The sequence below is a fragment of the Argopecten irradians genome, chromosome 13, assembly GCF_041381155.1.
Source record: "Argopecten irradians isolate NY chromosome 13, Ai_NY, whole genome shotgun sequence".
Lineage (NCBI taxonomy): Eukaryota > Metazoa > Mollusca > Bivalvia > Pectinida > Pectinidae > Argopecten > Argopecten irradians.
This window is the reverse complement of record NC_091146.1, coordinates 23,520,867-23,665,045: the sequence shown is the minus strand read 5'-3', so window position 1 is coordinate 23,665,045 and position 144,179 is coordinate 23,520,867. Positions and strand designations below refer to the sequence as shown.

The 144,179-nt window shown below is 36.6% G+C and overlaps 5 protein-coding genes across 6 annotated transcripts; 1 reads left to right on the top strand and 4 right to left on the bottom strand.

Moving 5' to 3' along the window:
• Nucleotides 1-55,703: 55,703 nt before the first annotated feature.
• LOC138306009 (uncharacterized) lies at nt 55,704-68,174 on the bottom strand. 2 transcript variants are annotated; one of them, XM_069246331.1, is made up of 3 exons: nt 67,988-68,174; nt 63,937-64,104; nt 55,704-57,452 (listed from the first exon to the last, which is right to left on the bottom strand). In XM_069246331.1, exons 1-3 carry the CDS (start codon nt 67,989-67,991, stop codon nt 56,455-56,457), a joined length of 1,170 nt encoding a protein of 389 aa, XP_069102432.1. In that variant the 5' UTR covers nt 67,992-68,174; the 3' UTR covers nt 55,704-56,454. The 2 variants fall into 2 exon arrangements, with proteins under 2 accessions (XP_069102432.1, XP_069102433.1); XM_069246332.1 differs by lacking the exon at nt 67,988-68,174 and adding an exon at nt 65,240-65,372.
• Nucleotides 68,175-70,539: 2,365 nt separating this feature from the next.
• On the top strand, nt 70,540-72,232 carry LOC138305718 (zinc finger protein 235-like). Its single transcript, XM_069245999.1, has 3 exons — nt 70,540-70,566; nt 70,799-70,807; nt 70,955-72,232. The coding sequence occupies exons 1-3, from the start codon at nt 70,540-70,542 to the stop codon at nt 72,023-72,025; spliced, it is 1,107 nt and encodes a 368-aa protein (XP_069102100.1). The 3' UTR covers nt 72,026-72,232.
• A 14,002-nt stretch (nt 72,233-86,234) lies between these two features.
• LOC138306190 (zinc finger protein 227-like) lies at nt 86,235-89,602 on the bottom strand. Its single transcript, XM_069246586.1, has one exon. It carries the CDS (start codon nt 88,690-88,692, stop codon nt 86,923-86,925), a length of 1,770 nt encoding a protein of 589 aa, XP_069102687.1. The 5' UTR covers nt 88,693-89,602; the 3' UTR covers nt 86,235-86,922.
• Nucleotides 89,603-94,633: 5,031 nt separating this feature from the next.
• Nucleotides 94,634-96,971, bottom strand: LOC138305717 (zinc finger protein 431-like). The gene has a single exon (XM_069245998.1). The coding sequence runs from the start codon at nt 96,404-96,406 to the stop codon at nt 94,634-94,636; it is 1,773 nt and encodes a 590-aa protein (XP_069102099.1). The 5' UTR covers nt 96,407-96,971.
• Nucleotides 96,972-99,524: 2,553 nt separating this feature from the next.
• On the bottom strand, nt 99,525-134,796 carry LOC138305716 (zinc finger protein 208-like). Its single transcript, XM_069245996.1, has 8 exons — nt 134,636-134,796; nt 124,760-127,110; nt 123,047-123,289; nt 122,115-122,254; nt 111,226-112,447; nt 107,868-107,970; nt 101,492-101,557; nt 99,525-101,226 (listed from the first exon to the last, which is right to left on the bottom strand). The coding sequence occupies exons 2-8, from the start codon at nt 126,542-126,544 to the stop codon at nt 99,977-99,979; spliced, it is 4,809 nt and encodes a 1,602-aa protein (XP_069102097.1). The 5' UTR covers nt 126,545-127,110; nt 134,636-134,796; the 3' UTR covers nt 99,525-99,976.
• Nucleotides 134,797-144,179: the final 9,383 nt, after the last annotated feature.

Sequence of the window (144,179 nt, the reverse complement as noted above, 5' to 3'; positions counted from 1 at the left end):
TTAGTTTATAACATACAAATGAGTCAGTTTGTGGGTTCTTTTTATCATATTTTTAAACAAAACTTTGAGTATTTAGGATTCTCGAAGCCGTGCGCAATATGTATCCTGGTCGGCATTTACAGTACTACGATCATTAATTTATATCAATTTAAATGAAGTCTACCTAATATGTATTCAAATCGTCTAAAAGTAATATCACTTCAATTTGAGACTTAACACAGCAGTATATGGCATAAAAGCAGCTGAAAATGAAATAATAAAAATGAAATCTGCAGCATGAAAACTGAACGACTTCACCATGTATTTTTCGAGATCGGCAGTCATACATGTACATGTACGTGTACGTGTAACACAGTAGTTTAATTACTATTCGTAATTTTTGTTACGATACAAGAGCATTCCATTAAAACAACATGTACATATTAAATAACGAAATACAGAAAATTGTTGGTAATTATTGATATGATTTATTTCCCGAACAATGCTGTGGCCTGCGGTGATCTACCTGCGACGAAGCCATTCACGAGCGGCCGTGGTCTGGTCAGGTGGTTCACGTTTTGTTTATATCATATCGTAATGTGAACAGCTTTTTCACGTATAACAGAAACATGATACATTGAAATAAATCATCTAATCATAACAACTTTTTTCACAACCTGAATTTCTACGTATGAACAAAATCGGGTACGTGTGCACGTGATGGCCCGGCAGCGCTTCGATAAGTGGCTTCGACACTAAATCTACACAAGTATAGATAGCAATAAACAAATGAAAATATAAAAATGTTAACATCCGTAACCTGTGAAACGATAAAAAACATTTCATAATCAGAATTTGCAAGTATGAAAGTGTAAACTTTTGTCAATGTATCGATTATGAAGCAGGGATGTACGTATCTGTTATTGTTTTTATTAGTCGCCATAGTGTGTTTGTACCTTTGAGGACCCGGATGTAAACTTTCTGTGACGTCACGCCATCTTTTCTGAAATCTCCTATAGTGCTTTTTTACTCAGGTTACCTTAAAGGCCAATGGGCCTCTTCTATTAAGTTATCTTTGTAGTTGCCGAGTAAGTATCACAAAATTTTATTATTAGTCAGGGTAAAGGGAGATAACCTTAGGAAATAAGCTTCAGCAAAATTATTTATTTTAGTAAGAGTTATCTTTCTTGTTAAGTAAATATTTTAAAGTCGATTCCGTCTTTAACCCCGGATAGGCTTAACAACACCAACACAGATGACACACATACATCAAACATTGATGACTTCGGTGACGTAAGACGGGCCGGTTCGCTCCAAACCGTACATGGGCGCCATTGTAAAATTGGGGGTTTCAGCGGGTTCCGCTTGGAGGGCCGGCTTCAACATACGACCCGGAAGATATTGATTTCTTTAGCATCTTTTATTGTAGGATTTCTGGTTCTAATCAGTTCCTATAAAATGTACAAATAACACGAATTAACACACAATCGAACGCGGTCTAAGTGATTACACTCACACTTACAAAACTCTCATTTAGATTCGGAGAATTCATATTATTATCGAACAATTTCACACATCTCCACACCAAATACAAATATCAAATTACGAGTAAAATTAAATGGATGTTTGATATTATTATCAAACAACAACTTATACACTACATACCACGACCAAATAATACAAAATTATCATACTCGATCGGCAATGATCGACCGAGGAAAATATATAAAAAGTTACTGATATATGAAAAATAGATAATTTACTGATTTAGAAAGATTGAATTAGATATTCCAATAATTTATATTAGCCTAAACGTATTTGTGAAGTAAAACCATTATTCACTTACCCCGTGTATGGCACAGGGGACGTTCATAAAAAATCTGTTATAGCAACGTCGACAAAGATAATCGTCCTGTCTATCAAGAATCCCAAATAGAAGTGAAGAAAAGAAATGAAGAGGCGGGAAAGGAAAGAAAGAGTTAACGCGCATGTCGAGGTCAAGTGGTCAATGTCCGTAACATGTACATATATACTATATGCATACCATGTCCAGTATGCCTAACCGATGCCTACTATCCACTATTCTACATACAAACTTACACGCGACGAAACCGAAAGTAAACGCGGACTTACGGAAAGAAATACAAAACACTGACAAATTCAATTAATATAATAAATTAATAACATATTAAATAATAAATAAACATTCTCATTTACCAGGGTGCCACATGATTAAAATAGATTGTCTTATAACCAATCCGTCCTCTTATCAAACATACTGATAATAAGGATCTCTATTTAAATCAGATTGGTATAATTCTAGAAATTTGTTATTTAGAGACCAAATTGTGGAATTTATCAACTATCGAGCACATTTCAAATACAATTGATACTATATATGTGAGCTATATACGAAACAATCTTATTAAAATACAGATCCTTATAACAACTCCGTACAATAGAGGATCTGACAACATGCTTTAAGGGGTCACATCGCATACATGGGAGGCCGTCCTTACATGACCCTGGCTGTTAATATGACGTTTAATTAATCGAACAATTCCAAGTGTGCATTCCTCTTCATTCCTCTTCCTCATATTCTCTAAATATGCGTTAAGATAAATATTCCGAAGCAACATCAAACTAGAAAAATATTTTTTGTCGGACAAGTGCATCAAACAATTAATGTATTTTTTATTTATATAAAATAAATCAAAATAATATAAAACATAATAATATTTCAAATGTATACTATTTCTTACACTGTAATTCAATGAAAAATGTAAAAAAAAGTTTAATTTGTAAATAATACGTTTAAATACTCGCATTCATAACAGTATGCTTTAGAAAATTCAGTATATTGTAGAAATATGAAAATAAACATATCCTAAATACAGAATGTACCCATTGGAAATTTCGAAATGATTTTTTAACAATTGTATCCAAATGTGATACAAAATTTATCTTTTCAGCTTAAAGAAAGATACCTTTAGTCCTGTCTGAGTAATTACGGAAACAAACATTTATTATCAAAATCCAATAGAAATGTCCACGAGAAATTCATGAATGTAAGACAAGCACCGGGTGGAACGTTCATGAATTACATCTCGGGTAATTCGAAATCACACAGGTACTAATTAAAGATCCGCTCCATTGTTAACACTACTAAGCTTCAGTGATATAGCACTATAAAAAGGGCAACAGTTCCACTATACAAGAAGACACAACATGAATATACCGCAGTCTCCCAAACCACGCACCTCGCACAACATACACGCAAAACACCACATACATGGGAGGCCGTCCTTACATGACCATAGCTGTTGATAGGACGTTAATAAATCAAACAAACCTTCCGGTTGACCTTTCTTTGCAAACGACAAACAATAAACGAAAAATATAGTTAAAATATGATTTGATTGACATATTACAGTAAACCTTAGTTGATTCCATATCAAGAAACAACACATTAAAGATTATACATTAAAATATTGTGGGGGACTATTTTTTATTATTGATATGAATGAAGTGATGTTTGAAATCAGCTGATCGATGCACACGAATATTTGTATTAATAGTGTATTCAAAGTGTTTTCATGGGCAAATGTTTGCTTTCGTCAGTTGGTTGATTCATATAGTGAAACACTCAAAATGTAAATACATAAGCATTGAACGTCTTTCAGTTGGTATTCATAGCCAATATGAATGCCAGCTGAACAGAGGCAAATTCAACATGAAGCGCGTTAACATTTATATTGATGAAAACTCATATCAGCAGACAATGATATTGAGGAAATTACATATATACTAACAAACTTATCCTGTCTAAACAATGTTAATCGAAATACGTACAAAGGTGAGAAACATTCAGCTCTGGAAATATGACAGTTTTTCATCATTTGAAAAGGAAATGGTAAACACTCTTTTTAATACAACAACTAACATTACTGTACTCATAAAGACCGTTATGTGACTACGCAAATACCAACCCTAATCTAGACCACAAGACCAAACTATCCAGGGGAAAGCGGTCTTATTGACTTTGATAAAGGACATTTTAAAATGTATTAACAATATAATTAATAGTTCTAGGTAACAGATCGGTAATTGAGCCACCGAATGCACGAGTTGAAATATGGTAAGTGGTTAAAAGCCCACTGCCTTTCCGAAACGGCTTTGATTTTTCTTAAAATGGGAACGTAAAACGAGATTGATAATTTTGTAGAGTCGCAAAAGTTATTATATTACTGTTTATTAAGTTTAAATAAGTCAATATAAACGCATCATCACCTTCTGAAAATTAATTAAAAGAAAACAGATGTTAATTTTCATAACGCAGGTGGTCTGCTGCTTCCCGCCGTCGTCCTAATTACCGCGCATTAGGTATAGTTGACTATCATTGCGCCAGACGGCAAAATGGTCAAAGGAATCTTTATTGGTAACATAGGATACGCAAGAAATAATGCATTTGTTTGGTGTTCTTAACTCATCTAAAGCCATCTGTACATATCTTTTATGCTATTGTTGTTTTTTGTATTTTTGTTTTGTTTCAGAAAGGTACTGTTCATTTAAATCAGGTTGAGAAATAATCTCTTTCAGTTTGTCACCTCCTCAATGGTGTTGCGTCAGGTCCAATGATCAGCAGGTCTAAAACGGCAAAAAAGTGTTCAGGCAATTATTTTAGAAGTCAATCGTATAAAGTCTTCTGTTAAAGATGCTTCACCGCCGACAGAGCATAGAAGATACTCATTTGAAAAATAAGGATCTTTAATCGTGTATATATATAACACAAATATACTTTTATTTTGCTTTTGGTACATGCGCATTCAGTGTTTTATTCCATATCGGACATAATGCCGTGGATTTGTTTTTCGGGCGCAATCACAATGTAATAATTTTTAATATTTTTTCTTGAATTGAAATAAGAAGCTCAAACTTTTCAATGTTATTAATGGGTTAAATAAGTAAATTTTGTAACAGAAGATTAAATACAATTTGTCTACTCCTATTTTAGTAGAGAAAAAATGTCACTCTTCAGCGGTGTAGCATCTTTATTGTATTTAATTTGAAAGACACAACTCAATATACATGCAAATATAGTGTAACTTGTCGACACCGGATGTCAATCTCATCAGCATATATGGCTTTTATAGACAGATTTCCAGATTACACAGGTTTGCATTCCTACCAAGAAATAAACGATCATACAATGACAACAGAATTACATGGATTCGGATTAGACAAGTTATACTTATATATATCTTAGGAAAATTTGAATAACAACATATCTGAAAAAGAAGCAGAAAGAAGATAACACTTTATGCTAGTATTACGTGTATGTGTTTGTAGATTTTAATAGTGGAACTCTTGTGTTCGTGTGTGTCTAAACAATTTAGATTTTCGACGTCTTCTCAAGAACTGTTTCAGCAAACTCCGCGAATTTTTGCACAAATCTTCAAAATACACGAGGCCAATAAGACGGGTCAACAGATCCACAACAAGAAGACACAACACGAACATACCGCAGTCGTCTAAAACACGCACCTCGCACTTCACACATGCTGCAAACTGCATACATGGGAGGCCGTCCTAACATGACCCCTGGCTGTTAATAGGACACAATCCATTATGTATTTCATGAGGAATGTGGTTCAAAACAAAAAATGAAAATATGGTTCGCCCGTTGTCAGTATAATATGACCGGGTGGGGTGTGTTGCTTGGTGTCTTCGGCGGCATGCTTCAGTGATATAGCACTATAAAAAGGGCAACAGTTCCACTATACAAGAAGACACAACACAAACATACCGCAGTCTTCTAAAACACGCACCTCGCACACATACACGCAACAAACTGCATACATGGGAGGCCGTCTTTACATGACCAGGCTGTTAATAGGCCGTTAATTAATCAATCAATCAAACAAACTAAGATTTTTAAGAGGGGTCACATTTACTATAATTTCCATTGGGAAAACTCATTTTTGAACATTATTTGTTCAATCTGCATAGACAATTATTAGACGAGATACGGTCAGTATAAGGTGGCAAGTGGGGTGTGTTGCTTGGTGTTCTAAGCGGCATGTTTCAGTGATATAACACTATTACAAGAGGTCCAAGGGCCTTAATAGTCATCTGACTACCTTGGCTGGGCTCACGCTTACTCTCTGATCTGCTTAGCAAAAGTTGCTAAACTGGTTTTTCTCTTTAGCAAATAAGAATTTTGAATAAGCAAATATATATTTTAAGTGAAAGCATAAAAATAACTAAATAATGTCATTTTATTCATAAAGCCTGATGTCACACATACTTAGTTTCAGTTTGTTGGCATCATTCACTAACTTTCCAAAGGTTTTCCTTTACCTTTGTTGAGACCATATCTGGAATCCCGACTCAAAGTCAAAGGCAGCAAGGCTCGGAGATTCCAGATAGAGGGTCATCAAATTGTCCATGCTATCAATGGACAACGTATTGCGCCCATATGTCTTTACTGCATTGTATGCATATATCCCTCGCTCACAATTGACAGAGGTCACGGGTAAGACCACGCCAATTGCAGCCAAGACAAAAAGGTTTGGATAAGTCTGCCTGTTTGGATGCAAAACCAATTTCAGGCATCCTTTCATATCTAGGTTGCAATAGTTCGAATTGTGGATGACATGCGAGAACAACTGCCATTCACCCATAAGAGCTTCCTTGTCAATGCACCCACTGTATCTTTCACAAAGTGATCTGATTTTTTTCAGTTGCCTCATATGATGACAGAAGAGCACTGTATTTGGGAACCAGAACTTGAAAGTCTTCCATGAGATTATTGTCTGGAAAAACATAGGTCAATTTTGACACCAACTCATCTATACAGGCGTCACTAGCTGTCTTGAACTGGTGTTGGTAGTTCTGCTTATTTTTGAAATCATGACCTTGATACAGGACAAAGTCACTGTCATGATATCTTTGGTGTAAGGACCAGGGTAGCTGCGAATTGACTCAATTGACAAGATGGCAGCTTCAATATGTGCCTATGTAACCAACAACATCAGCTAAAAAGTGGGTAATCAGAAGAAATTTGACTGTCCCTATTTGTGACGCAACACCCTGCAGAACAGCTCTGCCTTCAGTGCCTCGTTCCATGGCAGTGACAAGAAAAGCAGATATAACTGCACTACTACATCCTGCCAACGCCTGAACGCTGTCAACGAAAGACAGCCATCTTGTAAAAACACTTGCTTAATTTTGTTAATAGCCGTATAGGAAATTAATTAGATACGGTGTCTTGGTAGCCATCGTCGATTTGGGATCAACCAGAGATGTAACATCATATCAGGGTCATCCTGGCTAACTGATTAAAATAAAAATCCTTATTGTTACTACGTTTGATAAAAGGGTTCGAGAAATCCCATTAGGGGTCATGTCCAGATGACTTTTGGAAATGATCAATGAAATTGCTGCTTGCAAAATTTTGACAATGAATTTCAGGGGACAAAATTGTTTGAAAAATACGTCAGAATTATGTGTACGTAGTCGTCTCGCCCAAAGAGCACACCAAAAACTAATTGTTTGATCTGAAGTCCACGTGGTATAAAGGTCATCTGGACGTGATCCCTAATGGGATATTGTCAGATCTATTTACGGAGTGGTTATAAGGATCTGTGTTTTAATCAGATTGATTCCAGGCAAGTTTTAGCCAAATCGCATCGGTCGAACTACTTGAGAAGAAGTTCAAAATGTGTTTTCAAGATAGCGGCTGTGACGGCCATCTTGGATTTCGGATCAACCCGAAAATAACCACACTTCGTCGGGACCATGTCAGGAACATTTTAGGCAAGTTTGAGTCAAAGCGTACTAGTAGAACTGAAGACGTTCAAACTATCTTTTCAAGATGGCGCGTGTGGCGCTCACATTGGGATTCCAGATCGATCCAAAAAATAAAATACTTGGTCATGACAATAAAGTTCAAAATATGTTTTCAAATTGGCGACTGTGGTGGCCATCTTGGATTTCGGATCGACCCGACGAATAACAACACTTTGTTGGGACCATGATCATTTCAGGCAAGTTCCAGCAAAATCGCACAGGTAGAACTTGAGAAGTTCAAAATTCAAGATTTTAGAATATTTGACCCCTGTGAACTTGAACGAAAATCAAGGTAATTATTTTTCACAACTTTGGTAGTCCTTTATCTCCGCATGCTACTTGCTAAGTATGAATACCATGGGCCTTTCAGTAAGTTAAAAGATGTCATTCAAATGTTTTAGCCTATTTGAACCTCGTGACATTGAAAGTACTTTAACAATTTTGGTAGACCTTTATCCCAACATGCTACAGGTTAAATCTAAATACATTAGGTCTTTCGGCGGGTTAGAAGAAATAGTTAAAAGATTTTAGCCTTATTGACCCCTGTGATCTTTAAGACGATCGACGTCATTCATTTTCACAAATGGTAGCCCTTCATACCAGCATGCTACAGGCCAAATATGAGTACTCAGGGCCTTACAGTTATTGAGAAGAAGTCTGTCAAAGATTTTAGCCTATTTGACCTATTAGGTAAACACAAAAAGTCGTTCAAAGATTTTAGCTTATTTGAGCCCTTCATACTAGTATGCTACACGCCAAAATATGAGTACCCTTGACCTTTCGGTGCGTTAGAAGTCTTTCAAAGATTTTAGTCCATTTGAAAAGAAGTCGAGGTCATTCATTTTCACAACTTTGGTAGCCCTTCATCCCAGCATACCACAGCCCAAATATGAGTAGCATGGACCTTTCTGTTATTTAGAAAAAGTCGTTCAAAGATTTTAGCCTATTTGACCCCTGTGAACTTGAAAATAGGTCAAGGGTCATTTTCACAACTTTGGTAGCCCTTTATTTCAGTATGCAACAAGCCAAATATGAGTACTCTTGGTCTTACACTTATTGAGAAAAAGTCATTTGAATGAAAATTTTATGCATGGCAACGCAAGACGAACGGTGCATGATGACTTTTGGTCAACCGTATACTACATCTCCCAAAACAAAACCAACACGGAAGTCCTTAAATGACACTAAATATAGTTGGTGATATGACGTAAATATAATAAACCAAACGGAATTGAGTAAGTAGTTTTGGAGAAGAATTCGAAAATGTAAATTGTTTACGGACAAATGACAATTAGATAAGGTAACTTGAGACTTCGTCTTAGGTTACCTTGCAGATTAATACTGACTCTAATTAACTAAAAAGTACAAAGCAGTTAATCTACCTCATTTGACAAGCAAATTCATTCTTTTCATCACAGCTCACCGGCTCCCACGGTCCAACACGTAGTCCTCTTGTCTTGTTAAAACTTAAACCAAGACACAGGTTGGAGTCATTAGTAGGTGCAGATGATATTGGCATCGAATTGGGAATGTCAGACGGATATTGTACGACTGTCCATAACTTTCCAGTAACTCGTTTACCTTCAAAATAGAGAGTTAAAATCAAATGAAACACTGCCTTGTCTCGAAAGGTTGTTACAATACTTAAGTATCACACATTTTACATTTATTTTATGGAGAGAGAGGGAGATGGTGCATTATAATGTCTCAGGAGGAAGAAACACGCCGGAAGAAAAACAATAGATCCCAAGGGAGATCTTATTTTTCGAAAGGTTGTAACAATACTTAAGTATCACACATTTTACATTTATTGTATTGAGAGAGGGAGATGATGCATTTTACTGTCTCAGGAGGAAGAAACACGCCGGAAGAAAAACAATAGATCCCAAGGAGATCTTAAATCAAAGAATGATTATGTCTATTCTCTGCTTTTCTCGTAGATTCCTATATTACTTTTTGGGAAAAATAAAAAAAGCTCCCTGTCTGTCATCAAAATTGTAAGATATGCACAGGTCAAAAGGGAACATGTAAACTAACTCCGTTCAATTATAAAAGGGGAGCCTACATATAAAATTTGAGACAAATTCCTTCAGTACTTTCTGAGCAATAGCGGAAACAAAACGACTACTAGTACGTCCCGAGATGTTCCGAATCTAGACCAGGGGTCATGCTGAATTTGAAGTTGATAGATCCTGTATCGGAGGGTATCGTAGAGCATCGTAGTGTGGCTGAATTACAAGTCTAACTTTAGTACTAATATCATGGGAATGTCGGTTTAGTAGGTTACTACATATAGTGCTACTAGGGCAAGGGATCAAAAGAATTCCTAAATACATACCATGTGTATTTAACCAAAAAATCATCGAATTCCTGTAGTAATGATACTCGTCATATATATTTAACAGCTCTCCCCCTATTCCGGTGCAATGATCCTAAAAAGAAAACAACATTAATGTTAAGTTTATCAAGTCAGAAATCTCATTTTAACAACATAAATTTAGGAGGCAAAGCAGAGATTGCATAATATTATTATTTCGCTCCAAGTTGTTTCTGGCCAAATGTTGTTACAATCCATGCAATACTCTATGACTAGTAGCGATTTAAAGGATTTACCTCTATTTCCCATATTTGGCCCCGACCCTCCTGCCCCCGGGGGATCAGAGCCAAAACTTATGCAAGCTCTGTTCTCCTTCCCCAAATGATGTTTCTAGACAGATTTGGGTACAATCCATGCAGAGCTCTACGACTAGAAGCGATTTTAAGAATTTACCTCTATTTCCCCAATTGGGCCCCGCCCCTCCTGCCCCCGGGGGTCAGTGTCAAAATCTATACAAAATGTGTCCCCTTCCCCCAATGATGTTTCTAGCCAGATTTGGGTACAATCTAAGTAGAACTCTATGGCAAGTAGCGATTTAAAGGATTTACCTCTATTTCCTCTATTGGGCCCCGCCCCGGGGATCAGAGCCAAACTTTATACAAACTCTGTTTCCTTCTGCTCAAGAATGTTACTGGCCAAATTTGGTTACAATCCTTGCAGTATTCTATAAGTAGTAGCGATTTAATGAATTTACCTCAATTTCCCCTATTGGGCCCCGTCCGTCCTGCCCCCGGGGGTCAGAGTAAAAATTAATGAAAACTGTTCCCCTTTCCCCAAGGATGTTTCAGGCCAAATTTAGTTATAATCCATGCAGAACCGTATGATAAGCAGCGATTTGAATGATGTACCTCTATTTCCCATATTTGGCCCGCCTCCGGGGGGTCAGATCTAAAAGGTATACAAACTCTGTTTCCCTTCATACAGGGATGTGTCTGGCCAAATTTGGTCACAATCCATGCAGAAAACTATGACTAGTAGTGATTTAAAGGAAATGTTTACGGAAGGAGGGATGACGGACCCCGCGCCATGACATAAGCTTTAGCTTTGTGGTGCTCTTTGGGTGAGCTCACCATTGGCTATGCTAGAACACCCAATGTATGTTACATACCAATGCATGTCAAAAATATGACAACTAATGCTTAAATAAAATCAAAACAAAACACTATCGCTCACCTGTTTTTTTTTTTGCGGGAGGGGGGATGGGTTGTTTCGTAATTATAACAAAACTCTTGCAATTAGAATAATTAGCAAAATTGACCCCACAATTTGTTTAATTTGAATCCGAACTATAAACGATCATGCTATAGATACAATACGACTATGAGTGCTATCCAATACATATTTTCAGAGAAGTAGTAATTTATATAAAAATAGTAGCCCAATTGACCTTTTCGGCTCCGCCCCTCAAGCCTCGGGGGTCAGCCCCATCATTTATACAATTTTGAATCCCCGCCCTATAAGGATGCTACCATTGCATTACGAGTGCTATCACATGCTTAGTTTCACAGAAGTTGTTTATATGGTAAAAGCCGAATCGACCCAGCCCTTCGGGTCAGCGCTATCGTTTGTATAATTTCGAATCCCTATCATATAAGGATGCTACCATAACATTATGAGTGTTATCCCTTGCTTAGTTTCAGTGAAGAAGTTGTTAATATGGAAATAGCCAAATTGACCCGCCCCTCAGGCCCCCGGGGGTAAGTCCCATCATTTGTACAATTTTGAATCCCCGCCCTATAAGGATGCTACCATTGCATAATGAGTGTTATCCCATGCTTAGTTATCCCATGCTTAGCCCCGCCCCTCAGGCCCCTCAGCCCCATCATTTGTACAATTTTCAGTTAGTAGCCCATAAGGATGCTACCAGTTAAATTTTGTTGAAATCCGACCAGCGGTTATGGAGAAGAAGTCGATTGTTGACGGACGCTGCGGTATCCCATAAGCTCACCTCGGTCCTTTGGACCAGGTGAGTTAATAAATGCATTTTGTATTAATTATCAAATGTGTTCATAAACTTTTAGCTCACCTGGTCCAAAGGACAAAGGTGAGCTTATGCCATACAATGGCGTCCGTCGTCTGTCCGTCTGTCAACAATCGACTTCTTCTCTATAACCGCTGGTAGCATCCTTATGGGTTACGGACTGAAAATGGTACAAATGGTCGGGCTGACTCCATGGCGGCCTGAGGGGCGGGGCCAAAAGGGGTCAATTAGGATATTTCGTATAAACAATGGTATTTTCCTTATAGGGCGGGGATTCAAAATTGGACAAAGGAGTAGGCTGACCCCCCGGGTGCCTGATGGGCGGGGTCAATTTGGGTATTTCCATATAAAACGACTTCTCTGAACTAAGCATTGGATAGCACCCATAATGCAATGATAGCATTCTTATAGCGTGGGGAATTGTACAAATGATGGGGCTGACCCCCCCGGGTGCCTGCGGGGCGGGGTCAAAAGGGGTCGATTTGGCTATTTCCATATAAACAACTTCTTCTGGGAAACCAAGCATGGGATAGCACCCATAATGCATCCTTATAGGATAGGGATTCAAAATTGTACAAATGATGAGTCTGAACCCCGGGGGCCTGAGGGGCGGGGCCAAAAGGGGTCAATCTGGCTATTTCCATATAAACGACTTCTTTTCTGAAACTAAGCATGAGATAGCACTCAAAATGCAATGGTAGCAACGTTATAGGGGGGGATTCGAAATTGTACTAACGATAGGGCTGACCCCCCTGGAGGCCTGAGGGGTGTGCTCAAAAGGGGTCAATTTGGCTATTTCCATATAAAAGACTTTTTCTCTGAAACCAAGCATGGGATAGGACCCATAATGCAATGGTAGCATTCTTTTAGGGTGGGGATTCAAAATTGTACAAATGATTGGTATGACCACCAGGAGCCTGTGGGTCGGGGTCAAAAAGGGTCAATTTGGCTATTCCCATATAAACGACTTCTTTTCTGAAACCGTTATAGGGTGGGGATTCAAAGTTGTACTAATGATGGGTCTGATCCCCAGGGGCCTGAGGGGCGGGGTCAATTTGCCTATTTCCATATAAATGACTTATCTGCAACTCAACATGGGATAGCACCCATAATGAAATAGTAGCATCCTTATAGGATTGGGATTCAAAATTGTACAAATGATGGGTCTGACCCCCCAGGGGCCTGAGGGGCGGGGCCAAAAGGGGTCAATTTGGCTATTTCCATATAAACGACTTCTTCTCTGAAACACCGAGCATGGGATAGAACCCATAATGCAATGGTAGCATCGTTATAGGGATGGGGATTCAAAATTGTACTAATAATGGGTCATCACCCCCCTCGGGGGCCTGAAGGGTGGGGTCAATTTAGCTTTTTCCTTATAAATTACTTCTTCTCTGCAACTAAGCATGAAAGAGCACTCATAATGCAATGGTAGCATCCTTATAGGGTTGGGATTTGAAATTGTACAAATGATAGGGCTGACCCCCGGGGCCTTAGACGGCAATAGATGCGGGGTCAAAAAGGTCAATTAGGCTTCTATTTTCATATAAATTACTTCCTCTTTGAACCTATGTATTGGATAGCATATTTGTATGGTATCAATACCATCATTAATGGTTGTGATTCAAAATTAAACTTTTGGAGTCAATTTTGCTAATTTTTCTCATTGTCAGAAAAAAACAGGTGAGCGATACAGGCCCTCTGGGCCTCTTGTTTATGTATATAATAAAATAACACCACCACTACAGAACGTTTTATGAATTTTATAATGACAACCATCAGAAAATTCCGTTAGAAGGAATCTAAGGCTTACTTTCATGTGCAATCTGGTTACAATATAGATCCTTATCATCACTACGTTTTACAACGGAGTGGTTATAAGGATATGTATTACTTTAATCAGATTGTTTCATATGCGGCCTACTTTTAAAACCAGAATTTTTCAAAATAAAAAATCTAAGTCTTACTTTCAAGACCGGCTTCTACGAACAAATCGTGATATATCCCACAGTGAAATATAAAAGTATAGCATACCAACTGTTGTACTAATAATATGATTCAAATACTTATCTGTAAGTATACCTTGGCCTCCGTCCATGATTTAAGTTTCAGGAAAATACAGAAACAGGTATCTACACGACGTCCCCAATTTATCGGGCATTTCACTGTGGGGAAATCTACAAAACAAACAAGAGGCCCATGGGCCTTAACGGTCATCTGACTCATGGCACAAAGTAGTGGTTAACAATTAAAATAAGCAATACGAGGAGCACCTTAGTTGAATATGCAAGTGTCTGAAATAGCCAAATTGACCCCTTTTAGCTTATTTGACTCCTGTGAAGTTGAATGGTCGTCTAAGTCATTCATTGGAATAATTTGTTTCATGTTTCTACAGATGTTCCAAGACATATATGGTTGTAACCCATTCAAGGATTAAGGAGGAGTCGGATTTTGGCCGTATAAATATATGCATAGATTAATCTACTTTAGTCAATACTTGTAACGTCTTACATGCCATATTTATATTTCATGTTTGCTTACGAATGATTACAATGCTATGTATTTACTGTACATAAACTAAAAGTTATTCTGGTTACTATAAAGATAAATATGGTGATTCCAAGCCTGGAATAATCTACATAAGTTAACTGTACTATGTAAAGGTCCTAAGTTTAAAGTTAAAGTTTATTTTAAGTTTATTTTATTTTTCTTTAAGTGTAATTTTAATGATTACACTTACTTAAACATGTTAAAATTTGTGTATCATAAAGTCAAATACAATGTTACTATTGCACCTTTACTAGGTTTACCTCCTTTATATATGTATGTATACAGGTGGCTCGAGATACAATGTAATTCTCTGTCTATAACCATACGATTTACATGACATAGTGTATGGTATTGCTGCACACAATGGTAAATAATTATGGATAACTGGATCAGTACCCGGATAGTAAACACTGCTGTTTATCTATAGCTTTCCCCCTTCTTTTTTGACTACTCTACTTTATAAGATATACGCCTACCACAAATAAGGAAATGGTTTTACATAAGCTTAAAGCTAGTTACCAAGTCCTAATATACCTTATTGAATTGTATTCTGCATGTATTGTCTTATCGTTGGATAAAATTTTGTTTAAACTTAAGCCAAATTTCAACAACGCTCTCATTTTGGACACCCACCGTTCTATCCCCATGGGTCTTACATCGGTCCTTTATAAAATATAAAAGTCCTCACCTAATGATGTTTCATGTAAAATATTATTGTAATCCACTTAAGGAATAACGAGGATTAGGATTTTACACCAAATATGGATGTAATCCACTCAAGGATTAAGGAGAAGTTAATTTCAAAGCCAAATTTAATCAAAGCTCCCCCTTCTGAGTCCCGTCCCTCTTTCCCCAGGGGTAACACCTAACTCGTTTATATAAAATATGACTGCCCTTCCCCAATGATATTTCGCATCAAATATGGTTGTTAACCACTCAAGGGTTAAGAACGAGTAGGATTTTAAAGCCAAATATCATCAAAGTTCCCCCTTCTGAGCCCCGCCCCTTTGTTACCAGGTGTCGAACTTAGCTCATTTATATAAAATATGATTGTCCCTCCCCAATGATGTTTTGCACCAAATATGGATGAAATCCATCCAAGGATGAAGGAAGAGTAGGATTTTAAATCTAAAATCAAGAAAATTTCCCCTTTTGGGGCCCCACCCTTCAGTCCTTATAGGGTCAGAGCAGGCTCATTTACATAGAATATAATTGCCCTTCCCCAACAATGTTTCAAAACAAATTTGGTTACCATCCATCCAAGGATGAAGGAGGAGGTGGATTTTAAATCTAAAATTAAGAAAATTTCCCCTTTTGGGGCCCCACCCCTCAGTCCCTAGGGTTCGGAGCAGACTCATTTTCATAGAATATGAATATGATTGCCTTTTCCCAACAATGTTTCAATATGATTTTGGTTGACATCCATCCAAAAATAAAGGAGAAGGATTTTAAAGCTAAAATTAAGAAAACTTCCCCTTTTGAGGTCCCGCCCCTCTTTCCCTAGGGATCGGACCGTACTCATTTATATAAAATATGATTGTCCTTCCCCAATGATGTTTCACACTAAATATGGATGTAATCCACTCAAGGGTTAAGGAGGAGTAGGCTTTTGTATAAATAGTCTTACGCACGACGACGGACGAAACACGATGACAAAACTTCTGACCGAACTTCCGAGAACATCCCTTAAGGTATGCATTTTCAACACATTACTATGTCAGTTTCTTCCCAGTATACAAAACACGCACCTCGCACATAATACACGCAACACACAGCATACATGGGAGGCCGTCCTTACATTACCATAGCTGTTAATAAGACGTTAATTAATCAAACAATCAAACAAAAATACACATACAGTTTGCTTTGTTTTGCTCTTTGGGTGACATGACTATATACATGAAATAATTCTGACAGATTTTATGGTCACCTGAGACGAAGTCTCATGCCTGTCGACGTCCGTCGTGTGCGACGATAAACAATTTACATTTTCGACTTCTTTTCAAAATTTTGCACAAACCTTCTTAGGTATAAATCCAATCAAAATTGTGAATTATATGGTCCCCACCCCCAGGGGGCTGTGGGAGGGGCCAAAAGGGGTAAAATTGACTACATTTTCAAAATTCTCCTCCTCTGCTCATAGATGTTGTAGAATCAAACACTCTTCATAGATAGAATGGTCTTAAGGTCCTTTACAAAATTTGTAAATTTTATGATCTTGGGGTCTCGCGTTTCCCCCTGGGGAGGCGGTTAAGTTTACTAAAGGTTATATAGGGAAAACTAATTTTTGAGCATTATTTGGTCATTTGTGATAGGAAATGAGTCAAATGTTGTCAAAATTATCAGTATGAGATGACCATCGAATTTTATTTTTAAAAATTCCATTAATGACCCCCTGGGGCCTTAGAGGCGGGGCAAAAAGGTCTTAACTTCAAAAATCTTCTGAAATTCTGGAAATGATAGATGGAAAGGTCTTGAGGTCCTTTACAAAAATTGTGATTTATATGACTCTGGGATCTCATGTTTCCCCCTGGGGATGGGGTCAAGTTTACTATGGTTTATATACTAGGAAAACACGTTTATGGGAATTATTTCCTCATTTTTTCGATTGGAAATGAGTCATTATAAGCATGTTATATAGCATTTAAACATTTATATCGGTCCCAGTCTGATTAAAATAAAGATCCTTATAAACACTCCAGATGACCTTTATACCACATGTATTTATACCACATGTATCTTGTTTATTTCATTATTTATTAATACGAGATCAAATGCAGGTTCTACACCTTGCTACATCAATTGAAAACGTCATTTCGTCCAGTAAACCTATACAATCAGTTTTGTAGTCTCTTTGCGCGAGAAAATTACGTGCACGAAATAATTCTGACAGCATTTTCAAACAATTTAGTCCTCTGACATTCATCTCCAAGATTATGCAGGCAGCAGTTTGTGACTTACAAACGTTTCTTACAAAGCAGAAATTATGTACTTCAAATCGGTTGTTTTTATGCCTTATGTATGTGTGGGAATATAGGTCACTCGCCTCGGGTGATTCATGGTGTTAGCTATTTTGGTGTATGTCCCATAATGGCTGTGGTCTCTTTCATTGTTACAATCGGATTGATGTGACACCGGTAAGGTTTTATATAAACATCGTTTTTTCGGTTGAGTATTATCATAGCGGCTATCGTTTGTATCCTTGGGCAGTCTAGGTTAACTTTGTGTTTACCCTCGAGACGACAGGATATTGGTGAGTTACCGAAAGGGGTGCCGCACTTAATTACTGCGCATACGCAATAGTGTTGGACTAATCAGAATGTCTGTGTGACGTCGCATGTAGTACCACGAGGAAGGGATCATCAAAGGGGCTGCACAGCTAGATTGGACGACTTGCATAGCCAGATAACCGCCCAACACCCAGGGGGAGATACCTCCCCTACCAGGCGCTGACAACAGTTGCCACAGTGCTAATGTCAGCACACGTATACGTGGGGCTGTTGTGGAGTTAGGTGGGAGGAGGGAGGGGATAGGAAGGGGTATTGGTCATTAGCTAGGCTCTCGGCAGGAACTTGTAAGGGCTAGTGTTATCGTTTGGTACTCTCTGTAAATACTTCTATTCTCTACCTTTACTTTGGTATTGTTTACCTGTATATTAGCTATTACTTAGTATAATAAATATACATTTAACTTTATACAATGTGTTTGTTGACATGTGATTAAATTACTCCGCCACATCCTCAGGAACTTGGGATTGAGCTGCCTGTAATCAGCTCACCGTGTGTGCATGTCTCTACTCTCGGGATTCGTCTGCTGACCGATGTCGTGGGGATTGGAAATCAAAGCAATGCGATCACAACATTTGGGAATTCACGTCTCGTCGACGCTGGTCCCGGAAGTGGGGACGCGCTATTACATATGATTAGATGGAACCATACCTGCAGAAATTACTTCATAATTACTAATAACACTGTAAACATGTGAAGTGAATCGGTATGAAAATGTTAAATGACTTATTGTAGAATACAATTGTCAAATAAAATACTTGTATACCAGAGGATCCGAGAAAATCTGACAGTGAATTTCATTTAACGAAATATGTTGAAAAAAACTGCTAAAGTGCAAAGCAAATTATATACTGGGACAAAATATCGTTTTCAATAGATGTATCAAGGTGTTGATCCAAAGTCAACGTGGTATGACGGAGTGGTTATAAAGATCTGTTTTTTAAACAGATTATGTAGACCACAATAGATGTTAATTTAAAAATCATTTTCAGCTCTTATTAATTTGTACAATAAAACCTATGTAATAAGTACTGTAATTCTCAAAATGTTGGTATCCTTTGGCAAAAAATAACATATTAAAAAGCTCAAAATTAAAATAAGTCTCTCGTCGCTTTAAAATGCTTTGAAATCCATGAAAACATTTGACATTTAGCCGGGAAAACTTACCGTGTTTAACACAGGACAAAGACACTCCATTGACCACACAGGTTTCATCAATAGCACAAGTATGGTTTCCGCAGCCACCGCCCAGTTCCTGAAGGAAAGAGGTCACTAAGAACAGAGATACAGATCTTGATGCCAACATTAAATGTTTTATCAGTTAATTTTAAGATGGATACTTGCCCTTGATTGCTTGTAAAACGTGGTAGTCAAATTTCAGCATTGCCAACTATTCATTATTTGTAATTCTAATTATTCTCAAATATAAAAAAAAACTAAATATATTTACATATGCCACGTTATAGTAAATGACAGGGGAGTTGCGTTAAAACTAGCGTAATTGCAATACAAACCCAGAACAGGATCAAACTACTTCTAGTTCCCGCTTCGGTTAAATTTTGCGTCATATGTTAATCTAAATAATTAATTTACATTTTACCTTTTGAATTGAAAATGAATTAAACAAGAGGCCCACAGGGCCTGTATCGCTCCCTTGTTTGTAATGCCAAATAATATTTTCTGAAGGAATTTAAAGATTAAACTATAATTTCCCTCTTTCTGCTCCGGGGGAGGAGGTCAGAGCTAAAATTTATACAAAATCTTTTCCACCTCCTCCAATGATATTCGTGACCAAATTTGGTTACAATCCATGTTGAACTCTAATTCTAGTAGCGATTTACAGGATTTACCTCTATGCCCCATATTTGGCCTCGCCCACACAGGCGCCTGGGGGGCAGATGCACAAAAATCACTATGGCCAGCTAACTGTATCTCCTTCTCCCAAGGATTGTTTCTGGCCATCAACTATTTGGTTATAATCCATGAGAACCCCTCTTAGACTAGCTCAGCTATTTATATGATTTACCTTCTATTTCCCCTATTGGGCCCCTCCCACTCCTGGACGGACGGAATAAACGACGACGGACGCCGCGCTATGATAACAAGGCTCACCAAAGCCCTTCGGGTCAGGTGAGCTAAAAAGAGGTTTCGGTTTTCTACTTGAGTCAGGATCCTTAGAGCAGACAGCCAATAAACTCGTCTAGTATTTAGTTGACAGTAGGCCTTTACTTGTAGGATAGTGTTATACAAAGTTTTCCACCCCGTTGTACTTCGGGATTTCAAAGACAACACTTAGAGTTTCTATTGGATCCCCAATTATAAAGATTGTATTTGACATCGAAAAGAGATATGTGTTCAAGCATTGTAACGGTAATAAACAACAAAATGAATCGCTGCTCGGGGCTACAACCGGGTGCTTTCCTCGGGAATGTTGGGGGAATATTCAATAGTTACGTCAGTATATGTGTGTGGTCACACCTCTCACTTTAATATACAGAACATCCGATTGTCGGAGAACAATTCTGGGCGCGTTTAAGCGAACAATTGGTTAATAGATCATTTACAGGTTTCCAGAAAAAAACATTTATAGGTAGACTATCCGAAACAGTACCTTCACCATAGACATTTCCAATAGTAAGCGTGAACGTACTAGGCGCGCGGACTCGGGCGCGTACTAGACGATTTCTGGGGGTCGTCTCGAAAGAAAATTTCAATTCAATCTGTATTTGCAATGAACGTTATTAAACAGGGCTCTGTATCCATTTATTATAATACAATACATTAGCTGTCATTACGTTGTATTTTGTCAGTATAAAATTGAGACCGACTTACAATACATGAAATGCGTTATGTTTCATATACAATTGCAGATTACATACATTACAGTTATCACAGGACAGGAAAAATATCGTATCGTATTTTCTTTAGGGCGCATGTCACCATGGTGACCGCCCATCTTTCACACGAGGTCAACCCCACCCCCCCCCCCCCCCTCATCCGATTGTACAAAGATGGACGAAGCGTAAAACGTTAAGATATCATGTACACAAACTTTTGTTTGCACAGTATTTTGTCTGCACAGTACAGGCATGCCTAAGTAAACGTATACTATGCATACATGTACATGTATAATTTGTATATACGATGTTTGTCTCAACTTCTAAACATTTATCATCGTACATGTGTAGCCAGGTGTTGTTTACATCATTTTAAATCATCGCGCCATTCGTCATTTAAATGTATGTAAAGTGCACGTGCCGCACGGACCACTTGTCCACACTCTATCATCGGCACTCTCACTTCACCTCTCGACAGGAACGGACGTCCCTGTCGAGCTCAACCCCAGCATTCAACATTGTCACAAAGAGCCAAGAAGCCCTGGTAAGAATCTGTATGAAAGTGTTCATTAAACGTATTCATCATGTAAATATAATATGTCCATTTCTGTCTATTTATATCATCGTGTGAATGACGTGTGAGAGAACTTTTATACTTTATCTGCTTTGCAGGTCTTCGTACCAATAAATATATATATTTGTACTAAAGACAGCGTCCCTTGTTATTTTGGGAGCCCACGCTACACATGTATATTTGTGCAATATATATTGCATATGTATTAACAAAAATTAATAACCGGCAATTTACTGGATTCTCTATTTACAGCTAATGATTTCGTATAATTAATCAACCCAATACAGTGAATCAGATTGGGACTAAATTTAGGCCATTTTGCCAGTACTCTTTCAAAATGTCCTAATATTTTTGTCCTAACAAAATTTGGTAAAAAACCCAAATGTCCTTAATGTGCTATGTGCGATCCATCACCTAATCGCATAGTTGGGCGCACGATGCGGTATGTGGACGTTGTTTTCGGTACGTCGTGCGATCACACAACTGTATATATACACTCCTGTCAAATAATTATCAAACTCTTGTAAGGTTTAAGTCCATTTCAGATTCGTTTCATTATTGGTGACGTTGAAAAATATGAATTGGCACTGACGAAATAGTAGTTCAGTCAAAGTTCGCAGCCAACTTTTTAGAACAATATTTTTGGTCAACTCAAACTGAAAGCGAGTGAATTACATTTGTTAATAATTGAAAGAAAAAACCTTTGACAAAATAAAATTTCGACATCTTCTGTTTTAAAATGTAGCCAAAATTGTATTTCTTACATTTTGCCTACAAATTTGTACTGTGGCTGGGAAATACGAAAGCCGATTGGGCTAATTTTGGTAGAAGGAAAAAATACAGGATTTCACTTGATTACGCGAAACTTTCGCGTTATTACGCGAAAAATATAATATAAAAATTACATTGTTTGAGCCCTCGGAATCCACACTTTTTTATGGACAAGTAAGGACTTTGTCATCTATACACATAACATTTTCCGAAATGCTGAAGTTCACTTAAAAAATATGTTGAAACATCGTCTAAATCTGAAAACTGTTTCCATCTTGTTAATTCCAATTGATTTAGATACCGCTTTAGAGCTGATTTGCTTTTAATAACTTTGAGGTGTTAAGCTACAATATACTCCCGTACTCACGTGCATCCACATATTTTTCATGTTCATTTTAGAAAAGGTTCTGATTATCATTTTACACACAATTTATAAGTAGCAAATTTCTCTTTGCTTGTACATTTCTTTATCTATACTGTTACTAAAATAACTCCCATGAGTATATATACTCCCTAACAAATCCATTGATATACAATGAATTTTATCTAAACGTTCGGGTTACTGCTTATGACATTTTATTGTTGGAAATCCAAATGTATAAGACAAACATTTCCACTAATCCCAGGTCACGTGGTGGTCGATGTATAGCATATGGACTCGGATCATTTTTAAAAATATCACTTTAATATTAGTGGTAAAGTCATAGTCGCATCGATATTTGACTTTTAAATTCCACCAACCAAAACATGAAGTTCATCAGGGTAGTGTCTTATGGCGATCCTTTTTCTTACTACAAGCACCGCAAATAATCCTATTGACTTTTTGTTCAGTTAAATTTTTTATCTAATACAAATTAGAGGCCTTTGATTCGCTTAATGTGCATATAGGTGTTATACTGCCCCGGTAAAATATAAAATAAAGATTATGTCAATTGGGGTGGTATAACATCTTAAAACTAAATATTAATTGTATAAAAGTTTCGCGTAATAACACCAAAAATTTCGCGTAACAACGTCAAAAGTTTCGCGTAATAACGCTTAAAGTTTCGCGTAATAACGTAAAATACCCGGTTTTTTTCCTTCTACCAAAATGAGTCCAATCGGCTATCGTAGGGAAAGGACATGAAAAAATAAAAATTGCTTTTTAGGATCATAATGGACGGGAATTCAATATACATTTTTTGAAGAATTTAGTCTATATCGCAATCGTAGACCAATACATACATACATAACAAACATCCAGCAGCTCAACACATCACTACCCTGACAACGATACATACCGGTAGACGAACCGTCTCGGTTATCTCAACTTTCATTCGAAATGGACATTATGATGAAATTAAAAGAAACATACATGTATTTTAAAAATAATTGAAAGGTACAATTGTTAAATTTTCAATCAAAGTGGAGCTATAACATTCAATAATCGGAACTATATCTACGGCCATCCTGACTACCATTGTTACCCAGCTAAGCAAACAACATCGTTTTAAATTTGATCACGAACTTGTAAAAATAGACTTATTTATGTAAATATATAGATTTAAAAGTGTTTTGACTTCGTTAAAGGTGGTATGAATGCAATGGAATGGATATATCCTACATGTAGCGCGGGAGTAGCCCTACATTCTACATTCATCATGAATCAACTACACTGAAGATTATGTAGGCGACACGCTGATTGGCTAACCATAGGGGTCATGATGAGGTTCTGTTAGATCTTGTATTGGAGCGTAATGTAGAGTATCATAGTGGAGCGGAATTGCAAGTCTAATTTTAATTTGATTGCACTACATTAAATATGTCTTAATCCCGTTGCGTTCATGCCACCTTTAACGCAATCAAAACACTGTTCAATTTCTATATGAACTATGAAATGTAGATACAAAACATCGCAGAGGGATCTCGGCGCCCACCATATGTCAGTCAATGCAAAGAAGGATATTTTTACTGTTGTTATTGTCCTTTTCCCTCATCCGTCTGAAATATTCTATATAATAGAGAAACTTTATACCTTTACAAATATTTTATATAGAGAAACTTCATAGTCTATAGTTTACATAGCAGCACAACAACTATTTTGTCAAAATTCAATAAGGTCATTATACTGTCTGCCATGTTGTTCAGAACCAGGGGGAAAGTAGAGGCGTCCATAAATGGCGTAAATAGGACATTAATTTAAAGATAAGATGCTCCATCGTCAACAGAGCATACATATCACTCATCCTTTGAACTATAATTGTCATGTAATCATGTAAATTTATGTCTAATTAACACAAAGAAAAATATTTAAAAAAAATTTTTATATAGGACACAGTGCCGTGAACATTTTTCGGGACGCAATTAAATATTTTTAATATTTTCATCTTGAAATAAAATAAAGCAAGCAAACTTTTCAATGGTGGTAATGTTGTAAAGTAAATAACTTTTGTAATTGAGGAAATTACTGATTCGTCCGATCCTGTTTTTGATAGAGAAAAACTTTTATTCATGAGCGGTGAAGGATCTTTAATCTTTAATCAAACAGGAATTTCGATTTTAACCCGACGCGTGCCGAAGCTAATCAGAACGAAAATAACACTAATAGGCTCTGGGTTCTGTCCCCTGTCCGAGCCAGACCAAAGTCTATAAAAGTGGTAGTTTCTACTCCTGCTTAGCGCTCAGCATACAGGGAGTGGGACGACTGGTTTGCCCGTTGTCAGTATAATGTGACCGGGTGGGTTGTGTTGCTTGGTGTCTTCGGCGGCATGCTTCAGTGATATAACACTATAAAAAGGGCAACAGTTCCACTATACAAGAAGACACAACATAAATATACCTCGGTCTCCCAAAACACGCACCTCGCACAACATACACGCAACACACCTCATACATGGGAGGCCGTCCTTACATGACCATAGCTGTTTATAGGACGTTAATTAATCAAACAAACAAACATATTATAGCACAAAAACTTACCTGTGGTATGTCCCTCTTTGATATCGGAATATCTTTATTCCCCGATCTCCAAGTGCTTTGTCGATCTTGGTCGTCAGTGTTCATTAAACACAACCTGTTACTTTCCCTGAAGCTGATATTTCGGCACAATTTCATGGCGATGCACAACTCTATGCATTGGTAACGTGTCGGCACCGTAATCTTCATATAGTCCTGACGGTATAATGGCCAGCGCCGATTCAATCGCACCGGTACTAAACCTTCCGAAAACTCCAACAGGAACAAAAGCAGGACTTCCAACGGGGACATAATGAGACCTTTTAAGATAAGAGGAACCACTATATAAAAATGTCACTTTAACTAAGATTTCGTTCTGAAAATGGAACATTTATCTAAAAAGCGTTTTATGAATGTCCTTGAATGGTCCCAGTGTAGTAGCAAAAGGGGCATAAATGAAGATGTCACAAAGCTGCAATGAGATAGTTAATTAACAACCGCCGTTCCTGCACATAAAAGGTGGATGGACGTTTTCCTGTTTTCTGTCTAGTCTGTCTGTGGTAAAATGTATCTTTGTAAACTTATATATATTTATTACCCAGGAGTACATTGGGTATAACAGCACTCACATCACTGGTGCAAAACGGTTAGAAGGACATACATAAAGGTCATCTGATAAGAAGGTTGATGAATATTAATGAACTTACAAACGAATAAAACTAAAATTATCTCATAGAATACAAATCATCAATTTCAGTATTTTCTTTACTTTTATTCTCCTAACGACTTGACATACTTGCCTTTTCCGAATACCAGACAATTGTGAAAACTAAGGAGAATATGGGCGATTTTAATAATTTTTTTTAATATGTTTGTTTTTTGCATCAATTAACGTTCTATTAACAGCCTGGGCCTTGTAACCACCTCCGTTCAATAAAGGATCTGACAACAAGGGGTAATGTTGGGATGACCTTTATACCACGTGTACGTACCTCAGATCAAAATGCTTTTTCTACACGTTACTAGATCATTTGACAACGCCGTTTCGCCCTAATTTACATATTTATTAAGCTTTGTTGTGCTCTTTTGCCGAGCTGACTACGTACACGGAAATAATTCTAGCAGATTTTCAAACTATTTCGTCCCCTGAAATCAATTGTCAATGTTTTGAAAGCAGCAATTTGTTTGGCCATTTCCAAAGGTCACCAGAAGTTGACCACTAACGGGATGTTGTCATATCCTCTTATACAACGTATTGATAGTACGGATCTGTATTTTAATCAGATTGATTCATGGCCAATTGGAATGGAGATTATTTTTAATCCAAATGTCTATTTCTATTATTGTACGAAACATTTATTTTAGCAATTGATTTTTTTTTTAATGGGACAGACAGTTTCTTAATTGAATCAATAATTACAATATATATCACCGTTGAGTCTAAGCCAGTTAAGTGTTTATCATATGAAATTTGTATCATCTTTACATCACCTATGTAGTTCATGCTTTCATGGTCATTGGTGGTGTGCGTTGGCTACAAGACAAAATACAAAGACTTCCTCACTCAACCAGGATTATTTAAAGGCCCACTACCTTCCGAAACAAAAATAAAAGTTTCCTAAAAAGAATAATATTAAAACGTAAGAATAAATATCGATCGCCTAATATGAGATTACAACACCAAAGAAATGGAAGATTTCCTGAGTAAGGCCATAGTTGTGTTTTAACCTGTTTTGCTTCCGCGTGCTGGAGGATTTCAGGTCTCATAAACAATTTATTCTGAACTGGGCAATAAAAGAGCTGTGTAACAGGCCAAGTAATGTTTCCTACAATTTCCATAGATATAAAATCTATAAAATGAAAACTCTTTTCTAAATTTGATCATTTGAAATGAAATAAATTATTTTTTGTAGAAAAATGTACAAAATCAGTATCAAGCCGAACCCCCAAAAATTTAATTCGTTAGCAAAACATTTTGTTTATCATTTTGTGTGTGGTTTTTCGCCTTGCTGGCTGGTAGGTTTAAGAAAATCAAAATGACGCAAAACAGAAAAAACACAACTATGGCCTAATGTATATTAACAGTGAAGATTCATGTCGCTGTTTGCCTTCTGCCTCAGTTATAGTCAACTAACGCTCATGATTAGGACGACGGCGGATAACATAAGACGACCCGTTTTATGAAAATTAACATTTCATTTAATGTAAAAAAAATGTTAAGGTGATGATAAGTGTAGTGTTAAGACTTAAATAAGCTAATACCTTTGCCGACTCTACAAATTATCAGTCTCTTTTTATATTCCAATTTCAAAAACAAAAAGCCGTTTCGGAAAGGTAATGGGCCTTCAAATTATATTTGTTCCGGAATTTGTATACTGACGAATCAAGTAGGGCTTTTAACACAATATAGGGATTGGATTTCGTTTTTATGTTAACCATGCTTGTATGGAGCAATTCCTCTGAGAATATATTCTATGGGGCGCGTGCCCCATATTAATATAAAACATGTATATATCATTCACATTTTTCAAAAATTCTATGAAAAACAACAATATACACGTAATGTTGCGTCAAAATGTAAACAAAGCCATGTGTTTCTTTTTAAAAAAAGTAGTCCTTTTACGTTGCACAGAACATTTTCATACGCAAGTTCAAAGTTCAATGTTACCATGCAGTTATGGTAAACAAAATCGGCTAGTATTAGCGTATAGTGACCAAGCCTAGCAAGTGTAAATATAACAAAATAAAATCATTTTGGAAATCACAATTATTATATTTATTTTTTTTCAAGTACAACTGAGAGCCCAACATCACTATATATTCGTCTACAGTATAATGAAATAAGTACATACGTGTACATTGTACACCATGAAGAAAAGTTGTGGTCTACAATTTCATTTCACAGTTTTACAGCCAGTAATTGAATTGCAAAGTGTTTTTTTTATTAAATCAACGTCCTTTTAACAGCTAGGGTCATGTAAGCGTATGTGGTGTTGCGTGAATGAAGTGAGTGGTATGTGTTTTTGGGAGACTGTGGTGTACTCGTGTTGTGTATTCTTGTATAGTAATTGCAATGGGATTTCTGACTGCATAGGACAGAATCCAGGGCCTTTCATCATATGAGAACTGGAAAATACGACAAAAGAATGACGTCAAATGCTATATGTACCATAGCAAAGCAGTTTGTTATAGCTAATGACTACATCTCCCTACGCTTCACTCCATACTTTTTTAATTCCCCCGATGTAATTTATGTTGGGTTTATGAAGCGTATTCACTATGATGGTGGTCCGTATATAACTGACACTGCCTAAGTGTATTGACATTTGATACGATCATTTCATGTACTGTTTTACTAATCACTTGTAAGATACCGTATTGTTTCCACACAGTAAGCAAATTCTTTGCACATTTGATATCAAATATGTTTGCTTGTTTATATTGAACGGAGTGGTTATGGATCTGTATTTCAATCAGATTGGGCCTATCGACAGCGCTGTTTGTTTATTTGATGTCTTATCGACAGCGTTGTTTGTTTATTTTATGTCCTATCGACAGCCAAGTTCAAAATAGAAGATTGGTTTCATTAAAGGACGACCTTCCTTTCGTGTGTGCAATGTATCGCGGTCTATGGACGCCCGTATGTTTTTGGAGGTTGCGGTATATTCGTGTTGTATCCTTCTAATAAAAGTTTGCCCTTTTTATATTGCTTTCTCACTGAAGCATACCGCCGAAGACAACAAGCAACACATCCCACCAGTCAAATTATACTGACAACGGACGGTCAGCTATCAAACACCATTGACAACAAAGGTGGTCTACCGAAACAAACAATAAACTGTTTAAAATACAGCATACACTTAACCCTCAACTGCCCAGTCGGAGAGACCGCAGAGAGGAAGTTGGTCTCTCTCGGCTCCGAATTGGACACACATATTTTACATATTCCTATCTATTGAGAGGGAAGGATCCTCCTACATGCCATGCATGTGATTCTCCTCTCACAGTGGAGCATATTTTATTGCATTGTATTGATTTTAAACACATACGAGATAAGTATTATAAGTATTACGATTTCTCCGACATATAAAGTTTTGTTCCATGACGTGAGACATAACCGTATTTTCAATTATCTCTATGAAATCGGCATTTTAAACAAAATGAACGTTTTCTCATCTTTTCATCGTATCAACTTAACATTTCATCGTTTCATCAACATTATGTACGAGTTTTCTCATGTGTTTTAGCCAAAACCATTTTATCTCATGCAATGTTTTTATAAGATCAACATTTACAATCTTTTTTTTAGTTCCTAACTGCCTTTTTCTTATCGTGACTTTTTAGATGCAATCATTGTTTATATCCTGATATTAATGCCTGACTTGTAGTTTGGCCCTAAATGACTTTAGTTGTCGATGTGCCGTAAAACTCAAACAAAAAAGGTATGTTTCCATCTTCACATACATAAGGCATGGAATAATAATTTGACATTGCATAAATTCTGTTTTGTAAACTAATGGTTATAAGGCATAATTCATGTTTGTCTGTTCATTTGAATGATTTCATCAAGTCAGATGGTTTTCAATAGATAAGTGGAGAAAAAAATAACGTGTCAAATGTTTCATCTGTTGGTTATTAATTAATTATTTGATACATTTTTGTACGTGCAAAATATCTCAGAGCAGGGTCCTTATAGTCTAGATGCATATTGTATTATGTATTGTAATTAAGGTTTTAGGAAGTAGTTACCGAGCAATTCATGTCTAACAGACATATCTTTATTTTTTCAGAAGTCTACCACAATAAAAGACATTAGAAGAGAATCGGCTTTGTGCCGCCATGCATTGCTTCTTTAATTCCATGGAGCGATCCGATACCATCTAAGTGTTGTAATTCCCTATACAGGTATAATGAACAATATATGGTATGTTGTTTTCTTTAACCGACATGTCATAATATTTTATGTCTGAACGTGTCACAATCCGTCTAGGTCACTAACCGTTTTACTTCTTAACCTTAACAGTTGAAACATTTATAGCAAGGTAAGATATCTTTATTATTTTAAGTTCTCGGTATCGATCCGACGCCTGCTCCACTAGAGGTAGGGCGTCGGATCGATTGTACATGATGTTCCTATTGCATGATATGGTAAATGGCGAATAAATTTAGGACCTTGAATTTCTCGTCTTTCCGACAGTGATAAATCTTAGTCCTGGGCCATAGTGTCATAAGTTCCAAAATGTAATTAATATTAACAATCACTGTCAGAAAACGAAGTCTGATAGCACGCCCACGCTCATCATTAACTCTGGTGGAAAAGTAGGACTTGTGCTGTCCTGCAGGGTGGGTTAAATTTTCTTTCTTCCTAGCATACATCCTTGCACACATTCCGGCGGCATGCTTCAGTGATATAGCACTATAAAAAGGACAAAAGTAATAGTTCTATTATACAAGAAGACACAACACGAATATACCGCAGACTCCCTAAACACGCACCTCACATTTCACACACGCTACACACCACATACAAGGGAGGCCGTCCTTACATGACTCTCTGGCTGTTGATAGGACGTACATAGTAGTAACCAAACCAAACTAAAATCGTTACACTTGTCGACTTGAGTAATATGCACCCAGCTTAATTTAACCTTTGTATGTAGAATAACATTGCAAAGATCTTGGACCAGTTCGAAATACAGCTTTATTAGACTCTTAACTTATTTAAGAAGTTATTTCCCTTTGCAATAATAATTATTGAATCTTGTGAAAAGGATAATGTGAGTTAATAAGCACCAAACTTAAGGAAACTTCGTATGTAGACATATAAAATGTATGTCCCTAATTCGTGAACAAAAGACATCAGTTGGCTAGTTAATTACATAACTAATTTGCATCAAAGATCAGGTGACCGTTAAGGCCCATGGGCCTCTTGTTCTTACTCACTTTCAATATAATTTTCAACATCATAATCATATCATCATGATCACCACCATCCATCTGTCATCATCATCACTTACATCATAATTCATCGTTATAATCAGCATTATCGTACCTCGGATAATTCAAAATTTAAACATGTTCTCTTCAAAAACATATACCATTTTAGTATTGTAAAAATATTTATTACTTGTCATTTTTTGTATAAAATTACATTAAAACGTTTTGATACTTCAAATTAAAAAATAGCATTTTAAAAATACGAGTTACTTCCCCTACGCCAGTTTGAAAGTTGATTACGTGGTGAAATTTAAGCGTAACAATTCAGGCGTTTTCTCGGCTGTGATTATAAACAAATGGAGAAGTTCTTACCTATCCATCAATCCTTACTCTACAATCAATTTATCTGCATAACTTATAAGTGATTATGTCAGCGAGAATGCGGAAGATGATCAAGGAAATTGTGCTTTTAAATGTTGGATTGATGTTTGTGTCATTTTTGTTTGTGATACTTTCAATACAGTATACAGCCAGCCTGGTGTCGTACTGAGGTAAGCCTACTGTGCACTTGTCCTAGCCTTGACTAGGAATGTCGAAATTAAAGTTGATTTATGAATTATTCTGCATGTTCCTTATACAGTATATATTGCATTTCCGGAAAGCAATACATAAATATGTAGGCCTAAATATTTGTATCCTTCGCCAGCATGCTTCAAATTTGATTTCAGATTCGTGATAAAACAAATAGGAAAAATGACTTAATGAATCAAATTAATGGTCCTCGATGCGATAAATTCGTTATATAGTCACTTACTGACCCCCTATAAAGGCATAGATGGTTAGTTAGAAATATAGGACTACGCCCTCGCCCCCTATAAATTTTACTGACCATCTATGCCGTTATAAGGTTAACTTATTAGAGGAGTTATTGCTCTTTGCAATACTAGTTATTGAACCTTGTGAATACGGTAATGCGAGTAAATATGCACCAAGCTTAATGAAACTTTGTATATAGCCCTAAAATATGTATGTTCCTATTTCGTGATTGAATAACATCAGTTGGTTAGTAAATGACATAAGTAATTGATATCAAATATTAGGTGACCGTTAAGGCCCATGAACCTCCTGTTTTGGTTCATTTCTTATTTCCTTTTCATGTGCAATAATTTAAAAAAAAACTTCCTTTCAACTTTTGTTCTTACTCACTTTCAATTTCATTTTCAAAATCATAATCACATCATCATCGTCACCACCATCCACCTTTCATCACCATCATCATAAATCATTCATCATTATCGCACCACGGACAGAAATGTCCACAAATTATTAGCGGAGACCCGTCACGGTGGTGACCCCCCAAACACTAACACCTTTAGTGGTTTCAATATGTTCATTTAAACACTGTTTTGTTGCAATTAGGGCGTCTCAAAATTTAAATCACCATTTCTCTGTAGAATGACTGCCAAGAACTACGGTGCAATACCCAACTTTTTAGAATTTCTACAGATGGATTTTAAAGAATTCGCTATATTTTCTCGATAGGGCTCCACCCCTCTGGCATCTGGGGAACAGTCCCCACCGTTTATACAAACTTGCTTCCACTTCACCCAAGGAAGCGTAAAACTAAATTAGAACTAAATCCCTTCATTCCCACAATTAAAGAAGGATTTTAAATAATTTTCTATGTTTTCCCTATTGGGTACGGCCCTTCTGGCCCCTGAAGGACCATATCCACCCGTTTATACAAAATTGGTTCCCCTTTATCCATGGAAGCTTCAGCCCAAATTAACCCCTTTATTGCTGCAGAAGAAGAAGGATTTTAAAGAATTTGCTATATTTCCCCCATTGGGCCCCGCCCTCCAGGCCCCTGGGGCAGGGTCACCGTTTATACATGGTTGGTTCCACTTTATCCAAGGAAGCTGAAGACCAAATTTTGTGAAAACCCACTCAGCCGTTTATGACAAGTAGGGCTTTTTGTGAAAAGTTGACGGACGACGGACGCCGCACAATTACAAAAGCTCATGCGGCGGCATGCTTCAGTGATATAGCACTATAAAAAGGGCAACAGTTCCACTATACAAGAAGACACAACACGAACATATATCAGACGGGTTCGTGATAATAGAGGTCTTATTTTAATAAACTGTGAATTAAATATTACAAAACACCAAACATCATTATGATCTGTAAAGTTGCATGTCCTGTAAGTTAAACTGCTATAGCGTTAAATTTGACATTATGTCTTTCGAGAAATGCTGATCACATGGACATAGGAAAGCACATCATCGATCTAGAATCTCTGATTTTTTTCAATGGTCACTCACTTTTGCTCCCCCGTCCGCACTATCCTCCTACTACTACGATTTAATTTTGATAGATTGGAACATCTGAGGACGACGACACTACTATATTACAGATCATGTATACCCCACTCTTTTGTATGATTAATCAATCAAACATACCGTACTTCCACACATCGAACATGAAGAAGGACCTGACTTGTTAACAGAACAACGATAAAACAAAACTAAAAAAGATGGTCGGTTTGGTGAATTGTGTGTCTGACCGTCATAAAAACAAATACAGGCTTGGAGATGGGATTACTATTGGTTCGCGTGCCGTTGTCAGTATAATGTGACCGGATGGGATGTGTCACTTAGTGTCTTCGGCGGCATGCTTCAGTGATATAGCACTATAAAAAGGGCAACAGTTCCACTATACAGGACGACACAACACGAACATATCGCAGTCTCACAAAACACAAAACCGCTCTTCATACACGCTACACACCACATACATGGGAGGGGGTCCTTACATGACGCTGACTGTTAATTGGACGTTAATTAATCAAACAAATAAACAAGTATGTAGTAATTGTTTCATTGCTATTGTAGAAAGATTACATATTTTAATTTATAAATTACATCGAAACAGTTTCAGACATATATATGTAGTGGACTGTAACTTATTCTCATGCTGCTATGTATAAATAGTCTTAAAGGTCGCTATTCGTTCGTGGTTCTATCTGCGCAAAATAAATGTATGAAAACAAAATAACAATAAAATTATATGTAGGTCAAATATAAGGCTCCTTTGTTAGTATATACTATACCAATTGATCTCGGTCGTCTCGAGAAAAAAATCAAGGAAAGTTAATTGCTGAAATAGCGTGACTACTCTGAAAGGTGATCACGCTATGATGTTTTTTTTTCATGGACAAGCACTCGTTTTAAACTGAAAACAACATTGAATTGTGTTATATATCCTGAAATTATATCAGAGAAGTTGGAAGAAAAACCAGCAATGAGACCTTTATATGTTTCCTATCTAAAGAAATGTCACTGTAATTCAAGACAGGTATGGCAGTTCAGTATCATAGTAAGGGAGACAACTCTTAACAACTCAATGTGTTTGTCATTTAGACGTGTTGTTAAGAATGAATCAGGACTTCAACTAATAAAATTATTGAGTTTTTAAGTGACTACATGATACTCAAAAAGATAATTTCTTTTAAAATAAACGACCCAACACATTTAATAGCACTATCTGATGTTAGGACAGGCATTTATTTAATACTAATATTTAACTTAAGACTACATCGTGACTGTAATTACCTCAATGAATCTATGAGATAAGGGTTATAACTCAATAATTAACTCTACCTGTATGTGCAATTACGGGGAGGACATTTGAAATATTATTTGTTATGTGATGAAATCAGCTCAATATTTGTTATGTGATGAAATCTGCTCAATCTGACTAAAACAAAGATCTTTATAACCACTCCGTTAAATAGAGGGTCAGATAATATCTCACAAGGGGTCACGTCCAGATGACCTTTATACCGTGTGTACTTCAGATCAAATGCGGTTTCTACACCTTGCTATACCATTTGAAAACGTCATTTCGTCCTAGTATACATATAGAGGTTCCCCAACAAGTGACTGATGTTTATCAAACTCGAGTTAGTTAATTTTCAAATTTAGAAAAAATTGAACATTAACTAACGAGAGTTTAGATAAACATGATAAACAGTCACGCGTTTGAGAACTTATTTATCCCATAACTTTAGCTCTATATTTATACCGTGGTGACCATTTTCTCGTCTTCATTCAGGGAAACTTACCACCATACATTGTGTAGTGATATCTTACCGCCATAAAATATAGTGCCTAAACAGACAGCCAATATGCTATTGTTTGATACTTTGAAAAAGCAACTACCTGTTAAACAGTAAATACAATGCTATTTAAAAGAAAATGCGCTATGAAAAGTAGCCCGAAGTTGAGAGCCAATCGAAATCAAGAGATCTTGGAATTGACCAATCAGAGGCGCTACTGGAGTGTGTAAACATAAATGATAACCAACTGCTATGGAATTTATCACATGGTTTTTCCATTGTGAAACATGCATAGTTATGTGATAAATACAATTAGCTTTGTTGTGCTCATTATCAAACTTAGTGATACTAAGAATCTGTATTTTAATCAGATTGAAATAAGCTGTGCATGTCATTCAAATGGACAGACAAATATGTGATGCCTGTTTATCTAGAACACAGTCACTATACACTGTTGTTCTTTTTTTGTGCCTTGTATATATGGTTGTAGATGGAAATATACCTGCAGAAATGACTGACAATTAATAATTTAAAAATGTGGAATTACATTGTAGACGACAACTAGGAACCCTGACATATTCTAAAATGACCTTAGATGTTAATAGGACGTTCAACATACAAAAATTAAAACAAAACAAAACAAAAAGACAAAAAAACGTTTATTTTTCAAAGTCAATTATCCTGTCATAGAAAAATTGCGGAGCGAATTTGCGACCCACATTTTGATCATATCTTGCTGAATATAGTTTCATTGTGCAAAATGAGAAGATATTCAGCAAAATGTCAAGCAAGAATATGATTAAAATCCGGGTCTTAAATTCATTGAGCAATTTTACTTTGACAGGATAGTTTATCTTGGAAAAAAATAATGTGTTAAACTTACTGTATTTAAGTTTTCCTAACGAAACCTCAGATAGTGTGTTCTACTTGTTCACCATGGTGACCTAAAGAGACATTTCAGTCTACGAGTGCATTAAAATATGCATATTTATATCAGAAAGAAACCAGTTTTAATGAAATTAAGAGTAGTTTTATTATTGTAACATACTAGAAAAATCCCATGGTGAAATGTGTAAGAAATGTTGATACTCGCTCGCTGTCCGCCATGACACTTTGTGACAGAACCTGTTTATTATGTCAAACCCAACCAAGTGACAGTGAAATTTTGTCTTGCACTACTCGAGTCGGTCTTTCAGTAATGTGTTTTATTATGATGTCTTCAAACATAGTATTTAGTATTGCATTTCTTTAACCTAAGTGACATCGGCTCGGGTATGGGTACAGCGTGCATATTATATCTGCTTAATCGTATTCCTATCTGATTTGGATTATCGACTTTGTCAACATCGTGGAATTTGTCAATATTTGTTTTGTTTCATAATTCATAAGGAATATCGAACTACAAACTGATACCATAGTTTGCTTCAAGGTTGTGTGACAGAATTGTCCTGACTGAATTGTCATTTTCACTTTCACTTACGAAAGCAACCTTGCACATATTTGTGCCTGAATTGTACTATCGGTGTGGTATCTGTAATACGTCCTCTCTCTTGTAAGTAAACATTGATATCATATAAAAATGTGCCATCATAAAAAATTACTTAACTAAACAATTCACGCACTGCACTCCGACAGTTCCGTTACGTATATAAAAGATGCACCACCACCGAAATAAACCATACTCATCATTCTAACAATAATTGGTATTTAAACGTTTGTAATGAACACAAAAATACATATAAAATAATTTACAATTGTATTTAGCTTTCGGTGCATGCGCATTCAGTACTTCTCTCCGTATAGGAAATAGTGCCACAGAATTTTTTCGGGATGCAATTAATCATATTAAATATTTTTATCTTGAAGCAAAATCAGAAGCTCAAACTTTTTAATGCTGGTTATGGTGTTAATTAAGTAACTTTTGTAACAAGGAATTGTAATTAGGAAAAATACTGAATTGTCTGCTCCTGTTTTTGTTAGAGAAAAAATATTCAATTTGTCAGAGGTGAAGCATCTTTAAAATTTGCAACCCCTTCGACAGTCTCGAGGCTCAGATTAGTCTCACTCACGCGAAATATGGTAGCCTTCAGTCAATAATGCTTCTAACCAAATATCAGCAATTTTCTCCATTTGGTGTCCTATCCATCTCCCCTTGGGTTTTCGACAAGGCTGATTCATATAAAAAATGACTGCCCCCTTCAAACGATGTTTCAAACCAAAAATGTAAGGAATATCCGAGGTTTAATAAGGAGTCGGAATTTATAACACATTTTTAGCAATGTTCCCCATTTGGGGCCCCACCATATTTTATTTATTTTTGGAAATTCTGTCATCGATTAGTCATGTAAAGTACAAAGATAAGGAACAGCATACAGTTTCATAAAACTTGTATAGAACATTCACTTGTTCATAGTGTCGGAACACTCTACGGGATAAATTATTATTACCTACTATCGTGTGTAACCCAAGTACCAGGCAGTATAAAATACAATATTAATTATTTATTTTTGCTTAATGGTATTTTCTGGTTATATATAGGATGTATGTTACATGAGTGTTCATTTCATGTGAAATTTTATGAAACGAGTTTTAGAAGTTTATATTTTTGCGAGCCTTAGCGAAATGAACACAAATTTAAGATAATTATTATCACATATCTATAAATACTTACATAACAAAGAATTTAACGTCAAAATGTATTTCAAAAATCCAGCAGAGAGAGCCATTTTGTCCCGCCGTCCTCGTAATTCTGACGTCACGTCATTTTTCCTAACGTCATTTTATTGTGATTAGTGACATATACAAAAATATTACTCGGGCGAAATTACTGGATTTCAGGCGGATTATGTGATAAAATAAGATCTGTTCTGATTGTGTATGAACATTTCCGTCACGGTGTGTCTAGGCCAGATGACAATGCTCAGAGCTTTCTCATCTGAAGGTCAACACGACCGTTCACTTTTATTCTTCTTTAATTATATTTGGATACTATCTGAGAATTTACTTTGAAGGTTTTATGAAAATTTTCTTTACTAATTTTTCTATTTTTCTTATTTGTATGCATTTCATTTTTTGATCACCCTATCTTTTCTTTCTATTTAATTTACTTTCTTATCCTAACGTCTCCATCGACACAACCTCACTTGGACTTCTGTTGAGTGCTCGCCCCTATGACGTAGGCTCTGGGTTCTATCCCCTGGGCGAGACACACCAAAGTCTATAATAGTATTAGTTTCTACTCCTGCTAAGCGCCCAGCATAGAGAAAATGGGGCGAATGATTCGCCCGTTGTCAATACAATGTGACCGGATGTGTTGCTTGGTGTCTTCGGCAGCTTGCTTCAGTGATATAGCAATATAAAAATGGCATAGTTCAAATATACAAGAAGACACAATACGAATATACTGCAGCCTCCAAAAACACACACCCACACTTCATACATGCAATAGAGCGCATACATGGGAGGCCGTCCTGGGTGTGAATAGGACATTGATTAATCAAACAAATTACTAATTTTCGTTTAGCTATAAAAACATGACAGATACACGTGATTTCATTTTATCAAATTAAATATTTGACAGACATGGTCATGCTAGGAAGTGTCAGGTTTGTTGGTGAATGAAAGTTGGAGCACCCAGAAAAAGAAAAAAAACACCAACCAGCGGTCAATACTGCAACTGTGCAACATAGGATTCAAATTACATTCTAGATGGTTCTATTAGTTTTACGTCGTATTTACAGCTAGGGTCATGTAAGGACGTTCCAGGTTTGTTGTTGGAGGAAAGTCAACGACCAGCGGTCAGCACCTTCAATAATATAGCACTATAAAAAGGCCAATAGTTCCACTATACAAGAAGACACAACACTAATATACCGCAGTCTCCCAAAACACGCATCGCGCACTACATACACGCAACACACTGTATAACTGGGAGGCCGTCATTCCATGACCCTGGCAGCTGCCCCACATGGGATTCGAGAGGTGGATGGCTGGTGGCAATATGTCGGGACATCTTAACCACTGGGCCACCGCAGCTAAAAAGCTTGTAGTTATACTGATATAAAATTTCTTATGTATGGTATGACTCATGTGAACTCCGCTGGGATTGTTTTTTTATTGTTTATGCTTGTACTTTAGATACACGTGAATAAATTCAAACACGTGTTCAATCATCATGCCAATTGCCGTGACATCCTTTGCCGATTCAGAAACGACTCGAAGGCCCATCACTGTGCACAGAATATATTATATATTTTGACTGGATTGTATCTGCCCTGTCACAGACATTTTATAATACATCTGGCCATTGGTTGTTCTGGTGATGTCTCTCCTGGAGGTTGTGTTGTTTTTCCTGTTTGAGTTAACATTTTCGGAAGGCTTAGTTCAGGTGCCTTTGACATTTCGATATCCGTTATATCGACATGATTTTATGGCAATAGAGATCCCGACTCGATACCAGTGTATCGAATTGTGTAACGCCCTGAAATTGTGTCGAAACCTTCACTTCCAAGAATATAACAAGATGTGCGTTTTGAACTCTGACGACTACGATCGGCAATCTTTTTGGATGATGGGTTTACAATACATTCCAATATCAAAGAAAGACATCCCACAGGTACTTATTAAATGTAAATAGACGTAGAAGAGCACTTCTATGAGTTTAGAATCACTGCTGGATGGTGACGTTTGTTTGTTTGTTTGTTTGATTTATTAACGTCCTATTAACAGCTATGGTCATGTAAGGACGGCCTCCCATGTATGCGGTGTGTTGCGTGTGTGTTGTGCGAGGTGCTTGTTTTGGGAGACTGCGGTATATCCATGTTGTGTCTTCTTGCAGGTAGGGCGTTATAATTGTACCTGCTGCCCCTATTGCATGATCGTAAAAGGCGACTAAATTTAGGATCTTATCTTTTCTTTTCTTCTTAACTGACTTTATTTTTCCTAATGCCTCCCTTGGCACCGCCTCACTTTTGGCCTTGGGTTGAGCGTTCGCCCCTGTTAGGAAGGCTCTTGGTTCTGTCCCCTGGACGAGAAACACCAAAGTCTATAAAAGTGGTAGTTTCTGCTCCTGCTTAGCGCTCAGCAAACGGGGAGTGGGATGACTGGTTCGCCCGTTGTCAGTATAATGTGACCGGGTGGGGTGTGTTGCTTGGTGTCTTCGGCGGCATGCTTCAGTGATATAGCACTATAAAAAGGGCAACAGTTCCACTATACAAAGAAGGATGGTGACGTTTAATTATAAAACACGAATACTGTAAACCAATTTCATTTCGCGTGCGTTTTCGAATTTCGCGACCCAAATAAGTTCGAAATTCATAAAGAACATTTACATTATTAACTCTGGTAGGATTTTCCGGAAAAGATTTTAAATCTGCGAATATTAAAGATGCTCCACCGCCGACAGAGCATAACTGATATTCATCATTTGAGCAATAATTGCTGTTTAATCGTGTATATATATGTCTAATTAACACAAAAATAACCTATGATAATTTATTTCGCCTTTGGTGCATGCGAAATCATTACTTCATTTCAAATAGGATATAATGCCACGGAATTTTTTTCGGGATGCAATTAATTATTTTTCATATATATTAAACTTGAAGTAAAATTAGAAGCTCAAACTTTCAATGGTGGTAATTATGTAAAGTTAGCAATTTTTATAACTGAAGAAAAATACTAAATCGTCTGCTCCTGTTTTTGATAGTGAAAAAAAAAACATTTGTCATCGTTGGAGCATCTTTAAACTTCGCGAACTTGTTTTGAAATAGAGATCGTTAAATTTAAAGAAAGAAAGAAAGTTGATTTACAGTATACCGCAGTCTCCCAAAACACACACCCGCACTTCATACACGTAACACATCCCATACACATTAGCCTATATGGGAGGCCGTCCTTACATGACCCTGGCTGTTAATAGGACGTTAATGAATCACACAAAACAAACAAAATTGATATCAAACAAGATCTTTTAAGATGTATGACAAAATCTGTTTTAAAAGGGACGAAAAGGCATATAACATAGAAACAATTTAACAAATTTCACCATTAGAATATCCGTCACTTGATCCCTCCGAGTTGAACATCTTCTTGACAATCATCAATATACTTTGAAAATATAGTAATGGTGACGTAACTCTCCGGAAATGTAAAACTGAATGGAGGAAATGGAAAAAATAATGAAATGAAAATCTGTTTAACTCAACAGCATCAGAAATCGCCTTTCCCCTGTGGTCCGTCTCTATCCTTCCGTCTGTCCGTTAACAGTTTTTGTTATCGCTATTAGAAAATGTTAAAGAGATCTTTATCAAATTTCATATGTAGGTTTCCCTAAGGCTATTGTTTTAAATATTGCATTTTGGACCAATTGGTCTACAAGATAGCCGACCGGCCGCAATCTTGGATATTGATATTTTGTTACTGCTATTTCAAAGATTGTACTGAAGGGATTTTTCTTAAATTTCTTATATAGATTTTCCTAAGGCGCTTTTTGTGAAGTTTACATTTTGGGACCGATCGGTCAACAAACACAACACGAACATACTGCAGTATCCCAAAACACGCACCTCGCACTTCACACATACTGCATACATGGGAGGCCGTCCTTACATGACCATAGTTGTTAATAGGACGTTAATTAATCAAACAAACAAACAAACAACAAGATGATTGACGATCCGCTATCTTGGATTTGGTAGTTGAAGATTGTTACAGCTACTTCTCAGAAAGTATTAAAGGGATATGATTCAAATTTCCTATGTAGGTTCCCCTTGTTTGTTTGTTTGTTGGATTATTTTAACTTCATATCAACAGCCAGGGTCATGTAAGGACGGCCTCCAACGTATGCGGTATATAGCATGTGTGAACTGCGAGGTACGTGTTTTGGGAGACTGCGGTAAAGTGTATATTCGTGTTGTGTCTTCTTGTATAGTGGAACTGTTGCCCTTTTTATGGTGTTATATCACTGAAGCATGCCGCCGAAGACACCAAGCAACACACCCAACCATGTCAAATTATACTGACAACGGGCGAACCATTCGTCCCACTCCTTTGTTGCATATTTTCATTTTTTTTAAACCACATTCCTCATAAAATACATAATGGATTATACATCACCTCACATTCAGACATATTTGTATAATGTTCTGACATTTTTCACTTGGCTAGACCTTCATTTTCATGCAAATCAACCCAAATTGGACAATTATCGATCTGATTGAACAACGAAAAAGCAAAATAAAGTTCAACCTTGGCCTTTCCCTAATAACTACTATAGATATTTCTGACCGAGAATGATTCCTACTCCGAAAGCAAAGTAGATGATGGCTATAGATATGCCTTCAATAGAGTACCGCTTCAGTGAATACTATATGGTAAAAACCCTAGGGACTCCTATCAAATCGGAAACGACAGAGAAAAATAGCCGGGAGCGGTGATAATTTGTTCTGCATGACAAAAAAATGGAGTGCGGGGATCGCTAAAGGATACAAAGATGCATTTCTATAAGTAAAAGATATAACGTGTACTTTTTCGACTAACGATTTTTACAGGAATTCTCGAAATTCAACTTTCGATAATAAATTATTCGCCCATATTCACATCATTTCATATACCATAGTGATCAGTAAGGAGTTGTCTTCAATGCAAGCTATTAATAATCCAGATTGAATTATTGTTATGGTGTTCAGAGCGTTCAAAAGATAATTATCCCATTTTCTGGAAATGGGACACAGGGTTAAGAATTTTTGGGGGTTTTTTTTGGGGGGGGGGTTGCGTCGTCGTTAAGCTGTGATAGCACAGTAATTGATTAAACAAACAAACACACATGTATGCACTACATGCATATCAAAAACCACCCTTGCTGTGGAATTTTACCTGCTTCTCTATGGCATGATCGTAAAAGACGACTAAAAATTTATGATATTATATTTTTTTTTATAATTTTCCCTAGCTTTGGCAAATCTACCAACTCATAGCTTGTTTTATGACAAGAAAAATTTGGTGACCACTTCCGATATGAGTTGATGGTCGCTTTTCTTTCGTTTTAAATGGAAGATACTCGTGTTAAAATGCCATATAATCCCCATTATGATTTCGTAATAATTTTAATCGTTGATAACCTTATGACGTTATTTCTTAATTAAGAATGCCGTACGGTAGTTAATCATGACTGGGGAATACCAGGGAATTCCGTTATTTAAGTTGTGCTGTGTTGGTGCCATAGTTCAAACGTGGGTAAAATCACACATGATGACGGCTTTGTATAACCTTTGACCCCAGTTATGTTTGCCAACTGATAGATGTTGGCAGACGATGCTAATACATTATCATCTTATTTTCGTCGTCTTTATTGTCATCTTGCACCGTCCGTCGTTGTGCGCCATATGCCGTGCGCAAACGCTTTAAATCGCAACTAGCTAAAACGTTCTCAACGAATTTTAACCAAATTTGGCCAGAAACAGACTTTGTAAATGGTGACTCTGACCCCCTGGGGCCTTAGGGCGTAGTGCAATAGGGGAAATATAGGATAATTCCTTCAAAACACTACTTGTCATAAAGTTCTCATTAAATTTTAACCAAATTTGGTCAGAAACATCTTTGGACAATGTGAACAGATTTTGTATAAATGATGGCTCTGTTTGCCCTCGAGCAGGAGGGGCGGGGAAACAGAGGAAAATTCCTTCAAAAAGCACCTGTCATTAAGTTTCGAAAGAAATATAACAAGATTTGGTCAAAAATATCTGGATGGGAGGGTAACCAGATTTTGTATAAATGATATGATCCCCCTGAAGCAGGAGACGTTGGGCCCCAATTATAGAAGATGATGAGTTTACACATCAAAACATTTTAGCCAAATTTGATCAAACATCCTTTTGGGAATAGGAAAATATTTTGTATAGTGACTCTACAAAACGCCGTTATTTCTATTTCACCAAATGGTTTTTTCCCCTCCCTCCTGTTATAATTTGCTGAAATGATTTTCAGATGAAGGCCCATGGACCTCTTGTTATAAATAAGTCTATATACACTAAAATCCTACTTAAAATCTGCAATTTCTTTAAAAACTATTATCAGAGATTGATCATTTGAAAACAGTAAGGGAGTTAACCATGGAAAGTCAACTACTTGAAAATAAGCAAGTATTAAGCGAACAAACAGTTTTGCACGAGACCATACAATGCACTCTACACAGGTAAGAGGGAAGCGGGTACGCGCGCTCGATTAGGAGGAAACTGAGGGGTGTTCTCTACTTTGCAATGCTTCGCTTTTTTGTAGTTTTTGCGTACAGGTGCGTGTTTAAAGTCGTCAGAATGTAGTGTGATAGAACGGGTTTCTATCATTGTTGCATTTATTTCTACAGTATGTATATTTGTTATTGCACTCTTCTAAGTCTTCACTTCAGTGATCTGTTTATGTATCTTTGACCCAAATTCAGGGGAACACCGTGAGAACAGGTCTTATCTAGGGTGTGTTTGCTGTTTAGCAGTCACATTCATCAACCTAGTTGTCCTCATGATCACCCCGATGATGACCGCTGGCCGGAATACACGTGTGGTACACGTGGGAGGTGTTTATCAGTCAGTTGAGCCTTGTCTGTATTTAAGCGGAAGTTATATTTAGTGTGTAGGTGGGTTTTTGTAGCAACGGTTTAACCTAAATATGGTGCTCTGTCCGGACTTTGACCAATCAGTGGTCACTTTGGGGTACTGGGTTGATGTGTCGTTATAAAATTGGCTGCTTCTAAGGAAGCTTGGGTCTTGACTAGGGAGAATGGGTTAGGGACAGAACCACGCCGTGCACTGTCAACAGTGCAACACTTGCGGGGTCTCTGAACTACCATTTGGGTTTATACTTAGAGCTACATGACTAACAAGGGTTTGTGTCGTTCTAGGGGATTGTCAGGGGCTTAGGGCTTAGACATCCATAGGAAACCTAGTTCGCACAGTGTAGTAGGGGATCGTCAGGGGCTTAGGGCTTAGACATCCATAGGAAACCTATTTACGCAGTTAGTTATGTCTCTTAGAGTTTGGAACATTTGGTAGGTCGGTTTTCTCCCGTTAGGTGTTGTTGGACTGTGTTTGGGAACACATGGTCTTGTTGTTCTGTAGCTATATAATTAGGGTTTCACTACATATACGACGACTGTATGCTTATTTCTCTTACTGTAAGTTGTCTACATCAGGCACTATTGTAAATATATTCTTTATCAATTCTATATTACTTGTCTTTATATAATAAATAGTTATTTGTACTTGTATTTACCTAGTTGAGTTATTGGATTAGTGTCAGTGCTTCCGCTACATCCTAGCGATCGAACCTGTTGAGATACAGGCCTGTAACCTGTGGAGGAAACGGGATCCGGAGAGGACTTGTGACGACTGTGGACTCTGTTGTATACTAAAAATACTATACGATCACGATTTGGGACTTATACATATAACGGGAGCTACAGTCGGATCGCCCCTCCGGGTCTTGTGTGGAAAGCACCATTCTATTACAGTAGTATATAGTTCTACTTAAGTATTGTGTTTTTTGTTGGAAAGAAAAATAAGTTTTATATGGATGAACAATGTAAAATATTGAATAAATCTACGCATGTTCTAAATTTCCTCGTGGTGTTGCTGGGGTTTACCTGCTGATCATCCGGGTACGTACAGGCACATAGGCTAATTCTAAACAAATACATTTACGTGTTCTATTTATATATTTTTCAATATGCATTTTTGTCGTAACGTATGTACATATTTGAATAAAATTAAAGGGATAATTCAGTCTAAAAGAACATTAGAATTTGTACATATATCGGAATCTAGTTCTTATGGAAATTAGATCAGTCGGTTTTACTGTGATATGCCTGAAAAGCCCATGGTGGTGACATGTGTGTATATGTTCAAACTCGCTCGCTGTCCGCCATTACACATTGTGGTCGAACTTCTTGTATGCCGAGCCCTGTCCCTTGCTCGTAGAATAATGCAACTGTTGTCTAGAACTGATCAAATCGCTCTGACAGTAGTATGTTTACATTATTAGATGAATTGTCTTGTCTAAAAATTATTTTATCACCTTCTCAGTAGTTATGTAGTTTATTTGTTTAACGTGCGTGACTTTGGCTCGAGTATGGGTACAGCATCCATATTGTACCTGCTAAATCGTATTGATCAACAATTTGATATTTCAACGATATTAATCAAAATACTTAACAATGTCGTGGAATTTGTCAATGTTTTACGTTATATGTTTCATAAGAAATGTAGAACAATACATTTATGCTATATTTTGCTTCTTGGTTATGTAAAATAATTCGCCTAAGTGAATTTGTCCCTTTAAGTAAAAATAGATTCGTAAGAATCATCGATGTAAAGTTTTTAGAGCATTCATAAAAACATAATGTGACTTTAATTATGTGGAGCATAAATAACAAAAATCTCAATGTCATGCTGTGGTTTAAGCTATCTTAAAGCATTTTATACTCGCACTTCAATTACATTGAAAGACGCAGACTGTGTTGCCTTTTATTTAACCATGTTAAATTCCCAATATGACTTAAGTTTGATTTATTATATCATTGTCTTGTTAACAGCCAGGGTTATGTTAGGACGACATCTCCTGTATGTGCTGTCCCTATGAGTACCATTGGCTTATTGTTTGAATAATTGTATATGACCCTCTGATCGATGTTGACCTCTGATCGATGTTGACCTCTGATCGATGTTGACCTCTCTGATCGATGTTGACCCTCTGATCGATGTTGACCTCTCTGATCGATGTTGACCCTCTGATCGATGTTGACCTCTGATCGATGTTGACCTCTCTGATCGATGTTGACCTCTCTGATCGATGTTGACCTCTGATCGATGTGACCTCTCTGATCGATGTTGATCCTCTGATCGATGTTGACCTCTCTGATCGATGTTGACCCTCTGATCAGTGTTGACCTCTCTGATCGATGTTGACCTCTGATCGATGTTGACCCTCTGATCGATGTTGACCTCTCTGATTGATGTTGACCTCTGATCGATGTTGACCTCTGATCGATGTGACCTCTCTGATCGATGTTGACCTCTCTGATCGATGTTAACCCTCTGATCGATGTTGACCTCTGATCGATGTTGACCCTCTGATCGATGTTGACCTCTCTGATCGATGTTGACCCTCTGATCGATGTTGACCTCTGATCGATGTTGACCTCTCTGATCGATGTTGACCCTCTGATCGATGTTGACCTCTCTGATCGATGTTGACATCTGATCGATGCTGATCCTCTGATCGATGTTGACCTCTCTGATCGATGTTGACCCTCTGATCGATGTTGACTCTCTGATCGGTGTTGACCTCTGATCGATGTTGACCTCTCTGATCGATGTTGACCTTTCTGATCGATGTGACCTCTCTGATCGATGTTGACCTCTGATCGATGTTAATCCTCTACGGAGTGAGGAAAGAATATGCATTTTAAAGATTTTCTTGTTCCCTTGTTTTGCAGGAAGTTGGTGGCGCTTGTAAAGATCATTCCTGTGCCATAGGAGAAATCTGTATTGAAAATGACCAGACCTATCTCTGTGTAAGCCACGGTAAGATGTATGTTCTTAATATAAAAGATAGACATAACATGCCCAACTACGTAATATTTTATATTATTAGATTGTAAATAGGGATCTGATGAACATGTAAAGAGATAGATTCTAAATAATCGGACGTCGATGTAAGCTTTTTGTTAAATTAAAATATTATTTCGACTGATTTGCTTGAATTTGAATGCGACTATTAATTTAAATTTCACCGTTAAAAATAAAAGTCAAGCATAATATAGCTTATTGTATACCGTAAAGCTTGCGCTTTCTTAATTACAAAATTTAACATTAGCGACAAGCAAAGTTTCAAGTCGGTAAACTGTTTGCCCTCAACCGAAAGGAGAAAGCGGAAAATATCACACGTGCGTAGAGGACGCTCACGATAGAAGCAAGCGCACTGGTATGTACATCGGATGAAAGTAAGTAAGAAAAAACAAAAACGCATATTTGCTATAAACTCATTTTGTCTTGTGTCTAACTTATAACAGCGTCTTCGGCGGCATGCTTCAGTGATATAGACTATAAAAAGGGCAACAGTTCCACTATACAAAAATACACAACACGAACACACCGCAGTCTCCCAAAACACGCACCTCGCACTACATAAACGCTACTCTCATCATACATGGGAGGCCGTCCTTACATGACCTTGCCTGTTAATAGGACGTTAATTAATCAGACAAACTATCTAACAGCGTATTTTGTCTTGCTACATGTATATTGCAATATGGAAAAATTTGTATCCACCGTCACCATCTGCAGAAGCGAGTCTTGATCATGAATTAAGCTCGTCAGATAGTCGTTGGCTTGGTTAAGCAGAAGACCGGGACGGTGTGTTTCTTTCTTTTTTTCATTAAATAAACGTCCTATTAACAGTCAGGTAAGGACGGCCTCCCATGTATGCCGTGTGTTGCGTGTATGATATGCTAGTTGTGTTTTGTGAGACTGCGATATATTCGTGTGGTGACTTCTTGTATAGTGTGACTCTTGCCCTTTTTATAGTCACCATGACATAAAGCAACACATCCCACCCGGTCATATTATACTGCCAACGGGCGAACTAGAAACGTCACAAGAGGAAGGAGTCAAGTCGGAAATAGCCAGAGAGAGGTCTTAGCGGATCAATGGATAGAACGTTTGAAAACCATAAAACTTAAAACCGATGCGACAATGATATTTTGGACGAACATTAGTTTTGCTGGTTGATCGGTTACATGCTTCACGTCCATTCAACAGTTAAAACATTAAAGGACGATCTCTCTTGTATACTGTACGTTATGTTTGATTTGGTAAATTTGATAATTACAAATACAGGCGAAACATTCCAGCACTTCATAGTCAGCGTCTGCTTTGAACTCGATGCGTGTACAACAAGTTCGGTCTTTGCATATTACAAATGTATCTGCCCTAGGTATTCATTGTGACGTCATTATTTTGTGAGCATTGGGATTCGAGTGGACTTTTCATGGTGGATGATATACCTTTAATGAACCCAAATCAAAACTTTTTTTCCAATCTAAGTTGCGCATAGCCTAGCCTAAGGTTTTTATTGAAGAAGGGTGTGTCTCGATTGTGGAACAGATCCCAGAGTCTTCCTCAAAGGGGCGGATGTAAAATAAATTTGAGGATAAAAATATTACCAAGCGATATGTATTGAATTATGTGAGTTAGTATTTTGATAGTTCCTTCTGCTTTTTGTTTGTAGAATTCACCACCGTGAAATGCCCGCTACAATGGGGGCGTACATACGACTTGTGTTTCTACACATTCATGGACAGTAAAACATGGACAGAAGCCAAGGTAAAACTTGTATTAGAATTTCCTTTTCGATAAAAATAGTGCATGACTTTAATAGTTTGAGAAGGCTAAATGGGATTGTACAGCAGGGATCGCTCAATGACAGCCTCCCATGTTTGTCCTGTGACAGTCTCCCATGTATGTCCTGTGACAGTCTCCCATGTATGTCCTGTGACATCATCCAATGTATGTCCTGTGACATCATCCAATGTATGTCCTGTGACATCATCCAATGTATGTCCTGTGACATCATCCAATGTATGTCCTTTGACATCATCCAATGTATATCCTTTGACATCATCCAATGTATATCCTTTGACATCATCCAATGTATGTAATGTGACAGTCTCCCATGTATGTCCTGTGACAGTCTCCCATGTATGTCCTGTGACAGTCTCCCATGTATGTATGTCCTGTGACAGTATCCCATGTATGTCCTGTGACAGCCTCCCATGTTCATCCTGTAACAGTCTCCCATATATGTTCTGTGATAGCCTCCCATATATGTCCTGTGACAGCCTCCCATGTATATCCAGTGACAGCCTCCCATATATATCCTGTGACAGCCTCCCATGAATGTTCTGTGACAGTCTCCCATGTGTGTTCAGTGACAGCCTCCCATGTATATCCTGTGACAACCTCCGATGTGTCCTGTGACAGCCTCTCATGTATGTCCTATGACAGTCTCCCTTGTATATTATGTGACAGTCTCCCATGTATATTATGTGACAGTCTCCCATGTATGTTATGCGTTACGTGTAAATGCATGAAGAGGCTCTAGTGTACTCATGTTGTATCTCCCCGCTGAAGTATTCTAAACGCCAAACCAGTCGTCCCTTTCCTTGTAAGTCGAACACTATGTACTCAATGAATACTTTTATGGACTAAGATGTACATATATGTATCTTGTCCAATAAATATAACCCACAACTTCCAACGTAAGCCATAATTAGGTGAGAGCGTAAGAAAGTCACCTACCCATGACAGAACTGAAGCGTTGCTTTATCAAATTGAAGTATAAATAGTCAGGGTCATATACCGCAGTCTTCCAGAACACGCACCTCGCATTTCACAGGCGCAAGACACCGCGTACAGGGGATGCCATCCTAAAATCAAACTGTTCATAGGAGGTAAATCTAATAAACCAAACCAACATTACAAGACCCTGTGTATTTATCTTTTATGTTTTGGGCGGCTGCAGTATATTCGTGGTGGTGTATCTTGTGATAGAGGAAATCTGTCATTCAGTCATAGTAATATCGATAACTGAACCTAACTGGAGTCTAAAACTAAAATTGTTGTCGCCACCAAGCATAAACCTGTTCTTTAATTTTGTAGGATTTCTGTGCCGGAAATGGCAGTGAACTGGCGACAATGGATACCGAAGAATATCATTTGATTGCCGAAAGTATTCGTTTCACTGTACAATACTGTAGGTATTAATCCTTACAATGTATTTAAGGTGTACCATTTGAAACCCTATTGTCATCATGTTTTGTCCGTCCTGCAAGTAGGGCATTAGAATTGTACCTGCTGCCACTATTGCATGATCGTAAAAGGCGACTAAATTTAGGATCTTATCTTTTCTCTTCTTCCTAACTGTCTTTATCTTTCCTAATGCCTCCCTTGGCACAACTTCACTTTTGGCCTTGAGTTGAGCGTTCGCACTTGTGAGGAAGGCTCTCCGGGTTCTGTCCCCTGGCCGAGACACACCAAAGTCTTTAAAAGTGGTAGTTTCTGCTCCTGCTTAGCGCTCAGCTTACAGGGAGTGGGACGACTGGTTCGCCCGTTGTCAGTATAATGTGACCGGGTGGGGTATGTTGCTTGGTGTCTTCGGCGGCATGCTTCAGTGATAAAGCACTATAAAATGGGCAACAGTTTCACTATACAAGAAGACACAACATGGATATACCGCAGTCTCCCTAAACACGCACTTCGCAAAACATACACGCAACACACCGAATACATGGGAGGCCGTCCTTACATGACCATAGCTGTTAATAGGACGTAAATTAATAGAACAAACAAACCGTCTGCGGTCCGTTGAATTCTTCTCCATAACCGAAAGGTCAAGTATATTCATGGCGATCATGTAACATGTCAGGATGGTGGGCTACTGTCTGATTGACCGTGATCTTCATTCGATGCAAAAGGGATTATCAAATAGCATTAATCTTGTGTTTATTTGTTCGTTTGTTTGAGTTTTACGGCCCATCGACAACTAAGGTCATTTAGAGCCAAACTACAAGTCAGGCATTAATATCAGGATATATACAATGATTGTATATAAAAGATCAGGATAAGAAAGTGCAAGTATGAATAAAAACACAGATCGTAGATGTTGCTTTTATAAAACAAATGCATCGAATAAAAAAGTTTTGGCTAAAACACATGAGAAAACATAATGCATAATGTTGATAAGATGAGAAAACGTTCATATTTTGTTTAAAATGCCGATTTCTTTGAGATAATTGAATATACGATTATGTCTCACAACATGGAACAAAGTGTGCATGTCGGACACATCGTAATACTTATCTGTATCAATGGAATATGCACTAGTATATGCTCCACTGTAAGAGGAGAAGCACATGCATGGCATACAAAAGACACTTTAATGAATTACCATTCTATCTATAAAGTGGCGTCAATTCTACCACATCTGTGAGTTGAGAAGAATTTTGAATTTTTTGGTCAAATAAACCATTTTAAGCCCCTCTCAACGCCCCCGGGGCATATTTATCACAATTGTGGTAGGCTTTATGTCTTAGAAGGTGTGCAAAATTTGCTGCGATGGTTTTGTAGAAGAAGTCGAAAATGGCACTTGATTAGGGACACCTGACGGACGACACACATTTGGCGGGAGTACTGATGAAGGCACTAATTTAAGGATATTACGATATTAGAATATGCCTGAAACAACCAAAAATACAGGTCCTACAGGTCAATTCAGGTGAACATTGATATACGAGTAGTACCTTATACTGCTAATACTACTAACCTAAATCAGAATACAGCACGAAAATCGAACAAGTGTAGAAATGTATTGTCTGACTCTTGATTCTGCAGACACCTTTGGAAGGGTATGGACAGCGTTTAGACACTCCTCTGGTCTTCCTAGCTGGATACCGATATCCCATGTACCTACTGATGGCGGCTCGCATCTGTGTCTTGGTCTTAATTATAATACGACAAAACAAGGCGTACATCTTGGTCCGTGGGAGTCTGTGAGCTGCGATGAAAAAAATGCATTTGTTTGTCAGCAGAGGTAGGTAATTAATGCATTGGAGGTTAAATTTTCTAGTTATTAGCTTGTCATCTACCGGGGATGGAAAGGTACATGAAAAAATATTTAAGCCTTCAAACTATTATCATCTAGAAAGTGTTGTGATATGTAACAAAAGTATTTGGATTTGAATTGCTACCACGATAATTGACTTGCATTTTGCCTTTTCAGAAACGCTGATCACTGGACATGAGGAAAGAACAGTATTGTATTAAAGAGAGACAACTCATGTTTTGTTGTTGTTTTGTTTTTTGTTGTTTTTGTGTTTATTTTTTATTTTATTTTTTGTGGGGGGAGGTTAATTTATAAAGGCATTTATTAAGCATCAATATCTTATTTAAAACTAAAGCTATTGGCACATATGTCATATCAAAACAGCAAGAATATTCGGTGAATCTTTAAAGATGCTCCACCGCTGACAAATGGTATTTTTTCACTACTAAAAACAGGAGAAGACGATTTAGTATTTTTCTTCAGTTACAAAAGTGACTGAATTTACACCATTACCGCCATTGAAAAGTTTGAGCTTCTAATTTTACTTTAAGTTGAAAATATAAAAAATAGTTAATTGCATCCCGAAAAAATTCCGTGGCACTATATCCTAAATGGAATGAATTACTGATTGCTCATGCACCAAAGGCAAAATAAATTATTTTATATTATTTTTTGTGTTAATTAGACATATATATATACACGATTAAACACTAATTATTGTTCAAATGATGATTATCATTTATGCTCTGTCGGCGGTGGAGCATCTTTAATATAACTTCAAGTAACTTTAACTTTAACTATTTTGGCATTAGGACTATTGTAGATCCCATAATGGACACGGAGGGGTGTGTATAACATTGCCAAGATTACAACGTTTTGCATGCATTATTGCGTCTTTGCATATTACAGAGTTAGTTCCCTTGGGGTTAGGTATCGATTGTTACGTCATTATTTTGTGGGCGCAATTCACGCCGTTTTCTCCGAAAAGTATGACGTTACGCTCGCAAACACATGACGTCACAGTCAATACCTACCCGCAAGGACAGATAACTCTGTAATATGCAAATACGGAATATGCATACATATTTATGCAGAAGAATCAACCCGTTTTAAAACTCTACTTGTTATTAAAAGTATAGAATTACGCAGTGGAAATCATTCAAATTTACAGACAAAATATTATGCCTGAAATATAATAGTTATAACGCATTATTTATATAATGTAAAATCTTGGTTTTTATGCCTTATGTATGTATAGATGAAAACATACCTGTAGAAATTACATAACGATTACTAATAAAACTAATTAATTTAAAAATATTTCAAAATGAAATAGTAGACCACAAATAAGATTTATAGTCTGACCATATTATGTACTCGTTTTACTGTACCGTAGATGTAAATATAATGAATTTGACACTACTGTCAAAAATCATGTTCATATCTTATACTTGTAAAGTAATACTTATGCATTGCAAGTATTGTAATTCTGAAGGTAAAATGTGGTAGAAAATAAATTAAAAGCTCCTTTTGGTGTGTATAAACAAAATGGCATATGTAATTTCATCAGTGTAAGAGCAACATCCCTATATTTAACATTACCTGCCATACATGTAAAATATTAAGATGTAAATAAATTCTGAAACAGATCTTACTTGTAGTCAGACAACTTCTTGGTAACTTAAGTTTCTCTTACGAAAGCAATATACCACTTTTTTGTTATTGTATTATCGGAGTGACTTTTGTTACTATATTGTATTACCGGAGTGGCATTTGTCATCATATTGTACTATCGGAGTGGCTTTTGTCTCTATATTGTATTATAGGAGTAGCATTTCTTATTATGTTGTATTATCGGAGTGGCTTTTGTTACTATATTGTATTATCGGAGTAATATTCCCTCTCTTGTAAATAAACATTGAAATCATATGCATATTGTTTGTGATACATAAATCATTAAAAACTCACTAATTCACAATTCTGAAGACAATGACCAATTAACTCACCAGTTCATATACACTGCCTTGCTGACAATTTATCACTGAAAAAAACTCTTAAAAATAAATTTACGAGAAGATAAATAAAATGATAAATAACATTATACTGAAGCCTGTATTAACAAGGTTTACATATTTTTATATCTCATATATATTTGTAAATGTTCATGTGTAACTTTTGGAAGGCAGTGTATGTGACATGACCAACCTGTTAGCGGTATGTTGTGCTGAGATAACACTATACAATGGACCAGAGTTTCCAGAGACACGACACGAACATACCACAGCCTCCCAAAATATATAGAGATTCATATCAACACATTGCATACAAGGTAGGCCGTCCGTAAATGACCCTAGCGCTGTTTATAGGACGTAACTGTCCATCCTATCCACCTTGAACATTGGTCATTCATACAGCAAGCAAGTTACTACCGATTGTAACTAAAAATAGTTTATGTACGTCCTAATATAACTCAATCCTAATCAGTAAGGGGAAAATCCCCATGGCAACACACTTTAATGATAATGCAATTCTGGATCTTTACCGCAGAACTGTCGAGTCTGTGAAACTGGGATTATCTAGACCATCTGCTGTTGTACTAACGACCGAAGGGCTATACTGAGACCCATATGACAATTACCTAAACTCATATCATTAAGTACGACCTCTCATGTGTGTGGTGTGTAGCGTGTGTGAAGTGTGTGTTTTGGGAGACTGCGGTATATATTCGTGTTGTGACAGATTGAGCATAAAAAACACCTTCCAATCCCTTATTCACTTACATATTGTGCAAGTGACATATTTTCTGTCAATGCAGAAGTAGAAACGGCACTGAAAAACCAGACCTCTACACGACGCCATGGAGGCAACATTTTATTATTTAAATGTGTGGTAATAATGGGAAATCAGAGGTGGATATCCTATTGTTATAAAATGTGTTTACTAAAGTCAAACATTTTACAATTTATATGTCGAGTGATAAATGGAATAGAAAAACATACCATCTATTGTTAATAATAGAAAAAAAATGTATCCGTCTTTGCATATTACCAGAGTTATCTCCCTTTCGAATAGGCATCGATTGTGACGGCATTACTCTATCATTACAATACTTCGTTTTTCTCCGAAATGCATGACGTTAAATTTGCTCACAAAAAATGACGTTACAATCTATAGCTTCACGCAAAAGTTGATCTCTTCAAGCAATCTGTATCCACGGTGGGGAAACTACGTCACGTATATGGTTGCCATCTTCTACCTTAAAGAGAACAATTTGCCGCCATTTGAATTGCAACGGAAACCATGAATGTGACGTAGTTTCCTCGAACCGTGGAATACTTAACAACTGCAAAAATTATTGATATTGACGCTTTATTAACACGTCGGATAAAAATAAAGAAATTTTATTGAACAGATTAAGCTATTGTGAGAAAGGCAATTGGGATAATGCTTAAGTTTTCGCAAAAATATCAATTCATCGTTGGGACAAATTCTTACAACTGTATTTGTTTTCGAGCTCAAGGAAATAACTGCTGAAACAATCACATTGCATTATTTGCTTTGATCATTTGTTTGTTTTACAACTGGTCTGGGGCACTTGTCACAAGGTTCATTGGATGTGTTGGATAACATCGGTAGCTTCTACTTTAACTGTTGTAATTGAGTTGTTTGTGATTTGTGGTTCTTCAATGTCAGTATCGCCATCCGCACATTCATCATCACAGATTATTTGACCATTAACTGGTGCGGACTCCTTTGGGCTATCGTTTGAGCAGTTACCATGATTTTCCGTATTTCCTGTCACGTGACAACAACAAGATGTCGGTTTGTATTGTTGGTGTATATCTTCTACGTTCCTCTGAATTTGTTTCCCGTGTGAACTATGACATGATATCCGGTCGTTATCTAACATTCGATAACACCGTAAGTCATCATCCCATACGTGGAGCGCAGCCCGATAACCGTATTTGTTAGGCCTGCACAAGCAACCGAAAGGAGTGAAACATCCAAAATATGCATAACGCTCTTCTGAACCATCTTCCTTGACCCTTAGTCCTGGTTGTTTGAATATTTCCTGAATTCTCCATTTCTGAAAATGTTTTCGTTTCAGTGAATCAGATTTCACTATTCGCGTCTTTATAACTGTTTCTCCTTCCCCTTTGCTTTTTGGAGCACTTTCCAACACCGCTTGTAATATATTGGGTGTTTCAAACGAAGATTCGGCCGATTTAAAGTACGAAAAGACACATAAAACTGCGTAGTCCGCCATTTTGTATACATCCCTCTCGTCCGATAACATTGCGATTTGGTATTCGTAGCCGATAGAGAGTTCTACGGATACAGCTTCTAATGTTTCTTTTATGTCGCTCTCGGATATCTCCTGTAACTTATACATGATCCGGGATGCTTTTGTCCTGCGCACTGCGTGAAAAATCTGCCGGAAAAGCCCTCTTATGCTGTAGTGTCCACTTTTACGACACGACTTGGTGAAATCTTCTCGGCTCTCACTGACGACCATCTGTATCTCCTCTTCAAACGTTTTATCGAAGCAGATGGAGTAGTCGCTGTGTCCTGGCTGTATGTTGATGCCGAACTCTCTCAGTATACCTGTAGGGAACAAGTGACGTCATCAGTAGTGTATAGTTTGGTTTGATTTGGTTCAGGCCAAAAAAGTTGAGGGTTACATTGGCAAAAAATAGGGTCTGTAGGTAGGGTATGTAGGGTAGGTGTTTGTGTCTTTCACTCTAAAATAATGGCCGGAAACGGAGTCTGAGATCGAAATCCCGACTTTTAATTTATTTTTCGTTAAAAAGTGGTAAAAATTAGGGTTCGGGCGTAAAAAAATTAGGGTCGGTCGGGTAACCCTAAACAGACACGTTTTTTTTTTTTTTTTTTTTTTTTGCCTTATTATTTTAACAGGCCTCCCGTGTGTGTGAAGTGTATAACACGTTAATAGAGGATAGGTGTCACTGTCGATAAGACTCATTTATATAATTATAGGACCTTTACTCTGTTTACATCATATTAACCCAAAACACAAAAACAACGTGTCATCCCAGATATGTACCTACTGTATAATTAATCGGGAGCAGATTTCAACAGGTAGTTTATTTTTTGCTTTAAAACATTCCAAGATGGCCGCCACAGGCCATCTTGTAAACGTGTTGATTTTACTTGCATGAAAGGGTGCGTCCAGAATGTTTATTTTTTTGGATCCTTCAATTTAGTTTTTTTGACTTCATTTCATTCTAATTATGTTTTTACATATTGTAAAATCCAAATAAACGTGTTGATTTTTTTTGGTATTTTTTGTTCTTGTTTACCGGTTTTGACATTCCGGGTGTTGTTTTTTTGGGTCATTGGCGAAATCCAAGATGGTTTTTTTTTTTTTGAACTTTACCGAATTGGCTTGTTTTTGATCCTGACATTCCGGATACAAAGTGTTTTTTTATTTGACATTCCGAAATCATGGCCCTCGCCACAGCCGTTTTTTTGAATTCCGGAAATATGTGAACTTTTTAACATTGCGGAATGTGTGTTGTTTTATTTATAGACAAAGTATGTGTTTTCGTTGTTTTCCAGATTGGCAGACATGTCTGTTGTTTTTTAAAGTTTTATTTTTTGCATGTAATCGGACAGGGTCATGATGTTTGATGAACATTCCCGGAAACACATTATGTTTTTTCATTTTTTCCGGAATGTTTGAAACTTGCATTTTAACATTCCAAAGTGAAATTATTTTGTTTGACCACAGCCAGCCATTCTACTTCTTCTCAACGGTTTTGTTTTTTTTTCCGGAATGGTGTTTTTTTATTTGACATTCCGGAAACGTGTTCTTGTTTTATTTTAAACTTCTTCTCATTCTACCGGTGTGATTTGGCTGAACATTGTTGAAATTTTTGGACATGATTCCCAGTGTTGTTATATTTTCGGTTGAAATTTGAAAAACATTTCGACATGTGTTTTTTGGCTGAAACATTTCATGAAAATAGTCCTGACATGGTGATCCCATGTGATTTTTTATTTGACATTCCCGTATGTTTTATTTGAAACTGTTTTTTTTATTTGAAAGGTGTTGTTGTTATTTTAGTGTTGTTTTTTTGACAATCCGGAGATGTGTTGTTTGAAAACACATTGACATTGACATTCCAAGATGTGTGATTTTGTATTTGACATAAAAGTGTTGTTATTTTTATTTGACAAAATCCGGAAGATGGGTGATTTTTTATTTGCCATTACGAAATGATGTTGTTTTATTTCTCACATTTCTCATATAGTGTGTTGTTTTTTTTGACATTTTATTCGAATTTTGACATTTTAGACATACGGTGCATTTTTGTTTTTTGACATTGTTTTCGATCCGAAATTGACATTGGGCGGATGTGTTGTTTTATTTGAATTCTTCTCAATCTACCTTAGTGTGTTGTTGATTATTTGACATTCCAGACATGGTCCCGACAAATGTGTTGTTTTATTTGAATTCCGACACGTGTTTTTTATTTATTAGGTGACGATTGTGGTTAATTCCGGAAATGTGATTTTTTTATTTTTTTTACATTCCGGAAAGTGTTGTTTTATTTGACATTCCGGTTTTTTTTATTTGCATTGCGATGTGTTGTTTTTATTTGACATTTTCCGGAAATTTTTTACATTTTTTTTGACATTCCGGACATTTGTTTTTATTTGACATTCCGAAATCATAATGTGTTTGTTTTTACATTAACAATGTGTTGTTTTATTTGACATTCCGGACATGTGTTTTTTTTTGACATTCACGGAATAAGTGATTGTTTTATTTGACATTCCGGACATGTGTTGTTTTATTTGACATTCATGTGTGTTGTTTTTATTTGTTTTGACATTACGGATTGTTGTTTTTTGTTCTACGGAATTTGACATTCCGGACAATTTATTTGACATTATCCAATGTGTAATTTTGTTTTTTTTTTTTTTTAAGAGGCATTCCGGACATGTTAGTTGAAGTTTTATCGATAAACAAAATGTGTTTTTTATTTGACATTCCGGAAATTTTTGTTTTATTTGGGGACAACTAGGGAATTTGAATTCCAACATGTGTTTTATTTTTGTTTCATGGAAATGTGTTGATTTATTTTTTGCACATTCCGTGATTCCGTTTTGTTTTAATTTGACATTCCAAATCAAAGATGGTTGTTTTATTTGACATTCCATGTATTGTTTTATTTGACATTCCGGAAATGTTTGTTTTAATTTTGACATTCCGGACATGTGTTGTTTTATTTGTTTTATTTGACAATTCAAAAGATTGTTTATTTTATTGACATTCATAAATGGTGTTGATTTATTTGACATTTCAGATATGTCCGTTGGCTTTTTTTTTGGACATTCCATAAACGTGTCGTTATTACTTGACATGTTCCGGATTTGAATGTGACTTTTATTTGACATTCCGGAAATGTGTTGTTTTTTTGGATTCGGACATGTGATGTTTTATTTGATATTCCGGAAATGTGTTATTTTATTTGATATTCCCCGATATTTGTTGTTTTATTTGACTTCCGGAAATGTGTTGTTTATTTTATCATTCCGGACAAGTGTTGTTTTGTTTTTTTTGGATTCCGGACATGTGATGATTTTTTTTTGACATTCCAGAAATCATAATGTGTTCTTTTATTTGACATTCCGGACATGTGTTGTTTTATTTGACATTCCGGACATGTTTTGTTTTCTTTGACATTCCGGAAATGTGATGGTTTATTTTGCATTTACGAACTGTGTGTTGTATTATTTGAAATTCCGGAAATTGTTGTTTTTTTATTTGACAATATACGGACATATGTTGTTTTATTTAACTTTCCGAAAATGTTGTTTTATTTGACACCCCGGACATGTGTTTGATTATATTTTGACATTCCGACATAGGATGTTTTATTTGCATTACGATAATATCGTTGTTTTATTTGATATTCCGGATATTGTTGTTCTAATGTTGACATTCCGGAAATGTGTTGTTTTATTTTATCATTCCGGACATGTGGGAAATGTGTTGATTTTATTTGACAATTGCGGCACATGTGATGTTTTAAGGTAGATATTCCCCGGAGCATGTAGTATTTTATTAAACATTCCGAACAAGTGTATGATTAAATTAATGCATCGGAACATTTTTTGTTTGTTTTTTGACATGCCAGGAAATGTGTTTGGTTTTTATTTGCATTCCGGAAATTAATTGTTTTAAATTTGTGATATCCCGGAAATGAGATGTTTTTATTTTGACATTGTGTATTGTTTTATTTGACATTCCGGAAATGAATTGTTTTAATTTGATATTCCGGAAAGTTGTTTTTTTATTTGACATTCCAGAAATGTGTTGTTTTATTTGACATTCCAGAAAATGTTTTTTTTTTTGACATTCCAGAAATGTGTTTTTTTTTGACATTCCTGAATGTGTGTTTTATTTTGACATTTCGGAAATGTGTGTTTATTTAGACATATCCGGACATTTTGTTTTATTTGACATTATTCCGGAAATGTGTTGTTTTATTTGGAACAAGTACGGATATGTGTTAGTTTTTATAAATTCCGGATATTTGTTGTTTTATTTGACATTCCGGAAATGTGTTGATATTTATTTTACATTCCGGACAATGTGTTGTTGTTTTTTGACATTCGGACATGTGATGTTTTTTTTGACATACCTGAAATCATAAATGTGTTGTTTTTATTTGACATTCCGGACATGTGTTGTTTTTATTTGACATTCCGGACATGTGATTTTTTTATTTGACATTCCGGAAATGTGTTGTTTTATTTTGAAATTCCGGATCATAATGTGTTGTTTTATTTGACATTCCGGAAATGTGTTGTTTTATTTGACATACCGGACACAGGTGTTGTTTTATTTGACATTCCAGAAAATGTGTTGTTTTATTTGACATTCCGGACATGTGTTGTTTTATTTGACATTCCGGAAATGTATTGTTTTATTTTGACATTACGAAATGTGTTGTTTTTATTTGACATTCCAGGAAATGTGTTGTTTTTATTTGACATTCCGGAAATGTGTTGTTTTATTTTAACATTCCAGAAATGTGTTTTTTTTTTTTTGACATTGACGGACATGTGTTGTTTTATTTGACATTCCGGAAATGTAATGTGTTGTTTTATTTGACATTCCGGACATGTTGTTGTTTATTTGACATTCCGGAAATGAATTGTTTTATTTGACATTTCGGAAAATGTATTGTTTATTTGACATTCCGGAAATGAATTGTTTTATTTAGCATTCCGGAAATGTGTTATTTTATTTGGCATTCCAGAAATCTGTTGTTTTATTTGACATTCCAGAAATGTGTTGTTTTTTATTTGACATTCCGGAAATGTGTTGTTTATTTGACATTCCGGAAATGAGTTGTTTTATTTGACATTTCGGAAATATATTGATTATTTGACATTCCGGAAATATGTTGTTTTACTTGACATTCCGGAAATGTGTTGTTTTATTTGACATTCCTAGAAATGATGTTGTTTTATTTGACATTCCATGATTGTTTTATTTGAATTTCCGGAAATGTGTTGTTTAATTTGACATTCCGGACATGTGTTGTTTTATTTGACATTCCGGAAATGTGTTGTTTTATTTGACATTCCGGATTGTGTTGTTATTTTTTATTTGACATTCCGGACATGTATGTTTTATTTAACATTCCGGACATGTGTTGTTTTATTTGACATTCCGGAAATGTGTTGTTTTATTTTGACATTCCGGACATGTGTTGTTTTATTTGACATTACGGAAATGTGTTGTTTTATTTGACATTTACGAACATGTGTTTGTTTTATTTGACATTCCCAGGAAATGTGTTGTTTTATTTGACATTCCGGAAATGTGTGCCGTTTTATTTGACATTCCGGAAATGTCTTGTTTTATTCGACATTCCAGAAATGTATTGTTTTATTGGATATTCCGGAAATGAGTTGTTTTATTTGACATTCCAGAAATGTGTTGTTTTTATTTGACATTCCGGAATGTGTTGTTTTAATTCGGAATGTGTTGTTTTATTTGACATTCCGAAATGTGTTGTTTATTTGACATTCCAAAATGTGTTGTTTTATTTGACATTCCGGAATGTATTGTTTATTTGACATTCCGGAAATGTAATTGTTTTATTTGACATTCCGGAAATGTGTTGTTTTATTTGAATTCCGAAATGTGATTTTTATTTGACATTCCAGAAATGTGTTGTTTTATTTGACATTCCGGAAATGTATTGTTTTATTGGATATTCCGGAAATGAGTTGTTTTATTTGACATTTCGGAAATGTATTGATTTATTTGACATTCCGAAAATGAATTGTTTTATTTGACATTCCGGAAATGTGTTTATTTTATTTGACATTCCAGAAATGTATTGTTTTATTTGACATTTCTGGAAATGTGTGTTATTTTATTTGACATTCCAGAAATGATGTTGTTTTTATTTGACATTCCAGAAATGTGTTGTTTTATTTGACATTACGGACTGTGTCGTTTTATTTGACATTCCAGAAATGATTGTTTTTTTAACATTCCGGAAATGTGTTGTTTTTATTTGACATTCCGAAAATGTATTGTTTTATTTGACATTCCAGAAATGTGTTGTTTTATTTGGCATTCCGAAATGTATTTGTTTTATTTGACATTCCGGAAATGTGTTGTTTTATTTGACATTACGGACATGTGTTGTTTTATTTGACATTCCGAAATGTGTTGTTTTATTTGACATTCCGGAATGTGTTTTTTTATTTGACATTCCGAAATGTGTTGTTTTATTTGACATTACGGACATGTGTTGTTTTATGTGACACTCCGGAAATGTATTGTTTTATTAAAAAATTCCGGAAATGTGTTGTTTTATTTGACATTCCAGATGTGCGTGATACCGTTATTGTATCTGGCATTCCAGAAATGGGCTTTAGGTGTCAAACAGCATAATGTGTCATGTTGATATTGTACAACATCGTAACCAACGACGTCATTTTTACATTATGGTGTGATAACATATTTTTTTAATCCAATGAAAATGCTCGTTACAAGCAAGACGTATTTATTGAGATTTAAACTCATATTTACCTTTGTACTTCCTATGCTTCGCAAAAAATTTTGCTATGAACCTCCTCCGGAAGTTGATTTGTCGTTCTTCAATTTCCTCTGGGGTAAGAGGATCGACGATCTCTTTACGCATTCCCGGCGTCTTGGTAAGGAATACAGGGGTAAATGCTGCCATAGCAATGGCTCGCGCTGAAATTAAAAAGAAAGAAACGTTTTCAATAATTTTGGCCTAAAAATTATTTCGAGATACAAAAAAAAAATTACTTGAATTTAAAACTTAGATTATTTCAAAAGAAAAAAAAAACAATCAATTTTAGTCCAAGTACAAAATTATTTTTGATGTGCAAAGTAGTTAGTAGTTTCTCAAAAATATCGTGAGCCCAGAAGAAAACCTGAAAGTCGTGAGAATGTCCTAGGCTCGATTATATCCGAAACAAGGACGTTATGTGTTATTAATCAATCAATGAGTCAAATGGGACCCGTCTATGCGAGTCCTGTTAATCACTATCTGTTAGTCACTGTTTAATCACATTGTGCTCTACTACAAATAGAGTTAATTCTCAATCTAAGTGAATTGGAGTGTATCGTAGTGGAGCTTAGATTGATTGATGGGGCTTAACGTCTTTGTTCCAGTTATAACCGAGGCTAGTGGTGTAGTGGAGCAGAATTTCACTTCTAATTTTAATTACATTGGGTTACAAAATATAGTTATGAAACACTGTTATTGAAATATGCTTTATCTCTAGATCTCTGCATTTCAATAATTCAAATTAGTTCACTTCTGTTCGAAATGATTTAACCCTATAACTGTTTACATCTGTATGAAGGACATCAAGCTCTGTACATGTTTACTCGGATAGAATGACGCAACGAGGTATTGGAGCAATATGGCTCAATTTAACACATTTTTTACTTGTATTCTTTAGGGTAAAGGTACGGCCTATACATTTAGCGCCCCACCTATAAGCCATTAACAAACATAACAATATGATACAACATATGATGAACATATCTAACACATAAGGTTATGATTGTATGAGAAACATTTATTGAGTAAAACCCAGACATGAAACAGCATACCATACCACATGTACACCCTAATACACCCGGTGTCTGTATGATTAGTGCCTTGTCGATGGTTTTGTCTGATGCTCTTTACATGTACTGCCTCAATGTATCGATCATGGTTTCCAGGAACTCCCACGAATATGTTACATCAGCACATTATATGGTGTTAATATGTCGGAATGTCTGTACCCGGTAATAGGGTTAGGTGAAACTCGGACTAAATCTGAGATGATTCCCATGAAATAAATTCACCTACCTTAAAATTTTCAAGAAATGACGTTTTATATGATATTACATCTCGAAATACGTCGGGTTTCCATGTGGACGCGGGTCGGCTGCTGAGGCTAGGGTGGTTATGTTTGTGTGTAGTGCGCGCGTATGTGTGTGTGGTGCATTGATAACTTATCGATCTTCATGACGTCACTTTCGCTGTCAGTACAATGATGTGTGGAGATTACAGGGTGATCTCTGGCATGAACGGGTCAAATCTTCGCGGGGGGTTAGGATTGAGGATCAATAGACCATTAGCCAGTATATAATATTAGTAGAGATAACAAAATGGAGCTTGGCTAATCATTGTAGATTTCTGTTGTTATTTCTCTGTAAATTGTTAACGATGTATTTACATACATCCATACATGTATTATAGCGATATGGACAAATGACCCCAGGTAACTTAAAACAGGTAAATATTAGTTCGAGCTTCATCTAATTAGACATTCTTACAGATACACATTTGGAAGAAAAATATATCAAATGACTGTATCACAAGGCGTTGTCAGAGTTTCTTCCGACCCTACCACAAGAATTAAACATTTTTTGTAGAGATACGCCTACGGAAGAAATTATATTAAATGACCGTATTAATTTACAAGGCGTTGTCAGAGTTGCTTCCGACCCTACCTCCAGAATTAGACATCAATACTTACATGAATGAAAGAAATTGGATAAAATGACTGTATCACAATACGAACGATTCGTTTAGACAATAAAAAAGAGTTAGAGATTTAAAAAGTCCTCGCAAAAGTGTAAGAATCTTAAACATAAAATAAAACCTAGAGAGTTTACTGCGAGTGTCGTGCGCGTTACCTGTCAAGAGCAGAATAATGACCAATTAATAGTTCAAGATATAGAAAAAGGAAATTAATACTGCCTGTAATAGGAATGTGGTCGTGATCAGTGGTACTTCGGATAGATTTGTGAATTTTTATTTTTGGGAGCTTCATATTTTAGGAATGTTCTGTTAAAATGAGTGTATATGTATATTGCACATATATAGTAATTTTGTAAAGATAACAATATTAATCTGTTTGGAGAAAAAACAGGGAGTGGTCACAGTATACGAGAAGTATCTTATTACATTATTGTGTATTATGATAGTAAAACACACAGACCTCCCACTCCCATGTTGTATACTGTGACAGTCCCCTGTAGTGGAAATGAATACTTAACTGTAAAGCTATCTTATTTTCGTAGAAATTTTGTATATGTAGGTATATGATTAAAACTTCCTTAAAAGACTTGAGAAAATCTATAGCTCTGATAGTGTAAAAAAAAAACCTGTTGTAATGCGCACAGGTATCCGGGAATTAGTAATCGTCTGAATGCATTTTTGTTTTAATAATTGTTTTATTATAGATGTCTTGTTAATCTCTGAAGTAACATTACCAAGATATGCTGTCAGATTATTTTAGTCTGCAAATGCTCGTGATAGATGTACAACATGTTTACGGGAGCATTTCTAGAAACCAAGAAGTCCATTAAAGGGCCACTACCTTTCCGGAGCAAAATTTATAGGTTTCTTAAAAACATTAATAACAAAAGAAGATATATATCGGTGGCTTAAGATGAGGTTACAACACCAAACATATGCAAGATTTCCTGTCTAATGTACGATAACAGTGAAAATTCATTTCGCTGTTTTGCCGTCTGGCGCAGTGATAGTCAACTACCGCGCGGCATTTAGGACGACGGCGGGAAACATAAAACGACCCGCGTTATGAAAATTAACATTTTATTTATTCTAATTAAAAAGTTCTGAAAGTGATGTTAAGTGTGCTAGTAAACGTAAAGTTAATTACTTCTGCGACTCTACAAAATTATTGATCTCGTTTCACATTCCTATTTTAAAAATTAAAAGCCGTTTCGGAAAGGTAGTGGCCCTTTAAGTCTTATAGAATTTTAATGTGTAGCGATATAACGTATAAAATGTTAAGACATGCCAAAGTGAAAGTAGAGATGAACAAGTTTCCAGGTCCCTGATACCTGGTGATATCTACTTACACTCGTCGTCTGCTGGACGATGTTGTCTATGAATCAGAAACCTTCGGTACCGAGTCCAATCACAGGGACCTGGCACGAATTTCTAACCAATAATATTATATATACATATATATGTATATATATTATAGTATTTATAATACATTTATATGTATGTAAATACTGTTGGTTAGAAATTCGTGCCAGGTCCTGTGAGCCCAATACAGATATGTTCATGGACTCAATATATTTCCGTATCACCCCTGTAAAACACTATACCTGTTTAACTTATGATAACTGGTTACAAGTCTCGGAAAGAGGTTAAAACAAAAACAACTACAACCAACCAGCCACGATAACATCATCCTTATTTATATACATAACAACCGCTACATCGGTCCCATCCTCGATACTGCAGGGGTTCCGATCACTTACAATCTCTACACCCTGGACTATATCATAGTAAAACTGAAGGCAGGTCAGCGTAAAACATTTGAACGAATCACAGGCCTGAAAAAAACTCCTTTACGATTAACTTCAAAGCCACACGGCCAACCACAGTGTACCGTTATACCGTTCTTTTGCGTGCGTCAAAGGACTAAATTACCTGTTATGTTGCCTCCAGTTTCACTACGAGATAGTCCAGGGGTGTAGAGATCGTAAGTGATCGGAACTCCTGGAGTATCGACGATGCACTGGTCCCAGCGTCTATAAATCAGAAACATAATATTATTATATTACTTACCCATTGATTTTATCTTGGTGGGCCGCCGTTTCAAAATCGTTAAACCATGAACGCTGAAATTGGAATTAATGTATCCACGCGATATACACCATTAATAGGCGTGTTGTGTCCGGATGAAGACGTGGCCTCGCGCGTGGAAGGACCAGGAAGGAAGAAGGGATAGGAAATATGCGGTCCATAATGAGCAAGATAATATATAGTACTCAAGGCCTTATATACACAATTCACACAAAGGAAGTGTCTAATTTAAGAAATACACACAAAGTTCACCAACAATACTCTTGCTCAAGGACCCATTTACAACTGTACGGTATAAAATGGTAAAAAAAATATTTTAGTGAAAATGCTTGTAGGAAAGTGGTCGTGTATTTTCCAGTGAAATCGGACTACACCTAGAGAGGAACTTGATTAATTACTAACAATTTTTTGAAAGCCGGCTGTTTGTAGTTTGATACTGTCCATTTGTGAAGTGTATCTGGTTCGTTTCTGCCGATTTTTTCATGTACTCGGGACTTCATTTCAAGTTTTGTAATTGCATGCTATTTTCACACTGTAACCGCATATGTAACTTAATACATTTGTTATTTCAAGACATTGTAATATAAACTTGATTGATTTAGCTCACCAAAAGCATATGTCTGCTTATAAGAGAGCCGAAATCTTAGGATTATTACATTCCTGGGTTTTAGATTAAAGCGCCCTTCAATCTCCGCCTTGTTCAGTGACATTCGGATGCCGAATCTCGTAAAAAACAATATTCAAAATCACGTGACCTGTCGTTCGACACGACACTGCAAGTGGTGAGTCCAGGAATAGACTAGACGTAAGTCGCCACATGTGTTTGTTTACGTTGTTCCTTCTGGCAATTATATGAGCAAATCAATGTCTAGGTATATGTCCCACAGATAGAGTATTTTGACTACTATCCAATTTACCACATTACCGTAAAATTATTGTGTGGATCACATCTTAGTATTGTGCGAGCCATTTATTTTCTTTGTAGATAGAGTCTGATGAGGTCGACCACAATGTTTTGTTGTTTATGAAATAATTGTTGATGTTTTCTCTTGGTTTCACAACCCTCCGTTTTACTTCGAGATTGTCGAGACGATCGTCCGCGAAGAGATCGGAATGGAATGATTCGGCATCTTTCGAGCCTATTTTTCACGTGTACACGTTTAAAAAGATTTTTTACTTTTTATAATTAATAGATATCTTCAAGTGCTGCAACTTTATAAAAAGTGGTAAAATTAAAAAGATTATAACTCAGTGCAGACGGAGAAAAATATGTAATAACACTTAAACATTTTCAACTATGACAAAAGAGCGAAAGTTATAGACCATACATCTTTAAGCAAAAACAAATAATTAAAAAATGTCTTTTAAGGGATATTTCCCGACTGAATTTGTCCCCTTCCACTTCCTATGGAAAAGAAATTAAAAGTCGGGATTTAACGATCTCAGACTCCGGTTCCGGCCATTATTTTTGGTCGATGTGCTATTCTAAATGTATATCTATACTGGACGAAATGTCATTTTACACATGATTGTACGAAATGTCATTTAGGGTGACCAAACGTGACCACTTGTAGCATTGTAATCGTGGTTTTGACTGTAAGAAACAAAGCAAGGTTAAAACTCAAGAATTTAGTGCTGCCTTTTAATAAAAACTTTCTAATTTTACCACTTTTTATAAAGTTGCAGCACTGGAAGTATCTTTGATTATAAAAGTAATAATTATAAAATTATAAAAGGACCTTAAGACCTTTCTATCTATGAAGAGTATTTGATTCTACCACATCTGTGAGTAGAGAAGAAGATGTTTGAAATTTTACTCAATTTTACCCTTTTTGGCCCCTCCCACAGCCCCCTGGGGGTGGGGACCATATAATTCACAATTTTGATTGGCCTTATGCCTTAGAAGGTTTGTGCAAAATTTCATTGAAATTGCTTCAGCAGTTTTGGAGAAGAAGTCGAAAATGTAAATTGTTTACGGACATACGACGCACGACGCACGACGGACGACGGACGACGACGGACAAAAGGCGATTAGAATAGGTCACTTAAAACTTCGTCTCAGGTGACCTAATAAAAAAAAGTTTAAAGTTTTAACTACATTTGCAGGTAACCACATAACAATGAACAATACATGCTAATATTTACATCTACTTATCACTTCTACTATATAAACTAACCAAGGAAAAGTGAAGTATATGAGAGTATAACTGACATCCAAAACGTGACCATTATGACGTCACTAATGTTGACATGGTGACGTCAACTGATCACCGTCAAAATGGCTGTTCCATCTTGCGGATTAAATCGTCGTTGACGGTTTTCCTGGTCTAGCTTAAACAATGTTAATGCAGATACCCCAAAATGCGTTGATAATGTTAATATAAGCATTAACTATCGTCCTATGGCATCTATGGTCTATATAGATGCCAGAGCTTTGCAGACAATCATCTCATAATGCGCGCTAAATTTCAGCAAAGTTCTGGCATTTATATAGACCATAGATACCATAGGAAGACAGTTTTTAATGCTTAAATATGTGTGGAAGTCCCAACATAAATCTAGTAACTTTGAAGACTTTTCCAATAACATATATAATCTTTCATGTAAAATCATAGTTTAAGATCAATGATTAATTTGCAAACAGCTGATGTAAGCATGATAGAAATTTACTCCTGCTCTCTCCCTATGTTATGATAATACAGAGGACCCTGTAGTAATTTGGTCGAGCAGCTGTACCATTTGTCTACATAAGAATTTTACATCAGGTTCATGACAAAATTTGTTTCTTTTCAGATTAAAGAGGTAAAGAAAAACTGGAGGCCTGCTATGCCATCAGGGGAGGTTTGATTGTTTGAGTTTTGCGGCCCATCGACAACTAAGGTCATTTAGGGCCAAACTACAAGACAGCCTTTAATTCTAGGAGAGGATACAAGTGGTGGAATATAATAGTATAATTCTGATCGCGATATCTGTAGAATGTCATCTCATAATTATATATATAATATACATTCCCACACTCCATTGCATACAGGAGAGAAACCATACAAATGTGATGTCTGTGGTAAGGGGTTTAGTGTGTCACAAAATGTGAAGATACATCTCAGGACACATACAGGAGAGAAACCTTACAAATGTGATGTCTGTGGTAAGGGGTTTAGTGTGTCACAAAATGTGAAGATACATCTCAGGACACATACAGGAGAGAAACCTTACAAATGTGATGTCTGTGGTAAGGGGTTTAGTGAGTCTCGTAACCTACAGAGACACCTCAGGACACATACAGGAGAGAAACCTTACAAATGTGATGTCTGTGGTAAATGTTTTAGTGCGTCACAAAATGTGAAGATACATCTCAGGACACATACAGGAGAGAAACCTTACAAATGTGATGTCTGTAGTAAGGGGTTTAGTGTGTCACAAAATGTGAAGATACATCTCAGGACACATACAGGAGAGAAACCTTACAAATGTGATGTTTGTGGTAAGGGGTTTAGTGTGTCACAAAATGTGAAGATACATCTCAGGACACATACAGGAGAGAAACCTTACAAATGTGATGTCTGTGGTAAGGGGTTTAGTGAGTCAGGTAACCTACAGAGACACCTCAGGACACATACAGGAGAGAAACCTTACAAATGTGATGTCTGTGGTAAGGGGTTTAGTGTGTCACAAAATGTGAAGATACATCTCAGGACACATACAGGAGAGAAACCTTACAAATGTGATGTCTGTGGTAAGGGGTTTAGTGTGTCACAAAATGTGAAGATACATCTCAGGACACATACAGGAGAGAAACCTTACAAATGTGATGTCTGTGGTAAGGGGTTTAGTGAGTCACGTAACCTACAGAGACACCTCAGGACACATACAGGAGAGAAACCTTACAAATGTGATGTCTGTGGTAAGGGGTTTAGTCAGTCAGGTAACCTACAGACACACCTCAGGACACATACAGGAGAGAAACCTTACAAATGTGATGTCTGTGGTAAGGGTTTTGGCCATGAAAATAACTTTTATTAATATAAACACGACAAGATACATACAGGAGAGACATCTTACAATTGCGATGTGTGTGGTAAAGCGTTTGGCCATACAGGTCGAAAATGAGCTTGATTCAACAATAATTTACGGAGTTAATGCCTTTTGCACTAATAATTATGATTGCACTGTGTGAATACGATAACTTGAGTAAATATACACCTAGCTTAATTAAACTTTGTATGTAGACTAACATTGGGAAGATCTCAGACGAGTTCGAAAATCAGCTTGTTTATGATATGCATATTATAACAAAGATGGATATTGGTCTTGCGTTGCATGTTTATTGCTTGTCACCTCTTCTATACATGTATGTTGAAATCATTATATATCAATATAGTCAAGTGTGATGCACATGCAATCATTGTAATGTATAGTGTCTGTATTGTAGTGTAAGTTAGTTTGTCCAATGTAATTGTACTGTGTATGTTATGAAAATCAATAGGAAAAAATGAAAAGTTTAAAAGTTTAGACTTAGGATATAGAGGTAACAATAATTCCATGGATATTATCGGTCACCCGAGCTCGGACACAAAATGAAATAAAGACATACATATTGGTCCATCAGGCCCTTGAAGTCAGTCAGTGATTTCATAAATTTGACTCTTTAATCTATGAAGACGATTTGGTTGCATCAAATCTGTGAATTCAGAAAAAGGAATCTTGGCCAATCTGCTCCTGGGAATATACATGTAAATATGATGTTAAAATGCTATCTTTGACTAATAGTTATAAATAAGTACGACTAATTTCCTTTGAAAATTGAGGAAATAATGTTCATAAATGTGTTTTTCCAACATAAACTATAGTAGATTTGACCCCCTCCCCAGGGGAAAATCTGAGACCCCCGGGCCATGAATTCACATTTTTTTGCAAAGGAACTGAAGACCTTTCAATCTATGAAGAATATCTGGTTCCATTAAACCTGTGAATTCATATTCATATTCGTATTTTTTTATTTAGAAATTTTATTCCTTTTGGCCTCGCCCTCTGGCCCCTCGGGATCAGCCAGGACCAATATGGATATGATGTTAAAATGCTATATAAGGCTAATATTGTTGACTGTTACATGAACGAATAACAGAAATGAGAAACCAGCAGCTAAATTCAAAACACAATTTAATTATATATACAATATTATACAGAGATGGTTTACAACATCTAAAGTAATTGGTGGTGGTACAAGAGTAATACGATGATTTAAAGTGTTACTTATCTGTATGCGAATGTCCTGGTATAATCCTTTATCCTTCCAGGTTTCAAATTAACAATAATCACAAATCCACGAGGAAAATGAATGTCCACAGATGATTTGTAAAGTTTCGGGCAATATAAATAAATCCACACAAAGTGTTGTAATAATCAACAGATAAAGTCATAATAGCTCTCCCAATATAATCTAATATGGCAGTGTACAATTCTTGATATGTCTCATTACAGGACTCATTACAGTTCTGATTAGCTTTGGACAGTTGGAGTATATATAGCTAAACCCTAATTCAAGAATATTGGAGAACCTTCTACTTCTAGAAATATCTAACAAAAACAGTAAACAAATAAACACACAGAACTATCTAGAAATAGATCATTCTAGATCTCTACTTATAATCAATATGTTTACAAACATATTTGTTTATACATGATGATATTCTTGAAAATGAAACTTTCTTGAAATATTAAGTCATATTTAAATTCTTGATAAAGCATCAGCCAGAATATTGTCTTTCCCTTTGATATGTTTGATGTCAAGATTGTACTCTTGCAAAGTCAAACTCCACCTGAGAATTCTTTGATTTTTGTTTTTCATTTTCCCAATGAATGTCAAAGGGTTGTGGTCGGTGAAGACCAACACAGGCACAACTGTAGTGCAGAGATACACATCAAATTGGTTCAAGGCCAAAATCAATGCTAAACATTCTTTCTCAATGGTGGAATAATTTCTCTGGTGTTTGTCAAATTTTTCGAGAAATAACAAATTGGATGGTCAATTTGTTCAGAACCTTCTTGCATCAAAATAGCACCAACACCTACATCGCTGGCGTAAACAAACAGTTTAAACTGTTTATCAAAATCTGGAGCAGTCAGAACAGGTGAGTTTGATAGTATGGCTTTCAATTTCTCAAAGGCAGACTTACATTCGTCTGACCAGGCAAATTTGACATTTTTCTTTAACAAAGCAGTAAGTGGAGCTGCTATAACAGAGAAATTTTGACAAAATTTTCTGTAGTATCCAGCCATACCAAGAAATCTCATCAGCTCTCTCTTTGCCTCCAGGAGTTGGAAAATCTATAATTAATTCTACTTTGGCCTGAACAGGTTTAACCTGACCTTGTCCTACAACATGGCCTAAAAATTCAACAGTTGCATGACAAAATTCACATTTCAATAAGTTTACAGTCAATTTCATGGTAGTGAGTCTTTCGAAGAATTCACGAATTCCGCGTAGATGGTCTTCCCACGTGTCGTGGTAGTTGATGACGTCATCAATGTATCCATCGCAGCCTTCAAGGTTTGATATCACGCTGTTAAGAAGACGATGAAATGTTGCCGGGGCATTCTTCATACCAAACGGCATAACTTTGTACTGGTACAAACCTTATGAGGTTACAAATGCCGACACTTCTTTAGCTCTTTTCTGTTAATGGCACCTGCCAATATCCTTTCAACAGGTCAAACTTGCTTATGTACTTGGCATTGCCAACTTTGTCAATACATGAGTCAATCCTAGGAATTGGATAAGAGTCTGTTTTACTGACAGAGTTTACTTTTCTGAAGTCAGTACAGAACCAGTACGTCTTGTCTGGCTTTGGCACCAGAACACATGGAGAGCTCCATTCACTTTTGCTTGGTTCAATAATATCATTGTCCAACATGTATTGAATTTCTTTCTTTAAGTGTTCTTCTTTCAAAGGATTGTCACGGTAAGGATGTTGCTTGACAGGTGGCGCATCGCCTACATCATAATAGATAGCATCTGTTTTGCCTGGTGTATCCGGAAACAAATGTTTATACTCAAGTATCAAATCTTTCAGTTCATTGCGTTCCTTTTCTGATAGATGACATAGTTTCTTGTCCAAGTTCGCGAGCACATCTGAGTTCCGTAACTTAACACCACAGTCTAAACCTACATCTTGTACACCACCATCTAAGTCTAATTTACAAATATCAGCTGTACTTTCACTTTGTGATGGTACACAGGCCAAAGTAGCAATAGGTTGAGAGGTCTTGCTCCCTTCTCTATCTACATATTTCTTAAGCATATTAACATGACATAATTGAGTTTTCTTGCGCCTCCCTGGAGTTTGTACAATGTAGTTAACATCATCGACCTTTTTCTCATCAATATAAGGTCCAAAATATCTAGCTTGCAAAGGCTGACCCGGAATTGGTATTAGAGCCAAAATTTTGTCACCTGGATCAAAACTTCTTGTACGGGCATCTTTATCATACCATGTTTTCATTTTGGTTTGAGTAACGGCCAAATTTTCTTTTGCCAATTCACATGCCCTTGTCAACCTTTGCTTAAAGTTACACACATACTCTAAGAGATTCACTTTAGAATCTTCGTACAAAATTTTGTCTTTCAAAATTTTCAAAGGACCACGTACAGTGTGTCCAAACACAAGTTCAAAGGGACTGAAACCAAGAGATTCTTGTACAGATTCTCTAACGCCAAACAACAACATGTGTATGCCTTCGTCCCAATCACTTTTGTTTTCAAAACAATAAGATCTCATCATATTCTTCAATGTCTGATGAAAACGTTCTAAAGCACCCTGAGACTCTGGATGATAAGCACTAGACTTATACTGTTTGATCTGGAGCTGGTACATGACTTGTTGAAAAATACCAGACATGAAATTCGAACCTTGGTCCGATTGGACAGCTTTTGGAAGACCCACCAATGTAAAGAATTTAACCAAAGCCTTGACTATGTTAGGGACCTTAATATTTCTGAGTGGAATGGCTTCAGGAAAGCGTGTGGAAGCACACATAATAGTTAAAAGATACTCATTCCCAGACTTAGTTTTGGGTAGAGGACCTACACAGTCTATAATGACTCTACTAAATGGTTCCTCAAATGCTGGAATGGGATGCAAAGGTGCAACAGGGATTTTCTGATTAGGTTTTACTACCACCTGACAAGTATGACAAGACCTACAAAAATCAGCCACATCCCGTTTCAACTTGGGCCAAAAGAAGTGATCTAAGATCCTGTTATAAGTCTTGGTCACACCTAAATGCCCTGCCATAGGTACGTCATGAGACAAACTCAGAATATCTTGCCTATACCTCGGTGGGACAACTATTTGATTGACAACCTTCCAGTCTTCTTCGGGAGACACATCAGGGGGGGGGGGCGCCACTTGTGCATCAACACGCCTGACCTACGGAAGTAACAAACCGGGACTTTCTCCGCCTCCTCCTCACTCAGAGCCCGATTACACGGTAAGGAGATTTCAGAATCTTTTTCCTGTTCTACTATAAGCTCCTCTCTGGACAAAAATGATTTACTCATCATGTCAGACAAAGAAGTACCCTTGTTAGGAACAACTCCATCACTATCAAAGTCTACAGGATTGCTCAAAAGATCACACTTGCCCCCGATATCCTCTATATCACGAGCAAAGAAAGTGTCACCTAACCCTGGACTATAATGATCCTCAACTACTGCAACATCAGAAACCTTCTTAGTCATTGAATGAGTTACAGCACAAAAAGGGAAAATACCAGGAAATTCCTGTTGAATAGTCTCAGCATCACCTGTTTTATCTGGAATACTGGACACTAAGGGATCTACCCTAACTTTCCAGCCAAGTCATTGCCTAAAATGAGCGACACGCCCTCTATGGGAAGTTCCGGTCTAACACCAATGGTGACAGGCCCAGTAACCAAGTCTGACTTTAAATAAACACAATGGAGAGGCACATTAAAAAAACCTAACTCTACACCTTGAAGCAAAACACTACTGCCAGATGAGGTCTCCTCAGACAAAGGCACTACGACATCTAATATCAAAGAATGAGATCCCCCAGTATCTCTCAAAATCTTCACAGGTTTCAAGTTGGTGATATCACTAGTAAGTGAAACAAATCTTCAAAAATGAAGGGAGAGTACTTCTCCAAGACACTATCAGACTCTGAGCTCTTAATCTCAACAGACACTTTAGAATCTTCCACAATATTACTAAGTTTCTGACTAGGCTTTGACATAGCTAACACAGAAGGAACTGACTGTTTACGCCTTTGCTCCTTACGCTGGAGAGAATAACATTCAGACATAATATGTCCTACTTTCTTGCAGTAATTACAAACAGGACCAGAAGGAGACCCCACACCTGCCCTATGATCTGTTTTAGAATCAGACTTAGTCTTATCACCTAATTTAGGTTTGTCGTTAGAAGGGCCACTAAAGGTTGGGTTCCTAGGCTGACCAAATTTACTAGTACCTGTGGTACTGTCTTGAGAACTGTTTTTAACAAATAAGCTTTGTGGGTGAGAGCGTAATCATCAGCCATTGTAGCTGCTTCACTGAGTGTTTCAACTTTTCTCTCATCTAAATGAGTTTTTATGTTTATGTGGACACAACGTTTAAACTCCTCTATCAACAATAATTGCCTCAATTTACCGAAATCCTCATCAATTTCTTTAGAATCACACCACCTATTAAATAATTGTTCTTTTTCTCTGGCAAATTCTACATGAGTTTGTTCATCTCTCTTTCTCGAGTTTCGGAATTTCTGGCGGTAAGCCAGAACTAACTCATAAGATTTCAAAATAGCTTTCTTGACTACTTGGTAATTTGAAATCTCATCTACAGATAAAGAAGAATAAATGTCTCTAGCTTTACCAATCAGGGCACTCTGAAGAGCATTGTAAGCTTATCTTCTGGCCATTTCATACTATCAGCTATTTTCTCAAAATGCAGAAAATACTTGTCAACTTCTTTCTCTTGAAAAGGAGGAACTAACCTTATGTTTCTACTAACATCAAAACCTCTGTTTCCTTGTAAACCCCTAAAAGTTGGATTACTTGAACTGTCCTGAGAAGCTAGTTCTAATTCTTTCATTCTAAGTTCTGTTTCAGCTTGAATTTTATGCTTCTCTAGCTCTAACATATGATCTCTTTCTTTTTCTTTTAATTCCTTTTCTATTTCTCTTTCTCTCATTTCTTTCTCTTTGTCTATTTCCATTTGTCTTAGTTTCATTTCATGTTCAAGTTCCATTTGTCTAATTTGAATTTCTGAATTGACTGTTTCCTCTATACTATCTAATGCACTAGAGTCAAATTTGTCATTGTCAACAAAATATCTTATAATTACATTCCTAATTTCAGCTTTCCTCAAATTAGTTTTGATAGTTAGGCCTAAATGTTTACCCAATAACAGTAAATCCTTCTTACTAACTTGCAAAAGAACATCCAGGGATGGCGCTTTAACAAAATGTTCTACCTGCATAGAAGTCATTGTTTATCTAGCTGTTGGTTTCAAATGTAAACTCCAAGTTTGTATACAAATATTGAACACTTCTTAATTAATTTTTCAAAAGTAGATTTCACAAATTAAATATCGATCTCGGACAAGAGCCCCCAATTCCTGTTACATGAACGAATACCAGAAATGAGAAACCAGCAGCTAAATTCAAAACACAATTTTAATTATATATACAATATTATACAGAGATGGTTTACAATATCTAAAGTAATTGGTGGTGGTACAAGAGTAATACGATGATTTAAAGTGTTACTTATCTGTATGCGAATGTCCTGGTATAATCCTTGATCCTTCCAGGTTTCAAATTAACAATAATCACAAATCCACGAGGAAAATGAATGTCCACAGATGATTTGTAAAATTCCAGGCAATATGAATAAATCCACAGATAAAGTCACAATAGCTCTCCAAATAGAATCAAATATGGCACTGTACAATTCTTGATATGTCTCATTACAGGTCTCATTACAGTTCTGATTAGCTTTGGACAGTTGGAGTATATATAGCTAAACCCTAATTCAAGAATATTGAAGAACCTTCTACTTCTAGAAATATCTAACAAAAAACAGTAAACAAATAAACACACAGAACTTTCTGGAAATAGATCATTCTAGATCTCTACTTATAATCAACATGTTTACAAACATATTTGTTTATACACGATGATATTCTAGAAAGTTCTATAACCTAAATCAATGATATAACCTTTATAGGATGTATTGATAATAAAGCTATAGGAGTTATCTCCCTTATTTAATAACAACATGTATTACGTGACACACATAACATAGGATATTCACCACACTGTACGTTATCACTGGTACACCCTACTCAGTCATACACATCCTCATTGTAATACTGTAGGATATTCACCACACTGTACGTTATCACTGGTACACCCTCCTCAGTCATACACATCCTCATTGTAATACTGTAGGATATTCACCACACTGTACGTTATCACTGGTACACCCTCCTCAGTCATACCCATCCTCATTGTAATACTGTATGTGGTACATGAACGAATAACAGAAATGAGAATCCAGCAGCTAAATTCAAAACACAATTTAATTATATATACAATATTATGCAGAGATGGTTTACAATATCTAAAGTAATTGGTGGTGGTACAAGAGTAATACGATGATTTAAAGTGTTACTTATCTGTATGCGAATGTCCTGGTATAATCCTTTATCCTTCCAGGTTTCAAATTAACAATAATCCCAAATCCACGAGGAAAATGAATGTCCACAGATGATTTGTAAAGTTTCAGGCAATATGAATAAATCCACACAAAGTGTTGTAATAATCCACAGATAAAGTCATAATAGCTCTCCCAATAGAATCTTATATGGCACTGTACAATTCTTGATATGTCTCATTACAGGTCTCATTACAGTTCTGATTAGCTTTGGACAGTTGGAGTATATATAGCTAAACCCTAATTCAAGAATATTGGAGAACCTTCTACTTCTAGAAATATCTAACAAAAAACAGTAAACAAATAAACACACAGAACTTTCTGGAAATAGATCATTCTAGATCTCTACTTATAATCAACATATTTACAAACATATTTGTTTATACATGATGATATTCTAGAAAGTTCTATAACCTAAATCAATGATATGACCTTCATAGGATGTATTGATAATGAAGCTATAGGAGTTATCTCCCTTATCTAATAACAACATGTATTTAGTGTCATACATAACACACCCCTCCTTAAAGAAAAGAAAGTTTTCTTGAAACATTAAGTCATAAATAAATCCATGATAAAGCATCAGCCAGAATATTGTCTTTCCCTTTGATATGTTTGATGTCAAGATTGTACTCTTGCAAAGTCAAACTCCACCTGAGAATTCCTTGATTTTTGTTTTTCATTTTCCCAATGAATGTCAAAGGGTTGTGGTCGGTGAAGACCAACACAGGCACAACTGTAGTGCAGAGATACACATCAAATTGGTTCAAGGCCAAAATCAATGCTAAACATTCTTTCTCAATGGTGGAATAATTTCTCTGGTGTTTGTCAAATTTTTTCGAGAAATAACAAATTGGATGGTCAATTTGTTCAGAACCTTCTTGCATCAAAACAGCACCAACACCTACATCGCTGGCGTCAACAAACAGTTTAAACTGTTTATTAAAATCTGGAGCAGTCAGAACTGGTGAGTTTGATAGTATGGCTTTCAATTTCTCAAAGGCAGACTTTCGACATTCGTCTGACCACGCAAATTTGACATTTTTCTTTAACAAAGCAGTAAGTGGAGCTGCTATAAACAGAGAAATTTTGACAAAATTTTCTGTAGTATCCAGCCATACCAAGAAATCTCATCAGCTCTCTCTTGCCTCCAGGAGTTGGAAAATCTATAATTGATTCAACTTTGGCCTGAACAGGTTTCACTTGCCCCTGTCCTAAAACATGGCCTAAAAATTCAACAGTTGCATGACAAAATTCACATTTCAATAAGTTTACAGTCAATTTCATGGTAGTGAGTCTTTCGAAGAATTCACGAAACCCGCGTAGATGGTCTTCCCATGTGTCGTGGTAGTTGATGACGTCATCGATGTATCCATCGCAGCCTTCAAGGTTTGATATCACGCTGTTAAGAAGACATTGAAATGTTGCCGGGGCATTCTTCATACCAAACGGCATAACTTTGTACTGGTACAAACCTTGTGAGGTTACAAATGCCGACACTTCTTTAGCTCTTTCTGTTATTGGCACCTGCCAATATCCTTTCAACAGGTCAAACTTGCTTATGTACTTGGCTTTGCCAACTTTGTCAATACATGAGTCAATCCTTGGAATTGGATAAGAGTCTGTTTTACTGACAGAGTTTACTTTTCTGAAGTCAGTACAGAACCGGTACGTCTTGTCTGGCTTTGGCACCAGAACACATGGAGAGCTCCATTCACTTTTGCTTGGTTCAATAATATCATTGTCCAACATGTATTGAATTTCTTTCTTAAGTGTTCTTCTTTCAAAGGATTGACACGGTAAGGATGTTGCTTGACAGGTGGCGCATCGCCTACATCCACGTCATGATAGATAGCATCTGTTTTGCCTGGTGTATCCGGAAACAAATGTTTATACTCAAGTATCACATCTTTCAGTTCATTGCGTTCCTTTTCTGATAGATGACATAGTTTCTTGTCCAAGTTCGCGAGCACATCTGACTTCCATAATTTAAAGCTGACAATGTAAGTTATAATTATTAAAATGATTTTTTTTAAATAAGTTTACTCGTTGTTCAAGAATCGTTTATGAGACATTCCCCGGTTGAGGACAGCCATTTTTGTTTTACATTCCGACGACTGGCCGACCCCTATATAAAGCGCGTGAATCGACACACGTGTGCTCATTCATGTACATATACACCTAGCAGTCCACAGTATATATCACCTACAAATAGGTAAACAAAACCCTCACCTGTAAAACTGTATGGGACTTTTTTTAGCAATTAACATGTCAACTCCTCTAAGTTGTCATTTAGATGTTTCTCAAAATAAAATTTCAACGCAAGTGAATAGAAATCCAAACAATAATCCGTCCACATATCTCCACGTATGTCATCGTACTCGATGCACTCAACATACCGTATACACGTGACTAAGTACCTGACCCGAACGAGCGACAACTATCAAGGACACACACGTGTCGATGTACATGAACGTGTAAAACTTAGTGTATATTGAAGTGTTTTATTAGTTCGCATTGGACATATGTTGGGATATAGCTGACAACACATTAATCTATTACTTCAATGAAATATTGTCAGGCGAGTACAATGTTTATTTTCGATTTGACATTGTTATTTCCAATATCGGGACATGTGTATCTGAGACAAGACATGTTTAGAATGACACACGTGTGTGATGTGAAGAGTTTTACGTACCGTGACGCTATATATAACGTTTCGGGGCACGAGAAAAGATAGGAAATGGAGTAGGAAGAGCAAAGTATATAGAGAAAGCATAGAGTGAGGAGTCGTCTGCTATACCTATATATCTATTAATTTGGAAGACGACTCCTAGATCCTAAAAGGTCCTACCATGTCATCGTCTAGCAGTAACTAGCCCTACCCATCAAGAGCAGGGGGGAAGGAAGGAACCTAGCCTATCAATACACGTGTGTCAAGTGTCCCGTGCTTTATATAGAGGGTTGGCCAGTGAAGGTAACTAAGCAGAGCAAAAGAAAAATGGCTGCCACTTCCTTAGATACCACACTGTCATAACTAGGGGATGTCTCAGAAACAATTTTTGAAAAAAAATATTTCGTTAATAATTTTTTTTTTAAATTTCAAATGCATGTTTTTAACTTGCATTGTCAGCTTTAACACCACAGTCTAAACCTACATCTTGTACACCACCATCTAAGTCTAATTTACAAATATCAGCTGTACTTTCACTTTGTGATGGTACAGAGGCCAAAGTAGCAATAGGTTGAGAGGTCTTGCTCCCTTCTCTATATACATATTTCTTAAGCATATTAACATGACATAATTGAGTTTTCTTGCGCCTCCCTGGAGTTTGTACAATGTAGTTAACATCATCGACCTTTTTCTCAACAATATAAGGTCCAAAATATCTAGCTTGCAAAGGCTGACCCGGAATTGGTATTAGAGCCAAAATTTTGTCACCTGGATCAAAACTTCTTGTACGGGCATCTTTATCCTACCATGTTTTCATTTTGGTTTGAGTAACGGCCAAATTTTCTTTTGCCAATTCACATGCCCTTGTCAACCTTTGCTTAAAGTTACACACATACTCTAAGAGATTCACTTTAGAATCTTCGTCCAAAATTTTGTCTTTCAAAATTTTCAAAGGACCACGTACAGTGTGTCCAAACACAAGTTCAAAGGGACTGAAACCAAGAGATTCTTGTACAGATTCTCTAACGCCAAACAACAACATGTGTATGCCTTCGTCCCAATCTCTTTTGTTTTCAAAAAAATAAGATCTCATCATATTCTTCAATGTCTGATGAAAACGTTCTAAAGCACCATGAGACTCTGGATGATAAGCACTAGACTTATACTGCTTGATCTGGAGCTGGTACATGACTTGTTGAAAAATACCAGACATGAAATTCGAACTTTGGTCCGATTGGACAGCTTTGGAAGACCAACCAATGTAAAGGATTTAACCAAAGCCTTGACTATGTGACTATGTTAGGGGCCTTAATATTTCTGAGTGGAATGGCTTCAGGAAAGCGTGTGGAAGCACACATAATAGTTAAAAGATACTCATTCCCAGACTTAGTTTTGGGTAGATGACCTACACAGTCTATAATGACTCTACTAAATGGTTTCTCAAATGCTGGAATGGGATGCAAAGGTGCAACAGGGATTTTCTTATTAGGTTCCCCTACCACCTGACAAGTATGACAAGACCTACAAAAATCAGCCACATCCCGTTTCAACTTGGGCCAAAAGAAGTGATCTAAGATCCTGGACTTTCTCCGCCTTCTCCTCTCTCAGAGCCCGATTACACAGTAATGAGATTTCAGGATCTTTTTCCTGTCTACTATAAGCTCCTCTCTAGACAAAAATGATTTACTCATCATGTCAGACAAAGAAGTACCCTTGTTAGGAACAACTCCATCACTATCAAAGTCTACAGGATTGCACAAAAGATCACACTTGCCCCCGATATCCTCTATATCATGAGCCAAGAAAGTGTCACCTAACCCTGGACTATAATGATCCTCAACTACTGCAACATAGAAACCTTCTTACTCATTGAAAGAGTTACAGCACAAGAAGGGAAAATACCAGGAAATTCCTGTTGAATAGTCTCAGCATCACCTGTTTTATCTGGAATACTGGACACTAAGGATCTACCCTAACTTTCTCTCCAGCCAAGTCATTGCCTAAAATGAGCGACACGCCCTCTATGGGAAGTTTCGGTCTAACACCAATGGTGACAGGCCCAGTAACCAAGTCTGACTTTAAATAAACACAATGAAGAGGCACATTAACAAAACCTAACTCTACACTTTGAAGCAAAACACTACTACCAGATGAGGTCTCCTCAGACAAAGGCACTACGCGATCTAATATCAAAGAATGAGAAGCCCCAGTATCTCTCAAAATCTTCACAGGTTTCAAGTTGGTGTTATCACTAGTAAGTGAAACAAAACCTTCAGAAATGAAGGGAGAGTACTTCTCTAAGACACTATCAGACTCTGAGCTCTTAATCTCAACAGACACTTTAGAATCTTCCACAATATTATAAAGTTTCTGACTAGGCTTTGACATAGCTAACACAGAAGGAACTGACTGTTTACGCCTTTGCTCCTTACGCTGGGGAGAATAACATTCAGACATAATATGTCCTAACTTCTTGCAGTAATTACAAACAGGACCAGAAGGAGACCCCACACCTGCCCTATGATCTGTTTTAGAATCAGACTTAGTCTTGTCACCTAATTTAGGTTTGTCGTTAGAAGGGCCACTAAAGGTTGGGTTCCTAGGCTGGCCAAATTTACAAGTACCTGTGGTACTGTTTTTGTCTTGAGGACTGTTTTTAACAAAGGAGCCTTTGTGGGTGAGAGCGTAATTATCAGCCATTGTAGCTGCTTCACTGAGTGTTTCAACTTTTTCTCTCATCTAAATGAGTTTTTATGTTTATGTGGACACAACGTTTAAAACTCCTCTATCAACAATAATTGCCTCAATTTACCGAAATCCTCATCAATTTCTTTAGAATCACACCACCTATTAAATAATTGTTAGTTTTCTCTGGCAAATTCTACATGAGTTTGTTCATCTCTCTTTCTCGAGTTTCGGAATTTCTGGCGGTAAGCCTCAGGAACTAACTCATAAGCTTTCAAAATAGCTTTCTTGACTACTTGGTAATTTGAGATCTCATCAACAGATAAAGAAGAATAAAAGTCTCTAGCTTTTACCAATCAGGACACTCTGAAGAAGCATTGTAAAGCTTATCTTCAAGCCATTTCATACTATCAGCTATTTTCTCAAAATGCAGAAAATACTTGTCAACTTCTTTCTCTTGCAAAGGAGGAACTAACCTTATGTTTCTACTAACATCAAAACCTCTGTTTCCTTGTAAACCCTTACATGTTGGATTACTTGAACTGTCCTGAGAAGCTAGTTCTAATTCTTTCATTCTAAGTTCTGTTTCAGCTTGAATTTTATGCTTCTCTAGCTCTAACATCTGATCTCTTTCTTTTTCTTTTAATTCCTTTTCTATTTCTCGTTCTCTCATTTCTTTCTCTTTGTCTATTTCCGTTTGTCTTAGTTTCATTTCATGTTCAAGTTTCATTTGTCTAATTTGAATTTCTGAATTGACTGTTTCCTCTATACTATCTAATGCACTAGAGTCAAATTTGTCATTGTCAACAAAATATCTTATAATTACATTCCTAATTTCAGCTTTCCTCAAATTAGTTTTGATAGTTAGTCCTAAATGTTTACCCAATAACAGTAAATCCTTCTTACTAACTTGCAAAAGAACATCCAGGGATGGCGCTTTAACAAAATGTTCTACCTGCATAGAAGTCATGTTTATCTAGCTGTTGGTTTCAAATGTAAACTCCAAGTTTGTATACAAATATTGAACATTTCCTAATTAATTTTTCAAAGTTAGATTTCACAAATTAAATATCGATCTCGGACAAGAGCCCCCAATTCCTGTTACATGAACGAATAGCAGAAATGAGAAACCAGCAGCTAAATTCAAAACACAATTTAATTATATATACAATATTATACAGAGATGGTTTACAATATCTAAAGTAATTGGTGGTGGTACAAGAGTAATACGATGATTTAAAGTGTTACTTATCTGTATGCGAATGTCCTGGTATAATCCTTTATCCTTCCAGGTTTCAAATTAACAATAATCACAAATATACGAGGAAAATGAATGTCCACAGATGATTTGTAAAGTTCCAGGCAATATGAATAAATCCACAGATAAAGTCACAATAGCTCTCCCAATAGAATCAAATATGGCACTGTACAATTCTTGATATGTCTCATTACACGTCTCATTACAGTTCTGATTAGCTTTGGACAGTTGGAGTATATATAGCTAAACCCTAATTCAAGAATATTGAAGAACCTTCTACTTCTAGAAATATCTAACAAAAAACAGTTAACAAATAAACACACAGAACTTTCTGGTAATAGATCATTCTAGATCTCTACTTATAACCAACATGTTTACAAACATATTTGTTTATACACGATGATATTCTAGAAAGTTCTATAACCTAAATCAATGATATAAACTTTATAGGATGTATTGATAATAGAGCTATAGGAGTTATCTCCCTTATTTAATAACAACATGTATTACGTGTCACACATAACATAGGATATGCACCACACTGTACGTTATCACTGGTACACCCTACTCAGTCATACACATCCTCATTGTAATACTGTAGGATATTCACCACACTGTACGTTATCACTGGTACACCCTCCTCATTCATATACATCCTCATAGCAGGAGATACAACATCGTCCTCCACGCAACATTTCTGTTCACTTTCATTTGGAATTGAGAAAGTTCTACTTTCATACTTGAAAGTGGCGTTGACACTTGTTTTCTCATGCTCATCGACAGTCTTAGATAGAGGAGGGGTTTCATCGACAATCTCAGATAGAGGAGGGGTTTCATCGACAGTCTCAGATAGAGGAGGGGTTTCATCGACAGTCTCAGATAGAGGAGTGGTTTCATCGACACTCTTACTTAGAGGAGGGGTTTCATCGACAGTTAAAGAAGGGATTTTGTTGCCACGTTTCGTCATACCAATGCGATTTTCTCCACAAACTCTTACAGTACCACTACGACGGCATTTGTAAGGCTTCTCTTCTGTATGTTCAATGAGATGTTTCTGTAGTTCACTTTTCTGACTAAATCCCTCCACACATATGTCACATTTATAAGGTTTCTTTCCTGTATGAGTCCTACTAAGGTGTTTCTTGAGATCACGTGACTTACGAAAATCCTTACCACAGACACCACACTTAAAAGGCTTTTCTCCTGTATGCATCGTACGGTGTTTCTGAAGGTGCTGGTTCACCGTAAACTGCTTCCCACAGATATCACATTTATAAGGCTTTTCACCTGTATGTATGCGAAGGTGTGTCTTTAGGTTACCCTTCTCACTGAAACCCTTACCACAGACATCACATTTGTATGGTTTCACTTCTGTATGTGTTCCGAGGTGTGTCTTTAGATGCCCTTTCTGAATGAACCCCTTTCCACATATATCACATTTGAATGGCCTCTCTCTTGTATGTGTCCTCTCATGTCCCTGGAAGTTTTGTAACACATTAAATCCCTTACCACAGACATCACATCTATAACGCGGTTGACCTGTATGTATCCTATGGTGTTGCCGTAGGTTATCTGTCCCACTATAACTATTATCACATTTATAAGTTTCCTCTCCTGTATGTGCCATCAGATGTGTCTTAAGACAATCTGTGCGACTAAATGCCTTGCCACAGACATCACACTTGTACGGTTTTTCTCCTGTATGTATCCTGATGTGTATTTGATAGTGACTTTTGCGACTAAACCTCTTGCCACAGACATCACATTTGTGTGGCTTTTCTCCTGCATGTGTCCTGGTATGTCTCGTAAAGTCACTTTTGCGACTAAATTCTTTACCACAGACATCGCACTTATAAGGTTTCTCTCCTGTATGTATCAGCTGATGTGTGTTTAGATGACTTGTGTGCCTAAACCCTTTACCACAGACATCACATTTGTAAGGTCTCTCCCCTGTATGAGTCAGAAGATGTCTTTGTAAGTCACTTAACTGACAAAAGCCTTTAACGCAGACATTACATTTATAAGACTTTTCTGCTGCAGGTGTCCTAAGATGATTCTGAATGTTTTGTGCCACCTTAATACCCTTGCCACATACATCGCCCTTGTCCGACTTATCTCTTATATGTATCCTGACATGTCGCTGCAGATGACACGACTGACTAAACTCTTTACCGCAGACATCGCACTTATAAGGTTTCTCCCCTGTATGTATTCTGAGATGTGTCTTTAGATAACAAGAATGACTAAACTCCTTACCACAGATATCGCATGTGGACGGTTTCTCTCCAGTACGTTTTCTGCGGTGTTTACTGTTACGTAAGCTTTTTACCACAGACATTGTACATGCAAGGTTTCTCTCTTGTATGTGTCCTGAAACACGAATGTATAGCACTTGTCTGTCAAATCTCCTTACTATAGATATCGCATGTGTAAAGTTTCTCTCGAGTATGTATCCTGCTATGTATCTGTAGGTTTAGATCATTTCTCTCTCTAAACCCCTTGGTACAGATAACACATTTGTGACTCGTGTCCTGGGGTGTCTATGTATGGACCTGACTCACGTGTCCATTGCCACATACATCACGTGTATAAGGACCCTATCCTATGTGTACTGCGGCCTATGTCTAATCAGCTGTTCTGATGTGGAGTTGGAAATTATACAAATGATCTAACACTATTCCATTTCAAATTGAAGTCAATGGTTTCTATCATGTATTTGAATTATCTTGGTCATGATCCTCCAGAAAAGACATTGTTTTCCCACCACTTACATCATACGTATATAATGATAGTTCACCACTTGTGTCTCTCTTGTTGGCATCGCTGACCTTTGGTTATATTACGTCTGCTTCATGTTTGTATCTCATCATTTTGATCTGAAGTGACAGAAGAAAAATGGTCTTTATAGGTAGTCTGGTATTTTTATGCACAGGTTGCATTGTGTTGAAATCAATTCAGTGGATATTGTATATATGCCTAGGCCTGTACTGCAAACAAGAGGTCTATCTGGCCTGTATAGCTCAACTGTTCCAGGCCAAGAACACAACATAGCAAGATTTTTTTATTTGATAGTCCAAATTAGAACTTAATACCGTCAATCCTACAGAGAAGAATTTTAGTACATTTCTCTATTGAACCCTGCCCTTCAGACCCCTGGAGCGACAGAGACTCACCATTTATACAAAATTGGTTCACTTTCATCCAAGGAAGCTACACACCAAATTAAAACCAAATCCCTTTTTTGCTTCAGAAGACAGATTTTCAAGAATTTGCCATATTTCCCCTATTGAACCCCACCCTAAAAATCCATGAGGCCAGACCCACCGTTTATACAAAATTGGTTTTCCATCACCCAAGGAGGCTTCAGAACTGGTTCAATCTTTAATGTCTGATTAAGACAACAAACACTCTGGCATTACCTTAGTTTGTCGTGCCAGTGATTTAAATATGCATCAGAGATTCTGATTAGTTAGAAGCTTTTGTTTGTATGAGGAAGGCATCTACCACTTGATCACTGGCGGGTTCAGTTGTTGAACTAATGAGGTTTTGGTTTTCAGCGGTTTCATTAAGCAAGAGGCCTGGAGATCTGATACAGAATTAAACGTATATATCACTCAGGCTCTTGAAGTTAGCCAATAGTTCCAATTAATGTGGCCTAAACCTTTGTTAATATGCGACCTCTGGAGGATCTTCTCGCCCACCAAGAAACTTGAAATTCGAGACGGATCCCATCAGTGCTTTGTGATAAATAGTGGTAACAAACTTCAGCTATCAAGATCCAAGATAGCAGTCTGTCCATCTTGTTGTACAATCGGTCCCAAACTGCACTATGCACTTCAATATGTACTAGGGTTAGTGGGGAATGTACAAATGAAAGGAGGTGTTGCATATAGGGTGAAAATCTGCCCACGATAAATGTTAGATTTTTGAATTTAAATTAGTTATTTACATTAATACACATATTTCTATAATACTTTAAACCCGATTGGGCCATTATTATGACTATAGTGCCCCCTACATTAACACTGGTAAATTTAAAGCCCGTTGGGCCTTTTATCTGGCATATGTCATAGTAAAAACACGTAAATCGCGTTTTGTTGTGATTGAAAATACCATATAGAAATGACATTTTAACGACATATCACACTTGGCTGTATTCAATATCATTCTATCACAAAGCGCACGTAAATATCAAATATGACAGAAAATACGACTTTCTGAAGTTTTTTTTGTTTTTTGTTTGAGCGACAGAATAAGTAAGGCACTACTCGAGTACCCTAAAATTTTGATGTTTAATATTATATTCAGATTATCATCGTTTCACCATAAACAGCTCAAGTTGATGAATCACTGGATATGCCACGTTTTTTTAGATTAATTTCGCCTACCCTCTGTTTTTCCGATAGAGGTATAATAATCTCTCAATTTAAGTGACATAAAAAGGACATTTCTTTCCAATGTCTGATGTGGTAAAGAAATGACATATTAAACTAGACTCGCAATTTAGGCATTTGTTTGAAAGTGTCTTGCTAAAATGATCGTATATAACAGTAATTTCCAGGCCAATTAAAAAAGTCGGTGCCCCCCCCCCCCCCCCCGAACTTTCATTGAATTCGGAGGACCTCTCCAGGGACAATCTTGGATTTATTTTGAAATGTCATAGAAACAAGCTTATTCTATTAAGTACATTTATTGTGAGATATCTGTAATTTCTTTTTTTCGGTAATTGCAGAAGTGGTGCAAGGTTTTCTGTCTTCAACATCAACTAAGTAGAAGGATCTCGGCGCCAACCAAAGAATGATTCATGTCTGGCAATGGAAAGAGCGATCTTTTCTCTGCCTTTTAAAATTTAACTATCAAATTACAAGATAAGATGGCGGCCAATCGGCCATCGTGTTCTCCGAACGGTCCCAAAATACAATATGCTAAACTACGGTCCTAGGGGAACCTGCATTTAAAATTTGAAATAGATCCCTTCTATACGTTCTGTGAATCAAAGTGAAACCAAGGCCACTCATAGATGCTGTGAATGAAGGACTCAAACAAAGGAATAAAGAAATTGGTTTATCATTTAAATATAGAATTTAGTAAACTATACATAAGTGTGCAGTGTTGAATTTCGGAGTTTAACAAAAAAAATTTACGATATACCGTATTTATTTTATGATATTTGAAGTTTTTCAAGAACAATAAGTTGAATAACTTATTATCCTGAAATAACTGTAATAAATTTTATTTCTAAATTATTTTTGAAATAACGATTTTAACACCAATAAAACCGTTCAGAATCTGAGTATCATTTTTTTATAATTCTTTATCAATTGCTAAATTATCAATTTCATCAATGTCTCTTCAAAGACAAAAAAATAATAAGTAAACATTTTCGTATCTTAATATCCACTTAACGTTGAAGGATATTTTCGGAAAAATATAACATTAGAAATATTACCATTTCCGGATATGTTTTGGTTTCCTTTTTAGAAAACTAACATGGGTTGCTTTGACTAATAAATCATGGTCAGATTCTTTTGCCCAATAGGTACATTATTTCATTAAGTATATCACTCGGATTTCTTTTAAATTCACAAGAACGCCAGCCTTTAACATCAAGAAAACTTCATGTAATGTATCGGACTTTAGCAAGTCTTCGTAAGCCTAACAGTAACTGGCCATGGTTGGCGAGATATTATCGTGCAGAACATTTATCGTGAGTTTTGCTTTGCCGACTTTTGACTTAAAATAAAACATGGCCATATACGTTTGTCAAGTAAAGGGTACATTATTTGGTTATTTATAACAGTCAAATTGATAATTCATAATAACGCTATCATCAAGAAAACTTCCTGCAATACATCGGACTTTAGCAAGTCTTCATAAGGTTACCGTACATTACACGGCAATATAGGTTCATTTGTCACTTTAAGTTGCTCGCACATAAATAGATCTATATTATCATTATATTTTGTAAGTTTATGTTGATAGATTTGGTACTTTTTCCCTTTCAATATACCGCAGTTGTCGATAAACAAAAGACAGAACTCCCAGTGACAGATCAAGGGAGGAGGCACGTACTCAAAACTATTAACTTTTACTGCGCAATAATATCTCATATATAGTTCGTCAATACAACCAACACAAAAAACTTTATAAGCGTTATAAGAACTTTCTTTTGCAGTTACCTTCCAAACATTTGATTACAATAATCGATCATTAGCATGAATTACGTAAAATTTAAATAAACATACACAATCCAAAATCCACCGAAAGTCTGTCGCGGAGAAAGACAGCGAAGAAGGCGTTGTTCGTGATTTTCGGGAGACCAGTGTTCTCGGAGTAATACAAATATCATAGAGTCCCAACTGAACACTTAAAACACTCCATCCATGGTGTATATGTATGTACAAATTCTATGTCTGTGATTTTGAATATTGGGGTTTTATTTTTTCATACCATCAAGTAATACGTGAAATGAACAAAACAATTTTTAATTTTCATCGCGGAGTGGTTTCATTGTTTTGATGTGCACAGGCTCTCCGAGCATACCTACGAATGCTGTTTCACAGCATCAAAAACTATAATAAAGTTCAACTATTAAAATCCAAGATGGCTGCCAGTCTGCCTAGCAATTGGTCCCAAAATGCAATATACACATCTAGGACCGTAACATATAAAATTTCCCTCTAATTCTTTTTTGAAATGACAGTAACAAATTTCAACTATCCAAATAAAAGATGGCTCCTACAATGTAGTGCCACAATATTCAGATAGTGGGCTTAAAAGCTCAGCATTTGAAAGGATTTCCAATCTGAAATGCATTTCGTAAATTCTAACAAAGAAATGCCTTTGCTAATGCCAAGACGTCAAAACTGATTTCGTTTTTACCGATAATGAAAAATACTTAACGTGTTATTTATTTAGCGACATTATAACGATATTCCACTGAAGAAGTCACTGGGTAACTTTATTACTACCAAATTGTTTTTTGACATTTTGTACAGCTTTAATTCCTTGCTCTAGCTATAAATGATACTGTAGGATATTCACCACACTGTACGTTATCACTGGTACACCCTCCTCAGTCATACACATCCTCATTGTAATACTGTAGGATATTCACCACACTGTACGTTATCACTGGTACACCCTCCTCAGTCATACACATCCTCATTGTAATACTGTAGAATATTCACCACACTGTACGTTATCACTGATACACCCTCCTCAGTCATACACATCCTCATTGCAATACTGTAGAATATTCACCACACTGTACGTTATCACTGGTACACCCTCCTCAGTCATACACATCCTCATTGTAATACTGTAGGATATTCACCACACTATACGTTATCACTGGTACAACCCTCCTCAGTCATACACATCCTCATTGTAATACTGTAGGATAATCACCACACTGTATGTTATCACTTGAACACCCTCCTTAGTCATCATAATGCACTAATCAAATTTGTCATTGTAATACTGTAGTTTGATAGTTAGTTGTTTACAACGTACATGAACGAATAACAGAAATGAGAAACCAGCAGCTAAATTCAAAACACAATTTTAATTATATATATAATATTATACAGAGATGGTTTACAATATCTAAAGTAATTGGTGGTGGTACAAGAGTAATACGATGATTTAAAGTGTTACTTATCTGTATGCGAATGTCCTGGTATAATCCTTGATCCTTCCAGGTTTCAAATTAACAATAATCACAAATCCACGAGGAAAATGAATGTCCACAGATGATTTGTAAAGTTCCAGGCAATATGAATAAATCCACACAAAATGTTGTAATAATCCACAGATAAAGTCACAATAGCTCTCCCAATAGAATCTAATATGGCACTGTACAATTCTTGATATGTCTCATTACAGGTCTCATTACAGTTCTGATTAGCTTTGGACAGTTGGAGTATATATAGCTAAACCCTAATTCAAGAATATTGGAGAACCTTCTACTTCTAGAAATATCTAACAAAAAACAGTAAACAAATAAACACACAGAACTTTCTGGAAATAGATCATTCTAGATCTCTACTTATAATCAACATGTTTACAAACATATTTGTTTATACATGCTGATATTCTAGAAAGTTCTGTAACCTAAATCAACCTATGATATGACCTTTATAGAATGTATTGACAATAAAGCTATAGGAGTTATCTCCCTTATCTAATAACAACATGTATTTAGTGTCATACATAACATAGGATATTCACCACACTGTACGTTATCACTGGTACACCCTACTCAGTCATACACATCCTCATTGTAATACTGTAGGATATTCACCACACTGTACGTTATCACTGGTACACCCCTCCTCATTCATATACATCCTCATAGCAGGAGATACAACATCGTCCTCCACGCAACGTGTCTGTTGACTTCCATTTGGAATTGAGGAAGTTCTACTTTCATACTTGAAAGTGTCGTTGACGCTAGTTTTCTCATACTCATTGACAGTCTTTCTTAGAGGAGGGGTTTCATCGACAGTCTTAGATGGAGGAGGGGTTTCATCGACAGTCTCAGATAGAGGAGGGGTTTCATCGACACTCTTAGACAGAGGAGGGGCTTCATCGACAGTCTTAGATAAAGGAGGGGTTTCATCGACAGTCTCAGATAGAGGAGGGGTTTCATCGACAGTGTTAATGAAAGAAGGGATTTTGTTGCCACGTTTCTTCATACCAATGCGATTTTCTCTACAAACTCTTACAGTATAAGGTTTCTCTCCTGTATGAGTCCTTCTGAGGTGTTTCTTGAGATCACTTGACTGACGAAAATCCTTGCAACAGACACCACACTTAAAAGGCTTCTCTCCTGTATGCATCAAACGGTGTGTCTGAAGGTGCTGGTTCACCGTAAACTGCTTCCCACAGATATCACATTTATAAGGCTTTTCACCTGTATGTATGCGAAGGTGTGTCTTTAGGTTACCCTTCTCACTGAAACCCTTACCACAGACATCACATTTGTATGGTTTCTCTTCTGTATGTGTTCCGAGGTGTGTCTTTAGATGCCCTTTCTGAATGAACCCCTTCCCACATATATCACATTTGAAAGGCCTCTCTCTTGTATGTGTCCTCTCATGTCCCTGGAAGTTTTGTAAAACATTAAATCCCTTACCACAGACATCACATCTATAACGCGGTTGACCTGTATGTATCCTATGGTGTTGCCGTAGGTTATCTGTCCCACTATAACTATTATCACATTTATAAGTTTCCTCTCCTGCATGTGCCATCAGATGTGTCTTAAGACAATCTGTGCGACTAAATGCCTTGCCACAGACATCACACTTGTACGGTTTTTCTCCTGTATGTATCCTGATGTGTATCTGATAGTGACTTTTGCGACTAAACCTTTTGCCACAGACATCACACTTGTGTGGCTTTTCTCCTGCATGTGTCCTGTTATGTCTCTTAAAGCTACTTTTGAGACTAAATTCTTTACCACAGAGATCGCACTTATAAGGTTTCTCTCCTGTATGTATCAGCTGATGTGTATTTAGACTACTTGTGTACCTAAACCCTTTACCACAGACATCACATTTGTAAGGTCTCTCCCCTGTATGTGTCTTGAGGTGTCTCTGTAGGATACGTGACTCACTAAACCCTTTACTACAGACATCACATTTGTAAGGTCTCTCCCCTGTATGAGTCAGAAGATGTCTTTGTAAGTCACTTAACTGACTAAACCCCTTAACGCAGACATTACATTTATAAGACTTTTCTGCTGCAGGTGTCCTAAGATGATTCTGAATGTTTTGTGCCACCTTAATACCCTTGCCACATACATCGCCCGTGTCCGACTTATCTCTTATATGTATCCTGACATGTCGCTGCAGATGACACGACTGACTAAACTCTTTACTACAGACATCGCACTTGTAAGGTTTCTCCCCTGTATGTATTCTGAGATGTGTCTTTAGATAACAAGAATGACTAAACTCCTTACCACAGATATCGCATGTGGACGGTTTCTCTCCAGTACGTTTTCTGCGGTGTTTACTGTTACGTAAGCTCTTTACCACAGACATTGCACATACAAGGTTTCTCTCTTGTATGTGTCCTGAAACGCGAATGTATATCACTTGTCTTTCTAATCTCCTTATTTATAACTATAGATATCGCATGTGTAAAGTTTCTCTCGAGTATGTGTCCTGCTATGTGTCTGTAGGTTTAGATCATTTCTCTCTCTAAACCCCTTGGTACAGATAACACATTTGTGACTCGTGTCCTGGGGTGTCTATGTATGGACCTGACTCATGTGTCCATTGCCACAGACATCACGTGTACAAGGACCCCATCCTATGTGTATTGCGGCCTATGTCTAATTAGCTGTTCTGATGTGGAGTTGGAATTTATATCAGGGATCTAACAATATTCAATACATGCAACACTTATTCTGCCATTTCAAATTGAAGTCAATGGTTTCTATCGTGTATTTGAATTATCTTGGTCATGATCCTCCAGAAAAGACAATGTTTTTCCACCACTTACATCATACGTATATAATGATAGTTCACCACTTGTGTCTCTCTTGTTGGCATCGCTGACCTTTGGTTATATTACGTCTGCTTCATGTTTGTATCTCATCATTTTGATCTGAAGTGATAGAAGAAAAATAGTCTTTATAGGTAGTCTGGTATTTTATGCACAGGTTGCATTGTGTTGAAATCAGAGTAAATTCAGTGGATATTGTATATATGCCTAGGCCTGTACTGCAAACAAGAGGTCTATTTGGCCTGTATAGCTCAACTGTTCCAGGCCAAGAACACAACATAGCAAGGTTTTTTTTATTTGATAGTCCAAATTAGAACTTAATACCGTCAATCCTACAGAGAAGAATTTTAGAACATTTCTCTATTGAACCCTGCCCTTCAGACCCCTGGGGCGACAGAGACTAACCATTTATACAAAATTGGTTCACTTTCATCCAAGGAAGCTACACACCAAATTAAAACCAAATCCCTTTTTGCTTCAGAAGACAGATTTTCAAGAATTTTCCACATTTCCCCTATTGAACCCCACCCTAAAAATCCATGAGGCCAGACCCACCATTTATACAAAATTGGTTTTACATCACCCAAGGAAGCTTCAGAACTGGTTCAATCTTTAATGTCTGATTAACACAACACACACTCTGGCATTACCTTAGTTTGTCGTGCCAGTGATTTAAATATGCATCAGAGATTCTGATTAGTTAGAAGCTTTGTTTGTATGAGGAAGGCATCTACCACTTGATCACTGGCGGGTTCAGTTGTTGAACTAATGAGGTTTTGGTTTTCAGCGGTTCATTAAGCAAGAGGCCTGGAGATCCGATACAGAATTAAACGTATATATCACTCGGGCTCTTGAAGTTAGCCAATAGTTCCAATTAATGTGGCCTAAACCTTTGTTAATATGCGATCCCTGGAGGATCTTCTCGCCCACCAAGAAACTTGAAATTCGAGACGGATCCCATCAGTACTTTGTGATAAATAGTGGTAACAAACTTCAGCTATCAAGATCCAAGATAGCAGTCTGTCCATCTTGTTGTACAATCGGTCCCAAACTGCACTATGCACTTCAATATGTACTAGGGTTAGTGGGGAATGTACAAATGAAAGGAGGTGTTGCATATAGGGTGAAAATCTGCCCACGATAAATTTTAAATTTTTGAATTTAAATTAGTTATTTGAATTAATACACATATGTCTATAATACTTTAAACCCGATTGGGCCATTAATATGACTATAGTGCCCCCTACATTAACACTGGTAAATTCAAAGCCCGTTGGGCCTTTTACCTGGCATATGTCATAGTAAAAACACGTAAATCGCGTTTTGTTGTGATTGAAAATACCATATAGAAATGCCATTTTAACGACATATCACACTTGGCTGTATTCAATATCATTCTATCACAAAGCGAACGTAAATATCAAATATGACAGAAAATACGACTTTCTGAAGTTTTTTTTTTATTTTTTCGTTTGAGCGACAGAATAAGTAAGGCACTACTCGAGTACCCTAAATTTTTAATGTTCAATATTATATTCAGATTATCATCGTTTCACCATAAACAGCTCAAGTTGATGTATCACTGGATATGCCACGTTTTTTAGATTAATTTCGCCTACCCTCTGTTTTTCCGATAGAGGTATAATACTCTCTCAATTTAAGTGACATAAAAAGGACATTTCTTTCCAATGTCTGATGTGGTAAAGAAATGACATATTAAACTAGACTCGCAATTTAGGCATTTGTTTGAAAGTGTCTTGCTAAAATGATCGTATATAACAGTGATTTCCAGGCCAATTGAAAACAGTCGGTGCCCCCCTCCCAGAACTTTCACTGAATTTGGAGGATTCAAAACTTTCGACCTCTCCAGGGACAATCTTTGATTTATTTTGAAATGTCATAGAAACATGCTTATTTTCGTCTAATAAGTACGTTTATTGTGCCATATCTGTAATCTCTTTTTTTTCGGTAATTGCAGAAGTGGTGCAAAGTTTTCTGTCTTCAACATCAACTAAGTATAAGGATCTCGGCGCCAACCAAAGAATTGTTCACGTCTGCAAATGGAAAGAGCAATCTTTTCTCTGCCTTTTAAAATTTAACTATCAAATTACAAGATAAGATGGCGGCCTATCGGCCATCGTGTTCTCCGAACGGTCCCAAAATGCAATATGTTCAACTACGGTCCTAAGGGAACCTGCATTTAAAATTTGAAATAGATCCCTTCTATACGTTCTGTCAAAAACTAAAACAAAGTTCAACTATCAAAATCCAAGGAAGCTGCCTGTCTGCCTAGCAATTGGTCCCAAAATGCAATATACACATCTAGGACCGTAGGGGAACTCACATATAAAATTTGAGACCGTTCCCTCTAATTCGTTTGGGAAATAACAGTAACAAATTTCAACTGTCCAAATAAAAGATGGCTCCTACAATGTAGAGCCACACTATTCAGATAGTGGGCTTAAAATCCTAGCATTTAAAAGGATTTCCAATCTGAAATGTATTTCGTAAATTCTAACGGAGAAATGCATTTGTTAATGCCACGACGTCAAAACTGATTTCGTCTTTACCGATAATGAAAAACACTTAAACGTGTTATTCCACTGAAGAAGTAACTGGGTAACTTTATTACTACCAAATTATTTTTGTACATTTTGTACAGCTTTAATTCCTTGTTCTAGCTATAATTGATTCTGTAGGATATTTACCACACTGTACGTTATCACTGGTACACCCTCCTCAGTCATACACATCCTCATTGTAATACTGTAGGATATTCACCACACTGTATATTATCACTGGTACACCCTCCTCAGTCATACACATCCTCATTGTAATACTGTAGGATATTCACCACACTGTACGTTATCACTGGTACACCCTCCTCAGTCATACACATCCTCATTGTAATACTGTAGGATATTCACCACACTGTACGTTATCACTGGTACACCCTCCTCAATCATACACATCCTCATTGTAATACTGTAGGATATTCACCACACTGTACGTTATCACTGGTACACCCTCCTCAGTCATACACATCCTCATTGTAATACTGTAGGATATTCACCACACTGTACGTTATCACTGGTACACCCTCCTCAGTCATACACATCCTCATTGTAATACTGTAGGATATTCACCACACTGTACGTTATCACTGGTACACCCTCCTCAGTCATACACATCCTCATAGCAGGAGATACAACATCGTCCTCCATGCAACATGTCTGTTCACTTCCATTTGGAATTGAGATTTTACATTCATACTTGAAAGTGTCGTTGACACTTGTTTTCTCATGCTCATCGACAGTCTTAGATAGAGGAGGGTTTTCATCTACAGTCTCAGATAGAGGAGGGGTTTCATCGACAGTCTCAGATAGAGGAGGGGTTTCATCGACACTCTTACTTAGAGGAGGGGTTTCATCGACAGTTAAAGAAGGGATTTTGTTGCCACGTTTCGTCATACCAATGCGATTTTCTCCACAACCCCTTACACTACCACTACGACGGCATTTGTAAGGCTTCTCTTCTGTATGTTCAATGAGATGTTTCTGTAGTTCACTTTTCTGACTAAACCCCTTCACACATATGTCACATTTATAAGGTTTTTCTCCTGTATGAGTCCTACTAAGGTGTTTCTTGAGATCACGTGACTTACGAAAATCCTTACCACAGACACCACACTTAAAAGGCTTTTCTCCTGTATGCATCGTAAGGTGCGACTGAAGGTGATGGCTCACTGTAAATTGCTTCCCACATATATCACATGTATAAGGCTTTTCACCTGTATGTATGCGAAGGTGTTTCTGTACGTTACCCCTCTCACTAAAACCCTTATCACAGATATCGCATTTGTATGGTTTCTCTCCAGTATGTGTTCCGAGATGTAACTTTAGATGTCCTTTCTGAATGAACCCCTTTCCACATATATCACATTTGAATGACCTCTCTCCGGAATGTGTCCTTTTATGTCCCTGGAAGTTTTGTAAAACATTAAATCTCTTACCACAGCCATCACAATTGTGAGTTTCTTCTCCTGTATGTGTCCTAAGGTTATCTGTCCCACTATAACCTTTATCACAATTGTGAGTTTCCTCTCCTGTATGAGTCCTTAGGTGTTTCTTGAGATGACGTGACTGACGAAAAACTTTACCACAGACACCACATTTAAAAGGCTTCTCTCCTTTATGTGTCATGAGATGTGTTTTAAGATAATCTTTGCAACTAAATTCCTTGTCACAGACATCGCACTTGTAAGGTATTTCTTCTGTATGTGTTCTGGTATGTATCTTAAGATAATCTTTGCGACTAAAACTTTTGCCACAGACATCACACTTGTACGGTATGTCTCAGATGTATGTATCCTTTCCCACAGACATCACCTGTACGGTTTACCCTGTATTATCCTGAGATGGTTAGATACCCTTTCACAGTAAAACGCTTACCACAGACATCGCATTTGTACGGTTGTTCTCCTGTATGTGTTCTGTTATGGATCTGTAAGTCACTTTTGCGACAAAACCTCTTGTTACAGATATCACACTTATACGGTTTTTCTCCTACATGTGTCTTAGTATGTCTCTGTAAGTCATATTTACGACTTAACCCCTTACCACAGACATTGCATTCGTGAACGTCCTCTCCTGTCTGCTTCATTTTTCTTTTGTCGTCCTTTTGATCTGAAAAGAATTAAGTGTCGTCATAAATATTTATATGATGTAACATTCTTATTTAGATGTTTCATACAGATTGTACTGGCGACATAATATATCAATTTATCACAAAACAAGAGTTGTTGTTCCTCACTCAAGTAAACAAGTGGATATTGTAGTGCATTGCCATACACCTTGATCTACCGCAAAAACGCAACACCGATTTAAATTGGTAGTTCGGAAGTTGTGCGAAACTGTCCAATATGTGGGAGAATGAATTGTATCGAGGCCCGTCAGAGCCGAGATCTTTTCTCTCTCCGACACATTTTACAGTTTTCGGTTTATCTCTAACTTAAAACATAGCAAGTCTTTTTGTTAATAAAGTACACTTTTATTTCTAATATAACAGTGATTTCCAGGTCAATTCAAAACAGTCGGTGCCCCCAGAACTTTCATTGAATTCGGAGGATTTAAAACTTTCGACCTCTCAAGGGACAATCTTGGATTATTTTCGAAAATGTCATAGAAACAATCTTATTTTCGTCTGTTAAGTACATTTATTGTGCCATATCTGTAATTTTATTTGGTAATTGCAGAAGTGGTGCAAGGTTTTATGTCTTCAACATCAACTAAGTAGAATGATCTCGGAGCCAACCAAAGAATGATTCATGTCTGGCAATGGAAAGAGCGATCTTTTCTCTGCCTTTTAAAATTAAACTATCAAATTCCAAGATAAGATGGCGGCCTATTGGCCATCGTGTTCTTCGAACTGTCCCAAAATGCAATATGTTCAACACGGTCCTAGGGGAACCTACATTTGAAATTTGAAATAGATCCCTTCTATACGTTCTGTGAAAAACTATAATAAAGTTCAACTATAAAAATCCAAGGTGGCTGCCTGTCTATGAAATTGGTCCCAAAATGCAATATACACGTCTAGGACCGTAGGGGAACTCGCATATAAAATATGAGACCGTTCCCTCTAATTCTTTTGGGAAATAACGGTAACAAATTTCAACTATCCAAATAAAAGATGGCTCCTACAATGTAGTGCCTGTCAGAAATTTTGTTCATCGATCAGTCATAAACTGCACTATGCACAACTAGAGTCCTAGGGGAACCTACATATTAAATTTGAGAAGATCCCTTAAGCACTTCCTGAGAAAGAGTGGTAACACTATCTGTTTACGGGCTGACGGACAGATGGACAGACCACGGGCGATTTAAATAGCCCACAATATTCAGATAGTGGGCTTAAAAGCCCAGCATTTAAAAGGATTTCCAATCTGAAATGTATTTCGTAAATTCTAACAAAGAAATGCCTTTGTTAATGCCATGACGTCAAAACTAATTTCGTCTTTACCGATAATGAAAATTACTTAAACGTGTTATTTATTTAGCGACATTATAACGATATTCCACTGAAGAAGTCACTGGGTAACTTTGTTACTACCAAATTATTTTTGGACATTATGTACAGCTTTAATTCCTTGTTCTAGCTATAATTGATACTGTAGGATATTCACGACACTGTACTGGTACACCCTCCTCAGTCATATACATCCTCATTGTAATACTGTAGGATATTCACCACACTGTACGTTATCACTGGTACACCCTCCTCAGTCATACACATCCTCATTGTAATACTGTAGGATATTCACCACACTGTACGTTATCACTGGTACACCCTCCTCAGTCATACACATCCTCATTGTAATACTGTATGTGGTACATGAACGAATAACAGAAATGAGAATCCAGCAGCTAAATTCAAAACACAATTTAATTATATATACAATATTATGCAGAGATGGTTTACAATATCTAAAGTAATTGGTGGTGGTACAAGAGTAATACGATGATTTAAAGTGTTACTTATCTGTATGCGAATGTCCTGGTATAATCCTTTATCCTTCCAGGTTTCAAATTAACAATAATCCCAAATCCACGAGGAAAATGAATGTCCACAGATGATTTGTAAAGTTTCAGGCAATATGAATAAATCCAAAGTGTTGTAATAATCCACAGATAAAGTCATAATGGCTCTCCCAATAGAATCTTATATGGCACTGTACAATTCTTGATATGTCTCATTACAGGTCTCATTACAGTTCTGATTAGCTTTGGACAGTTGGAGTATATATAGCTAAACCCTAATTCAAGAATATTGGAGAACCTTCTACTTCTAGAAATATCTAACAAAAAACAGTAAACAAATAAACACACAGAACTTTCTGGAAATAGATCATTCTATATCTCTACTTATAATCAACATATTTACAAACATATTTGTTTATACATGATGATATTCTAGAAAGTTCTATAACCTAAATCAATGATATGACCTTTATAGGATGTATTGATAATGAAGCTATAGGAGTTATCTCCCTTATCTAATAACAACATGTATTTAGTGTCATACATAACACACCCCTCCTTAAAGAAAAGAAAGTTTCTTGAAACATTAAGTCATAAATAAATCCATGATAAAGCATCAGCCAGAATATTGTCTTTCCCTTTGATATGTTTGATGTCAAGATTGTACTCTTGCAAAGTCAAACTCCACCTGAGAATTCCTTGATTTTTGTTTTTCCTTTTCCCAATGAATGTCAAAGGGTTGTGGTCGATGAAGACCAACACAGGCACAACTGTAGTGCAGAGATACACATCAAATTGGTTCAAGGCCAAAATCAATGCTAAACATTCTTTCTCAATGGTGGAATAATTTCTCTGGTGTTTGTCAAATTTTTTCGAGAAATAACAAATTGGATGGTCAATTTGTTCAGAACCTTCTTGCATCAAAACAGCACCAACACCTACATCGCTGGCGTCAACAAATAGTTTAAACTGTTTATTAAAATCTGGAGCAGTCAGAACTGGTGAGTTTGATAGCATGGCTTTCAATTTCTCAAAGGCAGACTTTCGACATTCGTCTGACCAGGCAAATTTGACATTTTTCTTTAACAAAGCAGTAAGTGGAGCTGCTATAAGAGAGAAATTTTGACAAACTTTTCTGTAGTATCCAGCCATACCAAGAAATCTCATCAGCTCTCTCTTGCCTCCAGGAGTTGGAAAATCTATAATTGATTCAACTTTGGCCTGAACAGGTTTCACTTGCCCCTGTCCTAAAACACGGCCTAAAAATTCAACAGTTGCATGACAAAATTCACATTTCAATAAGTTTACAGTCAATTTCATGGTAGTGAGTCTTTCGAAGAATTCACGAATCCCGCGTAGATGGTCTTCCCATGTGTCGTGGTAGTTGATGACGTCATCGATGTATCCATCGCAGCCTTCAAGTTTTGATATCACGCTGTTAAGAAGACATTGAAATGTTGCCGGGGCATTCTTCATACCAAACGGCATAACTTTGTACTGGTACAAACCTTGTGAGGTTACAAATGCCGACACTTCTTTAGCTCTTTCTGTTATTGGCACCTGCCAATATCCTTTCAACAGGTCAAACTTGCTTATGTACTTGGCTTTGCCAACTTTGTCAATACATGAGTCAATCCTTGGAATTGGATAAGAGTCTGTTTTACTGACAGAGTTTACTTTTCTGAAGTCAGTACAGAACCGGTACGTCTTGTCTGGCTTTGGCACCAGAACACATGGAGAGCTCCATTCACTTTTGCTTGGTTCAATAATATCATTGTCCAACATGTATTGAATTTCTTTCTTAAGTGTTCTTCTTTCAAAGGATTGACACGGTAAGGATGTTGCTTGACAGGTGGCGCATCGCCTACATCCACGTCATGATAGATAGCATCTGTTTTGCCTGGTGTATCCGGAAACAAATGTTTATACTCAAGTATCAAATCTTTCAGTTCATTGCGTTCCTTTTCTGATAGATGACATAGTTTCTTGTCCAAGTTCGCGAGCACATCTGAGTTCCGTAACTTAAAGCTGACAATGTAAGTTATAATTATTAAAATGATTTTTTTTAAATAAGTTTACTCGTTGTTCAAGAATCGTTTATGAGACATTCCCCGGTTGAGGACAGCCATTTTTGTTTTACATTCCGACGACTGGCCGACCCCTATATAAAGCGCGTGAATCGACACACGTGTGCTCATTCATGTACATATACACCTAGCAGTCCACAGTATATATCACCTACAAATAGGTAAACAAAACCCTCACCTGTAAAACTGTATGGACTTTTTTTTAGCAATTAAGATGTCAACTCCTCTAAGTTGTCATTTAGATGTTTCTCAAAATAAAATTTCAACGCAAGTGAATAGAAATCCAAACAATAATCCGTCCACATATCTCCACGTATGTCATCGTACTCGATGCACTCAACATACCGTATACACGTGACTAAGTACCTGACCCGAACGAGCGACAACTATCAAGGACACACACGTGTCGATGTACATGAACGTGTAAAACTTAGTGTATATTGAAGTGTTTTATTAGTTCGCATTGGACATATGTTGGGATATAGCTGACAACACATTAATCTATTACTTCAATGAAATATTGTCAGTTGAGTACAATGTTTATTTTCGATTTGACATTGTTATTTCCAATATCGGGACATGTGTATCTGAGACAAGACATGTTTAGAATGACACATGTGTGTGATGTGAAGAGTTTTACGTACCGTGACGCTATATATAACGTTTCGGGACACGAGAAAAGATAGGAAATGGAGTAGGAAGAGCAAAGTATATAGAGAAAGCATAGAGTGAGGAGTCGTCTGCTATACCTATATATCTATTAATTTGGAAGACGACTCCTAGATCCTAAAAGGTCCTACCATGTCATCGTCTAGCAGTAACTAGCCCTACCCATCAAGAGCTGGGGGAAAGGAAGGAACCTAGCCTATCAATACACGTGTGTCAAGTGTCCCGTGCTTTATATAGGGGGTTGGCCAGTGAAGGTTACTAAGCAGAGCAAAAGAAAAATGGCTGCCACTTCCTTAGATACCACACTGTCATAACTAGGGGATGTCTCAGAAACAATTTTTGAAAAAAAAATATTTCGTTAATATTTTTTTTTTAATTTCAAATGCATGTTTTTAACTTGCATTGTCAGCTTTAACACCACAGTCTAAACCTACATCTTGTACACCACCATCTAAGTCTAATTTACAAATATCAGCTGTACTTTCACTTTGTGATGGTACAGAGGCCAAAGTAGCAATAGGTTGAGAGGTCTTGCTCCCTTCTCTATATACATATTTCTTAAGCATATTAACATGACATAATTGAGTTTTCTTGCGCCTCCCTGGAGTTTGTACAATGTAGTTAACATCATCGACCTTTTTCTCAACAATATAAGGTCCAAAATATCTAGCTTGCAAAGGCTGACCCGGAATTGGTATTAGAGCCAAAATTTTGTCACCTGGATCAAAACTTCTTGTACGGGCATCTTTATCCTACCATGTTTTCATTTTGGTTTGAGTAACGGCCAAATTTTCTTTTGCCAATTCACATGCCCTTGTCAACCTTTGCTTAAAGTTACACACATACTCTAAGAGATTCACTTTAGAATCTTCGTCCAAAATTTTGTCTTTCAAAATTTTCAAAGGACCACGTACAGTGTGTCCAAACACAAGTTCAAAGGGACTGAAACCAAGAGATTCTTGTACAGATTCTCTAACGCCAAACAACAACATGTGTATGCCTTCGTCCCAATCTCTTTTGTTTTCAAAAAAATAAGATCTCATCATATTCTTCAATGTCTGATGAAAACGTTCTAAAGCACCATGAGACTCTGGATGATAAGCACTAGACTTATACTGCTTGATCTGGAGCTGGTACATGACTTGTTGAAAAATACCAGACATGAAATTCGAACTTTGGTCCGATTGGACAGCTTTGGAAGACCAACCAATGTAAAGAATTTAACCAAAGCCTTGACTATGTGACTATGTTAGGGGCCTTAATATTTCTGAGTGGAATGGCTTCAGGAAAGCGTGTGGAAGCACACATAATAGTTAAAAGATACTCATTCCCAGACTTAGTTTTGGGTAGATGACCTACACAGTCTATAATGACTCTACTAAATGGTTCCTCAAATGCTGGAATGGGATGCAAAGGTGCAACAGGGATTTTCTTATTAGGTTCCCCTACCACCTGACAAGTATGACAAGACCTACAAAAATCAGCCACATCCCGTTTCAACTTGGGCCAAAAGAAGTGATCTAAGATCCTGTTGTAAGTCTTGGTCACACCTAAATGCCCTGCCATAGGAAGGTCATGAGACAAACTCAGAATATCTTGCCTATACCTCGGTGGGACAACTATTTGATTGACAACCTTCCAGTCTTCTTCGGGAGACACATCAAGGGGGCGCCACTTGCGCATCAACACGCCTGACCTACGGAAGTAACAAACCGGGACTTTCTCCGCCTCCTCCTCTCTCAGAGCCCGATTACACAGTAATGAGATTTCAGGATCTTTTTCCTGTCTACTATAAGCTCCTCTCTAGACAAAAATGATTTACTCATCATGTCAGACAAAGAAGTACCCTTGTTAGGAACAACTCCATCACTATCAAAGTCTACAGGATTGCACAAAAGATCACACTTGCCCCCGATATCCTCTATATCATGAGCCAAGAAAGTGTCACCTAACCCTGGACTATAATGATCCTCAACTACTGCAACATAGAAACCTTCTTACTCATTGAAAGAGTTACAGCACAAGAAGGGAAAATACCAGGAAATTCCTGTTGAATAGTCTCAGCATCACCTGTTTTATCTGGAATACTGGACACTAGGGATCTACCCTAACTTTCTCTCCAGCCAAGTCATTGCCTAAAATGAGCGACACGCCCTCTATGGGAAGTTTCGGTCTAACACCAATGGTGACAGGCCCAGTAACCAAGTCTGACTTTAAATAAACACAATGGAGAGGCACATTAACAAAACCTAACTCTACACCTTGAAGCAAAACACTACTACCAGATGAGGTCTCCTCAGACAAAGGCACTACGCCATCTAATATCAAAGAATGAGAAGCCCCAGTATCTCTCAAAATCTTCACAGGTTTCAAGTTGGTGATATCACTAGTAAGTGAAACAAAACCTTCAGAAATGAAGGAGAGTACTTCTCCAAGACACTATCAGACTCTGAGCTCTTAATCTCAACAGACACTTTAGAATCTTCCACAATATTATTAGGATTCTGACTAGGCTTTGACATAGCTAACACAGAAGGAACTGACTGTTTACGCCTTTGCTCCTTACGCTGGAGAGAATAACATTCAGACATAATATGTCCTACTTTCTTGCAGTAATTACAAACAGGACCAGAAGGAGACCCCACACCTGCCCTATGATCTGTTTTAGAATCAGTCTTAGTCTTGTCACCTAATTTAGGTTTGTCGTTAGAAGGGCCACTAAAGGTTGGGTTCCTAGGCTGACCAAATTTACTAGTACCTGTGGTACTGTTTTTGTCTTGAGAACTGTTTTTAACAAATGAGTCTTTGTGGGTGAGAGCGTAATTATCAGCCATTGTAGCTGCTTCACTGAGTGTTTCAACTTTTCTCTCATCAAAATGAGTTTTTATGTTTATGTGGACACAACGTTTAAACTCCTCTATCAACAATAATTGCCTCAATTTACCGAAATCCTCATCAATTTCTTTAGAATCACACCACCTATTAAAGGCCCACTACCTTTCCGAAACGGTTTTAAATTTTTAAAATGGGAATGTAAAACAAGATCGATAATTTTGTAGAGTCGCAAAAATTATTAACTTACCGTTAATACTACATTTATCATCACCTTCTGAACGATTTGATTATAATAAATAAAATGTTTATTTTCATAACGCGGGTCGTATTATGTTTCCCGCCGTCGTCCTAAATACCGGGCGGTAGTTGACTATCACTGCGCCAGACGGCAAAACAGCGAATTGACTCTCCACTGTTTTCATATATTACGCAGGAAATCTTGCATATGCTTGGTGTCGTAACATTATTTTAGGTCATCGGTACGCATTTTCTGATGCTATTAATGTTTTATTAAGAAACCTTTATATTTTGCTCCGGAAAGGTAATGGGCCTTTAAATACTTGTTCTTTTTCTCTGGCAAATTCTACATGAGTTTGTTCATCTCTCTTTCTCGAGTTTCGGAATTTCTGGCGGTAAGCCTCAGGAACTAACTCATAAGCTTTCAAAATAGCTTTCTTGACTACTTGGTAATTTGAGATCTCATCAACAGTTAAAGAAGAATAAATGTCTCTAGCTTTACCAATCAGGACACTCTGAAGAAGCATTGTAAGCTTATCTTCAAGCCATTTCATACTATCAGCTATTTTCTCAAAATGCAGAAAATACTTGTCAACTTCTTTCTCTTGCAAAGGAGGAACTAACCTTATGTTTCTACTAACATCAAAACCTCTGTTTCCTTGTAAACCCTTACATGTTGGATTACTTGAACTGTCCTGAGAAGCTAGTTCTAATTCTTTCATTCTAAGTTCTGTTTCAGCTTGAATTTTATGCTTCTCTAGCTCTAACATCTGATCTCTTATTTTTTCTTTTAATTCCTTTTCTATTTCTCGTTCTCTCATTTCTTTCTCTTTGTCTATTTCCGTTTGTCTTAGTTTCATTTCATGTTCAAGTTCCATTTGTCTAATTTGAATTTCTGAATTGACTGTTTCCTCTATACTATCTAATGCACTAGAGTCAAATTTGTCATTGTCAACAAAATATCTTATAATTACATTCCTAATTTCAGCTTTCCTCAAATTAGTTTTGATAGTTAGGCCTAAATGTTTACCCAATAACAGTAAATCCTTCTTACTAACTTGCAAAAGAACATCCAGGGATGGCGCTTTAACAAACTGTTCTACCTGCATAGAAGTCATGTTTATCTAGCTGTTGGTTTCAAATGTAAACTCCAAGTTTGTACACAAATTTTGAAAATTTCTTAATTAATTTTTCAAAGTTAGATTTCACAAATTAAATATCGATCTCGGACAAGAGCCCCCAATTCCTGTTACATGAACGAATAACAGAAATGAGAAACCAGCAGCTAAATTCAAAACACAATTTAATTATATATACAATATTATACAGAGATGGTTTACAATATCTAAAGTAATTGGTGGTGGTACAAGAGTAATACGATGATTTAAAGTGTTACTTATCTGTATGCGAATGTCCTGGTATAATGCTTTATCCTTCCAGGTTTCAAATTAACAATAATCACAAATATATGTGGAAAAGGAACGTCCACAGATGATTTGTAAAGTTCCAGGCAATATGAATAAATCCACAGATAAAGTCACAATAGCTCTCCCAATAGACTTTAATATGGCACTGTACAATTCTTGATATGTCTCATTACACGTCTCATTACAGTTCTGATTAGCTTTGGACAGTTGGAGTATATATAGCTAAACCCTAATTCAAGAATATTGAAGAACTTTCTACTTCTAGAAATATCTAACAAAAAACAGTTAACAAATAAACACACAGAACTTTCTGGTAATAGATCATTCTAGATCTCTACTTATAACCAACATGTTTACAAACATATTTGTTTATACACGATGATATTCTAGAAAGTTCTATAACCTAAATCAATGATATAAACTTTATAGGATGTATTGATAATAGAGCTATAGGAGTTATCTCCCTTATTTAATAACAACATGTATTACGTGTCACACATAACATAGGATATGCACCACACTGTACGTTATCACTGGTACACCCTACTCAGTCATACACATCCTCATTGTAATACTGTAGGATATTCACCACACTGTACGTTATCACTGGTACACCCTCCTCATTCATATACATCCTCATAGCAGGAGATACAACATCGTCCTCCACGCAACATTTCTGTTCACTTTCATTTGGAATTGAGAAAGTTCTACTTTCATACTTGAAAGTGTCGTTGACACTTGTTTTCTCATGCTCATCGACAGTCTTAGATAGAGGAGGGGTTTCATCGACAATCTCAGATAGAGGAGGGGTTTCATCGACAGTCTCAGATAGAGGAGGGGTTTCATCGACAGTCTCAGATAGAGGAGTGGTTTCATCGACACTCTTACTTAGAGGAGGGGTTTCATCGACAGTTAAAGAAGGGATTTTGTTGCCACGTTTCGTCATACCAATGCGATTTTCTCCACAAACTCTTACAGTACCACTACGACGGCATTTGTAAGGCTTCTCTTCTGTATGTTCAATGAGATGTTTCTGTAGTTCACTTTTCTGACTAAATCCCTCCACACATATGTCACATTTATAAGGTTTCTTTCCTGTATGAGTCCTACTAAGGTGTTTCTTGAGATCACGTGACTTACGAAAATCCTTACCACAGACACCACACTTAAAAGGCTTTTCTCCTGTATGCATCGTACGGTGTTTCTGAAGGTGCTGGTTCACCGTAAACTGCTTCCCACAGATATCACATTTATAAGGCTTTTCACCTGTATGTATGCGAAGGTGTGTCTTTAGGTTACCCTTCTCACTGAAACCCTTACCACAGACATCACATTTGTATGGTTTCACTTCTGTATGTGTTCCGAGGTGTGTCTTTAGATGCCCTTTCTGAATGAACCCCTTTCCACATATATCACATTTGAATGGCCTCTCTCTTGTATGTGTCCTCTCATGTCCCTGGAAGTTTTGTAACACATTAAATCCCTTACCACAGACATCACATCTATAACGCGGTTGACCTGTATGTATCCTATGGTGTTGCCGTAGGTTATCTGTCCCACTATAACTATTATCACATTTATAAGTTTCCTCTCCTGTATGTGCCATCAGATGTGTCTTAAGACAATCTGTGCGACTAAATGCCTTGCCACAGACATCACACTTGTACGGTTTTTCTCCTGTATGTATCCTGATGTGTATTTGATAGTGACTTTTGCGACTAAACCTCTTGCCACAGACATCACATTTGTGTGGCTTTTCTCCTGCATGTGTCCTGGTATGTCTCGTAAAGACTTTTTGCGACTAAATTCTTTACCACAGACATCGCACTTATAAGGTTTCTCTCCTGTATGTATCAGCTGATGTGTGTTTAGATGACTTGTGTGCCTCTAAACCCTTTACCACAGACATCACATTTGTAAGGTCTCTCCCCTGTATGAGTCAGAAGATGTCTTTGTAAGTCACTTAACTGACAAAAGCCTTTAACGCAGACATTACATTTATAAGACTTTTCTGCTGCAGGTGTCCTAAGATGATTCTGAATGTTTTGTGCCACCTTAATACCCTTGCCACATACATCGCCCTTGTCCGACTTATCTCTTATATGTATCCTGACATGTCGCTGCAGATGACACGACTGACTAAACTCTTTACCGCAGACATCGCACTTATAAGGTTTCTCCCCTGTATGTATTCTGAGATGTGTCTTTAGATAACAAGAATGACTAAACTCCTTACCACAGATATCGCATGTGGACGGTTTCTCTCCAGTACGTTTTCTGCGGTGTTTACTGTTACGTAAGCTTTTTACCACAGACATTGTAATCAAGTTCTCTCTTGTATGTGTCCTGAAACGCGAATGTATAGCACTTGTCTGTCTCTCCTTATTTATAACTATAGATATCGCATGTGTAAAGTTTCTCTCGAGTATGTATGTTCTGTAGGTTTAGATCATTTCTCTCTCTAAACCCCTTGGTACAGATAACACATTTGTGACTCGTGTCCTGGGGTGTCTATGTATGAACCTGACTCACGTGTCCATTACCACATACATCACGTGTATAAGGATCCCATCCTATGTGTATTGCGGCCTATGTCTAATTAGCTGTTCTGATGTGGAGTTGGAAATTATACAAAGGATCTAACATAATTCCATAGATGCAACACATTCTGCCATTTCAAATTGAAGTCAATGGTTTCTATCATGTATTTGAATTATCTTGGTCATGATCCTCCAGAAAAGACATTGTTTTTCCACCACTTACATCATACGTATATAATGATAGTTCACCACTTGTGTCTCTCTTGTTGGCATCGCTGACCTTTGGTTATATTACGTCTGCTTCATGTTTGTATCTCATCATTTTGATCTGAAGTGACAGAAGAAAAATGGTCTTTATAGGTAGTCTGGTATTTTTATGCACAGGTTGCATTGTGTTGAAATCAGAGTAAATTCAGTGGATATTGTATATATGCCTAGGCCTGTACTGCAAACAAGAGGTCTATTTGGCCTGTATAACTCAACTGTTCCAGGCCAAGAACACAGCATAGCAAGATTTTTTTATTTGACAGTCCAAATTAGAACTTAATACCGTCAATCCTACAGAGAAGAATTTTAGTACATTTCTCTATTGAACCCTGCCCTTCAGACCCCTGGGGCGACAGAGACTAACCATTTATACAAAATTGGTTCACTTTCATCCAAGGAAGCTACACACCAAATTAAAACCAAATCCCTTTTTGCTTCAGAAGACAGATTTTCAAGAATTTGCCACATTTCCCCTATTGAACCCCACCCTAAAAATCCATGAGGCCAGACCCACCGTTTATACAAAATTGGTTTTCCATCACCCAAGGAAGCTTCAGAACTGGTTCAATCTTTAATGTCTGATTAAGACAACAAACACTCTGGCATTACCTTAGTTTGTCGTGCCAGTGATTTAAAAATGCATCAGAGATTCTGATTAGTTAGAAGCTTTGTTTGTATGAGGAAGGCATCTACCACTTGATCACTGGCGGGTTCAGTTGTTGAACTAATGAGGTTTTGGTTTTCAGCGGTTTCATTAAGCAAGAGGCCTGGAGATCTGATACAGAATTAAACGTATATATCACTCAGGCTCTTGAAGTTAGCCAATAGTTCCAATTAATGTGGCCTAAACCTTTGTTAATATGCGATCCCTGGAGGATCTTCTCGCCCACCAAGGAACTTGAAATTCGAGACGGATCCCATCAGTGCTTTGTGATAAATAGTGGTAACAAACTTCAGCTATCAAGATCCAAGATAGCAGTCTGTCCATCTTGTTGTACAATCGGTCCCAAACTGCACTATGCACTTCAATATGTACTAGGGTTAGTGGGGAATGTACAAATGAAAGGAGGTGTTGCATATAGGGTGAAAATCTGCCCACGATAAATTTTAAATTTTTGAATTTAAATTAGTTATTTGCATTAATACACATATGTCTATAATACTTTAAACCCGATTGGGCCATTATTATGACTATAGTGCCCCCTACATTAACACTGGTAAATTTAAAGCCCGTTGGGCCTTTTACCTGGCATATGTCATAGTAAAAACACGTAAATCGCGTTTTGTTGTGATTGAAAATACCATATAGAAATGCCATTTTAACGACATATCACACTTGGCTGTATTCAATATCATTCTATCACAAAGCGAACGTAAATATCAAATATGACAGAAAATACGACTTTCTGAAGTTTTTTTTTAATTTTTCGTTTGAGCGACAGAATAAGTAAGGCACTACTCGAGTACCCTAAATTTTTAATGTTTAATATTATATTCAGATTATCATCGTTTCACCATAAACAGCTCAAGTTGATGAATCACTGGATATGCCACGTTTTTTTAGATTAATTTCGCCTACCCTCTGTTTTTCCGATAGAGGTATAATACTCTCTCAATTTAAGTGACATAAAAAGGACATTTCTTTCCAATGTCTGATGTGGTAAAGAAATGACATATGAAACTAGACTCGCAATTTAGGCATTTGTTTGAAAGTGTCTTGCTAAAATGATCGTATATAACAGTAATTTCCAGGCCAATTCAAAACAGTCGGTGCCCCCCCCCGAACTTTCATTGAATTCGGAGGACCTCTCCAGGGACAATCTTGGATTTATTTCGAAATGTCATAGAAACAAGCTTATTCTATTAAGTACATTTATTGTGAGATATCTGTAATTTCTTTTTTTCGGTAATTGCAGAAGTGGTGCAAGGTTTTCTGTCTTCAACATCAACTAAGTAGAAGGATCTCGGCGCCAACCAAAGAATGATTCATGTCTGGCAATGGAAAGAGCGATCTTTTCTCTGCCTTTTAAAATTTAACTATCAAATTACAAGATAAGATGGCGGCCAATCGGCCATCGTGTTCTCCGAACGGTCCCAAAATACAATATGCTAAACTACGGTCCTAGGGGAACATGCATTTAAAATTTGAAATAGATCCCTTCTATACGTTCTGTGAATCAAAGTGAAACCAAGGCCACTCATAGATGCTGTGAATGAAGGACTCAAACAAAGGAATAACGAAATTGGTTTTTCATTTAAATATAGAATTTAGTAAACTATACATAAGTGTGCAGTGTTGAATTTCGGAGTTTAACAAAAAAAATATTTACGATATACCGTATTTATTTTATGATATTTGAAGTTTTTCAAGAACAATAAGTTGAATAACTTATTATCCTGAAATAACTGTAATAAATTTTCTTTCTAAATTATTTTTGAAATAACGATTTTAACATCAATGAAACCGTTCAGAATCTGAGTATCATTTTTTATAATTCTTTATCAATTGCTAAATTATCAATTTCATCAATGTCCTTTCAAAGGCAAAAAAATAAGAAGTAAACATTTTCGTATCTTAATATCAACTTAACGTTGAAGGATATTTTCGGAAAAATATAACATTAGAAATATTACCATTTCCGGATATGTTTTGGTTTCCTTTTTAGAAAACTAACATGGGTTGCTTTGTAACTCAGTAACTGGCCATGGTTGGCGAGATATTATCGTGCAGAACATTTATCGTGAGTTTTGCTTTGCCGACTTTTGACTTAAAATAAAACATGGCCATATACGTTTGTCAAGTAAAGGGTACATTATTTGGTTACTTATAACAGTCAAATTGATAATTCATAAGAACGCTATCATCAAGAAAACTTCCTGCAATACATCGGACTTTAGCAAGTCTTCATAAGGTTACCGTACATTACACGGCAATATAGGTTCATTTGTCACTTTAAGTTGCTCGCACATAAATAGATCTATATTATCATTATATTTTGTAAGTTTATGTTGATAGATTTGGTACTTGTTACCTTTCAATATACCGCAGTTGTCGATAAACAAAAGACAGAACTCCCAGTGACAGATCAAGGGAGGAGGCACGTACTCAAAACTATTAACTTTTACTGCGCAATAATATCTCATATATAGTTCGTCAATACAACCAACACAAAAAACTTTATAAGCGTTATAAGAACTTTCTTTTGCAGTTACCTTCCAAACATTTGATTACAATAATCGATCATTAGCATGAATTACGTAAAATTTAAATAAACATACACAATCCAAAATCCACCGAAAGTCTGTCGCGGAGAAAGACAGCGAAGAAGGCGTTGTTCGTGATTTTCGGGAGACCAGTGTTCTCGGAGTAATACAAATATCATAGAGTCCCAACTGAACACTTAAAACACTCCATCCATGGTGTATATGTATGTACAAATTCTATGTCTGTGGTTTTGAATATTGGGGTTTTATTTTTTCATACCATCAAGTATACGTGAAATGAACAAAACAATTTTTAATTTTCATCGCGGAGTGGTTTCATTGTTTTGATGTGCACAGGCTCTCCGAGCGTACCTACGAATGCTGTTTCACAGCATCAAAAACTATAATAAAGTTCAACTATCAAAATCCAAGATGGCTGCCCGTCTGCCTAGCAATTGGTCCCAAAATGCAATATACACATCTAGGACCGTAACATATAAAATTTCCCTCTAATTCTTTTTGGAAATAACAGTAACAAATTTCAACTATCCAAATAAAAGATGGCTCCTACAATGTAGTGCCACAATATTCAGATAGTGGGCTTAAAAGCTCAGCATTTGAAAGGATTTCCAATCTGAAATGCATTTCGTAAATTCTAACAAAGAAATGCCTTTGCTAATGCCATGACGTCAAAACTGATTTCGTTTTTACCGATAATGAAAAATACTTAACGTGTTATTTATTTAGCGACATTATAACGATATTCCACTGAAGAAGTCACTGGGTAACTTTATTACTACCAAATTATTTTTGGACATTTTGTACAGCTTTAATTCCTTGCTCTAGCTATAAATGATACTGTGGATATCACACACTGTACGTTATCACTGGTACACCCTCCTCAGTCATATTCACCACACTATGTACGTTATTCACACCCTCATCATGGTAGATACACCACCTCCTGTAGATATCACCACACTGTACGTACATGTACTCATACACATCCTCATTGTAATACTGTAGGATATTCACCACACTGTACGTTATCACTGGTACACCCTCCTCAGTCATACACATCCTCATTGTAATACTGTAGGATATTCACGACACTGTACTTTATCACTGGTACACCCTCCTCAGACATCCTCATTGTAATACTGTAGGATAATCACCACACTGTACGTTATCACTTGTACACCCTCCTTAGTCATACACATCCTCATTGTAATACTGTAGGTGTTACATGAACGAATAACAGAAATGAGAAACCAGCAGCTAAATTCAAAACACAATTTAATTATATATACGATATTATACAGAGATGGTTAACAATATCTAAAGTAATTGGTGGTGGTACAAGAGTAATACGATGATTTTAAAGAGTTACTTATCTGTATGCGAATGTCCTGGTATAATCCTTTATCCTTCCAGGTTTCAAATTAACAATAATCACAAATCCACGAGGAAAATGAATGTCCACAGATGATTTGTAAAGTTTCAGGCAATATGAATAAATCCACACAAAGTGTTGTAATAATCCACAGATAAAGTCATAATAGCTCTCCCAATATAATCTAATATGGCAGTGTACAATTCTTGATATGTCTCATTACAGGTCTCATTACAGTTCTGATTAGCTTTGGACAGTTGGAGTATATATAGCTAAACCCTAATTCAAGAATATTGGAGAACCTTCTACTTCTAGAAATATCTAACAAAAACAGTAAACAAATAAACACACAGAACTTTCTAGAAATATATCATTCTAGATCTCTACTTATAATCAATATGTTTACAAACATATTTGGTTATGCATGATGATATTCTAGAAAGTTCTATAACCTAAATCAATGATATGACCTTTATAGGATGTATTGATAATAAAGCTATAGGAGTTATCTACCTTATCTAATAACAACATGTATTTAGTGTCATACATAACACACCCCTCCTTAAAGAAAAGAAAGTTTTCTTGAAAAGGAAACTTTCTTGAAATATTAAGTCATATTTAAATTCTTGATAAAGCATCAGCCAGAATATTGTCTTTCCCTTTGATATGTTTGATGTCAAGATTGCACTCTTGCAAAGTCAAACTCCACCTGAGAATTCTTTGATTTTTGTTTTTCATTTTCCCAATGAATGTCAAAGGGTTGTGGTCGGTGAAGACCAACACAGGCACAACTGTAGTGCAGAGATACACATCAAATTGGTTCAAGGCCAAAATCAATGCTAAACATTCTTTCTCAATGGTGGAATAATTTCTCTGGTGTTTGTCAAATTTTTCGAGAAATAACAAATTGGATGGTCAATTTGTTCAGAACCTTCTTGCATCAAAACAGCACCAACACCTACATCGCTGGCGTCAACAAACAGTTTAAACTGTTTATTAAAATCTGGAGCAGTCAGAACTGGTGAGTTTGATAGTATGGCTTTCAATTTCTCAGCTTTTCATTCGTCTGACCACGCAAATTTGACATTTTTCTTTAACAAAGCAGTAAGTGGAGCTGCTATAACAGAGAAATTTTGACAAAATTTTCTGTAGTATCAAGCCATACCAAGAAATCTCATCAGCTCTCTCTTGACTCCAGGAAATGGAAAATCTATAATTGATTCTACTTTAGCCTGAACAGGTTTAACCTGCCCCTGTCCTACTACATGGCCTAAAAATTCAACAGTTGCATGACAAAATTCTCATTTCAATAAGTTTACAGTCAATTTCATGGTAGTGAGTCTTTCGAAGAATTCACGAATCCCGCGTAGATGGTCTCCCCACGTGTCGTGGTAGTTGATGACGTCATCAATGTATCCATCGCAGCCTTCAAGGTTTGATATCACGCTGTTAAGAAGACGTTGAAATGTTGCCGGGGCATTCTTCATACCAAACGGCATAACTTTGTACTGGTACAAACCTTGTGAGGTTACAAATGCCGACACTTCTTTAGCTCTTTCTGTTTATGGCACCTGCCAATATCCTTTCAACAGGTCAAACTTGCTAACATACTTGACTTTGCCAACTTTGTCAATACATGAGTCAATCTTTGGAATTGGATAAGAGTCTGTTTTACTGACAGAGTTTACTTTTCTGAAGTCAGTACAGAACCAGTACGTCTTGTCTGGCTTTGGCACCAGAACACATGGAGAGCTCCATTCACTTTTGCTTGGTTCAATAATATCATTGTCCAACATGTATTGAATTTCTTTCTTTAAGTGTTCTTCTTTCAAAGGATTGTCACGGTAAGGATGTTGCTTGACAGGTGGCGCATCGCCTACATCCACGTCATGATAGATAGCATCTGTTTTGCCTGGTGTATCCGGAAACAAATGTTTATACTCAAGTATCAAATCTTTCAGTTCATTGCGTTCCTTTTCTGATAGATGACATAGTTTCTTGTCCAAGTTCGCGAGCACATCTGAGTTCCGTAACTTAACACCACAGTCTAAACCTACATCTTGTACACCACCATCTAAGTCTAATTTACAAATATCAGCTGTACTTTCACTTTGTGATGGTACACAGGCCAAAGTAGCAATAGGTTGAGAGGTCTTGCTCCCTTCTCTATCTACATATTTCTTAAGCATATTAACATGACGTAATTGAGTTTTCTTGCGCCTCCCTGGAGTTTGTACAATGAAGTTAACATCATCGACCTTTTTCTCAACAATATAAGGTCCAAAATATCTAGCTTGCAAAGGCTGACCCGGAATTGGTATTAGAGCCAAAATTTTGTCACCTGGATCAAAACTTCTTGTACGGGCATCTTTATCATACCATGTTTTCATTTTGGTTTGAGTAACGGCCAAATTTTCTTTTGCCAATTCACATGCCCTTGTCAACCTTTGCTTAAAGTTACACACATACTCTAAGAGATTCACTTTAGAATCTTCGTCCAAAATTTTGTCTTTCAAAATTTTCAAAGGACCACGTACAGTGTGTCCAAACACAAGTTCAAAGGGACTGAAACCAAGAGATTCTTGTACAGATTCTCTAACGCCAAACAACAACATGTGTATGCCTTCGTCCCAATCACTTTTGTTTTCAAAACAATAAGATCTCATCATATTCTTCAATGTCTGATGAAAACGTTCTAAAGCACCCTGAGACTCTGGATGATAAGCACTAGACTTATACTGTTTGATCTGGAGCTGGTACATGACTTGTTGAAAAATACCAGACATGAAATTCGAACCTTGGTCCGATTGGACAGCTTTTGGAAGACCAACCAATGTAAAGAATTTAACCAAAGCCTTGACTATGTAAGGGGCCTTAATATTTCTGAGTGGAATGGCTTCAGGAAAGCGTGTGGAAGCACACATAATAGTTAAAAGATACTCATTCCCAGACTTAGTTTTTGGTAGAGGACCTACACAGTCTATAATGACTCTACTAAATGCTTCCTCAAATGCTGGAGTGGGATGCAAAGGTGCAACAGGGATTTTCTGATTAGGTTTCCCTACCACCTGACAAGTATGACAAGACCTACAAAAATCAGCCACATCCCGTTTCAACTTGGGCCAAAAGAAGTGATCTAAGATCCTGTTATAAGTCTTGGTCACACCTAAATGCCCTGCCATAGGAAGGTCATGAGACAAACTCAGAATATCTTGCCTATACCTCGGTGGGACAACTATTTGATTGACAACCTTCCAGTCTTCTTCGGGAGACACATCAAGGGGGCGCCACTTGCGCATCAACACGCCTGACCTACGGAAGTAACAAACCGGGACTTTCTCCGCCTCCTCCTCTCTCAGAGCCCGATTACACAGTAATGAGATTTCAGGATCTTTTTCCTGTCTACTATAAGCTCCTCTCTAGACAAAAATGATTTACTCATCATGTCAGACAAAGAAGTACCCTTGTTAGGAACAACTCCATCACTATCAAAGTCTACAGGATTGCACAAAAGATCACACTTGCCCCCGATATCCTCTATATCATGAGCCAAGAAAGTGTCACCTAACCCTGGACTATAATGATCCTCAACTACTGCAACATAGAAACCTTCTTACTCATTGAAAGAGTTACAGCACAAGAAGGGAAAATACCAGGAAATTCCTGTTGAATAGTCTCAGCATCACCTGTTTTATCTGGAATACTGGACACTAAGGATCTACCCTAACTTTCTCTCCAGCCAAGTCATTGCCTAAAATGAGCGACACGCCCTCTATGGGAAGTTTCGGTCTAACACCAATGGTGACAGGCCCAGTAACCAAGTCTGACTTTAAATAAACACAATGGAGAGGCACATTAACAAAACCTAACTCTACACCTTGAAGCAAAACACTACTACCAGATGAGGTCTCCTCAGACAAAGGCACTACGCCATCTAATATCAAAGAATGAGAAGCCCCAGTATCTCTCAAAATCTTCACAGGTTTCAAGTTGGTGATATCACTAGTAAGTGAAACAAAACCTTCAGAAATGAAGGGAGAGTACTTCTCCAAGACACTATCAGACTCTGAGCTCTTAATCTCAACAGACACTTTAGAATCTTCCACAATATTATTAGGATTCTGACTAGGCTTTGACATAGCTAACACAGAAGGAACTGACTGTTTACGCCTTTGCTCCTTACGCTGGAGAGAATAACATTCAGACATAATATGTCCTACTTTCTTGCAGTAATTACAAACAGGACCAGAAGGAGACCCCACACCTGCCCTATGATCTGTTTTAGAATCAGTCTTAGTCTTGTCACCTAATTTAGGTTTGTCGTTAGAAGGGCCACTAAAGGTTGGGTTCCTAGGCTGACCAAATTTACTAGTACCTGTGGTACTGTTTTTGTCTTGAGAACTGTTTTTAACAAATGAGCCTTTGTGGGTGAGAGCGTAATTATCAGCCATTGTAGCTGCTTCACTGAGTGTTTCAACTTTTCTCTCATCAAAATGAGTTTTTATGTTTATGTGGACACAACGTTTAAACTCCTCTATCAACAATAATTGCCTCAATTTACCGAAATCCTCATCAATTTCTTTAGAATCACACCACCTATTAAAGGCCCACTACCTTTCCGAAACGGTTTTAAATTTTAAAATGGAATGTAAAACAAGATCGATAATTTTGTAGAGTCGCAAAATTATTAACTTACCGTTAATACTACATTTATCATCACCTTCTGAACGATTTGATTATAATAAATAAAATGTTTATTTTCATAACGCGGGTCGTATTATGTTTCCCGCCGTCGTCCTAAATACCGGGCGGTAGTTGACTATCACTGCGCCAGACGGCAAAACAGCGAATTGACTCTCCACTGTTTTCATATATTACGCAGGAAATCTTGCATATGCTTGGTGTCGTAACATTATTTTAGGTCATCGGTACGCATTTTCTGATGCTATTAATGTTTTATTAAGAAACCTTTATATTTTGCTCCGGAAAGGTAATGGGCCTTTAAATACTTGTTCTTTTTCTCTGGCAAATTCTACATGAGTTTGTTCATCTCTCTTTCTCGAGTTTCGGAATTTCTGGCGGTAAGCCTCAGGAACTAACTCATAAGCTTTCAAAATAGCTTTCTTGACTACTTGGTAATTTGAAATCTCATCTACAGATAAAGAAGAATAAATGTCTCTAGCTTTACCAATCAGGACACTCTGAAGAGCATTGTAGGCTTATCTTCAGGCCATTTCATACTATCAACTATTTTCTCAAAATGCAGAAAATACTTGTCAACTTCTTTCTCTTGAAAAGGAGGAACTAACCTTATGTTTCTACTAACATCAAAACCTCTGTTTCCTTGTAAACCCCTAAAAGTTGGATTACTTGAACTGTCCTGAGAAGCTAGTTCTAATTCTTTCATTCTAAGTTCTGTTTCAGCTTGAATTTTATGCTTCTCTAGCTCTAACATCTGATCTCTTTCTTTTTCTTTTAATTCCTTTTCTATTTCTCTTTCTCTCATTTCTTTCTCTTTGTCTATTTCCATTTGTCTTAGTTTCATTTCATGTTCAAGTTCCATTTGTCTAATTTGAATTTCTGAATTGACTGTTTCCTCTATACTATCTAATGCACTAGAGTCAAATTTGTCATTGTCAACAAAATATCTTATAATTACATTCCTAATTTCAGCTTTCCTAAAATTAGTTTTGATAGTTAGGCCTTAATGTTTACCCAATAACAGTAAATCCTTCTAACTAACTTGCAAAAGAACATCCAGGGATGGCGCTTTAACAAAATGTTCTACCTGCATAGAAGTCATGTTTATCTAGCTGTTGGTTTCAAATGTAAACTCCAAGTTTGTACACAAATTTTGAAAATTTCTTAATTAATTTTTCAAAGTTAGATTTCACAAATTAAATATCGATCTCAGACAAGAGCCCCTAATTCCTGTTACATGAACGAATAACAGAAATGAGAAACTAGCAGCTAAATTCAAAACACAATTTAATTATATATACAATATTATACAGAGATGGTTTACAATATCTAAAGTAATTGGTGGTGGTACAAGAGTAATACGATGATTTAAAGTGTTACTTATCTGTATGCGAATGTCCTGGTATAATCCTTTATCCTTCCAGGTTTCAAATTAACAATAATCACAAATCCACGAGGAAAATGAATGTCCACAGATGATTTGTAAAGTTCCAGGCAATATGAATAAATCCACACAAAGTGTTGTAATAATCCACAGATAAAGTCACAATAGTTCTCCCAATAGAATCTAATATGACACTGTACAATTCTTGATATGTCTCATTACAGGTCTCATTACAGTTCTGATTAGCTTTGGACAGTTGGAGTATATATAGCTAAACCCTAATTCAAGAATATTGGAGAACATTCTACTTCTAGAAATATCTAACAAAAAACAGTAAACAAATAAACACACAGAACTTTCTGGAAATAGATCATTCTAGATCTCTACTTAAAATCAACATGTTTACAAACATATTTGTTTATACATGCTGATATTCTAGAAAGTTCTATAACCTAAATCAACCTTATGATATGACCTTTATAGAATGTATTGAAAATAAAGCTATAGGAGTTATCTCCCTTATCTAATAACAACATGTATTTAGTGTCATACATAACATAGGATATTCACCACACTGTACGTTATCACTGGTACACCCTACTCAGTCATACACATCCTCATTGTAATACTGTAGGATATTCACCACACTGTACGTTATCACTGGTACACCCTCCTCATTCATATACATCCTCATAGCAGGAGATACAACATCGTCCTCCACGCAACGTGTCTGTTGACTTCCATTTGGAATTGAGGAAGTTCTACTTTCATACTTGAAAGTGTCGTTGACGCTAGTTTTCTCATACTCATTGACAGTCTTTCTTAGAGGAGGGGTTTCATCGACAGTCTTAGATAGAGGAGGGGTTTCATCGACAGTCTCAGATAGAGGAGGGGTTTCATCGACACTCTTAGACAGAGGAGGGGCTTCATCGACAGTCTTAGATAGAGGAAGGGTTTCATCGACAGTCTCAGATAGAGGAGGGGTTTCATCGACAGTGTTAATGAAAGAAGGGATTTTGTTGCCACGTTTCTTCATACCAATGCGATTTTCTCTACAAACTCTTACAGTATAAGGTTTCTCTCCTGTATGAGTCCTTCTGAGGTGTTTCTTGAGATCACTTGACTGACGAAAATCCTTGCAACAGACACCACACTTAAAAGGCTTCTCTCCTGTATGCATCAAACGGTGTGTCTGAAGGTGCTGGTTCACCGTAAACTGCTTCCCACAGATATCACATTTATAAGGCTTTTCACCTGTATGTATGCGAAGGTGTGTCTTTAGGTTACCCTTCTCACTGAAACCCTTACCACAGACATCACATTTGTATGGTTTCTCTTCTGTATGTGTTCCGAGGTGTGTCTTTAGATGCCCTTTCTGAATGAACCCCTTCCCACATATATCACATTTGAAAGGCCTCTCTCTTGTATGTGTCCTCTCATGTCCCTGGAAGTTTTGTAAAACATTAAATCCCTTACCACAGACATCACATCTATAACGCGGTTGACCTGTATGTATCCTATGGTGTTGCCGTAGGTTATCTGTCCCACTATAACTATTATCACATTTATAAGTTTCCTCTCCTGCATGTGCCATCAGATGTGTCTTAAGACAATCTGTGCGACTAAATGCCTTGCCACAGACATCACACTTGTACGGTTTTTCTCCTGTATGTATCCTGATGTGTATCTGATAGTGACTTTTGCGACTAAACCTTTTGCCACAGACATCACACTTGTGTGGCTTTTCTCCTGCATGTGTCCTGTTATGTCTCTTAAAGCTACTTTTGAGACTAAATTCTTTACCACAGAGATCGCACTTATAAGGTTTCTCTCCTGTATGTATCAGCTGATGTGTATTTAGACTACTTGTGTACCTAAACCCTTTACCACAGACATCACATTTGTAAGGTCTCTCCCCTGTATGTGTCTTGAGGTGTCTCTGTAGGATACGTGACTCACTAAACCCTTTACTACAGACATCACATTTGTAAGGTCTCTCCCCTGTATGAGTCAGAAGATGTCTTTGTAAGTCACTTAACTGACTAAACCCCTTAACGCAGACATTACATTTATAAGACTTTTCTGCTGCAGGTGTCCTAAGATGATTCTGAATGTTTTGTGCCACCTTAATACCCTTGCCACATACATCGCCCGTGTCCGACTTATCTCTTATATGTATCCTGACATGTCGCTGCAGATGACACGACTGACTAAACTCTTTACTACAGACATCGCACTTGTAAGGTTTCTCCCCTGTATGTATTCTGAGATGTGTCTTTAGATAACAAGAATGACTAAACTCCTTACCACAGATATCGCATGTGGACGGTTTCTCTCCAGTACGTTTTCTGCGGTGTTTACTGTTACGTAAGCTCTTTACCACAGACATTGCACATACAAGGTTTCTCTCTTGTATGTGTCCTGAAACGCGAATGTATATCACTTGTCTGTCTAATCTCCTTATTTATAACTATAGATATCGCATGTGTAAAGTTTCTCTCGAGTATGTGTCCTGCTATGTGTCTGTAGGTTTAGATCATTTCTCTCTCTAAACCCCTTGGTACAGATAACACATTTGTGACTCGTGTCCTGGGGTGTCTATGTATGAACCTGACTCACGTGTCCATTACCACATACATCACGTGTATAAGGATCCCATCCTATGTGTATTGCGGTCTATGTCTAATTAGCTGTTCTGATGTGGAGTTGGAATTTATATCAAGGATCTAACAATATTCAATACATGCAACACATTCTGCCATTTCAAATTGAAGTCAATGGTTTCTATCATGTATTTGAATTATCTTGGTCATGATCCTCCAGAAAAGACAATGTTTTTCCACCACTTACATCATACGTATATAATGATAGTTCACCACTTGTGTCTCTCTTGTTGGCATCGCTGACCTTTGGTTATATTACGTCTGCTTCATGTTTGTATCTCATCATTTTGATCTGAAGTGACAGAAGAAAAATGGTCTTTATAGGTAGTCTGGTATTTTTATGCACAGGTTGCATTGTGTTGAAATTGTTTGGGACCCTAGAAAGGTGGTCTTATTTAGCAGGTACTCATTTTACAGAGGTGGACGCTAAGGCAGGTTTTACTATCGAACACCACTGAGAGATAACTCAGTGGATATTGTATATATGCCTAGGCCTGTACTGCAAACAAAAGGACCATTGGGCCTGTATAGCTCAACTGATTCAGGACAAGAACACTACCTAGCAAGGTTTTGGATTTGATAATCTAAATTAGAACTTAATACCATCAATCCTACAGAGAAGAATTTAAGTACATTTCTCTATTGAGCCCTGCCCCTCAGACCCCTGGGAGACAGAGATGCACCATTTATACAAAATTGGTTCTCTTTCATCCAAGGGAGCTACACACCAGATTAAAACCAAATTCCTTTTTTCCTTCAGAAGACAAATTTTCAAGAATTTGCCACATTTCCCCTATTGAACACCACCCTAAAAATCCTTGAGGCCAGACCCACCGTTTATACAAAATTGGATTTCCATCACCCAAGGAAGCTTCAGAACAATTTCATCTAAATTGGTTCAATCTTTAATGTCTGATTAAGACAACAAACACTCTGGCATTACCTTAGTTTGTCATGCCAGTGATTTAAAAATGCATCAGAGATTCTGATTGGTTAGAAGCCATGTTTGTATGAGGAAGACATCTACCACTTGATCACTGGCGGGTTCAGTTGTTGCACTAATGAGGTTTTGGTTTTCAGCGGTTTCATTAAGCAAGAGGCCTGGAGATCCGATACAGAATTAAACGTATATATCACTCAGGCTCTTGAAGTTAGCCAATAGTTCCAATTAATGTGGCCTAAACCTTTGTTAATATGCGATCCCTGGAAGATCTTCTCGCCCACCAAGGAACTTGAAATTCGAGACGGATCCCATCAGTGCTTTCTGATAAATAGTGGTAACAAACTTCAACTATCCAGATCCAAGATAGCAGTCTGTCCATCTTGTTGAACAATCAGTCCAAAACTGCATTATTCCCTTCAATTTGTACTAGGGTAAGAGGGGAATGTACATATGAAATTTAAGACAGATCACTTCAATACTTTCTGAGGAATAGCTGTAATAAACTTTAACTATCAAAATCCAAGATGGCTGTCAATCAGCCATCATGTTGATGACAGCCATCTTGTTAACCAAATGATCCGAAAATGGAAACATATAATAAGTGAACTTGACTTTTTTTATCTAAGAACAGTATCTGATTCCATCACCAATTTTGATAAATAGTGGTAACAAACTTCAACTATCCAGATCCAAGATAGCAGTCTGTCCATCTTGTTGAACAATCAGTCCAAAACTGCATTATTCCCTTCAATTTGTACTAGGGTAAGAGGGGAATGTACATATGAAATTTAAGACAGATCACTTCAATACTCTCTGAGGAATAGCTGTAATAAACTTTAACTATCAAAATCCAAGATGGCTGTCAATCAGCCATCATGTTGATGACAGCCATATGCATCTTGTTAACCAAATGATCCGAAAATGGAAACATATAATAAGTGAACTTGACTTTTTTATCTAAGAACAGTATCTGATTCCATCACCAATTTTAGACATTTTGACTGTTTTATCCCTAAGATTCCTCAGATTAATAATTTTTATCAAGTTAGAAGATTCCTCAGATTAATAATTTTTATCAAGTTAGAAGATTCCTCAGATTAATAATTTTTATCAAGTTAGACTCAATTCCTAATATCTATATATTGTAATCAAAAATAATACTGAAACATATGTTTTATTAACTGTAGGGATTTTGACCCCATCCTTGGGAGAAAATATGAGCCCCCAGAGATATTATCGTGCAGAACATTTATCGCGAGTTTTGCTTTGCCGACTTTTGACTTATAATAAAACATGGCCATATACGTTTTTCAAGTAAAGGGTACATTATTTAGTTACTTATAACAGTCACATTTCTTTTGAATTCATAAGAATGCTATCATCAAGAAAACTTCCTGCAATAAATCGGACTTTAGCAAGTCTTCATAAGGCTACCGTACATTACACGGCAATATAAGTTCATTTGTCACTTTAAGTTGCTCGTACATAAATAGATCTATATTATCATTATATTTTGTAAGTTTATGTTGATAGATTTGGTACTTTTTCCCTTAAATATACCGCAGTTGTCGATAAACAAAAGACAGAACTCCCAGTGACAGATCAAGGGAGGAGGCACGTACTCAAAACTATTAACTTTTACTGCGCAATAATATCTCAGATATAGTGCGTCAATACAACCAACACAAAAAACTTTATAAGCATTATAAGAACTTTCTTTTGCAGTTACCTTCCTAACATTTGATTACAATAATCGATCATTAGCATGAATTACGTAAAATTTAAATAAACATACACAATCCAAAATCCACCGAAAGTCTGTCGCGGAGGAAGACAGCGAAGAAGGCGTTGTTCGTGATTTTCGGGAGACCAGTGTTCTCGGAGTAATACAAATATTATAGAGTCCCAACTGAACACTTAAAACACTCCATCCATGGTGTATAAGTATGTACAAATTCTATGTCTGTGGTTTTGAATATTGGGGTTTTATTTTTTCATACCATCAAGTATTACGTGAAATGAAAAAAACAACTTTTAATTTTCATCGCGGAGTGGTTTCATTGTTTTGATGTGCACAGGCTCTCCGAGCGTACCTAAGAATGCTGTTTCACAGCATCAAAAATATCAAAAATAATTAATTGATCTACTTTCTGAAAAAAATCCATAATATCCCCTACATGTATATGGAATGAATTACATGTACTGATAACGCATGTAGTAAATGAAGAGAAAGAGTTATAACAAGCTATTGTTCTTGAACGAAATGTTAACACAGGTAATTTAATCTACCAACACGGTTATAAAACGCGATTTGGGTAATCAGGAAATGGTATGAACAAATTTGCTGAAATTCTGCATGCTGATTATTAATCTTGGCGTGATCTATCGATTGACATAATTTTGATCATTACGAAAAATCTTTAAAAGGTCGAAATACAGGTTCATTGTTCTTTCCTGAAGGAAATTGAATATTTACCTCTACTTCCCCTACTGGGCACCACCCTTAATGCCCCGGGGGGTCAGAGCCAAAATTTATACAAACTCTGTTCCCCTTCACCCATGGATGTTTTTGGCCAATTTGGGAATCAATCCTTGATGAATTCTAGGACTAGTAACGATTTATATCTATTTCCCCTATTGGGCCCTGCCCCTCCTGCTCCTTAGGGGGTCAGAGCTAAAATTTATACAAGCTCAGTTCCCCTTCCCCCAAGGATGTTTTTGGCCAAATTTGGTTTCAACCCATATAGAACTCTAGAACCAGTACAGTGGAACCTCCCGAAACCGATCATGGTCGGTAGACATAATTTCGGCCGGTTTAGAGAGGGTTCAGTTTGGAGAAGTGAACCGAATATCGATCATTACGATCCGGATTTAATCGATCGTAAGTCATTTTTTTTACACTAGTGTATCGCATGTATGGCTGGTGTTCGTTAAAACCGACCGATATTGATTGTTAATGTGAATGTTATAAAAAAAGAGAGAATCATACGTTTAAAAAGGAACAGATTACAACAATCTTGACTTTTTTACCGCATATAAACTTAGTTTAGTTAGTTAGTTGCGTGAATGTTCTTGGGGATGTTCTCGTCTGCACTAACCTACACTACGATCGCTTCCGGTTATGTCAAGAATCAAATTGTATCGTCTAATTACACGATGATCAGTCGATGCCGGTCATTATATGACATAGTCATTTTCTAAAACTATACATGGCTTCGGCTTCTTCATACAGATAATTTACGTTATCCGACAACTACATATGTAAATAAAAAATCTGTGTGATTTGAATACGAAACTTATCTTTATTACTAGCTCTGCTTGTTTCCTACAGTAAACAAACCGCGTGCATGTGGTAGACCTTCATTAAATATCTAAACAATAGACATGATTAAATAATTACACCACCATCTCGGGTATAATTACCATGTACCTATAGCCTTCACATCTGTATAAATGCCCTAGGACATGGCATGCGACAACTATGGTACAGGTACGCGTGTCTTTCACGGTCGGTTGATCAGACCTCAATGCAATCTATCGGTGTCGCTCAGGTAAGGCCGGTTTTCGGAAGTGTATTTTAGCTACATTTGACTATTCCGATCTCAAAATCGGTCCAGTATTCGGAATTGGGAGGGATCGGTTTTGGGAAGTTTTATATACTATTAATAAATAGGAATTCATTCCGTACATGACATCCATGTTCGGTTTCTAGGGGTGATCGGTTTTGAGAAGGTTCGGTTTTGGGAAGTTCCACTGTAGTAGCGATTTATAGGATTTACCTCTATTTCCCCTTTAATTCGGCCTCGCCCCTCCTGCCCCCGGGGGTCAGAGCCAAAATTTATACAAACTCTGTTCCCCTTCCCCAAAGGATGTTTCTGGCCAAATTTGGTTAGAATTCATGCAGAACTATATGACTAGTAGCGATTTAAAGTAAATGTTGACAGACGGACAACGGACGGACAAAATAATCAATTGATATACTTTCTGAAAAAAAATTCCAAAATTTGCTCCATAACGAATGAATTACATGTACTGATTGTGCATGTACTAAAACAGTTTTTTCCCCCAGCATGATTTGGGGCCGAATTCCCATGGCAAAGCCTCTAAATTTTTCCCAATTCAAATCTTAAATTTCCCAATATCAAAGTTTCTTGATTACTTTCCAAAAATAATGCATGAACTTAGTTGGCTAAGGCTTATATATTTCTGAATTGGCTTCAGAAAAGTACATAAGCTACACTAGAAATAAAAATCCTATTCGTTATGTTTTTTTCCTGTTTAATAATTTTCCCCAAATCTTAATTTGGTTTTGTCGCATATTTTCCCAAATTCAAATCCATGGGCCCCATTCCCAAAGCAGTGAGGAAAAGCTCTGTAAAAGCAAAAGAAATTATTTTACATACATGTATTTTTGTGTAAATCAGACACATATATTTAAGCATTAAACTATCTTCCTATGGCATCTATGGTCTATATAGATGCCAGAGCTTTGCAGACAATCATCTCATAATGCGCTAGCGAATCTATGGTCTATAGAGATGCCATAGATGCCATAGGAAGATATTTACATTATCAGCTCATTTTAGGGGCTCTGAATTAACATTGTTTAAGCTAGACCATGGTCACATTTTGGGTGTCAGTTATACCGTCATCGATACTCAAGAGGTTCTGATCACTTACGATCTCTACACCCCTGGACTATCAAATAGTAAAACTGGAGGCAACAGAACAGAACAGGTAATTTAGTTGTTTGATGTACATCAAAAGAGCCGCATTACGATACACTGTGGTTGACAACGTGGCTTTGACGTAAGGCGTTGCACTCTCTGTAGTCTTCAAAGTAAATCTTTGCTGGCCTGTGATTGGTCAAATGTTTTACGCTAAACTGCCTTCAATTTCACTATGAGATAGTCCAGGGGTGTAGAGATCATAAGTGATTGGAACCCCTGGAGTATCGAGGATGTACCGTCATATAGTTTACTTTGCTTTGGTTAGTTTATATAGTAGAAGTGACAAGGGAATGTAAATATACAAGATTAAACATCAGTTATTGTTCAAATGTGGTCTGTCGGCGGTGGGGAATCTTAACACCAGACCGACGTTGATGCTGGACGGACACCGCACCATTACATAAGCTCACTTGCCCTTCTGGCAGGTAAGGTAAAAACAAATAGTTCTTTTCTACAAATAAATATGCACCAGGTGAAGACTTTCTATACAATCCTGTCCATTCATGCCCAGGGCCAATCAATAAATTTGTCAGATTGTCATATCCCTTCTGTACATAATTACTTTGACCTATTCCATCTTTGCATATTACAGAGTTAGGTCCCTTTCGGGTAGGTATCGGTTGTTACGTCATTATTTTGTTAGCGCAACTTACGTCGTTTTCTCCGAAAAGTATGACGTTACGCTTGCAAACACATTACGTCACAAACAATACCTACCACAAGGGCAGATAACTCTGTAATATGCAAATACTGAATGTAGGTCTATTGACGCAAACGATTTTTGAGAACGTTTGTCAAACAAAATAATCGATGATTTCTGGAGATAGGGTGGATCTATATCGAGAAATCACGGTAACGTCATGTAACCCAATTGGCACGCTACCCAAAATGGCACACTTTTTGATAATAATGCTTCCGTTTTAATTCCCTTTGGAAATTTTCTTTTAGCTGTTGCTATAATTATTCCCTGATCATCATGAAATATTTTAATGGTGATATTTCCATATGACCATAGCTAGGAGGAATTTAGTACAGAGATAAACTTGAGAAAATACCTGAAATCAAGTGTTTACGGTAAATATTGCACCGTGCGATGACTCTAGTTTCCTCTTTTCGCTCAAAAGTCTGCTCTAAAAAGTGGGGAAATGGTATAAACTATGTCTAGAATACAAATTTAATCAATTTAGTTGTCAGTTATTTAATAGTTTAATAGTTCAAAGCTGTTTTATCCTCCATAAATGTCGATTTTCTAGAATGGAAATTTTCATCTGCGATAATGTGCGCATGCGAAATGAAACAAAGGTGCGCTCGAATAGCACTTTTAAATCCAAGAGTTACTTCCCTTATGCCATTTATATGTTAATTTAACAGTACGACACACACAAAGCTTAAAAAGGCAAAATATGCATGAATATTGTCGTTAAAATCATGTAAGAAAGGCAAGTGATAACGATAAAGAATGAAAATTTACCTGCCTATTGACAACATTGATTTTGACGTCAATCTTTCTAAAAATACATATGGAGAAAATTGTTCAATGGCATTAATTGTTGATATTTGTATTGTAGTTTCAATAAAAATCGATTTATATTTGAAATATCGCGATATTTTTCAATGCTCACTGTTTTTACCTGGGTGTGCCAATCTGGGTACCCGCACCTGGTTGATAACAGGTGCGCTCCAGACCTGTATCCAAGAATGCTAATTTATGGAAACACGTGCAGGAAGAATTCCAAACATAGACCAACAGACAGATGATAGGCTCTATTTGTGAGATTGGCACAAAAATTGGAATTATATTGCTATCTGACAAATAGATGCTTAAAAATGAGAAAAACGTGTGCCAATCTGGGTTACATGACGTTAGGCCTAACTGGTAACTGGCATGGTAGGAGCTACAGTGTTCCTTTATGACAACAGACCGCAACTGATCTCGACGTCGGCCCAGCAATGCAGCATATTTTGGCGTTTTTTAGATAGTACCTACTGTTACGGTTAGAAGCATAGATATTAAACTCGTCTGACAATATATGTCAAAATTATATATTGACATATATTGTCAGACGAGTTTAATACCTATGGTTAACGTTAGAAGTAGGTCTAAGCCTTAGAACTTCACTGTTTACTGTTCACCATAATCTTACCTGGCTGATGTTTCAAATCGGTGGGTGTCTTAATAATGCTGATAATCAGGTGTTATGTACTGTCGGCCTAGCATAGCAAGCCTTGCTCCTCAATCGGAACGCCTTGTAAGGTGAATAAAATGGATTTTTCTTCCAGTAGGTTCGGCGCTGGGTAACGATAGTTTCGTATTTTTTCGTCATTATTGCGCATGTAAATTGAAAGTTGTACGGTAGGCCTATTTTACCGCGCCAAACTTCAAACTTTGCGAGGCTCGTAGACTAACCTACATTTAATATCATTCTACCAACATACAGATTGTTCTGATGATTGTGGTAAAGTATTGTTATCACATGATTCCTATTTGTTTGAAAGACATTATAATTATATTTATCAAATATTGTGCGTGACGTTGTTCTCCTGATGTAGGCCTAACGTGCACGTTACTGGCCCAAGTCATTATATTGGTTGCATTGTATTTGACTGTAGACTATATTTATTGATTTATTATTTGTGTATGATTTCAGTTGAGTATGCTCAGAGATTTGCAGATTGATCACTGTTACGTGTATGTATAAAGAAATGCAACTTTCTGTACAAGGATTTATAAGTGAGATTATACATGTAAGTGAGAAGGATTCGTGTTCTGTCTCTTTACATTACTAAACACCACGCGAGACGCCTATGAACCGGGAATATAAACCGTTTTTTCTCAACAAATTACTTGTCTTATCGAGTCAGACGAAATCACCAATGTAAAGTTTATTAGATTTCACAACGTCACTTGTTTCTGTACAAAAATGTATATAGTGTAATTACTATTGGAACAACGGAAGAATGCACAAATGATTACAAATAAATAAGTTTTTTTATGTAAAAACAAGGATCACTATGCTTATTACGTTGACATAACGTTCGTTAATATCTATTTTGCAAGTCTACTTAGCAATTTAAATCAACTTAGAATTCTTCATTGTCTTCAGACAACTAGCTTATCAATCAAAGTTCTTATTAAAATTTTACTTCAAACGAATACAGATGCCCATACACAAACAGTGACAATTTAAGAGGCACATACATGGTTGAAACAATGTGGATGCAAATCTTATTACCTGCCGAACACATGTACATCTCCCCAGCAAATTATGAATGTTACGCATTAATCTTTTCTCTAGCAACTTCGTTGTATTCAGAGAGCAAAGTTACTTACTTTGTATCGAACATGTTATCTGCATTAAGTTGGATCATTACAAGTGAAATATAATTTCTCGGCAATTTAATTCACACTCTAGATACTTGTACCACGGTTATTGTCCGTTGCAATGAGGAATTACCATTTATCTAGTAGCATGTCGTGATTTAATACTAATTTAAAGTTTAATAAAAAAAAAGAATCAGTGGGAAATTATACACTTTAACATAAAGAGACATTTTTAGTGATCGAAGTACATGTACAACTTTTAGCGTATGTATTAATTAATTCTCATTGGCACTATTTGCGATACAGGTAAACAATAAGAACTTATAGATTCTGTTTATAAACGTAATAAGTACAGTATAGGTTCTATTAATTCTAAAATGAACATGAAAATTTATTTGGTAATTTTTATACGCGCCTGAATCTACATCGTTAAATAGACTACTAAAGTTAAACTTTTATTATCAATCCAGGTCGATATAAAGTACAAGTCACATGTATATAAATATGCCTGCCTATATTATTAGGCTTTTTCTTTCTTTCTTTTTTTTCTTCTTAAGACTACATATTAGACCAAAAAATTAATAGCCTAATAATATAGGCAGGTTTAGCGGACTAAGCGCCCCTTATAACATTCAACCGGTATATTGAAAATAATAACAAGGAAAAAAAGAGCATTTATGCATTTATTTGAGAGCTTGAATTATTTTGATTAAAACACAAATATATGACGCATGTACAGTAAAGTTTATTGGTAAGCGTAATATACGTCAGATGTATACTTTGAAAGAGCGCTTACTTCCGTTGTATCACCGCTATCCGCATACGTTATAGTGATAAAATTACCGATACAAACAAACAAATTAAAGTACATGACTTCTTATACAATAGGATTATAAACGGAAATATAAAATTGGAAAAATATACAGATGAAAATATATATTAAGTACTGTAAAGATAAGCTGAATCCGATAAACAAAACGTTTCGCTATGCCTGGTACAGGCTGCATGTGCGCACGATAAATTAGGATTTATCGCTAAATGAATATTTTGACAGCCTTTATACATATCTCTGAGCTTGATTTAATGCACTCAACAACCAAATACAAGCAAAAACAATTTGATTTTAGTGAACACAGCATTTCAACTGAGCTCACTTTCTTATTTGAGTATAGGTAAAGGCCAACTTTTTGTCCGGTGGAACTCTTTTGTGTTTCAAGGGAGATCACTCTAATCGCGAACCTATTGGAAACCGGCAAATGGTTTATTAGTTAAATACTCCATAATCAGCTGACAACGAATGTACATAATGTATACCTCACTAGTGAACATCATTGCACTTCATAGCGTACAGGAACTTTCCATTTCATGTATAAAATGACTCAAAAAGATTATTTCTTTGAGACAAAGATTAGATTTTGATCATTCAATGATTTCGAAACTTTTTGTTTCGTTAACATACTCTGACTTATATTTCATCTTAAACTTATCATTTTGCAATCTTTTTGTCCTGATAACACTATGGACATTGATTGAATACCACTGACAAAGGTAACACAACAGACATTTGTCCATGGTGTTAGCCGATTTAAGTTTTGTATGACACTTGATCATTACAATGACATTCATAATCATTAGTTTTAGATTGGACTATGTAGAATAAATTATAAGCAGAAATACTATGATATTGAGAATTTTCAAATACATTTATGTTACAAAATTAGTAAAAAAAAACAGCGTTTCTTTGTCCTTGTCTGTGGTGTTACTATGTTGGTCCAGAAGTTTTACCAAGACTAAATGTAGTAGTACTGTTGCCAGTTGTATTTGTGATTCATTATTTTGAAATTTATTTCACCTATTGATATACACTGTGCTGGTATATATACATCAAATACAAGAGGCTCATGGGCCTTAAGGGTCACCTGAGTACAGATATAGAATGAAACAAAGACATATAAACACTATATACTGGCCCTTGGCGTAGGTCAGTGATTTTATAAATTTGACTTTTTAATGTAGGAAGAGTGTTCATTGGACAGTTAAAGTATCAATTGAAACTTTTCTATTTTAAAGTACTTATACATCTGGTAGATAGCAATAACAATAATTGTTAAGGTTCCCATATTACTTGAACTTGCGAGTCTTTTACATGTGAATCACAACATGATCATGCATCTCAAAACATGTTTACCGTAGCAGATCAGTGTAATTTGCAGGTTTTCGGCCTCATTGGAAGTCAGGAAACTTATGGAGAGGCATTGATGGGCTCCGTGATTGCGGTGACTGATGGGGTTTTTTTAACCCCTCCCTACACCGACTAGAAATTGAGTTCCGGCTGCGCGCGTGTACCACGAGTACAGAAAGGTTGAACATATGGCTGACCTTTTTCATCCACAACTTACATTTTGGTTAATTAATAAGCGCCCCCTTTGTAACAGTTATGTAAGCGCTAGTAATTAGCAACACAAACTTCGTTACAAAGTGTATTAAAAGTTTCTTTGCTCCATAGTCAGTTTAAGCCTCAAACATAAACTTTTTCCATTCAGACATTTTCAAAAGGATGGTACATATATAGAGAAGACAGCAATTTGGAACTTTTCTGAGAATGAACCATATCTACATATATATAGCAAAATAATTTATTAGCAAATACATGTATGGAATATATAAATGGTAAAAAGGATTTAAAAGTTTATGAATATTCACAAGACATTAGTATTTTAATGAAAAAATGTCGAAAGATTGGAGACACAATAATTAATGTAAGCATCAAAGAAGTGCACAAGATATATGTCATGATGAAATTTTAAAACAAGTATACATGGGACGGGTCAATTAAATACCAAAGTGCTACATAAACACAAAACTGCTCTGCAATAATGACTTGATTTAAGAAAAATAATTATTGTGTGTATTTTTGGCAAGAAAATTGGTATTAATGCAACAATGATAATTTTCTTTTCCTAGGTGACTGCGTCTACAACTTCAAACGATCGACCGGTGAGATCAGGAACCAGGATGATTACCTGAGTGATTTTGGATGAGTGAGGAGACGGGTGTTGGGTGATGGAAATTGTTTGTTGTTTTGTGGAAGGATGAAGAGATTGAAGACTCTCATGCAGAGCTTCGTTCAATTGCTACACAGTTCATGATTGATAATTTAGATATGTTTCAAGGTTTTTTATTCATCCGGATGATGCAACATCTGACCCTCGCCAGCATTAGCTGCAATATTGTAGCTCAAAAGACTATTTGACAGAAAACAGTGTCGTCTTTAGAGCTACAATTGGCGCCCATTACTGCTAATGGAGCAAAGAAATGATTATGCAAACCATTATAAAACGTTTGTTTGCATTTTCATCGTACTTGTTTGATATCGCTTACCTACTAGGCACATAAAATATAAAGTTTTCATCGAGGCATTATTTTTTTTACATAATATATATGAAGGTCTTTCTGAAGGGAATTTATACAAGTCCACAAATTGTGAATTTGACGTCTTGTGAGCGGTACGGTAGATATTAAGAATGGTAGTTGTGTTTGTTTTGGACAAAATGATATGTAAATGCATGTATACGTATAAAACGATTGGAAACCTACAAAAAAGTATAGAAAACTATGCCCGAGTGATTTTCGGAGGCAGTGCTCCACTACGACACATAGGGACCAATTCGTACCCGGCCGAAAGTATAGTAGGCCGGGTACGTATATTCGTTCTACGCCAGAATATGCTTAATGAAATCAACCGTCTATCGATGAATGGAGTGTACGCTGGTCAGGAGAGTGTTGTTGTGTTAGCTTTAACACTAGGCGTCAATATAGCTGTTATTTATGGTGGCACAACAGCAGATCCAAGGGGTTTTCAATTCAGCATACCGGTAATGCAAATCAGCCATCAAAGAACTTGAATTTACGTCTAGTTTTTACAAATGTTGGCGGTGGTTATTATGATGCAGTAGTTGAAAGAAATGATGACACAAATCAGAATAATGAAGTAGAAACAGATAATCTCTTGGCTAATGAGCATTCTGCAAATTTTGAGTGGAAAGAAACCGAATTTTCCAGCTTTTGTTCATCGCTCCATGAATCAAAACAATCTGACTCTAAGCAAACAACTTGCAAAGACTGCCATTCAGTTTTAAGTTCCACAGCAACTTTAAAACAGCACATTGAACAATTCCATTCAGATAAAAGATCCATTCTAAAGCCAATCTAAAATTCAGTAAAATTTGCATGGTTCCTTCCTGTACGGAACATTTTCACACTGTAAAACATCTCATGTCCCATTTAACATCTGCTCATTCTACAAATCTGAAAACAACAAAATTACACTTTGAAACTTTTGAAGACTTTAAATGTTGGAAATGCAAACAAGAATGCAAAGACAATGTGTTTTTCAGAAAAGAACGTGCAGAAAACAACGGAAATCGTCAAATGCATATCTATTCGTTTGTAACAGAAATGGAAAAATAGATATAATGTTAAAGGAAATAATAAACGCGGAACTAATAAGAAATGAGCATGTAAACTTTATATTCTCTACCCATCAAGGATGTACTTTCTTGAAAATAAGGCTACAGGTAATGTAAAGGTGACATACATCTCAACTCATAGCCATTCTGTAGATTTTGATCAAACCAAATATTAACCTATGCCTGAAAATGTCAGGAATGAAATTTCTAGAAAATTGTCTGTGGGTATTCCAGTTGATAAAATTTTGGATGACATTCAATGTGACATCGGTAATTTAGATGATCGTGCTTCCAAGGATATAAAGTATTATCAATTAGTAAATAGAAAAAAATAGCATGGCTATGAAAACTAAACTTGCAACTTCCATTTGCCTTTGGGTGAATATAAACGACATCCTAATGATGCAACTTCCATTTGCCTTTGGGTTAACGAGTTAGAATCGAACAAAAACACCAATCCAGTTATTTGCTTTAAACAAGCTGGTAAATTTGAACCTACCTTAACAGCTTTAACAAAAGATGGCTTTATGTTGGTTTTCATGACAAAGGAACAAATTGATATATATGAAAAATTTGGTAGTAGATTGCTGTGTATGGACTCAACACACAAAACAAACATATATAACTTTAAACTAATCACCTTATTGGTTGTGGATGATTACCATAAAGGGTATCCAGTGGCTTTTTGTATTTCAGGCCGTGAAGATACATCAACTTTGCAACTTTGTAATTAGCAACACAAACTTCGTTACAAAGTGTATTAAAAGTTTCTTTGCTCCATAGTCAGTTTAAGCCTCAAACATAAACGTTTTGCTATTCAGTCATTTTCAAAAGGATGGTACATATATAGAGAAGACAGCAATTTGGAACTTTTCTGAGAATGAACCATATCTACATATATATAGCAAAAATAATTACATACCAAATACATGTATGGAATATATAAATGGTAAAAAGGATTTAATAATTAATGTAAGCATCAAAGAAGTGCACAAGATATATGTCATGATGAAATTTTAAAACAAGTATGCATGGGACAGGTCAATTAAATACCAAAGTGCTACATAAACTCAAAACTGCTCTGCAATAATGACTTGATTTAAGAAAAATAATTATTGTGTGTATTTTTGGCAAGAAAATTGGTATTAATGCAACAATGATAATTTTCTTTTCCTAGGTGACTGCGTCTACAACTTCAAACGATCGACCGGTGAGATCAGGAACCAGGATGATTACCTGAGTGATTTTGGATGAGTGAGGAGACGGGTGTTGGGTGATGGAAATTGTTTGTTGTTTTGTGGAAGGATGAAGAGATTGAAGACTCTCATGCAGAGCTTCGTTCAATTGCTACACAGTTCATGATTGATACACTTAGATTATGTTTCTCAAGATTTTTTATTCTTCTGGTATGATGTCAACATCTTGACCATCAGCCAGCATTAGCGGATGCTTAATGAAATTCAACAGTCTATGAATGGAGGTGTAAGCTGGTCAGGAGAGTGTTGTTCGCGTAAGCTTTAGCACATTAGGAAGGTCAATATAGCTGTACTATCGGTGGCACTAAACTGCAGATCCAAGGGGTGTTGTTTCCAACTTGAGGCATTACCGGTAATGCAAATCAGCCATCAAAGGAACTTGAATTTACGTCTAGTTTTTATCCAAATGTTGGCGGTCGGTTATTATGATGCGCAGTAGTTGATAAGAAATGAGTGAAACAGAAATCAGAATAGTGAAAGTAGATAACAGATAATCTCCCCCCGTTGGCCTAAAGTGCTCATTCTGCAAATTTTGAGTGGAAAGAAAACCGAATTTTCCAGCTTTTGTTCATCGCTCCATGAATCAAAACAATCTGACTCTAAGCAAACAACTTGCAAAGACTGCCATTCAGTTTTAAGTTCCACAGCAACTTTAAAACAGCACATTGAACAATTCCATTCAGATAAAAGATCCATTCTAAAGCCAATCTAAAATTCAGTAAAATTTGCATGGTTCCTTCCTGTACGGAACATTTTCACACTGTAAAACATCTCATGTCCCATTTAACATCTGCTCATTCTACAAATCTGAAAACAACAAAATTACACTTTGAAACTTTTGAAGACTTTAAATGTTGGAAATGCAAACAAGAATGCAAAGACAATGTGTTTTTCAGAAAAAGAACGTGCAGAAAAAACAACGGAAATCGTCAAATGCATATCTATTCGTTTGTAACAGAAATGGAAAAATAGATATAATGTTAAAGGAAATAATAAACGCGGAACTAATAAGAAATGAGCATGTAAACTTTATATTCTCTACCCATCAAGGATGTACTTTCTTGAAAATAAGGCTACAGGTAATGTAAAGGTGACATACATCTCAACTCATAGCCATTCTGTAGATTTTGATCAAACCAAATATTAACCTATGCCTGAAAATGTCAGGAATGAAATTTCTAGAAAATTGTCTGGGTATTCCAGTTGATAAAATTTTGGATGACATTCAATGTGACATCGGTAATTTAGATGATCGTGCTTCCAAGGATATAAAGTATTATCAATTAGTAAATAGAAAAAAATATCATGGTTATGAAAACATAAACTTGATGAATGCGAATATAAAACGATATCCTGATGATGCAACTTCCATTTGCCTTTGGGTTAACGAGTTAGAATCGAACAAAAACACACCAATCCAGTTATTTGCTTTAAACAAGCTGGTAAATTTGAACCCACCTTAACAGCTTTAACAAAAGATGACTTTATGTTGGTTTTCATGACAAAGGAACAAATTGATATATATGAAAAATTTGGTAGTAGATTGCTGTGTATGGACTCAACACACAAAACAAACATATATAACTTTAAAACTAATCACCTTATTGGTTGTGGATGATTACCATAAAGGGTATCCAGTGGCTTTTTGTATTTCAGGCCGTGAAGATACATCAACTTTGCAACTTTGTAATTAGCAACACAAACTTCGTTACAAAGTGTATTAAAAGTTTCTTTGCCTCCATAGTCAGTTTAAGCCTCAAACATAAACTTTTTCCATTCAGACATTTTCAAAAGGATGGTACATATATAGAGAAGACAGCAATTTGGAACTTTTCTGAGAATGAACCATATCTACATATATATAGCAAAAATAATTACATACCAAATACATGTATGGAATATATCACAATGGTATTTTAAAAAAAATTCGGATTTAATAATTAATGTAAGCATCAAAGAAGTGCACAAGATATATGTCATGATGAAATTTTAAAACAAGTATGCATGGGACAGGTCAATTAAATACCAAAGTGCTACATAAACTCAAAACTGCTCTGCAATAATGACTTGATTTAAGAAAAATAATTATTGTGTGTATTTTTGGCAAGAAAATTGGTATTAATGCAACAATGATAATTTTCTTTTCCTAGGTGACTGCGTCTACAACTTCAAACGATCGACCGGTGAGATCAGGAACCAGGATGATTACCTGAGTGATTTTGGATGAGTGAGGAGACGGGTGTTGGGTGATGGAAATTGTTTGTTGTTTTGTGGAAGGATGAAGAGATTGAAGACTCTCATGCAGAGCTTCGTTCAATTGCTACACAGTTCATGATTGATAATTTAGATATGTTTCAAGATTTTGTATTCATCCGGATGATGCAACATCTGACCCTCGCCAGCATTAGCTGCAATATTGTAGCTCAAAAGACTATTTGACAGAAAACAGTGTCGTCTTTAGAGCTACAATTGGCGCCCATTACTGCTAATGGAGCAAAGAAATGATTATGCAAACCATTATAAAACGTTTGTTTGCATTTTCATCGTACTTGTTTGATATCGCTTACCTACTAGGCACATAAAATATAAAGTTTTCATCGAGGCATTATTTTTTTTACATAATATATATGAAGTTCTTTCT

What these genes read in the sequence shown, in the direction of transcription:
- LOC138306009 (XM_069246331.1), bottom strand. An exon ending in GAAGCATAGGAAGTACAAAG is followed by an intron (nt 57,453 to 63,936) that starts GTAAATATGAGT and finishes TGTTCCCTACAG; the next exon opens with GTATACTGAGAGAGTTCGGC.
- LOC138305718 (XM_069245999.1), top strand. Translation starts at nt 70,540, where the DNA reads ATGTGTGGAAGTCCCAACATAAATCTA.
- LOC138306190 (XM_069246586.1), bottom strand. Translation starts at nt 88,692, where the DNA reads ATGTCTGTGGTAAAAAGCTTACGTAACAGTAAACACCGCAGAAAACGT.
- LOC138305717 (XM_069245998.1), bottom strand. Translation starts at nt 96,406, where the DNA reads ATGTCTGTGGTAAAGAGCTTACGTAACAGTAAACACCGCAGAAAACGT.
- LOC138305716 (XM_069245996.1), bottom strand. Translation starts at nt 126,544, where the DNA reads ATGTCTGTGGTAAAGAGCTTACGTAACAGTAAACACCGCAGAAAACGT. An exon ending in CATTACCTTTCCGGAGCAAA is followed by an intron (nt 122,255 to 123,046) that starts ATATAAAGGTTT and finishes TATTCTCTCCAG; the next exon opens with CGTAAGGAGCAAAGGCGTAA. An exon ending in TACAGTATTACAATGAGGAT is followed by an intron (nt 107,971 to 111,225) that starts GTGTATGACTGA and finishes ATTTTTGTCTAG; the next exon opens with AGAGGAGCTTATAGTAGACA.